General features: G+C 42.9%; 1 protein-coding gene across 6 annotated transcripts; it reads left to right on the top strand.

Moving 5' to 3' along the window:
* Positions 1-40,559: 40,559 nt before the first annotated feature.
* On the top strand, positions 40,560-136,950 carry LOC112263420 (semaphorin-6A). Of its 6 annotated transcripts, none has more exons than XM_024439602.2 (20): positions 40,560-40,695; positions 77,413-77,556; positions 77,984-78,101; positions 91,666-91,726; positions 92,363-92,425; positions 92,891-92,992; positions 95,813-95,903; positions 107,609-107,728; positions 108,158-108,246; positions 110,006-110,223; positions 110,931-111,062; positions 111,845-112,000; positions 113,109-113,282; positions 114,156-114,296; positions 114,464-114,541; positions 116,274-116,332; positions 116,919-116,939; positions 117,113-117,154; positions 119,209-119,364; positions 133,439-136,950. In XM_024439602.2, the coding sequence occupies exons 2-20, from the start codon at positions 77,457-77,459 to the stop codon at positions 134,554-134,556; spliced, it is 3,039 nt and encodes a 1,012-aa protein (XP_024295370.1). In that variant the 5' UTR covers positions 40,560-40,695; positions 77,413-77,456; the 3' UTR covers positions 134,557-136,950. The 6 variants fall into 6 exon arrangements, with proteins under 6 accessions (XP_024295370.1, XP_024295369.1, XP_024295368.1 ...); XM_024439601.1 differs by having other exon boundaries at positions 40,568-40,780; XM_024439600.1 differs by having other exon boundaries at positions 40,568-40,964.
* Positions 136,951-144,179: the final 7,229 nt, after the last annotated feature.

The raw sequence follows: 144,179 nt of genomic DNA, 5'->3' as shown, positions 1-144,179 counted from the left end.
CTGGAGAGGAGGAAGGCTCTAGCAACGCTGGACAGGTGGGGAGCACTATAGGCCTGATGCGTGGTGCCGGCACTGGTGGTACTGGGCCGAGGACACGCACCTCAGGGCAAGTGCGGGGAGGAGAAACAGGGAGTACTGGGCTCTGGACACGCACAGGAAGCCTGGTGCGGGGGGCTGCCACCGGAGGGCTGGTGCATGTAGGTGACACTGGATAGACCGGACCGTGCAGGTGCACTGGAGCTCTTGAGCACCGAGCCCGCCCAACCTTACCTGGCTCGATGCCCACTCTAGCCCGGCCGATAAGAGGAGCTGGTATGTACCGCACCGGGCTATGCACCCTCACTGGAGACACCGTGCGCTCCACAGCATAACACGGTGTCTCTTGCTCTTCGGTAAGCACAGGAAGTTGGTGCAGGTCTCCTACCTGGCTTCGCCATACTCCCTGTGTGCCTCCACCCAATACATTTTTGGGGCTGACTCTCGGGCTTCCTACCGCGCCGCCGTGCTCGCTTCGCCAACCTCATTCTCTTGTAACCTTCCTCGCACTGCTCCATCGAATCCCATGCGGGCTCCGGCACTCTCCCTGGGTCAACCGCCCACCTGTCTATCTCCTCCCAGGTTGTGTAGTCCAGATTCTGCTCCCATGTCCAGAAATCCTGACATCGCAGCCTCTCCTGCTCCTTGTAATGCCGCCTCTCTGCTTTTGCTGCCTCCAGCTCTGCTATGGCGCGGCGATATTCCCCTGGCTCTGCCCAGGGTCCTTTTCCGTCCAACTCGTCCTCCCAAGTCCATGAGACTTGTGATGCTGGCTGCTTCTCACCACGCCGCTTGATCCTGTTGTGGTGGGTGGTTCTGTAACAGTTTTCTTCTGGTGAAAGAGAAGCAGACCAAAACGCAGCGTGGTTAGGGTTAAACATCTTTAATCAAGACGAATACCGGGAAAAACACTACAAATATACAAAACAATAAATGTGAAAACCGAAACAGTCCTGTGTGGTGAAACAAACACAGACACGGAAACAACCACCCACAAAACCCAACACAAAACAGGCTACCTAAATATGGTTCCCAATCAGAGACAATGACTAACACCTGCCTCTGATTGAGAACCATATCAGGCCAAACATAGAAATAGACAAATTAGACACACAACATAGAATGCCCACTCAGATCACACCCTGACCAAACAAAACATAGAAACATACAAAGCAAACTATGGTCAGGGTGTGACAGCAATTCAGAGTTGATGAGGTTACATTCGCCCTCTCAGGCGGACCACTGGTCTCATCTGTAAGGACACACAAAAACAGATGGGAGCCAAAAATTGGGTGCCAAGATAAAGCTAGCTGACTTGCACACAACACTTTAAGATATAAATTAATCCTTGAGTGTAGTTGTTGGTACACACCCATAATGATTGGGAGAGCTGCCAGTTCCAGATGCCACATATGCAGGAGGGACCTGCCAGTCTGAGTAAACTCTACCACTACCAAGAAGAAGCAGGCAGAGAAGCCTGACTGGCTGGAGGCTGCAGGAGAAAAACAAACACACAATGACATGTTTATTACACTGAATGACATGGGACACAAGAGCAAAGTGAAGGTTATAGTAGTGTGTGTTTCCTCATCCTACCAGTGTCTGTAGCGGGAGCTTCCTGAGTGGCATCTGTCCGATCACTGCCCAGAATGAGATCCTCCTCAAATACATTTAGCAGCCGAGTCTCCTTCCCCTGCTGCAAAGCACAGAATAGGATAGACTATTTTCCCCAAGGAAAAATTGGTGGTAGTTCCGCCTAATTTAAGGAGTACTGGCTAGGCTACAGTGTAAAACATATATGGCATGGCTGACCTTTTTATTGAGATAAGTGTAGGCTGCTGAGAGGAGGACGGCTCATAATACTGTCTTGAATGGAGTGTAATGGCTGGAATGGAGTGAATGGAATGGTATCAAACTCATGAAAACCATGTGTTTGATGCCATTCCATTTACTCTATTCTGGACATTATTATGAGCAGCCTCCACTGATTGAGCCATTAAACAATATGTTAACATAGAATTCAGTATTGAATATCCGAGTGCGCTTGCTATGCCAAGCATACCCCAACCATGGCGCTGAAAAACGTCAGTGAAAATCTGCATGTGTTCACATATGAACTTGTTTCCATCTTCCATAGATGTATACTTAAGAAGTCATCTGAATCAGAGTTAGTGTGGCAGCTGGGGTCAAAGAGGAGCAATTACGATAGAGGAAACCAAGTCTAGATTTAACTTTAGCCTGCAGCTTTGATATGTGCTGAGAGATGGACAGTGTACCGTCTACCGATACTCCCAAGTACTTGTATTAGGTGGCTACCTCAAGCTCTAAACCCTCAGGAGGTAGTAATCACACTGGTGGGGAGAGAGGCATTCTTCTTACCAAACCACATTACTTTTATTTTGGTGGTGTTCAGAACAAGGTAAGGGCAGAGAAAGCTTGTTGGACACTAAGAAAGCTTTGTTGTAGAGTGTTTAACACAAAATCCGGGGAGGGGACAGCTGAGTATAAGACTAGCATCTGCATATAAATGAATGAGAGAGCTTCCTAAAGCCTGAGCTATGTTGATGATGTAAATTGAAGAGCGTGGGACCTAGGTCGAGCCTTGGGGTAATTCCCTTGGTACACCAACCGATTGTACACCTACATACCCGTCCAGCATCAATACTCTGGACGGTTCTGACTTAGAATATGTGGACAACTACAAATACCTTGGTGTCTGGTTAGACTGTAAACTCTACTTCCAGACTCACATTAAGCATCTCCAAACCAAAATTAAATCTAGTATTGGCTTCCTATTCCGCAACAAAGCATCCTTCACTCATGCTGCCAAACATACCCTCGTAAAACTGACTATCCTACCGATCCTTTTGACTTCGACGATGTCATTTACAAAATAGCCTCCAACACTCTACTCAGCAAATTGGATGCAGTCTATCACAGTGCCATCCGTTTTGTCACCAAAGCCCCAATATACTACCCACCACTGCGACCTGTATGCTCTCGTTGGCTGGCCCTCTCTTCATATCCGTCGCCAAACCCACTGGCTCCAGGTCATCTATAAGTCGTTGCTAGGTAAATCCCCGCCTTATCTCAGCTCACTGGTCACCATAGCAGCACCCACCCGCAGCACGTGCTCCAGCAGATATATCTCACTGGTCACCCCCAAAGCCAATTCCTCCTTCAGCCACCTTTCCGTCCAGTTCTCTGCTACCAATGACTGGAACGAACTGCAAAAATCACTGAAGCTGGAGACTCATATCTCCCTCACTAGCTTTAAGCACCAGCTGTCAGAGCAGCTCACACATCACTGCACCTGTACATAGCCAATCTGTAAATAGCCCATCCAACTACCTCATCACCAAATAGTTATTTATTTTATTTATTTTGCTCCTTTGTACCCCAGTACCGCTACTTGCACACTCATCTTCTGCACATCTATCACCCCAGTGTTTAATTTGCCATACTGTAATAATTTCGCCACTATGGCCTATTTATTGCCTCACCCCCCTTATCCTACCTTATTTACACACACTGTATATAGACTTTCTCTATTGTATTATTGACTGTATGTTTGTTTATTCCATGTGTAACTTTGTGTTCTTGCTTTTGTCGCACTGCTTTGCTTTATCTTGAACAGGTCGCAGTTGTAAATGATAACTTGTTCTCAACTAGCCTACCTGGTTAAATAAAGGTTAAATTAAAAAAAATAAAAAATGAAACAGATTCTACAATAACCAATATCGTTCCCAAAAACACAACCCTATGGAACAATCCTTGGATAGCTTTTCAGAATGCACCAATAAATTGGTCCACATAGAAACCGTAAATAACTTGGTAATAGGAAATACATGTATTTCCATGACAGAATTAAAATGCAATTTTGGACTGACCAATGTAGATTTTTTTTAAATACTTAAGTTTCATATCACAATTTTATTTTGAAATCATTTGGACATCTGTCACGCCCTCACCTTAGAGATCCTTTTTCTGTCTCTATTTTGGTTTGGTCAGGGCGTGAGTTGGGGTGGGCATTCTATGTTTTGTTTTCTATTTCTGTGTGTTTGGCTGGGTGTGGTTCTCAATCAGAGGCAGCTGTCTATCGTTGTCTCTGATTGAGAACCATACTTAGGTAGCCTTTTCCCACCTGTGTTTTGTGTGTAGTTTTTTTTGTCTGCACCAGACAGAAGTGTTTAGGTTTCGGTCGTTGACAACCTCTTAGAAAAAATTATGAACTATTGGAACCAAGACTTAAAAATAACTGATTGGCACAAGATGGGGGGAATGTTGGAACATAACTATTGAAATAATGTACATTTAATCCAGTTTAAACTATGTATAGAATGTATTATACAAGAGACAAAATTCACACATTTTACAGCATAACGACAGTCTTGTATTAAGTGTAAACTAACAGTAACTATCTATGCCTTTTGGGAATGCTATAAAGTCAACGTTATCGGCAGAGTTAGGAAGTTGGCTGTCAGAAGTGTTTCAATGTAAATGCTCTTTTTAATCGTTTGTCTGCAGATTTCAAGACATGTCATATGAGTGTGCAGAGAGACCCGATGGGTTGGATGATACTCATCAACTATCTTGAGAAAATGTATACCTAACTGGAAATCAACCAATCCTCCATCGTTAAGACAATGGAGAAATGTGGTGATTCATTATCTAAATATTGAAAGTGTGGGCAACGAAGAGGAACAAAATGGTGCAATTTGAGGACGTGGTTGGAGAGTAGTGTAGGCACTGGAGATGGGGGTGAGAACAGGTGGGGCTGTGCAGGTGTGATGTCGTTGACGTTTCTGTGCATCTGCACACTGAGTATATGAAATATTAACACCTCTTTCTTTTCATATGTCATATTTTTTATTTTATTTAGTTAACCTTTATTATAGATAACAACAAATTCTTATTTTACAATGATGGCCTACTCCAGCCAACAATATCCCCTAACTTTGACGACGCTGGGCCAATTGTGCGCCACCCTATGGGACTCCCGATCACGGCCGGTTGTGATATAGCCTGGGATTGAACCAGGGTCTGTAGTGACGCCTCTAGCACTGAGATGCAGTGCCTTAGACTGCTGCGCCACTCGGTTCGTTTTAAAGGAAAGACTTTACAGAGAAGCACATGACTCATTAAGTGCACACTCAAATAGCCATTAGCCTTTGTAGTAAATGTGTACTTAATCCCAGTGGGAGCTGGACTTCTCATTTGTTTACCTGGCCCACCCGCGATCGGTGACAGGCTTCTTCTGGAGAAAGACCAGCAAGTACATGCCACGGTAATGCCCATCGTTAAAGGTTTTAGAAGCACTGATATTGTCCTTGTTTGTCCATACCTGATCTGACAAAGCTCTATTCTCTGTGTTTCCCATCCCTCCAGGGCTTCTGTGGGTAATATGTTACTGACCTGTTGTAAGGACAGTGCGTGTCGCCTGTGGGCCGACACCCTGCTTCCCAGTGACACCTTGCTGTCCGGACACACGCTCAGACATGTTAATAACAGCCAGAACAGCGACATGCTCAAATCGACAAGAAGACTCTCATATCAAAACGCAGGGCAGGAACACCTTGGAGGTAGGAAGAGTGTCTCCAGCGCAGCTTCATAGTCCATCAGACTGGTGAGAAGATGTGAGAGCAGCTGGCTTAGAGCTAAAGGGCATAATGAATTGGATATCTGTTGGGAAGATTGTTTTCCAGGATTTGCAGCCCTTGAGAACTTCATTAAGAAAATTGTCCTTGCTTCTGTACAGTGCACCCTTGAATTACTGTACCTCCGCTCTTTTTTCTTAATGTATTTTGGCCTTTGTTGAGGTGACCTAGTAACTAGTTGTATGACCGGATGCACTCTCCTCATTACTTCTAGTGTACAAAACTTGAAGGTGGTCATTACATGGTTATGCGTCTCGCCAGAAACGCAGAAACACATAAGCAAGAGACACATTACATTGGGGAAAAAATTGATATGTAAATGTGATGAAAGTCTGACTAAAATTAAAATCACTGACTGCGATATCAGAGCTACTATTTTAGTTCGTCTGGCTTTCCAAAGAGAGGGAGCCCTACTTAGGAGCCATTTTGTCTATTGCCTCAGTTGAACCTGCAGGAGTTGTGCAGAGCCCTGTTGAGAGGTGTGGCCCAGCCCTCCCTGACGGCTGCCTCCCGTACCAGCAGAGCACACACTACAACAGCATGCTCCATGCCAACTGTCGCTGCCACTTCCACATCGCTGCCAGCATCAACCCTGCCACAGGAATTCAAGACACAAACCAACTGTCACCATTAATAAAGAGGTTCAGTAGCATTGTTTACATTGCGTAACAGTTCATTTTAGGATAAAACTTATCTTTAACAGCCTCTCTCAAACTCTACTGTACTTAATGGTTAAGAATAGGATTAGACTTGGTCTTACAAGTACATCTGATTGATCAGTCATCGTTGCACATATTGAGGCTCTAAAGTGTTTCCTGGCAATGTAACCTGACCAGGGTTAACACTGGGCCCTACACACACACATTACTGTACAGAGTTAGTGATGATATGTGTGTCTGGTGCAGCTATCACCCTGCTGCCCTCCATCACGTCACTGTGTGGGTGGGATGACGAGGAGCCTGGCGGGCCCTTCACCGTGCACTGGCTCAACAACCAGGAGCTGTACCTTACCCTAGCCATAGATGTTCCTGCAGCAGCTCAGGGGCAGCATGGAGCAGCACAACTCAAAAAAAACTCCCAGGAGGGTAGGTAGCGTGCAGCGGTGTATTCATTAGTGCACACCGTAGCAAAACGTTATGCAATGGAAAACAATTTTGTAATGGAAAACGTTTCGCAATTAAAACGTTTTAGAATAAAATGTAGCATTTTCTTATTAGAAAAGTTCAGGTTAGTCCCTCACTGTTTTTGGCTGCTTGCTTCCGCTTGGTTCCTAGGGAACACACCCCAGCGCTCTAAATGACTGCATTCTCACACTTGACCAGATTGCACAACATGTCGTTCAAAAAGGCATTGGCCAATATGATTAACTTTTAACCTTGAAATGAAAGTGCAATTTTTTGTTGTGGTGTAATATACCTCTTTTGATAAATTGTTTGACAATGACAAGAAGTTATCCATAACTCTATTCTAACTAAACAGTTTTAGAATTCTAGAGCAGTTTGATATTTACCAAAATGAAAGCGAAAGACTTGTGAATAATGTATAATTTGAGAGCCTATCATGTATTTACCCTTTAGTGGTGTGGATATGAGGACTAGGCTGTGAGCTTTCTCCTGTGTGTATGTCTGACTATGAGCAGGAGGTAGAGGAGGCAGCTAGACGTGCGGCAGAACGAGGACCCGACGTGGCGTCCGTCCAGCTGCCTGCTGCAGCGGTGAAGGACCAGGTGCAGATGCTACTAGAGAACTGGAACAGAGGGGCAGACATGCTGTTCAGTATACACCCCATGGACGGCTCTGCTGGAGTGGCACGTTGACATGCTGGATGAGTATCACCCCGGCAGGTCCAGGTACATTACCTTCATTAGGAATGCAACCTGACTGACATTTCTGTTTTACATTACAATAGAACGATGCATTTCATCTTTGACCTAGGCACTTTGTCAAAATATTGTATTTGCATCAACAAATGAGCAAAACTGACATCTCCTATGGTTTCTCCATCATAATAGAAGATCAATTAGATATAGTATATGTGGTGTGACTGTTTGTGCCCTGTGACCGATTGACCAATTTCTGTTTTGTGTGTCTTTTTATACATGCAATGTTGAAAACAACACTAGCTGTCTCTGTAACACTGAATCATTTTAACAGTTGCATTGTACAGCTTCCATTTGAATGGATTCTCACTGACGCTGGGTTAATTACTGTATATTCGAATGAAGTGTTACATTATATGAAATTGGAAATTCCCTTGATGCGTTTCTTTGCAGTATAATGATTGGGCCTCTTGATCCGGCAGTCAAAGCTGCTGATGGAATCTCTATTTAAGTGACATACAGGTTTATTAAGGCTGGCTGACTTAATATTTCTTATTTTTTTACAGCGGAAAACGCAGTGCATAATGATGCTAAGGAATTTTTGTGAGGAACTAAAGTAGCACTGACTGGCAAATGTGTTTCCATTGGCCCGTGACAGGTGTCCTTTGTGTCTCGGATCCCTGTGGCCTTCCCACGGTCAAAGCCAACTCTCTGAGCCGTAGCTTGGTCATGTACGCCTGCAACAAGAACGTGGAACTGGCCATCCAACATGGCATCCGCCGGCCTGCCCCACTCCTCCTCGGTGCTCATCACCAACGGCCAGAGCAAGGCAGCCTCCAGCACCCTGCTCCTCAGCATCTTCACCCCCAATGCGCTCATGATCGCCATGCATGCAGACGGCTCCCTGAATCAGTGGGCGGTCAGCTTCGCCAAGGAGTCGGCCTTCTCAACCGTTCTTAGCATGTCGCACAAGTCACGCTACTGCGGCCACTGCTTCCACCTCAACAACCTGGCCTGCCACTCCCTGCTGCCCCTGCTCCTCACCACCTCGCATCACAATGCCATGCGCACCCCCGACATGGACAGTGTCATGGCCGCCCTCTCCCAGCCCATCAGGGGCAGGCCCTGCCGGTTGTCCCTGGGTGCCATGTCAAAGGATCCAAATGCAATTTACAGCAAGCTCATCCTGTGGAAGGTGGACCCGGTGGAGCCCTTGTCCTTCTCTGGAGGGGTATCTGAGCTAGCCAGGAAAAACTCTCTCCACTCCTACGCCTTCTCCAACATAGCCTGGCTGCCCACACTCATCCCTAGCAACTGTCTTGGCACGCACTCAAATGGTGACATTTTGGTAGAGGAGTGGCTTAGTGAGTTCTGGGCTATTTCTGCCCAGGGAATATATCTCGCCAACTACCCTGGCCGGTCCTGGCAATACGACCGCAGAAACCTACCCACCTCCTGGTTCACTCTCTCCACCTGCCCATTACTCTCCGGGTGATACCCTGAGGTCAGACTGACCGAGACCCCCAGACGTTCCATAAATGCCCTCCAAACACGGGAGATAAACTGGGGGCCCCGATCAGAAACTATATCCTCGGGCACCCCGTAGTGCCGGAAGACATGGGTGAAAAGAGCTTCCGCAGTCTGTAGGGCCGTAGGGAGACCGGGCAATGGGATAAGACGGCAGGACTTAGAGAACCGATCCACAACGACCAGGATCGTTGTGTTACCCTGAGAGGGGGGAAGGTCAGTAAGAAAATTCACCGATAGATGGGTCCACGGCCGTTGTGGAACGGGAAGAGGTTGTAATTTACAGGAGGAAGGAGGAAACAGGAGGAAACATAGAATCGCACATCCCTCCTCAAAGTGGGCCACCAGTACTTCCTCTCAAGACCTCGCACTGTCCTAAAAATACCTGGGTGACCCGACGAGGGTAGACAATGAGCCCATCGAATCAATTGATCACGAACAGCCAGCGGCACGTACCTACGACCCTCCGGACACTGTGGAGGCGCAGGTTCCTCCCTTAGCGCCCGCTCGATGTCCGCGTCCACATCCCATACTACTGGTGCCACCAGCTTAGCTGCCGGAATGATGGGAGTAGGATCGATGGACCTGTCCTCAGTGTCATAGAGTCTTGACAGCGCGTCGGCCTTAGTGTTGAGGGAACCTGGTCTATATGAGATAGTGAAACGAAATCTGGTGAAAAACATGGCCCACCTTGCCTGACGAGGATTCAGTCTCCTAGCTGATCGGATATACTCCAGGTTACGGTGGTCAGTCCAGATAAGGAAAGGGTGCTTAGCCCCCTCAAGCCAGTGTCTCCACACCTTCAGGGCCTTAACCATAGCCAACAACTCCCTATCCCCCACATCATAATTCCGCTCCGCTGGCCCGAGTTTCTTCGAAAAAAAGGCACAGGGGCGGAGCTTCGGTGGCGCACCCGAACGCTGTGAGAGCACCGCTCCAACCCCAGCCTCGGATGCGTCCACCTCTACTATAAACGCCAAAGAAGGGTCCGGATGCGCCAACACTGGCGCCTCAGTAAACATCGCCTTCAACTTATGAAAAGCTCCGTTCGCCTCTGCTGACCACTGTAAACGCACCGGCCCCCCCTTCAGCAGTGAGGTAATAGGGGCAGCTACCTGACCAAAACCCCGGATAAACCTCCGGTAGTAATTGGCAAACCCCAAGAACCGCTGTACCTCCTTTACCGTGGTCGGAGTCGGCCAATTACGCACAGCCTTTACGCGGTCACCCTCCATTACCAACCCAGAGCTGGAAATGCGATAACCCAGGAAGGAAACTGATTGTTTGGAAAACTCACATTTCTCCGCCTTCACATACAGGTCATGCTCCAGCAGTCGTCTAAGAACCTTGCGCACCAGAGATACATGCGCAGTGCGTGTAGCGGAGTAGATCAAAATATCGTCAATATACACCACTACACCCTGTCCGTGCAGGTCTCTGAGAATCTCATCCACGAAGGATTGAAATATAGCTGGAGCATTCTTTAAACCGTATGGCATGACGAGGTACTCATAATGGCCAGAAGTAGTGCTAAATGCAGTTTTCCACTCATCTCCATCCCGAATACGCAACAGATTATAAGCACTCCTGAGATCCAGTTTAGTGAAGAACTGCGCTCCGTGAAATGATTCCACTGCCGTAGCAATGAGAGGTAGTGGATAACTAAAACCCACCGTGATGGAATTTAGACCTCTATAATCAATACACGGACGTAAACCACCATCTTTTTTCTTCACAAAAAAGAAACTTGAAGAGACAGGTGACATGGAGGGCCGAATGTACCCCTGTCCCAGAGCCTCGGTGATATAAGTTTCCATAGCCACCGTCTCCTCCTGGGACAAAGGATACACATGACTCCTGGGGAGTGCAGCGTTACCCTGGAGGTTTATCACGCAATCCCCCTGCCTATGGGGTGGTAATTGGGTCGCCTTCTTTTTACTGAAAACGATAGATAAATCGTTATACTCAGCTGGAATGTGCACGGTGGAAACCTGGTCTGGACTCTCCACCGTTGTCGCACCGATGGAAACCCCTACACACCTGCCTGAACACTCATCAGACCACCCCTGTAGAGTTCCCTGTTTCCACGAAATCGTAGGATTATGAATAGCTAGCCAGGGAATCCCCAGTACCACTGGAAACGCAGGTGAATCGATAAGGAACAAACTAATTCGCTCCTTGTGATTCCCCTGCGTAATCATCTCCAACGAAATTGTGGCTTTCCTCACCAGCCCTGACCCTAATGGTCGACTATCTAAAGAGTGCACGGCAAAAGGGGGGTCTACTTTTACTAACGGAATCCTCAACCTCTGAGCGAGTCCGCGATCTATAAAGTTTCCAGCTGCGCCTGAATCTACCAGTGCCTTATGCTGGAGAGAAGGAGAATAATTAAGGAAACAAATTAATAGGAACATGTGACCAACAGGAAACTCTGGGAGAGTGTGGTGCTTACTCACCTGGGGTGACCGAGGAGTGTTCTGCCTGCCCTCTCGATTCCCAGATGAATTCCTCCAGCACCGACCAGACGTGTGCCCTCTCCGGCCACAACTGGTACAGAAGGAGCTTCCTCCTCCGATCTCCCTAGACGCGGTCCCTCCTAGCTCCATCGGGATAGGAGCAGGAGGGTCAGGAGGTAGAACTGACAGGACCCTTTCAGAACGTCCGCGAGCAGCTAGCAGATGGTCCAACCGGATCGACAGGTCTATCAGTCCATCCAGGCTAAGTGTAGTATCCCGACAGGCCAGCTCCCTACGGACGTCCTCTCTCAGGCTACATCTGTAATGGTCTATCAGGGCCCTGTCGTTCCACCCTGCTCCAGCGGCCAAGGTCCGGAACTCCAGCGCGAAGTCCTGCGCGCTCCTCGTCCCCTGTCTGAGATGGAACAATCTCTCACCCGCCGCTCGACCTTCTGGAGGGTGATCGAACACGGCCCTGAAACGGCGGGTGAACTCCGGGTAATTGTCCTTCGCTGAGGGCCCGTTCCAGACCGCATTAGCCCACTCCAGGGCTCTACCAGTAAGGCATGTGATGAGAACCCACACTCTTTCCTCCTCCGAGGGAGCCGGCCGAACGGTGGCCAGGTAGAGGTCTAGTTGAAGCAGGAATCCCTGGCACCCCGTCGCTGCTCCATCGTACTCCCTCGGAGGCGCGGGCTTCTGTTACGATAAATGAGTGAGGAGGTGTGGAGTCAAGCGCAGAGAGCAAAAGATGTGGGGAAAAAACACGCTTTAATGTCCCGGAAACATAACATGAACCAAAAGTAGAAAAACAAATGATCAGAAATATAAACGGACAGCGTGAAACCCAAATACAAAGAAAATACACTCAAACAACAAAACAGACTAACAAGCCCGCACGAAACAGAAGCGGGCTGAACAAACTATATATAACCCTACCCTAACAACCAAACAAGAAACAGGTGATACCAATCAGACAAAACCAAAGGAACACAGAACAACGGATCGGCGATAGCTAGTAGACCGGTGACGACGACGGCCGAGCGCCACCCAAACAAGAAGGGGAGTCACCTTCGGTAATATTCGTGACAATGATGTATGTTTTGTCCTATATTTTTGATCCCAGACCCCGTAGGAGACCTTTTGGAAGGGCGTCATTGTAAATAAGAATGTTCTTAACTGACTTGCCTAGTTAAATAATATATGGTACAGGAAAGTTATGAATGTATGGAAATCTGGATCAAATGCGCCGAATACAAGAGTATATTTTGAATCCCAGACCCCGTAAGAGACCTTTAGGAAGGGCGTCATTGTAATTTACGAGCTTACGAGCCCCTAACCGACAGTGCAGCTTAAAAAAAATACGGCAAGAATAAGAGATAAAAGTAACAAGTATTAAAGAGGAGCAGTAAAAAATAACAATATATATGGGGGGGTGCCGGTACAGAGTCCATGTGTGGGGGCACCGGTTAGTTGAGGTAGTATGTACATGTAGGTAGAGTTAATTAAAGTGACTATGCATAGAAGACAAGGATACCGCCCAACCATAGTTTCAGGCAATATGGCATTACAATAAAAACAAAAAGCCACTGTGCTGTAATTCGTTCCAGCTCGTTAAAATTTACCCGAATTTGGGAGACCATTCAGCGTTTGTAATTGCTTCATGACGCACATATTTTGCTATATAGCTGGTCGATATTGCTTAGCTACAATATAGCCTAAAGCAAATAGGCCTAGATTAGGGGTGTCAAACTAATTCAATGGAGGGCCTAGTGTCTGCAAGTTTGAGTTTTTCCTTACAATTAGGCCCTAGACAACCAGGTGTGAGGAGTTCCTTACTAATTAGTGACCTTAATTAATCAATCAAGTACAAGTGAGGAGCAAAAACCCTTAGACACAGTCCTCTGTAGAATGAGTTTGACACCTGTGACCTAGATCGTCAATATTGATACAAAGCAACGCCATGTAAACAATATGACATGGATGGATCCACAAGTAGGGTCATAGTAGCATGCAAACTCAACTAGTGCTTTACCAAACAGCAATAGGCCTATAAATTGGTGATTGGTGTTACGGCCAAATTACACCAGACACGTAATATATGCAAGCGTTTCTAAACTGGAATAGGTGATTCAAATCCGGGTGCCAACTCACGTGACGCCACCAATCGGAAATAGATGACAACACAGCTAGCCAACTGCTTGCCATGCTAGCAACATACATATATAGATTACAGTAAAGTAAGTCAATTCACCCAACAACCTATTATTTGCTAGCAAAGGCACGAGCTACCTAGCTGTTATGCTGTTGCGTTTTCAATAGCTTGCTAGCTACCTGCTATAACGTAACTAGCTTATAACAAAGACTGCATAGCTTGCCGTGTAAAAATGCACTTCTCGTCGGTTTATCATGGCAGGCATGCATTGCCACCTCGCGACCTGCTATCAAATGACTGCTAGCACAAGCAGTCTATCTTTCAGTCACGTTGGTATAGTACCTAGCTAGTTTTCTTGCAAAATGTCAAATAAAGGGACAATTTAAAGTGATATGCTGAAACCGTTTAAACATTTAACTAACTGTGCTCAAATAGTATCGCCAACAGTAGTTGTGCTGATGAAACCGTGCTATGCATTCTGATCATTGTTGTTGATGGCGCATAAAGGATGATGCTGTTTGCAGAATGGGTTGCCCTGTATGGATGGAGGATGCCCTTTAAATGGGAGATGCTTTACGACTTGCCAGGAGCCTCATTTATAACCGTTGCATAATTAATTAATGTGACAGTACATTTCTGACAAGTCTGCGCACGTACAAAATTATAGAGATTTATAAACTTGGCGCACGCCACACATACGCATGTTTGTGCGCGCGTGAATGAACATTAAAGCCATACCTTATAAAACTCTGCCTTGAAAACGCCCTCCGTTCACCTTCCATGGTGACAATAACGCCTTTTATTTGCTGTATAGGTTTGAACTATTGGCATTAGACCAAGGCATGCAAACTATTGTTTATCAATATATTATTGTCTTTATATATCCTGCCTTGATATAGGCTCTGAGATTAAATAGGGAATGATGTCAGGATCCTATCGCACAGCAATCCTATAGTCTGTAATTCAGTCAGTCTATCACCCATACTGTAAATTATTTTACATAATACATAACTACCGGTCTACTACCGGTCTAAACATTTCTCATAAGAAACTAGCTCCCTGGTACACAGAAAATACCCGAGCTCTGAAGCAAGCTTCCAGAAAATTGGAACGGAAATGGCGCCACACCAAACTGGAAGTCTTCCGACTAGCTTGGAAAGACAATACCGTGCAGTACCGAAGAGCCCTTACTGCTGCTCGATCATCCTATTTTTCTAACTTAATTGAGGAAAATAAGAACAATCCGAAATTCCTTTTTGATACTGTCGCAAAGCTAACTAAAAAGCAGCATTCCCTAAGAGAGGATGACTTTCCCTTTAGCAGTGATAAATTCATGAACTTCTTTGAGGAAAAGATTATGATTATTAGAAAGCAAATTACGGACTCCTCTTTAAATCTGCGTATTCCTTCAAAGCTCAGTTGTCCTGAGTCTGCACAACTCTCCCAGGACCTAGGATCAAGAGAGACGCTCAAGTGTTTTAGTAATATATCTCTTGACACAATGATGAAAATAATCATGGAATTTGCTGAACATGTTAACCTTCAAGCTGCATTCTGGACCCTATTCCAACTAAACTACTGAAAGAGCTGCTTCCTGTGCTTGGCCCTCCTATGTTGAACATAATAAACGGCTCTCTATCCACCGGATGTGTACCAAACTCACTAAAAGTGGCAGTAATAAAGCCTCTCTTGAAAAAGCCAAACCTTGACCCAGAAAATATAAAAAACGGCCTATATCGAATCTTCCATTCCTCTCAGAATTTTTAGAAAAGGCTGTTGTTACTTACTGCCTTCCTGAAGACAAACAATGTATACGAACTGCTTCAGTCTGGTTTTAGACCCCATCATAGCACTGAGACGGCACTTGTGAAGGTGGTAAATGACATTTTAATGGCATCGGACCGAGGCTCTGCATCTGTCCTCGTGCTCCTAGACCTTAGTGCTGCTTTTGATACCATCGATCACCACATTCTTTTGGAGAGATTGGAAACCCAAATTGGTCTACACGGACAAGTTCTGGCCTGGTTTAGATCTTATCTGTCGGAAAGATATCAGTTTGTCTCTGTGAATGGTTTGTCCTCTGACAAATCAACTGTAAATTTCGGTGTTCCTCAAGGTTCTGTTTTGGGACCACTATTGTTTTCACTATATATTTTACCTCTTGGGGATGTTATTCGAAAACATAATGTTAACTTTCACTGCTATGCGGATGACACACAGCTGTACATTTCAATGAAACATGGTGAAGCCCCAAAATTGCCCTTGCTAGAAGCATGTGTTTCAGACATAAGGAAGTGGATGGCTGCAAACTTTCTAGTTTTAAACTCGGACAAAACAAAGATGCTTGTTCTAGGTCCCAAGAAACAAAGAGATCTTCTGTTGAATCTGACAATTAATCTTAATGGTTCTACAGTCGTCTCAAATAAAACTGTGAAGGACCTCGGCGTTACTCTGGACCCTGATCTCTCTTTTGAAGAACATATCAAGACCATTTCAAGGACAGCTTTTTTCCATCTACGTAACATTGCAAAAATCTGAAACTTTCTGTCCAAAAATGATGCAGAAAAATTAATCCATGCTTTTGTCACTTCTAGGTTAGACTACTGCAATGCTCTACTTTCCGGCTACCCGGATAAAGCACTAAATAAATTTCAGTTGGTGCTAAATACGGCTGCTAGAATCCTGACTAGAACCAAATAATTTGATCATATTACTCTAGTGCTAGCCTTTCCACACTGGCTTCCTGTCAAAGCAAGGGCTGATTTCAAGGTTTTACTGCTAACCTACAAAGCATTACATGGGCTTGCTCCTACCTATCTCTCTGATTTGGTCCTGCCGTACATACCTACACGTACGCTACGGTCACAAGACGCAGGCCTCCTAATTGTCCCTAGAATTTCTAAGCAAACAGCTGGAGGCAGGGCTTTCTCCTATAGAGCTCCATTTTTATGGAACGGTCTGCCTACCCATGTCAGAGACGCAAACTCGGTCTCAACCTTTAAGTCCTTACTGAAGACTTATCTCTTCAGTGGGTCTTATGATTGAGTGTAGTCTGGCCCAGGAGTGTGAAGGTGAACGGAAAGGCTCTGGAGCAACGAACCGCCCTTGCGTTCTCTGCCTGGCCGGTTCCCCTCTTCCCACTGGGATTCTCTGCCTCTAACCCTATTACAGGGGCTGAGTCACTGGCTTACTGGGGCTCTCTCATGCCGTCCCTGGTAGGGGTGTGTCACCTGAGTGGGTTGATTCACTGATGTGGTCATCCTGTCTGGGTTGGCGCCCCCCTTGGGTTGTGCCATGGCGGAGATCTTTGTGGGCTATACTCAGCCTTGTCTCAGGATGGTAAGTTGGTGGTTGAAGATATCCCTCTAGTGGTGTGGGGGCTGTGCTTTGGCAAAGTGGGTGGGGTTATATCCTTCCTGCTTGGCCCTGTCTGGGGGTGTCCTCGGATGGGGCTACAGTGTCTCCTGACCCCTCCTCTCTCAGCCTCCAGTATTTATGCTGCAGTAGTTAATGTGTCAGGGGGCTAGGGTCAGTTTGTTATATCTGGAGTACCTCTCCTGTCCTATTCGGTGTCCTGTGTGAATCTAAGTGTGCGTTCTCTAATTCTCTCTCGGAGGACCTGAGCCCTAGGACCATGCCCCAGGACTACCTGAGATGATGACTCCTTGCTGTCCCCAGTCCACCTGGCCGTGCTGCTGCTCCAGTTTCAACTGTTCTGCCTTATTATTATTGGACCATGCTGGTCATTTATGAACATTTGAACATCTTGGCCATGTTCTGTTATAATCTCCACCCGGCACAGCCAGAAGAGGACTAGCCACCCCACATATGCTCTCTCTAATTCTCTCTTTCTTTCTCTCTCTCGGAGGACCTGAGCCCTAGGACCATGCCCCAGGTCTACCTGACATGATGACTCCTTGCTGTCCCCAGTCCACCTGACCGTGCTGCTGCTCCAGTTTCAACTGTTCTGCCTTATTATTATACGACCATGCTGGTCATTTATGAACATTTGAACATCTTGGCCATGTTCTGTTATAATCTCCACCCGGCACAGCCAGAAGAGGACTGGCCACCCCACATAGCCTGGTTCCTCTCTAGGTTTCTTCCTAGGTTTTGGCCTTTCTAGGGAGTTTTTCCTAGCCAACGTGCTTCTACACCTGCATTGCTTGCTGTTTGGGGTTTTAGGCTGGGTTTCTGTACAGCACTTTGAGATATCAGCTGATGTACGAAGGGCTATATAAATAAATTTGATTTGATTTGATTTGATTTATTTAATGTTTACATTTTTTTGCAGAAATTTATACTGAATCTGGAATAGGACTGCCAGTTTCTGAACGAGAAATCTATGGAAAATCGCCGTGAACCTGTCAGCATAACGTTTGAATTCAGTAATGTTTTGCATTGACTTTTCCCCAAACCTAAATATGATGGACTACCCGCAATTTTAAAACATTGTAGGGCAGGCACAATTTTTATTACAGTACTTACAAAAGCATACATAGGTCTACTTTAATGTAAAATATCAGCTGTTAAAATCGACTGTATTATAAACCGCGCTGCCTATGATATTGCAGGACTTGAAATACAAATAGGCCTTGCCTATCTATTTTACTTGGTCCAATTCAATGAGAGATGCTAATGGTAATTTGTTGTAGAATATGGCTTCTTCGGAAATATGAACCCATCACACCCAGAAAATGTGAGGAATATATAATGCAATGGTTATGAAAATAAAATAATCTACAAATAAAACAGATTTTCACCCATCTCACTAAATGGCTGCATTCTTGTTAATATTTTGTTCTTTGTTTTAATGAATGAGCTGTTCATCTTCCCCCGTTTGCACAAAATACTTGCCAGCTTACAATACAATATTTCAACCGCTTGGTCTAAAGTTTGCGGGGAGGTGAGCAAATTCTGGCGTCAAGTTCAATTATTAGAAATGCCAACCTTTGATTGAAAACTGGCACATGCACATGTTGGGGTATATTTTGTAATTATGCATGGTTTATAAACGAGGCACCTGGGGCCTTGTTCAAAATCATTGTGTAAATGGAACACTAAATATCTGCTGGTGCCATTCTGAAAAGACTACACACACACAAACCTATTGAGATTTTTAAAACCTGGCGCACGCCATACACATAGGCATGTTTCCCATTATAAATCAGACCTGTCGTGAAACTCTGCGCGCGTGAACAAGCGTCATAACTTCGCCTGAAACACGCCCATTGTTCACCTTTTATGGTGACAACAACGCCTCTATTTGCTGTATATTTTGGAAGTATTGGAATTATGACAAGACAGTATCTAAGGAATTTACAAATAATGGCAAACTTGTTCAAATGTCTATGGAGGGGTTGGCAAAATGTTTTATTTTGCAGTGACATTTGTCCTATTTAAACATCAGACAGACAAAAACAATTGCACATTGTTGTGAACCTGTAAACAGATCGTTTGAATTCAATAATGTTTTGCATTTACTTTTTCTCGAACCTACAGTATATAGGCTATGCCCGCTAATTCTCGTTAAAAAAAAGTTAATCTACAGTAGGCCTACTTACTGTGGTAGTCTACACACTTTAATGGAAAATATCAACTGTCTGTTCACCTGTTAAATTCTACTGAATGTTATAAACCGCGCTCTCTGTCAGATGCAACGCAAAAAAATCTAATAGGCACATGCGCATGGTAATTTGGCGAGAAAAGGTGATGGAATTTATTCTGCAGTGATCATGGAAATGGAATCAATAATAGGAAATATATGCCTATTTCTATTTGTTTCAGAATGCAAAGATACAATAAATTGTTTTTCGCTCTTCTCATTAACAGAAAAGGATTGCTCTTGTTACTATATTTAGTTACCAGATTTTTTTGTTACTAATATGACCATCATCATATATTCCTGCACAAGGCTACTACACTGAATTAAAATATGAACTCAACATGCAAGGTCAAAGATTTTAAAGTTACAGGTCATATAAGGAAATCAGTCAATATAAGGAAATCAGTCATACTCATTAGGCCCTAATTTCACATGACTAGGAAAACAGATATGCATCTGTTGGAAACAGATAGCTTTAAATGTAGGGATGTGGATCATAACACCAGTCAGTATCTGGTGTGACCACCATTTGCCTCATGCAGTATGACACATCTCCTTCGCATTGAGTTGATCAAGCTGTTGATTGTGAATGTTGTCCCACTCCTCTTTAATGGCTGTGAGAAGTTTGCTGGATATTGGCCGGAACTGGAACACGCTGTCGTACACATCCATCCAGAGCATTCTAAACATGCTCAATGTGTGACATGTCTGGTGAGTATGCAGACCATGAATGAACTGGGACATTTTCAGCTTCCAGGAATTGTGTACAGATCCTTGCTACATGGGGCCGTGCATGCTGAAACATGAGGTGATGGCAGTGGATGAATGGCATGACAATGGGCCTCAGGATCTCGTCACGGTATCTCTGTGCATTCAAATTGCCAACGATAAAATGCAATTGTGTTTATTGTCTGTAGTTTATGCCTGCCCATACCTTAATCCCACCGCCAACATGGGGCACTCTGTTCACAACATTGACATCAGCAAACCCACACGATGCCACATATGTCTGCCATCTGCCCGGTACAGTTGGAACCGGGATTCATCCGTGAAGAGCACACTTCTCCAGCGTGCCAGTGGCCATTGAAGGTGATCATTTGCCCACTGAAGTTGGTTAGGACACCGAACTGCAGTCACGTCAAGACCCTGGTGAGGACAATGAGCACGCAGATGAGCTTCCCTGAGACTGTTTCTGACAGTTTGTGCAGAAATTCTTTGGTTGTGCAAACCCACAGGTGTTCGGTTGGCTGGTCTTAGACCATCCCGCAGGTGGAAGTCAGATGTGGAGGTCCTGGGCTGGCGTGGTTACACGTGGTCTGCGGTGTGAGGCTGGTTGGACATACTAACAAATTCTCTAAAATGACATTGAAGCGGTTTATGGTAGAGAAATGAACAGCTATGGTGGACATTCCTGCAGTCAGAAATCTCGTATTTCTGTTTTGAGCCCTTTCCAACGAGCTAGTTTATGCTACTGGCTAGAAACTTCAGTGGAAATTGAAACTTGCCTGCTGAAGTTGGTACTTGCGAGTGTTCAGAATCAATACAGTTTTTTATCTGAGTAATTATTTGTTCTTTTTTTAACAAACATAAGGTTATACATTTTCTGTGAAAATAACATTAAAATGTGCTTTTGCTGCCAACCTGGCTTGATATTGGATAGACTCATAACCGCGGGAAGTTATACAGCACCCCCTGAAAAATCTGAATATAAAAAAATCACAAGTAGTTCACTTGGCCTTTACTAGTCCTGTATTAGCTGACTGATATAATGTAGCGCATGCCCCAAAAATTATTTTACCATTCAGACACACATCGCATGTCTAGGAATCAGATTTGGATCGGACTTCAAACCACCTACGAAGGTGCGATGAAATGTGGCTTGAAATATCCAATTCCATGTGCTTTTTGGCTGTTCTCACTGCAGGAAAGATTCGATTCGGATATGCAAACAAATTGCATTTGAGTCACTTTAAATGAGCCAATGTGAACCTATGTGAACAAGGCTTTATAGACCCTAGTTTGTTAACACTCTGAGAGAAAAAGTGCTATCTAAAACCAGAAAGGATTCTTTGGCTATCCCCATAGGAAATCTCTTTGAAGAACCCCTTTTGGTTCCAGGTAGAACCCTTTTGGGTTCCATGTAGAATCCTTTCCACAGAGGGTTCTACATGAAACCGAAAAGAGTTCTACCTGAAATGAGAAAGGGATCTCCTATGGGGACAGACACACAACACTTTTGGAATGCTTTTTATTCTAAGAGTGTAGATATCTTAGCTGGCATGCCTGTGTGACAAAGTGAAAATGTAGAGTTTCCATCAACATGTAGATATCAAAGAACAGAGTAGTGGGTGAAACCATTCACTTCAGGAAAATGTGTGACATAAATAAAGATTCCTTTCATTATGTGTTGTTGAATTCATAAAAATATTTGCTGCCGTTGTAGGAAGGTTGGCAATACGAGACGTCCATTGGACTATCAATTGGGGAGAAAAAAGGGGTAAAAAAACAAAAAGGGTTGTACTTGTGCTCTGTATTTATGGATTATAATATCACTTCACATTGAGCGCATGTATCATTACTGTTGCTCCTATCTAAATTATATCTTGTGTACTACCTAACCAGTGAGTGTGTGGCTGTGACCGTCCTGTCAATGCCTGTTTACTGCAGGTATGCTTTTCTCCGCAGTAACCCCCTTGTAAACATCAGCAGAGACCCTGAGGTTATTTTCAGTATTTTGAAACAGCATTTTGGTGAGGCCATCTCCTCTAATACGCTGCTTCACGATTTTTATGAAACGAAACCTTATCACTGTTACTTTTGATTTTGGATTCCCCCCCTCCATTTGTTCAGGGACATATATGTATGTGGAACTTGTTCAGTTCATGTCTCAGTTGTTGAATCTTGTTATGTTCATACAAATATTTACACATGTTAAGTTTGCTGAAAATAAATGCAGTTGACAGTGAGAGGTCGTTTCTTTTTTTGCTGAGTTTGCAAAGAGAAAAATCAAGGCTACACAAATATGATACATCAACAAACTCAGAATAACAGGCAATGAAAGTCTGTTCTATGCACCAGTGACTGTGCAATGATCAGTAGAACTAAGAGGACTCTTTGACAGTGGTTCAATGGCCTGCATGTTAAGTTAATTGCTTCAAAAACATGTCTTAACTGAAAGCTCGAAAATGTCCTGTCCTGTAGGACTCGTTGGATGTGGAGGTCAACATTGGGTGGAAACTGCCTATTCAGCACAATGGATCTGACATTGGGATTTTACAATATTCCCATATACGATGAAGATCGTAAATACACGCCGTTTCCACACCAGTTGGCCTTTCGAATATAACAGAATGGCTCAGGGCCTCTGCAACAGCCCAGCTATGTTTGCCAGGATGATGATGTCAATCTTTGGGGTTCAGAACTATCTAGATGACTTACTAGTCTTTGGTAAAAGTGAACAAGAAGCACTTGAACGGTTGGAGTTGGTTTTCAGTAGACTCTCAAACAACAACTTGAAGCTTGTCCAAAAGTGCCACTTCCTTAGGTGTTCTGTGAAATTCTTAGGCCATGTGATATCTCAAAAGGGGATCCAGACTGACGAGGGAAAAGTGACGGCCATCAGTGAAATTACATCCACTGATCTCATGGAGATGGATGGGAAAAATCCTGGACTGAAGAGGGTCCAGTCATTTCTTGGAATGATGAACTATTACTCCTATTTTATCAACAGGTTTTCAAAAATTGTCAAGCCACTGTGCTGTTTAACAGCGGGACATAAAACCAAACCGAAAAGATAAAAATGGTAAGACTGAGTAGGCCGTGCAGTAGGCTGACACCCGAAGACTGGACGAGTGAGTGTCAACTTGTATTTGATGAGTTAAAAGCAGCTGTGATAAATGCTGTAGTTTTAGCTCACCCAGACTTTAGTAAACCCTTCATACTTTCGACTGATGCTTCAATTGATGGCCTAGGCGCTGTTCTGAGCCAGATCCCAGAGGGCAAGAGTAAAAGTAGACCCATTGCGTTTGCTAGTAAATACCTCAAGCAAGATATCCAGCCCGTTGTCTATAGTTTCTTGCATTGAAATGGGCCGTGCATTTAAAATGTAGTCACTGGCTAAGAGGTGCCCAGTTTACTGTCCTGACAGATAATAACCCACTCACTCACATACTGACAAAGCCTAAACTTGATGCCTGTGAGCAGAGGTGGGTGGTGAAGCTAGCCCCGTATGACTTTGATCTGAAATACACACAGTGGGGCAAAAAAGTATTTAGTCAGCCACCAATTGTGTAAGTTTTCCCACTTAAAAAGATGAGAGAGGCCTGTAATTTTCATCATAGGTACACTTCAACTATGACAGACAAAATGAGGGAAAAAAATCCAGAAAATCACATTGTAGGATTTTTAATGAATTTTATTTGCAAATTATGGTGGAAAATAAGTATTTGGTCATCTACAAACAAGCAAGATTTCTTGCTCTCACAGACCTGTAACTTCTTCTTTAAGAGGCTCATCTGTCCTCCATTTGTTACCTGTATTACTGGCACCTGTTTGAACTTGTTATCTGTATAAAAGTCACCTGTCCACAACCTCAAACAGTCACACACCAAACTCCACTATGGCCAAGACCAAAAGCTGTCAAAGGACACCAGAAACAAAATTGTAGACCTGCACCAGGCTGGGAAGACTGAATCTGCAATAGGTAAGCAGCTTGGTTTGAAGAAATCAACTGTGGGAGCATTTATTAGGAAATGGAAGACATACAAGACCACTGATAATCTCCCTCGATCTGGGGCTCCACACAAGATCTCACTCCGTGGGGTCAAAATGATCACAAGAACGGTGAGCAAAAATCCCAGAACCACACGGGGGGACCTAGTGAATGACCTGCAGAGAGCTGGGACTAAAGTAACAAAGCCTACCATCTGTAACACACTACGCCGCCAGGGACTCAAATCCAGCAGCGCCAGACGTTTCCCCCTGCTTAAGCCAGTACATGTCCAGGCCCGTCTGAAGTTTGCTAGAGAGCATTTGGATGATCCAGAAGAAGATTGGGAGAATGTCACATGGTCAGATGAAACCAAAATATAACTTTTTGGTAAAAACTCAACTCGTCGTGTTTGGAGGACAAAGAATGCTGAGTTGCATCCAAAGAACACCATACCTACATTGAAGCATGGGGGTGGAAACATGCTTTGGGGCTGTTTTTCTGCAAAGGGACCAGGACCACTGATCCGTGTAAAGGAAAGAATGAATGGGGCCATGTATCGTGAGATTTTGAGTGAAAACCTCCTTCCATCAGCAAGGGCATTGAAGATGAAACGTGGCTGAGTCTTTCAGCATGACAATGATCCCAAACACACCGCCCGGGCAATGAAGGAGTGGCTTCGTAAGCAGCATTTCAAGGTCCTGGAGTGGCCTAGCCAGTCTCCAGACCTGAACCCAATAGAAAATCTTTGGAGGGAGCTGAAAGTCCGTATTGCCCAGCGACAGCCCCGAAACCTGAAGGATCTGGAGAAGGTCTGCATGGAGGAGTTGGCCAAAATCCCTGCTGCAGTGTGTGCAAACCTGGTCAAGAACTACAGGAAACTTATGATCTCTGTAATTGCAAACAAAGGTTTCTGTACCAAATATTAAGTTATGCTTTTCTGCTGTATCAAATACTTATGTCATGCAATAAAATGCAAATTAATTACTTAAAAAATCATACAATGCGATTTTCTGGATTTTTGTTTTAGATTCCGTCTCTCACAGTTAAAGTGTACCTATGATAAAAATTACAGACCTCTACATGCTTTGTAAGTAGGAAAACCTGCAAAATCGGCAGTGTATCAAATACTTGTTCTCCCCACTGTACATATTACCTCAACCCCACACATTGACCCTGTACCGGTATCCCCCTGTATATAGTCTTGCTATTGTTATTTTACTGCTGCTCTTTAATTACATTTAATTCTTATTCATATTTTTTTTAAACAGCACTGTTGGTTAGGGGCTCGTAAGTAAGCATTTCACTGTTGTATTCGGCGCATGTGACTAATACAATTTGATTTGATTTGAGATCCTTGATGAAAACCTACTCCAGAGCGCTCAGGATCTATAAAAAATATTGATCTGTATGCACAGTGGTTACTGCAATCTAGCCAGAGGTATCAGCAGAGAGTCTGGTCTTATTGCAGTTTGTATCCTGGCAGGGATCTTTGGTCAACTACCTCTTGTCTGACAGTGTGTCTGCCTCCATTGTCAAGGCTGTCACAGTGGAAGTGCAGAGAGGGTTTTTCAAGCTCAATTAAGTGGTGCAGAGATAAGTGGGACAGACAATCTCCTCATGAATAATTAAAAGGCTGACATGTCATTGACATTAAGATGGTTTATTAAACAAAAGTATATGACAGTTGGTGAAACTATTGACTGTGCTGAAGTAGGTCACAACGTTATTAAAGATGCAGTTCAAGCCTCCTACTAAATATTACACACACATACACTCACACACGTACGCACGGACACACAAATGAGTATGCACACACACACACACACACACGTTGGTTTTACTATCCAAGTGGGGACCAAAAAATGTATTCTCATTCAAAATCCCATTTTCCTTAAAACTAACCCTGAACCCCTAACCAAAATACTAAATTTAACCATAATTCCTAACCCTACCCTAATTCTAACCCTAACTGTAACCGTAACACTACACCTAACCCCTGAGCCTAAAGTAGCATATTTCCTTTTCGGGGGCCAGCGAAATGTCCCCACTTGTCAGAATTGTCGTTTTTTTACTCTCTTTGTGAGGACTTTTGGAACCAAAAAGGATAGTAAAGTTAGATCACACACGTAGGTTTCATCTCCCTCAGAATAAACATGTCACACCAATATCTGCTTGTTTTTTTACACTTTGAATTAGACTTGGAATAGAAACGCACTGACTGAGAAATGCTAGAGAACCTTTAAAAAGCTTTGCCCCAGGTGTGATATGTTAGATAATCTGAACTTGTTTTTCAGGATAATATTTAATTCTCAGAGGCCTCGATGGTGGCCGACTTTGTTAGTGAGTGCACTGATCAAACTTCTGTTTAAATAGATATTCTACACTGTCAAGGCAATTAATTATATGCATTGGCAATAATTAAAGGAAACTAAGAAAAGATAGCATTTTAAAATAAATTTTTCTATATTTCATTCTATATTTTTATTTCCCCATCCCTAATAATCGATGGTCCAAGGTGCCCCAGTACTGATGAAAACAGAGATGTGTAATTCAATCACTTACCACAGTGGACATGAAACTGGACCCATACCAATTTGCTTTGAGAAATAGCTGCAGCATCTGATCCTCAAACATAGATCAGCCACAGACCTATGCCAAACTAGATTTCTCTTTCAACACCTTCCAACCCTTCAGTTTGTTGCATTTTGGCTAGAAGGATGGACAGTTTAATCCATACCCCATTTACTGGTATCACTCCTTATGTACTTAGAGCTTCCAACAGTTATTCACTAGTAAAAGCGAACAACAATTACAAATCCCTCCTGGTCTGTATCCATCAACTTTGTAGCAAAGCAGGGCTGATTGAGCTCGGTTGTCCTTTTCATTTTACACACCAATAACTAAATGGGTTTGACCACCAATCATGATATCATGCATGTGGCTCTCAGACAACACCTAAACGGTGCTTCAGGTTCCTCAGGGCCAACCAGTTTTAAAACCTTGTGCTCAATTATCCAACTTAACAGGCATTAAGGACAACAGTGGGGGTCTATAGGGATGTACGCCTATAGGAAGTGTTGAGGAATCATTCTGTATCATGACACAAGCCGAAACCCAGATGCAGACACAGGAGGCAGATGGTTGGTTGGAGTCTTACAATATTTCTTCATCCAGTAGGGGAAGGCAAGAGAATGGTCATGGACAGGCAAAGGGGTCAAAACCAGTTCAGAGTTCAAAAGGTACCAAAGGCCAGGCAGGATGATCAGGCAGACGGGAAAGAAGTCCAGAGTCAGGCAGGGGTCAAAACCAGGAGTATTATCAAAAAGCAAATCGCAAAAGGAGTACATGGGGAAAACACACTGGTTCACTTGACTAACATGCAAGACAAACTGGCACAGAGAGACAGGAAACACAGGGATAAATACACTGGGGAAAACAAGCGACACCTGGAGGGGGTGGAGACAATAACGAGGACAGGTGAAACTGATCAGGGTGTGACATTATGGCGTGTGCAATGAACAGAGAATTGCAATTACTGAACACTGACTATAAGGTGTGTGTAATATACAGAGATCGCGTATGGTTAATGTGTTAATTAAGAACATACATACAAAAATAACTTAAAGTTATAAGTTAAAGTTATTAGTGCAATAACTGAAAGTGATGGACTGTATTTGTAGGGGAGGAGCAATAATGAGCACGATGTGTTTCTTGTTGTTCTGGCTCTGTTCAGTTTGTCACAATACACTTTTGTACACAAAGCAAATTTAAATCACTATAAATATCTAATCTAATGTTATGTAAATTAAGGTTCCAACAGTATAAACATCATGTCTGATAAAAGTGTTAAATAAAGAGCATGTTGAACCCATTTTTATTGTGTACATTTGTATGTTAAATATCATACACAAGAGGGCAGTGTTGAAACATTAAAGTACTTCAGTGTCAAGAACTTCCTGGCTTTCCAAAACAGTTGAGCCTCAGCCTCTAAACAAATGTTACGCGTAGTGGAATATTCCCTTTTGAAACAGGACAATTCTCTCATGGAAAAAGTTTGTTTATGGAAGTTGTTCAAAGGCCATTGGCCTAAATGTCTGTCGTATCATTGTTTGAGATCTCATTGTATTAGAAGTAAAGCAAATTACAATAAAAAGTGTTGTTAATCAATGTGGTTCTCTTTCAGGTTTCCATACACTGTTCCCATTAGCATTAGGAGGTTGAACCATTCATAATGCATAATCCAAGGCTTTTATTTCCTCTCCTCTTTGAAGTGTTTTGTGGCGTTATTATATCCAGGCTTGACTAGTAACAACGTTGATGTCTTTTGCGAGCTATAATTACTGGATCAGAGGTAGGAGGGCAAAGCCAAAATGTGCTTGAAGTACCAGTGTGGCCATCCTTTGATGTTTGAGGAACAGAAATGCAGCCCTTCCACAAGAGAATTTCCACAGAAATATCTGAGAAGGCCATATGCATCAAACCTTAATGACACATAATGGCAAATAATTCTTTATAGAGTGAACCATTAGCATTTGGCTCCAGTAATTGTAAAATGGTGAATTAACGTACTTTAAACACCCCTTTAATGGTGAGCTTTGTTCTTGGCATGCATGTGTGAAACTGTCCTCACTCAGCAACTACGCCACGTTCAGAGGTATAGGCCAACCGTACCATGATGTTAACATTGCTTTTGTTATCGCCATTTTTGTTAGATTGTGTGAGTTTTGAATTCATCTTCTCTGTGTTATGGTTACAGCAGTGTCTGCCGCATGTGTTAATGTCCTAAGTGAAAGCGTCCTTGGCTGCTTTTGTTGTTGAGTCACCTGGAGGTGTCTATGTGCACTTCAAGTGCAGCATCCTGAAAAGGTGATTGGGGCTGTGGGAACAGTTACTGTATGAGGAAGAAGGGCTGGCAGCAGCAGGATATCCCATCACATTGACTGCACCCAGTTCCTGAAACGCTTCCCAGCAGCAGCGTCCAGGAAGAGGTCGCCAGGGGTCAAGCAGCCTCCTCCCACTGTCATTATCCTTCCATCACCTGCCTGACATCCTTGTGCTGACAACAACAGAACACTAGATGTAGGATCTTTATTTGATCACCCTGTTGTTGCAGGGTGCAAACAATGCAAACATGTAGTGTATTAAAGGTTTAAAAGGCTTCTAAAGTTTGTAATTTCCTCAGAAAAATGTCAGACTTGATTTGCCCTAACAAAAACATTTATCAACCCCTACAAAAATGGTAAAATGAAGATCCTACACCTGTACTCTTTCACAGAGGATAGCTCAGGTACCGTCTGCTGCTTACTCTTTTTGTTATTCTGGGTACTTTGTGGCTGTCTATATCTGAGACTTAAATAAATAACACATCAGATGATTTCATTCATTCATTTTGACACTGAAAAGTTCCATTTACATTTTAATTCAAATGAATGTTGGTAATTAACAACAATATGGAGTATAATTAAGTACTATAACATATGCATGTTGTATACGGTTAGCCATCAAGGTGAAATGTTGTTAAATGATAATTTTCAATTATGCAAATGTATGTAAAAATTAATTATTTCAGTCTGCACAGCACTAACATACAGTAGTAGCTGGTACTCCAGTGGCAGATGTCATTCTTTATCTCTAAAAATTGGATTTTGTTTTGGCACCAACTTGGTTTCTAACATGTTAAAATATTTTTGAAATTCAAATGTTTTATGGCTAAATTTCACAGCACTCTTCGCCTATGGTTATACAGTCTGTATACCTTTTGAGTGGAGCTATGACTTTGTTGATTTTCCAGTTCTTCAAATGCCTTTGTGCCATTCGTTGTCTGGCAGCCTCCCTCTTGTCTCTGAAAATGCAAAGTGAACAAGGCTTAATGAGAAGAGGAGAATATTTTTACATGATTTAAAAATAGGAGATAAGCAGATGCTCTGAGCAATTCTTACTCAGATACTGCACTCTCACCAACGTTTCTGAAATCTAGTCGAGAATGAAAGACAGATGTGCAGAGAGTATTTCATTCGTGTCCCTTCTCTAGATACTGTAGATATTATTTGATTCATACATTTATTCATATATGTATTGCCTCAGCGATAATATGAGGGAGAGAAAAAGTGATTTTGTAAATGAACTTATTCTGATGAAAAGCAATAATAGGAACATTAACTGAAACGACTTTCTGATATATCAAACCATTGGCAGGGAATATAAATATCTCAAATATAGTGAAGATGAATTGATTTCCTTTGGCACCATGCTGTTTGTTGTCTGTTTACTGAATATGGAGCTATCACGGTAAATCATTTGATATCAATAGCCCACTACAGCACAAAACGGTGTATACCATAAGAGTAGATGTATCCTTTACATCTTAAAATGATCACAAATGTTTCTGTCCTAAAGGTAAGTGACTATATAAAGATCGTTTTGTTTTGCATTATGGACCTTGAATGCACCTCAAAATGGTCTAGTGGTCCATTATCTTTAAGGTTAGTTGGTTATTATCCTTGGTGATTTATCCTGTCCATGTAGACCCTCACCCACAATGACCTACCTTGCTTTCATCTGACACATCAATCATTAATCAGTTCAAAGTCAGGTCTGTCAAAAGCCTAATCGTGATGTTTAATCATGGGTGGATATCAGTTTCTGCAGACCTCTACTCTTGATTCCTTTAGTTAATTTAAAAAATTGTTGCAGTTAATATACAGTAGAGGTCTGCAGATACAACATGGTGAATGTGCACTGATTTCAGAGCAGAAACCCATGCTTTCCACACGTAGCACCTTCACCTTAGTTTCAACCATGGGCAAAAAGCACAAAGCTGCAGATCATGGAACAAAAACAACAAGCTCCCTAGACCACTGAGAAATAATAAATTACTCCATAGACAGTTCCTATGATGATAAAATATGCAGTGGCTCTGTTGAATGGGTGGAACACACTAGCCTTACATGCACATTCACATCCATGTTGAGAGAGTGACTGAAATGAATTGGCTGAAAAATGTATGAGCACAATCGTGTGTTTGCACTGGCAAGATTATTTATTCAGCAAGGACTGAGCACTGTTGTCATTTAATCAGCTGGTTTACCCACAGCTTGCCTCCCATGTGGGGCTGAGACAGAAGATGAGGCTACTGGAGACTCCCTAACCCAGGGAGTCAAAGATGCACATGACACACAGAACCAAGGCAGGGCGGGTCCTGGTCCAGTTACCCAGTAACCTGAAGCATATGCTTATTTTCTGCACAAGGTCCATTTTGAGAGTCATGATGGCAGGCTGGTGCCACTGTAGTCCAAAACACTGGCCTCTTTAACTGTCACTCCTCATTATAGGAACTCAGAGCAGAAACACTGACTTATTCATGCTTCTGCCAGTCTTGGTGCATGCTCTAGCTCAGGCTCAAGGTGCAAGTTTCTGAGTGAATGTCTACCTCAGCTTTAAATCGTTTCACCATTAAAGTTCACCAGCATTTCATTCATTTAATATGCTGAGGTAGATGTCTGCAGCTTTGAGTCAGAACTCAGAGTTCATCTCCGAAAGGGCTGTTTTGCAAATTGCAACATTCGTCTAAAATGATGATAGGACAAAACATAGTGACCGGAATAGCTGTACATACAGTAAAACCATCGACAGTAGGCATAATTGGAAAAACTAATCCTGGATCATCATCGGCAAGATCCATATTGGCAGATGTGTAAAGTACTTAAGTAAATATACTTTCAAATACTACTTAAGTCATTTTTGGGGGGTATCTGTACTTTACTTCACTATTTCTATTTTTTACAACTTTTACTATACTCTGCTACATTCCCTGTGAACATAATGCACTTTTTACTCCCCACACATCCCTGACACCCAGAAGTACTCGTTACATTTTGACTGCTTAGCAGGACAGGAAAATGGTCCAATACACGTACTTATCAAGAGAACATCCCTGGTCATCCCTACTGCCTCTGATCTGTTGGACTCACTAAACGCAAATACTTAATTTGTAAAATATGTCTGAATGTTGGAGTGTGCCCATGGCTATCAGTAAATTACAAAAACAAGAAAATTGTTCTGCCTGGTTTGCTTAAGATAAGGAATTTGAAATTATCTATACTTTTACTTTTGATACTTAGGTATATTTTAGCAATTACATTTACTGTTGATACTTAAGTATATTTAAAACCAAATACTTTTAGACTTCTACTCAAGTAGTATTTTACTGGCTTTCACTTTTACTTGAATCATTTTTACTTTTACTCAAGTATGACAATTGGGTACTTTTTCCCCACTGCATATTGGTAACATACTATTTATCACCTTCAACACATCACTTGAACACACAGCGGGTAGCTATTATGGCTTAGAGGAGAAAATTATCCTATTGGGATTTAGTAGAATATATAAAGATGGTAAATTCTTATTACCTGTGCAGAATATAAATTGATTGATATCTTGATATCCTGTTACTGAGAGTATGGTGGCCTATGTGTTGATGAGAAAACGTTTTCACTGCAATTTTCTCCGAGACCAATTAAATGTTGTGAAGCTGAGAGGGTGTTAAATAATGCCATCGAATTAATATTTTTCCTGTCACAATGTGATGTCTGCTCTGATCATCGTCATGTGCCATTTATACATGTCTGTCTGTCTGTCTGTCTGTCTGTCTGTCTGTCTGTCTGTCTGTCTGTCTGTCTGTCTGTCTGTCTGTCTGTGTCTGTCTGTCTGTCTGTCTTTTCAGAAGATCCTCCACCTGTAATTCATAACTCCATTTCAACTTGTCATGCATGCTGTGCTCCAATGTTTGTTATACACGTAAACTGGAAGCTGACACATCCCCTTGTGAAGTAACACAAGACTATTATTCTAACTGTTCCACAGTAGGCAATGATAAAATATCTAAAAGTCGTAATTGATGATCACACATCATTGTGTAGTTTGTTGAACCAATATGTGCTTACTCAGACAACAGTAAGATAATAATAACTGGCTCTTGGAGCATGGGTGAATGTTTTTCTCTTGTCTCTAATACTGCATCATAAACTCAGCAAAAAAAGAAACGTCCCTGTCTTTCAAACATTATTTGTTAAAAATCCAAATAACTTCACAGATCTTCATTGTAAAGGGTATAAACACTGTTTCCCATGCTTGTTCAATGAACCATAAACAATTAATGAACATGCACCTGTGAAATGGTCGTTAAGACACTAACATCTTACAGACGGTATGCAATTATGGTCACAGTTATGAAAACTTAGGACACCAAAGAGGCCTTTCTACTGACTCTGAAAAACACCAATAGAAAGATACCCAGGATCCCTGCTCATCTGCGTGAATGTGCCTTAGGCATGCTGCAAGGAGGCATGAAGACTGCAGATGTAGCCAGGGCAATAAATTGCAATGTCCGTACTGTGAGATGCCTAAGACAGTGCTACAGGGAGACAGAATGGACTGCTGAACGTCCTCGCAGTGGCAGACCACGTGTAACAACACCTGCACAGGATCAGTACATACGAACATCACACCTGCGGGATAGGTATAGGATGGCAACAACATCTACCCGAGTTACACCAGGAAAGCACAATCCCTCCATCAGTGTTCAGACTGTCTGCAATAGGCTGAGAGAGGCTGGACTGAGGGCTTGTAGGCCTGTTGTAAGGCAGGTCTTCACCAAACTTCACCGGCAACAACGTCGCCTATGGGCACAAATCCACCGTCGCTGGACCAGACAGGACTGGCAAAAAGTGCTCTTCACTGACGAGTCACGGTTTTGTCTCCCCAGGGGTGATGGTCGAATTCACGTTTATCGTCGAAGGATGAGCGTTACAACCAAGGCCTGTACTCTGGAGCGGGATCGATTTGGAGGTGGAGGGTCCGTCATGATCTGGGGCGGTGTGTCACAGCATTGCAGGCAATCTCAACACTGTGCATTACAGGAAAGACATCCTCCTCCCTCATGTGGTACCCTTCCTGTAGGCTCATCCTAACATGACCCCCTAGCATGACAATTCCACCAGCTATACTGCTCCTTCTGTAAGTGATTTCCTGCAAGACAGGAATGTCAGTGTTCTTTCATGGCCAGCAAAGAGCCCGGATCTCAATCCCATTGAGCACATCTGGGACTTGTTGGATCGGAGGGTGAGGGCTAGGGCCATTCCCCCCAGAAATGTCTGGTAATTTGCAGGTGCCTTGGAGGAAGAGTGGGGTAACATCTCACAGCAAAAACTGGCAAATCTGGTGCAGTCCATGAGGAGGAGATGCACTGCAGTACTTAATGCAGCTGGTGGCCACACCAGATACTGACTGTTACTTTTGAGTTTGACACCTCTTTGTTCAGGGACACATTATTCAATTTCTGTTAATCACATGTCTGTGGAACTTGTTCAGTTTATGTCTCAGTTGTTGAATCTTGTTATGTTCATACAAATATTTACACATGTTAAGTTTGCTGAACATAAACACAGTTGACAGTGAGAGGACATTTCTTTTTTTGCTGAGTTTAGCTGTCTCATTGCCACAGCAGCTAACAAAAAGGAAGTCCAGACTTAAATCTAACCAAAGCCTGAGCAACCTGTTTACCAGCCTCATGATTTAGATTAACAATGGCCAACTCCAGTATCCTGGGATCTAGCCTCTGTCAAGAAGCTGATGCATCAGTGGCTGTGTCTTCCCAGAGCGGCACTATATCTTCCATGCGTAAAACTCAGGATTACTGTAACTAGGATGGCTGTATCTTCACAGCAAGATAAGCTTTGATACTGTACTGTACATGGACATATTTTAAGAGTTCAAGCTAGCCCAAGTGTATAACCTACTGTAAGTGTATTCATACCCACGCAAAACATGTGGACTGGGAAATGTTCCGTTTAGCCTCAGAGAATAACATCGATTTATACGCTGATTTGGTGAGTGAGTTTAGAAGAAGTGCATTGGAGATGTTGCACCAACTGTGACTATGAAAACCTACCCTAACCAGAAACCATGGATAGATAAAACTGAAAGCACCAACCACCGCATTTAACCATGTAAAGATGACCGGGAACATGGCTGAATATAAACAGTGTAGTTGTTCCCTCCCCAAGGCAATCAAACAAGCAAAGTGTCGGTATAGATACAAAGTGTAGTCACAATTCAACGGCTCTGACACGAGACGTATTTGGCACGGTCTACAGGCAATTACGGACTACAAAAAGAAAACCAGCCCGTCACAGACACTGATGTCTTGCTTCGAGACAAACTAAACACCTTCTTTGCCCTCTTTGAGGATAATACAGTGCCACCGACATGGCTCGCTACCAAGGACTGCGGGCCTCCCCTCTTCTTCTCTGGGGCCGACATAAGTAAGATATTTAAACGCGTTAACCCTCGCAAGGCTGCTGGCCTAGACGGCATCCTTAGCCGCATCCTCAGAGCATGCACAGACCAGCAGGCTGGTGTGTTTATGGACATGTTCAATCGCTCCCTAGCTTCAAGATGGCCACCATTGTTCCTGTACCCAAGAAGGGAAAAATAACTGAACAAAATGACTATTGCCCGGTAGCACTCACTTCTGTCATCATGAAGTGCTTTGAGAGACTAGTCAAGGATCATATCACCTCAACCTTACCTGCCACCCTAGACCCACTTCAGTTTGCATACCGCCCCAATAGGTCCACAGACGATGCAATCGCCACCCCACTGCACACCGGTGCCCTATCCCATATGTGTCACACCCTGACCATAGTTTGCTTTGTATGTTTCTATGTTTGTTTGGTCAGGGTGTGATCTGAGTGGGCATTCTATGTTGTGTGTCTAGTTTGTCTGTTTCTGTGTTTGGCCTGATATGGTTCTCAATCAGAGGCAGGTGTTAGTCATTGTCTCTGATTGGGAACCATATTTAGGGAGCGTGGGTTTCACTGTGTGTTTGTGGGTGATTGTTCCTGTCTCTGTGTTTGCACCAGATAGGACTGTTTCGGTTTTCACATTTTCATTATTTTGGTAGTTTTTTCATGTATAGGTTTTCCTTTATTAAAATAACATGAATCATCATAATGCTGCATTTTGGTCTGACTCTCCTTCACCACAAGAGAACCGTTACAGAATCACCCACCACAACAGGACCAAGCGGCGTGGTAACGGGCAACGGCAAAAGCAGCAGCAGGAGAAGCAACAGATGCAGCAGCAACAGGAGCAGCAGCAGCAGCAGTGGGAGAGGCTGCACTACTTGGAAGAATGGACATGGGAGGACGAATTGGATGGTAAAGGACCCTGGGCTCAGCCAGGAGAATATCGCCGCCCCAAAGAAGAACTGGAGGCGGCGAAAGCGGAGAGGCGCTGGTATGAGGAGGCAGCACGGCGTCGTGGATGGAAGCCTGAGAGTCAGCCCCAAAAATTTCTTGGGGGGGGGTCACAGGGAGTATGGCTACGCCAGGTAGGAGACCTGAGCCAACTTCCTGTGGTTACCGGGGGGCGAGAGAGACCGGGCAGGCACCGTGTTATGCTGTGAAGTGCACGGTGTCCCCAGTGCGGGTGCATAGCCCGGTGCGGTACATTCCAGCTCCGCGTATCGGCCGGGCTAGAGTGGGCATCGAGCCAAGTACCATGAAGCCGGCTCTACGCATCTGGTCTCCAGTGCTTCTCCTTGGGCCGGCTTACATGGCACCAACCTTGCGCACGGTGTCCCCGGTTCGCCTGCATAGCCCAGTGCGGGCTATTCCACCTCGCCGCACTGGCAGGGCGACCGGGACCACTCAACCGGGTAAGGTTGGGCAGGCTCGGTGCTCAAGAGCTCCAGTGCGCCTGCACGGCCCGGTCTATCCGTCACCACCTCCACGCACCAGCCCTCCGGTGGCAGCCCCCCGTACCAGGCTGTCTCTCCGGTCCATCCTTACAGGGGCTCCCTCCTCTCCAGCGCTGCCGGAGTCTCCCGCCTCTCCGGCGCTACCAGAGCCTTCCTCCTCTCCAGCGCCGCATGAGCCACCCGTCTGCCCAGCGCCGCCTGAGCCACCCGTCTGCCCAGCGCCGCCAGTGCCGCCCGTCTGCCCAGCGCCGCCAGTGCCGCCCATCTGCCAGGAGCCGCCAGTGCCGCCCGTCAGCCAGGGGCCGCCAGTGCCGCCAGTCAGCCTGGGGCCGCCAGTGCCGCCAGTCAGCCAGGGGCCGCCAGTGCCGCCAGTCAGCCAGGGGCCGCCAGTGCCGCCAGTCAGCCAGGGGCTGCCAGAGCCCCTCTGTCCCGAGCAGCCTCCCCTCTGTCCCGAGCTGCCGCCCCTCTGCCCAGGGGCACCAGACCCCCTCTGCCCAGGGGCGCCAGACCCCCTCTGCCCAGAGGCGCCAGACCCCCTCTGCCCAGAGGCGCCAGACCCCCTCTGCCCAGAGGCACCAGACCCCCTCTGCCCAGAGGCACCAGAACCCCTCTGCCCCGAGCAGCTGCCCCTCTGTCCCGAGCAGCTGCCCCTCAGTCCAGTGGGGTCATGTAGTAGGGTCGCCGTAGTTAGGAGGCCAAGGAAGCGGACAAGGTGGCGGACTAAGACTATGGTGAAGTGGGGGCCACGTCCAGCACCAGAGCCGCCACCGCGGACAGATGCCCACCCAGACCCTCCCCAATAGGTTCAGGGGGGGGAGGGGGCGGGGGTACTGTCACACCCTGACCATAGTTTGCTTTGTATGTTTCTATGTTTGTTTGGTCAGGGTGTGATCTGAGTGGGCATTCTATGTTGTGTGTCTAGTTTGTCTGTTTCTGTGTTTGGCCTGATATGGTTCTCAATCAGAGGCAGGTGTTAGTCATTGTCTCTGATTGGGAACCATATTTAGGTAGCGTGGGTTTCACTGTGTGTTTGTGGGTGATTGTTCCTGTCTCTGTGTTTGCACCAGATAGGACTGTTTCGGTTTTCACATTTTCATTATTTTGTTAGTTTTTTCATGTATAGGTTTTCCTTTATTAAAATAACATGAATCATCATAACGCTGCATTTTGGTCCGACTCTCCTTCACCACAAGAGAACCGTTACAATATGGACAAGAAGAATACCTATGTAAGAATGCTGTTCATTGACTTAAGCTCAGCATTCAACCCCATAGTACCCTCCAAGCTCATCATTAAGCTTGAGACCCTGGCTCTCAACCGCAGGCGTGTCAGGAAAACAACCTCTCACTCAACGTCAACAAAACAAATCAGATGATCGTGGACTTCAGGAAACAGCAGAGGGTGCACCCCCCTATCAACATCGATGGGACAGCGGTGGAGTAAGGTGGAAAGTTTTGGGTTCCTCGGCGTACACATCACGGACAAACTCAGGAGGCTGAAGAAATTTGGCTTGTCCCCTAAAACCTTCACAAACATTTACAGATGCACAATTGAGAGCATCCTGCCTGGTAGGGCAACTGCACCGCCATCAAACACAAGGCCGTCTTAAATTCCGTCTTAAATTGTATTGTTTATTTAGATATTAGAGATATTAGAGTACCTGAGGATTAATTTGACACATCGTTTGACTTGTTTGGACAAACTTTACATGTAACTTTTTTGATTCATTTGTATGCATGTTGAACGAGTGGATTACTGAAATCAATAGCGCCAACTAAACAGACTTTTTGGGATATAAAGAGGGACTTTATCAAACACAATGACCTTTCATTGTGTAGCTGGGACCCCTAGGATTGCAAACAGAGGAAGATCTTCAAAGGTAAGTGATTTATTTTATCGCTATTTGGGATTTTGTGATGCCTGTGCTGGTTTGAAAAGTATTTTGATGTGGGGCGCTGTCCTCAGATAGTCACATGGTATTCTTTCGCCGTAAAGCCTTTTTGAAATCTGACAACGCGGTTGGATTAACAAGAAGTGACGCTTTTAAACGACGTAAGACACTTATATTTTCATGAATGTTTAATATCACAATGTTTGTATTTTGAATTTCACGCTCTGCAATTTCACCGGATGATGTTGTAGTGGCAGGCTAGCGAAACTCCGATCCCAAAGAGGTTATAACAGCTGCACCAACGTATAGGTACTCACACGACCAACGGACATGGGAACAATAACTGACAAAGACAGAGGGAACATAGGGCACATATGTAACATACTAATTAGGGGAAATGGGAACCAGGTGTGTGTAATCAGACAAGACAGTCCGGGGTTTGTAATACTGAATCCCGTTCAGTGAAGCCTAGAAAGCTGGTGACGTAGACCTCCGGATCTGGTGAACAGAATGAGCAGCATTACCGGGGGGTTCCGTGACAGGTAGTTGTTGGGGAATTGTTAGATTACTTGTTAGATATTACTGCACTGTAGGAACTAGAGACACAAGCATTTCACTACACTCACATTAACATCTGCTAACCATGTGTATGTGACCAATACAATTTCATTTTATTTGATTTAGATTTGATTGGATATCTAAGGGTTTCAAGCTAGTATAAGCATATGTTTTGTTTTGTTTTATTTGTCCTGTTATTTCCATTTAGTGATGTCATCTGTATGGTTAGGTCGTGTTTGTATACATTGATTCTGTAATGGTGGCAGCCATGGTATAAATAATATTACCACACATAATTACAGGTGTGACATCATTCAGAATCTCATTTATTTATGTAAAATGCACTTGACCTTTGCAGCATTATACCATTTCATCATTAAAATCATTTTTTATGTTGCCACACTATCAAATAAATGACCGGGAACATATGGCACAACAACTTGAAAGAGACAACAGTCTGTAGGCCTACTCATTTATCTGGGATAATAGTTTATAATCTTTTGGCCATTGACTCACACACAAGGATCCACCTGCACTGTAATTATGTAATAGTGAGTTACTCAAATTGCAGACTTGAATTTGCCATAATTCAAGAAGATAAAGGCGAAATGCTGTCATAAATCAGTTTACATTACTGGACTGGAACCACGAGGAAGGTGTACATTGTAAATTATATCAGCATGTCTAAATACAATTTGTTGCAGCAAGCATCTGGCCAAGTGGCTATAGTTTAAGGGACATAACTAATGCAGCCACCCCCATTGGGCTGTTATTTCATAAAGCAAACACTCCCGATCTGAGCATGAGCCATTATGAATCCTTGGCCTTCTAGCGTGTAAGCACCTTGTAACAGATGATAAGCCTGATTTCAGTGTGTCTTGCCTCAATCTAGAGTATGACATGTTTTTCTTTTTCGTGTAGTAGACATAAAAACAAAAGTAGCTGCAACTTCAGAGGGATTTGCTGTTATTCTGATAATTGTTTTTAGGTATTTGTATTTCACCTTTATTACGGAACTCTCAAAGAAATGGGGGTACAATGCGTAACTGTGGGCATCCTCATTGTCACAACAATATTGTTTCTGACAGTTTCCGTGCAAGCCAGATAGGCTTGTGCTTCACGTTTCCATTGCCTATATAAATGTAATAGATCGTTTGTTGTTATTTCTCTTAAACGAACATAATTCTCTGTACATAATTATTCTATTTTGGTCATTTAGGCTATAATGATTCGATTTTTGCATTTATGTCAATGTCTTTTCATGGAATACCAGTGTACATCTAAAAATACAGTCGTCATAAGAGGCACCCATGAAACAAAAGATCCTATTCCACCAGCACGCTCCAGTCTAGGGTTTATAGCTCCTCCCTGTGTGTAGCGGGTGACAGCTGGGATCGCTGTGCACTAGTAAGAAGGCTTCATCTCCAAATAGGATGACCAGCAGCTTTTGTTAGGGGACTGAGTTCGGTTGCCACGAATGGTTCGGGAACGCTCCATTGTTAATTCTTGAACGCCAGGTTGGTCCTGCTCAGCTTTCTCAAATGAGTTTTTAAAACCGCTGGGTTTCAAGTGAATTTCCGATGGATATTCCGATTTGAAGAGGTGCGTAGCCTACAAGAGCGGCATGTAACAAAAAAGCCCAAGAGGTTTAGAAAAGTAGCGTTCGCATAGTTTTTTTTATCTCTCGAAATGAGCACTGTCTGAACTGCTTTTTGAGCATTCGTTTTAATGGATTAAAGGACGAGCAATACATTTACCCCAAGGCATATCCATTCATGAGCTGAAGGTATTGTATTATGATTTTTAACCTTGGATGTGCATAATAGTAGCCTATTTCCAGAGAGCCTATAAACTATAGCCTGTTTTCCAAATCACTGTAGGCTATTACAAGTGCACAACGCGTGTATAACAAGGTAGTCTAGGTCACTTCAGTAACTTTATGAAATATCTGTCTGTTGCAGTTAATCAATAACAATTCATTGGGAAAGTGTAGGATTATCTCGTAAAGATAATAGGTATTTTGGCAATTTAAATATAGAATGTTTGTGCGTAAATAAGCATTTACACGTAGCCTATTATCCAAGCTGTCACGGGTCCATTCAATATCATTTGGAAGAATTTCGACGTGCCTGTAAAGCTTCAGAAATTATAGATTATTATTGACAACTCTCCGACAATTTTCCACAGGTGGTGAAATCGTCTATAATTACAACGCCTGTCAATTATGGAGACAAACTCTCCCTTGCTTTTACTGTGCTGTGAACCTAGGCTAGCAGGACTCAACATTATAGTCTACTTAAATCATCTGAGCTCTCCTTCGTTGTTGGGCTCTCCATGGCTGCGCAATGAGATACAATTGTCATGTGTGAGAAGACAGACGGGCATTTAGATTGTCAGTGTTGGCTAAACGAATATCACCTGTGTCTTTTAGAGTGGAAAATAAGGTATTTTATCGCAGCAGGTTATTTCAATGTATTGGCCTTTATCATTCTTCAACACATCATACATTATTTATTGATGTGGATTTAAATATACAGTAGCTATTTCATAAATGTATTTTCACTTTTATTTTACCACAATTGGGTCCAACTGATTTCTGACTGACATTTCTTTAACTGATGTACTGTAGATGGTTGTAGTTACACCACTTGTCTCTGTGTCTCTCTCTGTCTCTCTCTGCCTTTCTCCTCTCTCTCTCTTTCTCTCTCTCTCTCTCTCTCACACACACACACACACACACACACACACACACACACACACACACAGATAGAGATTAGGAGTGAAGCGTTGTCCACAAAGGGTGTGTTTAGTGACTACAGGATTTAAGGGCCATTTCAGGGAGGGTCATTGTTGTAATTCCTCCATTCGGCATCAAATATGTGTTACATGTATGTCATGTATTTCCTTTAGAAAGAGATAAAACTGGTGTGAGCAGCCATATATACTGGATGCTGAGTTTACCTATTATTTTTTACTAGGTGGGCAGGGAGGCCCCATGCAATATGCTAACACCTCAGCTCTCTCAGCCAGTTTGAATATGTCTGGGGTTGCTGTATTTACAATGGGAATCTAGTCAAGGATAAGGGATGTTTCTCAATATGTTGAAACCTCCCATTTCCTGTGTGTTTATAACAACACAATTAGGAAAAGTGCTAAATGGCTGTGATATTTTGGGGGAATTATTTGTAAGATGGGATGGTCTTGTAAAAACATTGATAGGAAAAAGAATAGTCTATGATCCATTATTTCATGAAATTGCTGGAAAAAATCATTGATGCGTTCCCATTCTCGACACTACCGCATGGATATATAGTGTAACAGTAAAGTTGAGATGAGATACTGTAGAGGATAAGTACTATGGGTATCTCTGTGAGATATACACTACAGCATTCTTACAGTGATGGGCAATAGTCCTGGAGCCATTTTGAAACACCTGCCATGATACATTGTTTACAAGACATACTCTGAAAGCAGATCATCCTGCCATTGATGTATGTGTACATGTGTGTCTGCCACTGTGTGACTGACTACATTTGGAGAAAGCATTGTTTTTTTCTTCAAAGCAGACAAGAGGAGAAACCAAAACACCAGCATGCATTGTGGCACCTCTATTTGGAGCAATGCTCTGTGGGACATTTGATCTGCAGCTTCCCAACAATAGCAATGAGGTTGGCATTGTGTGTGACTGATGTGGATTTGTCACACTTGTGTGCTTGGATCCGCTGTGCAGGGGTGTAGGTTGGTATTTACATTTGTCAGTCAAGGATAGATAGACGTGCTTGGTCTTGAATAATTGATCAATGGCATGCCTATGTGTAATGAATTGAACTCAATTACTCAAAGCGAGGCCTTGTTAATCATTGTGTTCTAATTTAGTGACAATACTATAGGTCCAACAGAGTTGTCTATTTCTGCATCTTTTATGATTGTATGTTTTATTAATGTGCAGCCAGTGTATTTTTTTGTTGTTTAAACAATTTGTGTATGAGAGCATCATTAAAATCCTCACACTCGTCAACATGTGATTTATTTATGATTAACCCTTTATTTATTTATTATTTTTATTGCAGTTCTCTTTATACTTTAATCATTTAAAATTAGGCTTTCATCGCATTTTAGACAGGACTAGTAGTCCACAGATAGCAAAATAATATACATTTTAATAGCATAATCCTTTGGGGAAATTATATCCCATGTAGCCCATATTTAACTAGGCAAGTCAGTTAAGAACAAAATCTTATTTACAATGATGGCCTATCCCGGAAGACACTGGGCAATAGGACAGCGCACAATGACAGCCGGAAGTGATTCAGTCTGGATTCGAACCAGGGACTGTAGTGATACCTCTTGCACTGAGATGCAGTGCCTTAGATCACTGTGCCACTCAGGGGTCCAGTGGCAAGATATAGGCTAAGTTTCAATGTGACATGAACTGTCTTTCACTGTAGCAACTTTCACCTTCTTGCCAAATGGAAAATTATTATTTTTTGTGTGTCTGTGGGGATATTTTCCAATAACTCTATTTCCATGAGCAGCTCTTTGTGTGCCTCCTACTGATAGAAAATGTTAAACACCTTGCATCCTCCATCCACCCCCACAATAGAATGATGTCAAGCTCAGATGAAATAAATAGCATGCTGGTGTTCAGAAGCTGCATGACATTCAGAGAAAGTTTTTTTCCCCCACACATTATTCCCCATATTGCAAATAACATGACATTGGCATCATATTTAGTGGTAAACCTCCACTCAAAGGTGAAATAGCTATACCCATCCCATAGTATCAAACACTTGACCATTGCTCTGACAATAATATATTCAGTGAAATCCAACCCCCCTAGCATTACCCCCTAGAATCTCAATGCACTATTTATTTTTCTTGAAGTAATAGGCCTTGTAAAATTCCCTTCCCTTAGGCTTGTTAAATTAACATAATGGAGGTCCTTATTAGTGTCAGAATAGCCAAGGATGTACAGTATGGAGCTGATTTTTGACAGAACCTCTTAAGCCAATGGCTGAATTGGCAAAGTGCCTTTTGACATGCTCACTGTTGCTCTTAAGCAATACTTTGTTCATAGAAATGAACACAATTCAATTGTGATTGGCAATCCTAGGAGGAGATTGATGTAGCCGACCTGCCTGTGTTTTATAGAAGTTATCAGAGATGATCCACCTCTCTGGGATATGTGTTTGCAAAAACAGTATAAACTGGCTGAGATAGACAAGTGTTGATAAGGCACCTAATCTGATGCCAGACAACACAGTTTATAGTATGTACAGTTGAAGTCGGAAGTTTACATACACCTTAACATTTAAACTAGTTTTTTCATAATTCCTGACATTTAATCCTTTTAAATATTCCCTGTCTTTGGTCAGTTAGGATCAACACTTTATTTTAGGAATGTGAAATGTCAGAATAATAGTAGAGAGAAAGATTTATTTCAGCTTTTATTTCTTTCATCACATTCCCAGTGGGTCAGAACTTTACATACACTCAATTAGTATTTGGTAGCATTGCCTTTAAATTGTTTAACTTGGGTCAAACGTTTTGGGTAGCCTTCTACAATCTTCCCACAATAAGTTGGGTCAAATTTGGCCCATTCCTCTTCACAGAGCTGGTGTAACTGAGGCTGGTTTGTAGGCCTCCTTGCTCATATACGCTTTTTCAGTTCTGCCCACAATTTTTCTATGGGATTGAGGTCAGGGCTTCGTTGTCCTTAAGCCATTTTGCCACAACTTTGGAAGTATGTTTGGGGTCATTGTCCATTTGGAAGACCCATTTGTGACCAAGCTTTAATTGATGTCTTGAGATGTTGCTTCAATATATCCACACATACTTTTCCTATATCTTGCTGTTGTTCTGGGATTGATTTGCACTTTTCCTACCAAAGTACGTTCATCTCTAGGAGACAGAAAGCGTCTCCTTCCTGAGCAGTATGATGGCTGCGTGGTCCCATGGTGTTTATACTTGCGTACTATTGTTTGTACAGAATAACGTGGTACCTTCAGACGTTTGGAAATTGCTCCCAAGGATGAACCAGACTTGTGGCTGTCTACAATTTGTTTTCTGAGGTCTTGGCATATTTATTTAGATTTTCCCATGATGTCACGCAAAGAGGCACTGAGTTTGAAGGTAGGCCTACAGATACACCTCCAATTGACTCAAATCATGACAATTTGCCTATTAGAAGCTTCTAAAGCCATGACATAATTTTGGGGAATTTTCCAAGCTGTTTAAAGGCAGTCAACTGAGTGTATGTAAACTTCTGACCCACTGGAATTGTGATACAGTGAATTATAAGTGAAATAATCTGTCTGTAAACAATTGTTGGAAAAATTACTCTTGTCATGCACAAAGTAGATGTCCTAACTGACTTGCCAAAACTCTAGATTGTTAACAAGAAATGTGTGGAGTGGTTGAAAAATGACTTTTAATGACTCCAACCTAAGTGTATGTAAACTTCTGACTTCAACTGTAAATAGTTAAATGTATACTGTACTTATACAGGTGAGTGACCATGAGTCACAAACGGCACTCGCTGTGAACACTCATTATGAACAACAGTGGCTTCCGGATGTGTTTAGCTCATTGGGTGCTCATGAGGTGTGCATCGATGCTTGCATAGGACTACATGGATGCTCTACAGCAGCTTGTCCTGGGAGAGTTCCATGACACTGTGTTGACGGGGTGCTTGTTGCGTGCTCTGCAGGCCCTCCTTCCACCTTCTGTGCCTCGGTGTGTGGCACTGTATCACAGAGAGGAGCACGCATCTATCCACCTCCCTAGGCCCATCTCGATTGGCACTGCATTTCTCATCTATTAATCATTGAGGCTGCTCTCTTATTCGGTTGCCATAGTTTCAGGGCCTGATACGGTGTTGGGGTGCCCAGAGAAGGCCTGGAGAGATTTCAGGGCAGCACTCGGATCAGCACTCTCCATGGGTGTCTGCTTGAAAAGGGTAAATGGTTTCCACTTTCATCTCACAGCGGTGCGCTCCCTCTATAGAAGGAGGAAGAAAATGTAAGGAGGCTTTCACAGTAGGCCTTATCCCTGGAATCATGTGTCTTTCACTAAAGAGGCTGATGCTACTGTATGTTTACTGGTGACAATATGGGTCTTATTGTCCTCCTGGGTTTGCAATGGGTGATCTCAGAGATAGAATTGGCCTCCATTATTACACAGAATGTGTTTGGAGAGATTAATTTTGTTGTCTGGTTTAAGAAAACAAACCGTAGAGAATTTGTAGAAGATGGCATCACTCTCCACCAAGAAAGATATCAGTTTTTTCAGGCTACCAGTGTGTTGAGCATTTGTTTTTCATTCCTCTAAGATGATCTTTCTTGGCTGTGTTGTACCTCCCAAATGAGTCTGTAATCTCTGTTTACTCTTGTAATGGTTTAATGTGGCCATATTGTTGCTGTATCATATTAAACTTTGCCTGTGGTATTTTCAGGGGAACTAGTGGGCAAAGCCCTCTAATCATGGGACTTTCTTCTTGGCCTTTCATGTGGGCCACATTAAGAAGAAAGAACCTTGTCATTGTTAGTGCCATTGGGATGTAATCCAAGCCTGGGTGATTTAGACACTGCAATTCTCTCATCTGGGTGACCTTTCTGGAGGGAATCCTACCATGGGTTTATAATGGAGAATTGGCCTGTTTGCTCAATTTACCCATGCAGACGTTTTACGGCTTTAAAGTGATTTGATTGTAGACTCAGTGACATAATTTTTTTAGGTGCAGGTGACTGGCGAGGGGGCAGGGCTTGTGGACTATTGTTAGTCTGTTATTTATGTGGAGAAATGCACTGTGTAAAGTGCTATGTGAGGGATGCTGCTCTGAGGCAAGGTCTATCTCGAAAGCTTTTATCAATGTACACCCGTGGTTAGTAAGTGTTATTTAATAGAGCAAATGTCATTTCTAATGCCCTCCCAAGTCATGTAACCCTTCAGATGATGACAGATTTTTTGCAATAGTGCTTTATGAGGTACAGTATTTCCAAATTCCTTATTTTACCTATATGAAAGCAATCTCATCAATTGACGGCTTTTACACGTTAGTTTATTTAAAGATAAATCAAATTGACATATATTTTTCATTAGCTCTAAGTAAGGGATGTTACTACAGACATACAAGAAAGAAGGATCAGTCACTGTTGCTGGCTACACATTTGTTTTTAAATAGAGTCTTTTTCCATTTCTGAATCCAATCAGGACAAGAAAGTGAACAATAATACCTCTGTGTGTACATTTATGACATACCTAATAAACAAATTGTAGTCAATGTTGCGTGGTCGTGTGGCTGGTAGGAGACGCACACGACCACAGGGCCCCCAGTGTTTCAGCACTCCTGCCTATCCATCAGCTCAGGTGGACCGGTGGGCTGGGAACACTTATCATCACTCTCATAGAGGCCACACAATGTCCCCCTTGCTCACATTTCACTCAACCCTGATTAAATGTATGGCAGCGGATGCTGCATTGTTCCATGCATAGTGATGTGTTCATTATCTAAATTCTCATCTTATTAGGCAAGCAGCACAAGGTTAGTGTGTGCAGGCGGAGGAATACGCTGTTATTATGAGGCATGTTGCTGTGATTGAGCTCTACATTTTATTGAGAAATGCACAAACAGTATTCACAACACTGTTGACGACTACCATACTTTTACTATGCATTTCAGATGAATGTGAATACTCTGGCTGCACTAGCCATTTGATGTGTTTAAATGGTAGTATTTCGATCAACGTCACTTGTTTACATCCTGTGTACAACCATCAACTTGGCTCTTTATTGATTATGCTGCTAAGGTAATTGAACACTTGATTATTTAATTGCGTTTGGAGACCGTATTAAGATGCATGGCCCTGTTCTCAGGCGCAGCAGTCGCTGAGAATATGGTTTGACTTCACAAATGCAGGTTTTTCATGAATCTTGTTCTGGAGGCCGCTCTGCAGAACGGTCACTAGCTGGCACAGTCACAAAGTCATAAAATCTGATTTAAACCTAACCTTAACCCTAACCTTAACCGCACAGCTAACCCTGATGCCTAACCCTAACTTTAAATTAAGACCTAAAAGCACATTTTTATTGCCATGAATTTCTACAATTTAACCAAATTGACATTGCAGTTGGCCTAAGGATAAATCACTCAGTTCTGCCTCCAGGACAAGACTCGTGACAATAAGCTTCACAAACAGTCTGAGAATCTGTTAGAGCATCCTCCCATTTGTTTTCTTCCTCATGCCATTTTTTTATGAGTTCAAACAGGTTCCTCAACGACTGTCCATTTTAAGTGGGTAGTTAATTATGAAAAATTACCATCAGCAATTCATTAGTCACCCCCTCTTAAGTTTCGGTTGGCTCCCCTGTCAGTCGGTTAGTGCACGTGAGCTAATGCAAGGTAACCAGAGAGGAAGGGAGGAGACAATCTACAGGCAGTGCAGCACAGCTCCTGTTCATCATCTGACCTACATAAGAGAAGGATCCTCTGGTACTGTTGTTTCTGGAACAGTATTTCTTTCTACCTGACTTTGATCTCCACTCCTCTCAGGGTGATGCTGTGTGGATTTATTTCCCTCTGTAGGCCCATTGAGGTGCAGCCTTACTGCCTGCGTCCATACTGGGCCTATGTCCCAGTGCCAGCTAGCCAGCTAACTAAATTCCCCTGCATGGTGTATGTAGACACTATCTAAAGCAAACACTATTTAATGCGGCCTCGGTAGATAAGATGGGTCATTGCTGTTAAATGGTGGCGCCGTTGTGTAATCACTCAATTCTCACACTAACAGGTGAATGGCTTAATGTGACCTTGTGTTATACAGGCTGGCTGCTTCTGACTGTGGTTGAGTCAGGAGCTGTAGAAAAGGTTATGTTGTTGAATCAGGGTTTCAGTTTCAATATGTTGTTTGTGCAAGAATGACTATAGAAGTAATTAGCCAATGATTGGTGTAAGAGTCACTTCATGACATTCGATGAAAGCGGAGATCAATTGAGTTAGTGATATCAACAATATTTTCAAAAAATCATCTGCTTACAGTTTTTTTCGATTGCTAAACGACAGTGGACACAACTGGAGTCACATGTGCAAAACTCTAACTACAGTCTGCACAGCAGCAGTTCATGTGGACCAAACTCTAGTTCGTTTTTCATTGCTTGAACACAGTTTTCAAAACTCTACACACTTATCCCATGACTTTAACCACAACCTGCGCAACACTGTGGATTTACAGCACTTTGTTCAAATGCTAACACACTGCTGTCAAAACTGTGAACCACACATTCAAAACGGAATAGATTTCAGCCTTGTGCCTTTCAAACACTGCTGATTGCAATTTCAGCTGAAAGGCTAAGCAGGTGTCTTGTTTTAGACTTGTTAGTGAACACACACACATATTACAGTATATATAGGTAGAGCTCAGAAAGACTCATTTTGGAAATGGAACAAGGAAGATGGGTTCGTGGAGGGAGAAGGGTGTGGCAGGGAGAGGGCGGATGCGTGGAGGAAGACAAAGAAGACAAAGAGCTGTTATTTCAGATGAAATAAGGGCTACACTTATAGACCATGTCGTGAACCATGGTCTCTCATTGAGAGGCAGGGTTGAGGGTGCAACCCAATCTGCAAAGATCCACAGTGGCATCTGTAATGCGAATTTTCCATCATGCAAACAGGTGAGAGTTACATCCTTACAGTAAGTGAAAACATTACAGGAGTCTATTTTGTATTGCAATTATAGAATATTTACACAGATATATATTACAGTAAGTTTGACTGTAAAATATATTTTTACAACAGGACCCAAAGGCTGCCCCCAACAGGGGGAAGAGGACAAATATTTTCAGATGCGCAGGAAAATGCTATTGTTGACATGGTTGTTGTCAACAATGCAATAAAACTCCGGGAGATTCAAGATAGAGTGCTGGCTGATAATGATATATTTGAAAATGTTAATTCTGTCAGCACAACAACTATTGCTCGAGTCCTAAAGAAATCAAATCAAATCAAATCAAATTTTATTTGTCACATACACATGGTTAGCAGATGTTAATGCGAGTGTAGCGAAATGCTTGTGCTTCTAGTTCCGACAATGCAGTAATAACGAACAAGTAATCTAACTAACAATTCCAAAAAAACGACTGTCTTATACACAGTGTAAGGGGATAAAGAATATGTACATAAGGATATATGAATGAGTGATGGTACAGAGCAGCATAGGCAAGATACAGTAGATGATATCGAGTACAGTATATACATATGAGATGAGTATGTAAACCAAGTGGCATAGTTAAAGTGGCTAGTGATACATGTATTACATAAGGATGCAGTCGATGATATAGAGTACAGTATATACGTATGCATATGAGATGAATAATGTAGGGTAAGTAACATTATATAAGGTAGCATTGTTTAAAGTGGCTAGTGATATATTTACATCATTTCCCATCAATTCCCATTATTAAAGTGGCTGTAGTTGAGTCAGTGTCATTGACAGTGTGTTGGCAGCAGCCACTCAATGTTAGTGGTGGCTGTTTAACAGTCTGATGGCCTTGAGATAGAAGCTGTTTTTCAGTCTCTCGGTCCCAGCTTTGATGCACCTGTACTGACCTCGCCTTCTGGATGACAGCGGGGTGAACAGGCAGTGTGGTGGTTGATGATCCTTGATGATCTTTATGGCCTTCCTGTAACATCGGGTGGTGTAGGTGTCCTGGAGGGCAGGTAGAAACACCAAGTTACAATGAAAAAGTTATACACTGTACCGTTCGAGAGAAACAGTGAACGGGTAAAAGAGCAAAGATGCCAATATGTCCAGGTAAGACGTCTGAGGTTACGTACACAGCTATACAAAATATTTACAGTAAAAAAAAACACAAGCATTTCTACAGTAAAACTGTGCACTTACTGTTTTTCAGAGAGTAATGGAGGTGGAAGCACTGGAAAGACCACATTCATTTGTATTTATCGATGAAGCTGGATTTAACCTTGCCAAAACACGGCGCAGAGGAAGGAATGTTATAGGTCAAAGGTCCACTGTGGAGGTTCCAGGCCAAAGGGGGGAAATATCACCATGTGTGCTGCAATGGCCAATGATGGTTTGCTTCTCAACACACCACTCATTGGCCCATACAACACAGAAAGGCTTATAGCTTTCCTAGAACAGCTCTATGCTCATCTAGTGCCAGCAGAACAGGGGGAGCCAGTAAGAAACCCCAAAGTTTTTGTCATAGTTTGCGATAACGTTGCTTTTCACCACTCTGCAGCTGTCACAGATTGGTTTGCAGCACATCACAGATTTATGGTTTTGTACCTGCCTGCATATTCACCCTTCCTCAACCCAATAGAGGAGTTTTTCTCTGCCTGGAGGTGGAAAGTGTTTGGTCACCACCCACATGACCAAATCTCTTTTGGAAGCCATGCGTGCCGGATGTGAGGACACGAGTCCAGAGGACTGCCAGGGATGGATAAGGCACTCCAGAAGGTTCTTCCCCAGGTGCATGGCAAGAGAAAACATTAGATGTGATGTTGAAGAAAACCTGTGGCCTGATGCTAGAGAGAGGCAGGATTAGCCCCTCAATTATTTGTTCGAATTACAGTATGTACTTTTAGTTTCTACCTTTTTTTTCTCATTACTGTAATTCTGTAAATTACTACAGACTATTGAAGCCAACTGCTAATTTTCATTTACCTTAAAGAATTGTTATGTTCTAAAAATTTTAATAAATCATGTGAAAGAATGTCACTCTTTTCTTTGAAGAAAATATTACTTTATATGAAGTCACTGAAATTGTTCAAACTGTAAAGATGAAAAGTTTGTATTTTCTGTATTGGTGTTTGATGCTAGTGTTTTTACTCTCAGTGTGTTCTGAGTGACAGTGTGTGTTATCTCAGTGAGGGTTGTGCATAGTGTTTGGCTGCACTGAGCGTGTTTTGAGCCATGTGTTAAGAGTTGTGTTGCTTGGAATGAGTTTTGCAGGTGATGTGAACTGTTTAGCTCAGGTGACTGTTGGTAGTGCAGACTGTAGTTAGAGTTTTGCACATGTGACTCCAGTTGTGCCCACTGTCGTTTAGCAATCGAAAAAAACTGTAACAACTACCTCAAGAACTACCTCAGGAAAATCAGAACTCATGGTAGTGCCAACTACAGTATCTCTTAAGGATGGCTGTGATTGTTCCAGAGTAACAGACAACCAGATTAAATACCCAAGGACCCCATATTTCTCAGCTCCACCATGAGTATAGTAATAAGATTTTTCTATCCAACGTGCTCATTGCTTTCCCTTAAGGCAATGTTGACAGTTATTACTGCATCACGGTAATTTCCATGGCTATAATGTTGGACTAATTGATAGAGTAAATACTACAGCTGCATCGCTCTAAAATATTTCCTGAATGGAAGTATGAATGGAGCGTGGCTCTATTCTTTCCCCACTGTACAATTCCCCACACAGTTTTAGTTCCTAATTCTTCACGCCACCATATTGAAATTGAAGAGAGGTTGCGGTTGGAGGAATATTGATTTTAGCCAATCGAATGGGTGCTTTTTATAGCCATTAGTAATGATTATTTATTCACGTGGACGCATTGTATTACATCTTGGAGGTTATTGAGCAGACACAGAGATACTAATCAATGAAAGCATTAATACTCCTGTACTCTCAAACAACTGCCTCCTCCCTCCCCCAGAGTCAAAAGCTTTGACAAAGAACTCATGTTGTTCAAATGGGCCAATGTGTTTTGTCTTCGTCATGTGGGTTGGTCATAAGAACGGCCTTGCCCTAGTTGCCAATAAGATTGGCAAGAAGAGATCGGCCCAAGAGGAGGTTATTATTCAGAAGGCATGAGTCGAGAAAAAAGGGCCTAACATAGAATAATTAAGGTGGAGTCACATTTTACTTGAAAACAATCGCAAACTACCCCTAATAGATATACTGTACGTGTGTCTTCGTATTGGATAACATGGATATAGAACTGAATCCTCAATCTCTAGAGTTGGACCCTGATGTTTGACTAGATACCAGAGAATGCTAGTGATAACATAAGCCTTTTATGGCATTGTGACGGTTGAAACTCAAGATGGCAAACCCAGTTATAAAACAGTTGTTGTTGCTGTTTTGCTTAAGTTCCCTTTGGGTGGGTTAAGGCATGGTCTGGGTATGTGAGCCACTCTGGTGTCTAATGGGCAGGGCATGGCGTATAAAGTATCTGTTCGACATGTACTGTGGGTCAGATATCCTAGTGGTCAGATGAGTGGCTGATCCTGTGGAAGACAGAGTGATTAGGTTTCCTTCGTGTTGTTGGGGTCCGATGTCTGCTAGAACTCCTCAATCGGTGCCATGTTTGACTATCACATGTATGCGGTATATGAAATGGTGTATCCTACATGTGATATGATGAACAATGGAACTACAACTTGATTAAAGTTCTCCATTTCAGGTTATGTTTCCACCCACCCCATAGGTGAGAATGTAAACTAGAAGTTGATCATAATAACCTATTCACCAAACTCCCCCCCCAAAACAGATCAAATGAATAGATAAGACAAATAGGCCCATGTTGTGTATAGGGTCAACAACATGATATTTCCTGTGTTCAGGATATGGATGCTGTTTGATGTGGTGGATATATTTTTGTGTCAGAGGATTGATATGATAGAGAATCAGAACAAGGTGGTGGTATTGCATTCACCTTTACATTCTCAAGTGTGGATAAGGAATGGCATCATTACGTAAAGAGATCTCCATGATTATGCCTGGCCTCTCAGTGCACAGTATGGTAGGTAGTTCTTTGGGTGTGTGTGTGTGTGTGTGTGTGTGTGTGTGTGTGTGTTGTCTGTGTGTGTGTGTGTGTCTGTGTGCCCCATGTGAACCAACAGTGCTTGCATCTTGTGCATACAGCAGCAGGGCACACAAGCGCTCATTGTACACTTCAAATAGCAGTGCTTGAGTACAGACAGTTTTATCCCAGTGGAGATCTGTCAAGGTTATACGTTATTCCACAGTTTTCATATGGTAATCATTTCTGGACTTTTCAAATGGAGTTGTTTTAATGAAAGTAGTCGTTCATTGTATGCTCCTTAATGGAATGTGACAGCCTGTACTGTTTAGGTGGCTTAATTGGCCCTCCATAGAGATTGAAGGGTAGAAAGGTGAAAGGAAGAGGAGCCTTCCTTATAACACAGCCAACACGCTTCACTGGCATTTCTAGTTAGTATAAAACCCATTGTTTTATTGGCAAACACAGAACAATAGACGGATGCACTGAACTTCCCTCTTTTAATGAGGACATTGTCAAGAACTATCATCATTATAATGACATTTCTGTTGATTTCCTATTTACTGTATACAGTAGCCATTACAATGATGGGGTTGAGGAATATTTCTGAATTCGTTTTTTTGTTGTTGCCAGTTACAAATGTTTGTCTGTGTGCTTCATCCATTGAGACATCAGCTGTTTATGTGAGATTTTAGAATCATTGTTATTAAGTCCTATTTTCCTGGAACCGAGAACACTGATTGACCCCAGTAGGTTTTTGTTTATGACACCAAGTCCTAAGTGGATGTGGTTATTGTCGTTGCATGTCTATGCCAGATTAAAGCTATCTTGGTTGCAGAGACCAAGTTAAAAGGCGAGGTGCAAGGCCACAGGAAGCGAGACCTTCCCAGACCTTGCTGAATAGAAAGGTTTTGCTTTATTTGACTTGGTGGCACCAAATCTCTGTAGCTATTTTAAAGTGTTGCTCTGGAACTTTTGTTTAATTTCAACCAGTAGTTTTGGAATTGGTCTCCGTTTTTAGTGTACTACATCATTCAATTGTGAACTATGTCATCCATTTCGTATGTTACCTCCTGCAAATGTACCCTTTCTGGGCAATTTGATTAATATGTTATGAATCCAATTCGTACAATACTGTATGTTACTCATTTCTTGTGCTTAAGATCTCGGACTTCGTTTTTAAGGCACCCTGAACTTCCCATGCTGTGGGAACATTGAATCATTGATCTATAGCAGCCCGCCCTGACTGTGGGGATCAACAAAGTGGTGGTTTCACCTTCATATTACAGGTCAATATGAAAGTACATCATGGGAAAAACTTTTAAATTACACCCTTAACCAGGAGTGAAAGTAGATTTAATTTCTTACCGGTACGGGATACCCAAGTTTGAGCACACATTTGTTTTTAATACTACATAACGTACACGGTAGCCTACTCTTCTGACACTGACAAACAGATCAATAAATGCGATGTTGTCCATATAATTGGTCTTCGAAAAGGGCACACAAAAAAATAAAATATGACGTCTATCTAACCTGGAGGAGGAAATTATTATCCAAAAACAAACAAAAGTGACACTGACCCAATAATAAAGTCTGCATATGCACACTCATCGGAATATGGCCAATGTTCTCCGCTGCTGCCAGTAAGATAGGCTACTGTTTGCTCAATTAAGATTGGAGTCTTTTCATTGTTATCTCTTTAAAGCAATAGCCATTTGCTTACCAAACAGTTTTTTCCCCCAGTTGTATTTTGAAATACTGGCTGGGTCTCTCTGCTTTTCACTGACAGTCGCAACTCAACAATCATCTATTTGGTATTTGCAGTGCGCGCTGCCCAAATTGCGGGCCCTTTCCGACAGTAGGCTATGCGATTTTAAAACAATCCACAGCTTTCTTTTTAAGAAGTTAATGATCCTCTGTGCCAAATCATGCTTTCTGATGTAGTGGCCTATTTTGAATAATTGTATTTATTTATGTATATACGGGAGTAAGCTAATTAGGATATCTCATTATGGCAATTTAGTTCAAATTACTTTAGGGAAAGCTTAGCTTCCCCTAGCCTTATGGACACGCCACCTCCCCCCTTTAATGTGGCATAAACACAACCAGTCATGATGTTTTCATCTGATTGTCAAAAAATAACTTAACAAAGGCGCTCCTGTAGGCTACCCGTCCACTCACAAAATCATTTCACCGTCCAAACCACAACAGTGCACTGTGCACCCGCCTTTTGATTAAAGGAAAGAGACATCTGTTAACAAACACCACCGTGTATTGTAATTACATTATGTGATTGTCATTAGGCTTACACTTGTAGCCTGAGTTGATGCATGCACTGTTGTCCACTCGTCTTGTCATCTCCGCCTTGTCCGTGAGCATCTCGGCCATTCATCTCTGCCTTGACAAAATGTAAGTGTTTTTCCTCAAACCACAATGCAATTTTGAGAGTATTCCACTCGGTTTCCAGTCAATTCGCAAATGTTTCATATGGCTGACATAGAGAAATATTAAATAATGGTCTAATAGCCTATAGTTTATTGGGCGTGTTGTATTAATTATGATAGGCTCACGTTTTACTGGCGTACCCCCACTATTTATTTTGCCTGGGAAGCCGTACCGGACCGTACCACCTTACTTTCACCCCTGCCCTTAACTTCACACAGCCCTGTCAACCTTTTCACTCAAGAACTCGCTAATCTCCACATGAGAAGATCATGTTGAATTAGGCACTCTGAATCTGCATAACTCCTCTGGCTTATATTGTTGCAAAATTCAGGTCGGTATTTCTCTGGCGTGTTGACTAAAAGAAGGATAAAATTCTCACTGACTGACCAGTGGTGCATTAAATAGCCTGCCTGAGCACGGTTGATTATGAATAACAAAACTGTATGTGTGTCACTCACCATGAACATAATTATTTTTCACCAAGTGTTTTTGCATCTCTGAGATTTAAAAGGGAGAGGAGAACGTTTTTGTAATGACTTTTGCCGATGTTTATTTTCCTCAGAGTGGTGCACACAGGTCTAGAGTGTGGTATAGTTTGGGATGATGTTACTGGTGTGAGTTAGTACCAGCGACAGTTCCACAGTGGGAAGCCAGCTCTGGTGGGGAGACCTCATATCCAGATTTGGCCTACATTCCAGACACTCAGTGGTCCGTCTGAATTCTATGGCCTGAGGTGAATGAACCGGGGGAAGGAATCGAGGTTAGTCCTGGGGTCAGTTTGTATGTGGCTGTGGGTGTGTGTGCATATGCCTGTGTAGAAGTAATTTATTCAAGATAGATGTACCAAAAATGAAAGGATAAGCCTGTGGTGCTATTGGTATTGCTGTAGTGGATATCCAGGTGTATTGAAGCAATTCTCTGAAGTATGATGGAGAGCAGATTAGCTATTTTGGATGTTGTAGGATGACTGTTTGGAAAATCTACAAATGAAGTTGCTGCATTGTAATTAAAGGATGTCTAAAATGTACAATACTATTAGGATGGATGTGGCACCACAGCAAACATGGTTGTAGGTTGAATTCAGAGTAATGACTACTAAGACCTTCTCTTTCTCTGAAAAGGTTTGAAGTCAAATGGCCATAAAAGCTGTCAACACATTTGATTCTATGGCTTGTCCATCTTGTCCATCAGGTTAGCGGTCAGCAGGTTACGTCACCAGCATGCTGCCTTGTTTATTTAGATAATGGATGTTAAGCACTGTTGTTGTTAGCGTCACTTGGTGATTGATGGGGGAAAATCCACCTCAACTGACCTGGAAAGCCAGCATGCACTGCTGTTTACCTTGTGAGACATACCGAGACAAACAAGGTATTGGATTTCATAACAACGTGTAACTGTGGTATCCAGACGTACAGTATACTGATTTCAAAAACTAGAAGCATTACACTGCACTGTTAACAGTTAAGGCTTCATAGGCATAACTGAGGTTATATGCATGAACTGTTTGGAGGTCCCTCTATTCATTGGTCATGTCCCCCCCCCATAGTGGTTGGTTAATTGGTCGTCCCGGCTAGCTACTTTTTGTCCTGGGCTCTCAAAAAGGTGTGTGGATGGAGTTATAGAAGGAACACATGGGGGAAGAGGGAAGCAGAGTTCCTATACAAAGCTGTGCTGGGAAGAGCTGAGCCGAAGGGGGTCTCACTGGTTTGGGGGAACAGATCCTGCCAGTTGTTGGCCTCCACAAGTTAGCCTTGACCCACATAGCCACCCATGTGTGAGACGTTTCTTTATAGAGCTCCTCTCACTTGAAACATTGAAATATGGGTGTTCCTGAATCTCCCTGCTTGTTTTCTCCACTGGGACCGAGAGGAGGCCCCATGTGGGCTGACATTGTTCCCCCCCTGACCCAAGGACAATAAGCCAGTTGGCTCTGCCAAGCAGAAGAGTGCTTCATTCTGGGAGAGAGTATTGATTGTTCTATAGGCTGAATGTCTTCAGCTGCGCTAGGATACAGGGAGAGGTCGTTATTGCTCCTGAATCACGGTATCATAGATGTTAGTGGGTCTTTAACATACTCCATGTTGATTACGCTGGTAGAAGAATTATATGTTTTTTGAGGATAATGTATTCTGTGTAATTAGCACCTGGCCTCTAAAAGCACATTCAGAGACATTACACTGGCTGTGTAAGGGCTGCAAAGCTATGTGATTCAAGAAGGGATATGCTGAATGAGAAAATGGCTAATTTCTCTACTGTTGATTTTATTGTCTCTTAGGCTTTTTACCCATTTAGGAGTCAGTGCTTTATTTGTGCGAAGAAGCCAATGACCTAATCTTGATACTTTATCTTAAAGGCATAAAGACTATGAATCAGTGAATTGTGAGCGATGAGTAGGTCATGGATCATTATAATTTACCCCCTTTCCATTTGGCCATGATTATAATTGAAGTAAGTCAAGTGATTGTGATGATAACTTAGGCAACATATAACCCCTCACCCGTTTTACCACCAACAAACCACACACACACGCACGCACGCACGCACGCACGCACACACACACACACACACACACACACACACACACACACACACACACACACACACACACACACACACACACACACACACACACACATACAGAGGGTTGGGTAGGTTACTTTCTAAATGTAATCAGTTACAGTTAGTAGTTATCTTTTTGGATTACTCTGATTACTTTCAGTTACTTTGAAATGACTTTCCCCTTAAGATGCATTAGGAGAAGACAAAAAATGTATATTACCAATTGAACAACATCTATTGAAGGATAAATCAATGTTAGAGTTTACATAGCTGGCCATAAATGGATGTTGTATTTGACTTTATGGGTTATGTGGGATTCTTCTGACCCATTGCTTTTTACCTCAATACAGAATATAATAATAATAGTCTATATCTTTACATTAAAAACAAGTCTGTCAGATTTCCAGTGATATGGAAATATAAATTAGCCAAATTGTTTTACCTGAGCATAACCCAAAAACTAAGGATTTATTAGCCTACTCTGTTGTTTATGATTTTGTTTTCATGGAGGACTGATTGCTTCGTGTTGAAAAATAAATTCTGCTCTCATGGAATGGCATACTTTGAGCACTATGGGGAAAGTGCTATTTAGATGTGAAAAATGAATGCCATATGATTCATTTGCTATAGGCCTATTGTTTATGTATTTATTGGTGACACAATCTCGACAATTTGCAGCTGTTTAAGTCTATCAAAAGTGTGAGTTTGCGCATGTGTCCATTAGGCCTATGGATAAAAAAAAAAAATCATCACAAATTAGAATGAGCAATAAAAGCCCCACTCAGGGGTCTTCTTAAATGAAACTTGTGTTTGACAGTATGGAGCACAATACCACAGAGTTTAGAAGGGAGGAACTGTTGCAAGAGCGAATTTTTCGCTTACTGCCCACCGGTCGCAAAAACAGTGATTGAAAGGCAGCTTTAACTTCCCCAATTCAACCATTATTGGGTTAAAATACACCTATACATTCATGAACAGCCATCCACAACAACCACAAATAACTAAATGAGAGAGCAGTAGTGTGATTCACTATATTGGGCTCAATAATAAGTGATATCCGTATGGCCAGTAGGCCACACCACTGGTGTCATCCTAACCACCAAGCGTTTATTCAAATTGGATGTATAATCTTCGGATGTCGACAGCAGTCGCACCATTGGAAGACATAGCTTGCTTGGACTGTAGCCTACAAAAGCCTATTCTTGCTCTTTTCCCGTGATCCATCAAAACACATTTGGTGTGTCATCATAGTAGTCTCTGATTGTGGTCAGACTGCAGATTCTTGTCAGCTGCCATGTTTTTGGGGTGACTGTGAAGATCCAACCATTTTCAACGGAGAGTAAAGACTGTGGTTGGGTACCACTTTTACAGCATAGAAGCTTAGAAGGACCTTTAAAATATTTTTACAATGGAGATTAAAGACAGTGGTAGGGTACTACTCTTACAGCATAGAAGCTTAGAAGGTCCTTCAAAAGCTTTTTGCTTTGAAAAATATGTTCCTCACATTGGTTTTCTGTTTTTTTTTTTAAATAGGGGGAGTATAAAAACAGGCTTGCAGCTAACACTTTTTTTAAAAATCTAGGATGATGGGGCTCTAGTTCTTTTCTCTATATAGCACACATATTCAAACACATGCGAGTTTGTACACACGCGAGCTTGCACACACACACGCACACGCACATGCACACACACACACACACACACACTAGCATGGAATCAAAAGCTTAGAATTAAGCTGTGTGTATGCTGCTTCCCCTTCACTGAAGCCCATTTTGGGGGAGGAAACCACATGAAACAGCCTGAGCCCTCCCACTCCCACTCAGCAGCCATTAAAAGATTAGACAACTTTGCTGGATCTTATAATCAGTGATGAAATGCCCAACAAAATGCATTTTGATATCTCAACAAGAAACCAGAGCCATATGCAGGTCATTACAGACTCTCAAAGCCAGCTGTTGTTTCTAGACCTGACTGAAACTCAAGCATAAATTTAAAGTAATTACCATGTCAGAGATCAAAACTGGTCTGACACCACTTTTTCAATTACTCAGAAAGGTTGTTAAAATGCAAATTCAACTAAATGGCTAAACCCCCTGAGAGGGATATAGTTTCTAACATTTCCTTATCTCGTCTTTAAGGGTGAGGGCTGCAGACTAGAGGAATTGACTGTGCTATTCCTCTTTACCCTGTATGAAAGCTGGCTGAGCTTCAGAATCTTGTAATTACAAGGCTGGTACTGGAAATGTCCTTCCCCACACAATTTAGTGAAGATTCCGGAGTCTGCCCTTTTTGTGGAGAAGGAGCCATCTGAGATGTAATTGTATAAAATTATATAATGTTATTCTTAAAGATGAATGTTGTATTCTTATAATTTACCTCTTTACGGATAACCAGCACAGCTCTCTCTGTTTATTTAAAAGTTTGTTTTCAATGTTCTAGTATTTGATTTATATTGATTATGTCTTGTAATGTCTATGAATTATGCACCTTTCTCTATTTCTCTTGGCAAATTGATATTACGTAATGATGTTATTTTGCCTTGAGCACTTACTCAGACATGCTAAACAAGTTAGTCAGTGCTATTTCTCCAGCCTTAACACCCAGGTGTTTGACTCCACAACAAGATGCCCTCAGATATTGCCACCAACAGTGGCACCGCAGTGACAGTGACATCATCACTAGTGGACAGATCCTGGAAAGGTTCACTGGCAGGGCTAATCAGGGCTACTGTATATCCTGGCAGAAGAAAGCCAACTTGGAATCAAGCACGGAGGTGGGAGAGGGAGGAACGCTACGCTGACTGGAGCAGGGAATGCTCTGAGGTCATGCCATAGGGGCCAATCCCGTGGGGCCCACCCTGAATCCAATGGCAGCTATCCTCACCACTCTGGGGGGAATGCCAGATAGCTGGGTCCTGGAGACTCCACAAGCCTTGCACAATGAATGGCTGTATATTAGCTCTTCCCTCTCTCCCTCTGTCTCACCAGTCACCACAGCCTCGAAGGGCATGACGGGGGTAGTATAACTCTCAGGGAGTTCTTGTGTCATGTGGAAGAGTGTAGCAGGATGTAAGGAATCTGTCCCCTCAATAGGCAGTTTAGAAGGGTTTTATTTACAGTTTAGAAAGTAAAGGTTTGGTTAACACTTTCTATGAGCCTCCTGTGTATAATGCATTATGAATACGTTTATATTGTCTTCTATCACAGACACTATCCTCCTTTAATCTGAGTGAATGACAGCATATGCACAACGCTGCATGTCCTTGTGTTAATTGAACTCAGACTTTGCTGGCATTTATTTGCACTTCCAAGCTTCCATGTTTCAGCGTCTCTCCTTTGTGTTACGTTAAGTAAACATGAGTGTATATCCCATGTGTCCTGTCCCCCTTCATCTCTCGTTCATTCATGCCATTGGAGCAGTATAATGAGTTGTAATCAGCAGTAGCCCTGCTGGCCGTATTTCATTACACTTTTGGCATGGTTGTGCGGGCGTTTTTATTGCAGCGCCGAGCTGCTCTCAATGAGCTTATGGCAGACCTTGATTAGATGGAGAGCTTGCCGAGCAGCGATGGACGTCACCTTTTTTTAAATAGTTAATCTGTTCCTAAAAGGACAATGACTCCTTTAACCCCCCTCCTCACCGCCCCCATCTTCCCCTGGCCTGGAGTAGCTCATGGCTGAGGCACGCCGTGGATTAAACTCTGTTATCCACTCCCCTTCTGCCTCATATCACACATAGGGAATACTGTTGCCATTTCTTTTGATAGAGCCATCTTATAGGGCCAAAAGCAATAACCATATGTTCCAAAGCAGTCCAAGACAGGAGTACTTCTCCCCCATAGTTACTTTCTCTGAGCCACCACACGATGCAATTAGAATGCACAACGTTCCACGGGACGATTTTACAGGGGCATCATTTCAGAAGCCTGTAGGAATTAAATGTTTAAGATCGCTGCCCTGAATGAATTCCTATATAAAACAGACAAATATCAACTAGAGAGTAGCAGAGTGTTAGTTCTAAATGGAAAATGTTAATTCATTCAGGCATTATGGAGGTGGCTTAATCTTGTACAGTTGAATAGAGAGGAGCTACTTTGATTTGTAGTGCTGGGGGGAGGGGGGTCTGTTCCCACCAGATAGAGCCGTATCTTGCAGCCTCTTGAGTAAAGCTTTCACTAATCCCCTCAATGAGCCACTCCAAGGAGGATTCACCTGAAATTCTCGATACTGAAATGTGGCCCTGCATTGTTTAACAATTTCATGCAGTAATATTGATTTCTCCCCCCAATTTCTCAATTTCTCCCTTATTTTTATTTGTCAGGCCCACTTTCTTTCAACAGTACTTTCTTGAATAGGAAAGTAATCCCTAGATTCTTTGTACTTACTCACAGAAAGAGAAGTGACTTAATGTTGTATACTGTCCTATAGTGAATAAAATGGCCTTAACGCAGTCATAATATTTGCATAGTACAGGAATAATGTGTTTCTAAAACTGACACCTTTTAATAAAATAAGTCATGTTGACGTATGTACCACTATGCAAATACCACACTATTATTGCTGTGTATTCAAAGCCCCAGGAAATAATATGTAGCCTGGTAACTTCAGAAGAGTACTCTAAGCCAGCGTGAGTAAAGGACTTGGACAAGGTATTAGGCCTAAGAAATGTCTGGCAGGATGGCTGCTTGTCCATTGTTTCCCCCCAAATTCGTCTCCAGTATTAAATGCACAAACAGTTAAATGTTTTAAGGCAGAGGATGAGCAGGCTTATCTTCTTAAGTCTTAGGGCCTGACACTGCCAGTAAAGCAGACACAGATTTCATTGTTACTGCTAGCAGACAGTAATTGCTATCTGCCCTCCTGGATGCAAGGCTTGTCTTTGGATTAAGCATGTTGGTGGTATGGTGGGGGCGGTTGTTGCATAGGCTGGTTATTACCTCATTGGGGGGAAGAAAGAATGCCGCCTCTCCAAGGACAGTATGGCAGGAGATAGCAACGGATAGCAGAGGATAGCAGGGTAGAGCAGCAGAGGCACAGTTGCTGTTGCCATTAGTTGAGTGTATATATTTTGAAACTAATCTGTCTCAAAGAGATAGTCGCTGTGTGTCTTCAATTCCATTAAGTTGATTTACATTATTTACCTTAGGCTTAGGCGGTACACTCTTGGAAAATTAGGTGATATCTAGAACCTTAAATAGTACTTCGGCTGACACTATAGAGGAACCCTTTGCAGAACCCTTTTTGTTTGCAGGTAGAACTGTTTTAGGGTTCCATGTGGACCCCTTTTCACAGAGGGTTCTACATGGAACTGAAAAGGGTTCTACCTGTAACCAAAAAGGGTTCGACTTGGAACCAAAAAGGGTTCTATCTGTAACCAAAAAGTGTTCTCCTATGGGGACAGCCAAAGAACCCTTTCGGAACCCTTTTTTCTAAGAGTTTATACATTTATATTGTGTATTGTATATTGTATATTGGGGTATTTTGAAGTACAGATGGTATGATTTCCAATACCGTCCCAACAAATAAAATAAATACATTATACTTTTTTTTATTATAAAAAAATGTATTGAATCAGTCACAGGGCATGTTTGTTTACGAAGAGCAAATGGCGAAATGATGATCCACTGTTGAGAACCACAAGATTGGTGATGAAGTTACACTTCAAATTCACTACTAATGTTTGCCAGATGAATATTTTATAACTATAAATGAGCTATCTAAGATGTGCCAAATACATTTTCTCCAGCTCAGGGCTCCAGCTACAGTATGCATTTGGTTTGCTAACTTGCTAGCTATAACGTTAGGTGGCTAGTTTGCAATATCAGGCTTCTTGATTACAGCAGAGACAAGTGTGAGTAGCCTTTTGAGATATAACTTAATGCGCTGGGTTGTCTGTTCTTGCATTTAGTTTATGTTCACTTGCGCTTGTTAGCATTTAGCTAGCGACTGCTATGGGAATTCGCTAGTACTCTGTTAGAAAACTGCAGATAATACCGTATACAGCAACGGTATGAAGGTATGAAAATCTGGATACCGCCCAACCCAAATGTTCCCCCTGTTGCCTGTCAACCAGAAACATGCTAAATAAAGGGTGTGAGTGAGTGAGTGAGTGAGTGAGTGAGTGAGTGAGTGAGTGAGTGAGTGAGTGAGTGAGTGAGTGAGAGTGAGAGTGAGTGAGTGAGTGAGTGAGTGAGTGAGTGAGTGAGTGAGTGAGTGAGTGAGTGAGTGAGTGAGTGAGTGAGTGAGTGAGTGAGTGAGAGAGTGAGAGTGAGTGAGTGAGTGAGTGAGTGAGTGAGTGAGTGAGTGAGTGAGTGAGAGAGTGAGAGTGAGAGAGAGAGAGTGAGAGTGAGTGAGAGTGAGTGAGAGTGAGTGAGAGTGAGTGAGAGAGAGAGACACACAGACACACAGACACAGACACAGACACACACAGACACAGACACAGACACACAGACACACAGACACAGACACAATTCTGTCAGAATGCCTTAGACAAAATAGCCTTAGTTGGTGCAGTTCACTGAGATTGTGCTCATCCTTGTGGATATTGTGTCTGCATGAACAAACCCAGGCCAGTGTGTTTATCTCAAGGCCCAGACAGGGAAGTCAGCATCCAGCCAGCGATGATGAATCACATTGACAGAGGGAATCAGGATGAAATGTTAATGGAAGTCTACTTGTGAACGTAGCTCCCTATGGAATAAGATGAGGATGTATTCCACGGGGAAAACAATTTATGCAGAAATTGGAATTCATATTGTATTTGTTGGCTGTCGGTTCATGGCGGGGATTTATATTGGTTCATTATATGCAACAGCAAGCTGTGAAGTGTATTTTGTATATATGTTGTCAAGGAAACAGCTATATGTTAACCCTTACACAAAAATATGTGATATTTACAGCATTATTGACATGATACTATACACAGCATTTCTGTTGTCTGGCATCTTTCTTACAAATGAGCTGAATGCTGGTGTGATGACCAACACATGCCTCATCTCATTCATGCACCATTATGAACTGATACTGTGTTCCTGACATCTATTGAGGTAGTTTAACCACTGAGCTTTCCCCTATGTAGTGTACCTAAACTCTTGAGAAATCGCTCGGCCACAGTGTCTATCTTCTAAATAAATACTTTTTACGTATTCGTCTGGTATACATAAGGGGATACTTTTTAAAGTTTCTCTCCCTCTTTTTCTCTCTGCGATGTCAAAGTACAGTTTACAGAAGTTGGTTTAAGCTGCTCCATGCCTGGTGTTTATTTGCTAGCAGGCTGGGTTTCTGGCTGAAAGGAGCGGTAATCCTGGCATTAGGCAAACATCACAGAGTGAGGCTGACAGGTTCAGTCTCCTCCGCATCTCCAGACTTAGGGCTGGGAGCTGCGGGTAGAACGCTGACACTGATACTCCCCACATGCAGGAACGGTCTCTTTATCCAAGAAGGATCTCCGTCCTTCATCTTCACTCACTTAGACTGGTGTGAACCCACAGCACAGAACTTCTCTCTGTCGCTCTTTCTCTCTCTCTCTTTCTCGCTTCACTTTTATCTTCCATACAGTCTGGTCAGACAGGAACTCGTAAACGGGATGTCTTTAGATCTAACGCGAGAAGGAGGTAATGGAGAAGGTTAAAAGGTCAACATGAAAGCAACAGGAAGTTGTTGAATTCGGAGGTGGAGCTTGTAGGTTTACAAGGAGGATACCAACAGCTAAAATACGTTTTTTGGGGGGGAGAATAATAGTTTTTTTCAGTGAACGTATCTGTGAATAGTGACGTTGTTCCTGTTAAATGATACCACGATCATTTTTGTTATGGTGTCATGAGGATGTCATTGCCAATTATGCATAGTGATTGTAAACTACAATCAATTGTTTTTCTGTCAGTTTACCGATCTTCCCCCCTGCATATTATTTCTTTACTGTTCCAGTTATGTACATGTTACTCCCTGCCTTGGGTGTTCCTTGAAAGCAAGGCTAAGGCAACACACCCTCCTCAGGCCCTCTAGGGAAATGTATGGCCATGATCTATTGCCCCGGTGACTGAATTAATGAAAGATTTCCATTAGAAACATTTTATGACACGGCCGATATGAGAAGTTATCAATCAAAAATGTCCTGTGACACAGCAAGGAAAATTACTTATTGAAGAACCGTCAATCGTGCTTAGGTAACACCTGTGATGGGAGGGAGATAAAGTGTATCAGTTCATCCCACCGGGCCATCCGTGTGATTGAGATGCTGCAAGGGAAGCTTGTATACCCTGCAGTGTTCACTGGTTCCAACTAGTAGGGGGCTCTTACTCTGGTGGGTTGCTGCTGTTTATTTTATGTGATAAAACTTCACATCACAAGATTCACATTCTGGCCAGGGGCCATGGTCCGAGATGGGTTGCTGTAGTGTAACTTCAGTCAACAGCATGCATTACTAGTGTCGTCCACTGTTACATTTAGAATTAGCTGGTGTCGTTAGTAGTGGGATAAGCAGCCAAGCATGCAAGTAGGCCATGTGCCCGTGGACTTGCACTTGCATTACATCAGTTTGTCTACAATCCTGTAGAATATCTGAAGGATGTTCTTGTTTTTGAAAATGTCACTATCTGCTTTTCTCCTCTGACTTTTGTAGTGTAACACACAGTACATGTACGTTGGTGAAACTTCACGATCGGTTGCTCTTTGTGGACTTTTCACTCATTTAGAGGAAGCATACACCAGCATCAGTAATCTGCATATTTCCCAAGAAAATACATGCCAAGCTGCTCCCAGTTCCTGTATTTGCCTCAACAACATGATGCAGGGTATATTATCGTATTGGGAATGACTGAAATCATACAGCTTAAACAAGTGTTGACTGTAACAATGAAATGGTCTTATGAATATGAACCAATCATTTTAGCCCCATATACGTAAGCTTAAATGGTTTCACTGTATTGCTAATGGCTAATGGTACAGTACAATTGCATCTGCAAATGTTGACATTCAGTGAGCTCTGTGCCCTGATTGGCTTGGCTTGGGCCTAATCAGTCAAGGTTTAGTTCAGTAGTAGAGACACTGGTCTCTAAAGCACAATATCCAATTAGGTGGAGCAAGGCTAAGTCACAGAGCAGGTGAGGGGGGTTGTCTCGTCAGTGCTCTCTCCCCTCCCACCTTAGCAGTCTCTTCACGTCCAGACGTACTACTACAATAGGCTAGGCTGCACCATTCCCACGGTACACTCTTAGAAAAAAAAGGTGCTATGTAGAACCTAAAAAGGTTATTCGGCTGTCCCCATAGGAAAACCCTTTGAAGAACCCTTATTGGTTCCAGGTAGAACCCTTTTGGGTTCCATGTATACCCCGTTCTACATGGAGCCCAAAAGGGTTCTACCTGAAACAAAAAATAGTTCTATCTTGAACCAAAAAAGCTTCTCCTATGGGGACAGCCAAAGAAACCTTTTGTAAACCTTTTTTTATTCTCAAATTCCATTAGGTTCTGTTGTTTTCATTGCAAAGATTGGATGTCCAGTTGTCCAGAGTGACTTCTAGCTGCCACGCTATCTCATTTCCCCTGGCCTGCCTATTAGCTTGAGGAGATTAGCATCGTACTTGTTCAGATCAGATTGCTCTGCTAGAGCAGCCAGCCATTTGCCAAGTCTGTGGGAGTGCTCATGTAGAAAGGGAATAATCCAGGGTTGAGAATCCTAGACAAAAGTCAATATCACACCCATTATTACCACGAGGGAGTGGGCAAAATGTGTGGTCCCCGGTCTTCACACACACAGATGGATGCAACAACTGCTCATTCGCACATCCCTCTTGAATACTGTGACAACCTGTTTGTTAGCAAGACAAGTGAATGGAACCATATGAAAAACATGGCATTGAGCTTGTGGAAGTGTAGTTGTGCAGATGTGTTTGTAAACATGGACACATGGTTGGGTTAAAGTTGTTTGCTTGAATCACTCTGATGAGGTTTCTCTCCCCTTGCAGGAGTGTTGTAAATGTTGATGGAGCTGTTTTCAGGTTGGAAACGTTGCACACCACACCAGTATATTTCCTCTCTAACTCTATTACTTCGTGGTCAAGGGCTGAGGATGGGTGGCATAACATCACACCTTTCCACTCCACAAATCCCTCATGCATTTATACCAGTCAAATTGATAAATGTGATCTCGCAACTGTATTGATGTGAAGACTTTTCTCATTTAGGCTTTTGCCTCTGAGGGGAAAGGCCTGTGAATATATAATTCCCACTGAAAAGGAATGTCATTGTTTTATTGTTTTCTCATTTATCTACTGTGAGAGCTCCCTCCAGAACTGACCCATCCCTCAGACTCTTCTCTGTACTCAAACTCATTTTGGGATTCATACCTCGTAGAGTCAACACTTTCAATGAGACCCACAGCAGTGCTTATTTATTTTGCACTAAACCACACAGCTTGTCTCAGTTACTCGATTGATTCCTTGTGCATGTTTACTCACATGAAGCAGCCATTCTTGTGCATGTTTACTCGCATAAAGCAGCCGTTCATGTGTTGTGGGGCTTTATTCATTACACAAATTCTGTTGCAATTCTGTTGCAAAACGATTTACTCCAAACGGAAAATGTTTTGCAACGAAAACAAGAGTTTCTATTGGACATATTCAGGTAGGTCCGTCCCCGTTATTTTCTTTTCTGTTTTCTTCTGAATGATTCTTAAACGGTAAACGATTTATGTTGCATTACGTAATGAATACACCCCTGCTTGATATTGTGAGGTGATGTCGTAGCCCTAGTTTGTTTCCGGCCCCTTTGTATTTTTGGGGGACATAGATTTGAGTGTGATGGAATTATTCAACGTGACAATTCAGAGCCCTATCACATTTACACAGTGTGCTAGGCTGTCATGGTGTCATCTTTTTAGGTAATTTGACATTTAGCTTTTGTGAATATTTTTGCCATTGTGCCGCGGCTCAGTAAGAGGCTATATTTTCAGCCTGCCCTTCTGAGTGGTGCATTTGTTTGGTCAAACAGAATATCAGAGAGGGCTGATGATCTTGGTTGTGCCGCCACATTTAGCTCACTCTCCAGATCCAGTTCCTTAAAAAGGAATGGAATGGAAATACATGGGTTAACAGCATGATTACAAGAATGGCATACATCAGAGAAGAAGACGGAGCTCTATCAGAGGAGGTAGATAATTGGATCAAAAGGGAAAAGTCGTCTGGTACCAAGCCACCTTATCTGTAATCATTTTCCCTTCTGCCCGCCGTCTCAGTATCAACCCGCTCCAGATTGATTAAGTTGTGTGGCCTGTATCATCTTGCGTGATTGGCAGCACTGGGAAAGGTTCTGATATTTAAATGTGTAACCTCATTCTTTTTGGGGCCAATCTTTAAAGCACCAGCCTTCATAAATGATTTTCCAGGCAGAGTGAAGAAGCATCTTGTACTGCGGACTGCTTTTTGCCGCTCCGCATCGGGAGATGAAGAGAGCAGGAGACATGAGAGTGGGTTATATGACACATGGTATTTAATACTGTTTGCTGTGCAGTGCAGTGCTGAAGCTCCCTGGACTGTAGCTGACCCTGTGTTGTCAGTGACCGTCTTGGTTATGTTTACTTTGGCGACGCTCCTGTGGAAAACGTCAAGCCTGCCCTGTTCGGTTCAGTTCAAGACATCCACCTCAGGATGTGTTGAAAGGCCTCAGTGGTACAGTACTGTCAGATCAGGAAAAAAAAATCATTGTTTCAGTTTGCTAGAAATTCTCCTCATCTGTAATGTGCAGATCAGTGCTATTGGACTTGAAAGAGAGCCTACAAAGTGTTTACTCAGCCAAGGATCGCCTAATTGTTGTTTTCGATCATCTTTAGAATTAATTTACCCTTGTTGGACAACAGTGAGCAGCAGTGCCAGTCATTATAATGTGTCTTGATCAAGAGGTATACTGTACACTACAAACCAGGCTAATGAGAGGCGGAATTAATTGTGCAAGGGGAAATGACTGCAGTTTTACGGGCTCCTAACCAATTGTGCTATTTTGTGTGTTTTTTTTGTTTTTTTTGTTGTTTGCAACTTATTTTGTACATAATGTTTCTGCCACTGTCTCTTAGCTTCTGGATATCAGAACAGCAATTAATCACCTCAAACTGGACGAAAATTGCTTCCTTAACGAGGCGTCCGTGAAGGATTTACTCCAGATACCGGATCAGGCCCAAATCCCTGTCATTCACATGAAGAGAAGCTGCCGATTCACGGGACGCAGGTCTGTGTGCCTTGTGAGAATTTGTTGGCGAGTGTGTAACCCGCCTTTTTCATCAGTCCTATTGGCCAACCTGCAATCATTGGGGAATAAAATGGATGAGCTCCGTTCAAGACTATCCTACAAACATGACATTCAAAACTGCAATATCTTATATTTCACAGAGTCGTGGCTGAACGACCACATGGATGATATGCAGTTGGCTGGTTTTTCCGTGCATTGGCAAGGCAGAACAGCTGCCTCCGGTAAGACAAGGGTTGGTGATCTGTGTCTATTTGTCAATAATAGCTAGTGCGCGAAATCAAATATTAAGGAAGTCTCAAGGTTTTGCTCACCTTAGGTAGAGTAACTCATGATGAGCTGTAGACCACACTATTTTTTCACACTATTTTTTCATCTATATTTTTCATAGCTGTCTATTTACCACCACAAACCGATGCTGGCACTAAGACCGTACTCAACCAGCTGTATAAAGCCATAAACAAACAATTAAATGCTCATCCAGAGGTGGCGCTCCTAGTGGCCGGGAACTTTAATGCAGGGAAACTTAAATATGTTTTACCTCATTTCTACCAGCTTGTTTCATGTGAAACAAGAGGAAAAAAACTCTAGACCACCTTTACTCCACACACTCCAGACGCGTACAAAGCTCTCCATCGCCCTCCATTTGGCAAATCTGACCATAATTCTATCCTCCTGATTCCTGGCTACAAGCAAAAACTAAAGGAGGAAGTACCAGTGACTCGCTCAATACAGAAGTGGTCAGATGATGCAGATTCTAAGCTGCAGGACTGTTTTGCTAGCACAGACAGGAATATGTTCCGGGACTCATTCGATGGCATTGATGAGTATAAACACATCAGTCACCGGCTTCAAGAATGACGAAATTTGGCTTGCCACCTAAAGCACACACAAACTTTTAGAGATGCACAATTGAGAGCATCCTGTCGGGCTGTATCACCGCCTGGTATGGCAACTGCACCACCCACAACCGTAGGGCTCTCCAGAGGGTGGTGCGGTCTGCACAACGTATCACCGGGTGCAAACTATCTGCCCTCCAGGTCACCTACAGCACCCGATGACACAGGAAGGCTAAACAGATCATCTAGAGCAACAACCACCCGAGCTACTGCCTGTTCACACCACTACCATCCAGAAGGCGAGGTCAGTACAGGTGCATCAAAGCTGGGACTGAGAGACTAAAAAGTTGCTTATATCTCAAGGCTATCGGACTGTTAAACAGCCATCACTAACACAGAGAGACTTCTGCCTTCATACAGACTTGAAATTATTGGCCATTAACAAATGGATCACTAGTCACTTTATTAATGCTACTGTAATAATGATGTTTACATATCTTGCATTACTCATCCCATATGTATATACTGTATTTCATATCTATTGCATTTTGCCTATGCCGCTCGGTCATTGCTCATCCATATACTGTATTTATATGTATATATTCTTATTCCATCCCTATACTTAGATTTGTGTGTATTAGGTAGTTGTTGTGGAATTGTTAGATTACTTATTGATATTGCGCCACTGTCTGAACTACAAGCACAAGCATTTTGCTACACTCGCAATAACATCTGCTAACCATGTGTATGTAACCAACAAAATGTGATTTGTTTTAAGTGCATCGATGACGTTGTCTCCCAGTGACCGTATGTACATACCCCAACCAGAAACCATGGATTACAGGCAACATCTGCACTCAGACTAACCATCAAACAGGCAAAACGTAAATACAGGACTAAGATTGAATCCTACTACACCCGCTTCGACACTCGTCGGATGTGGCAGGGCTCAAGCTGTTCATTGACTACAGCTCAGCGTTCAACACCATAGTGCCCTCAAAGCTCATCACTAAGCTAAGGACCCTGGGACTAAACACCTCCCTCTGCAACTAGAGCCTGTACTTCCTGACAAGCAGCCCCAATGTGGTAAGGGCAGGCAACAATACATCTGCCACGCTTGCGTGGCCAAGCACGACTCCAACACCATCATTAAGTTTTCCAACGGTACAACGGTGGTAGACCTGATCACCAACAACAATGAGACAGCTTATAGGGAGGAGGTGAGAGACCTGGAAGTGTGGTGCCAGGACAACCTTTCCCTCAACGTGCTATTTAATTTTTTACTTTAGTTCATGTAGTAAATATTTGTCAACTCAATACCCCATAATGACAAAGCAAAAACTGGTTTGTATAAATACATTTTTGCAAATATATTACAAATAAAAATGGAAATATCACATTTACATAGGTATTCAGACCCGTTACTCAGTACTTTGAAGCACCTTTGGCAGCGATTACAGCATCGAGTCTTCTTGGGAATGATGCTACATTCTTCCATTCTTCTCTGCAGATCCTCTCAAGCTCTGTCAAGTTGATGCCGAGCATTGCTGCATAGCTATTTTCAGGTGCTGCCACCACCATGTTTCATCGTAGGGATGGTGCCAGGTTTCCTCCAGACGTGATGCTTGTCATTCAGGCCACAGAGTTCAATCTTGGTTTCATTAAACCAGAGACTCTTGTTTCTTGAGAGTCTTTTGGTGCCTTTTGGCAAACTCCAAGTGTACTGTCATGTGCATTTTACTGAGGATCTGCTTCCGTCTGGCCACTACAATAAATACCTGATTGGTGGAGGGATGCAGAGATGGTTGTCCTTCTGGAAGTCTCTCCAATCTCCACAGAGGAACTCTCTGTCAGAGTGACTATTGGGTTCTTGATCACCTCCCTGAAGGCCCTTCTCCCCCTGATTGCTCAGTTTGGCCAGGTGGCCAGCTCTAAGAAGAGTCTTGGTGGTTCCAAACTTCTTTCATTTAAGAAGATTGGAGGCCACTGTGTTCTTGGGGACCTTCGAAGCTGCAGACATTTTGGTACCCTTCCCCAGATCTGTGCCTCGACACAATCCTGTGTCGGAGCTCTATGGACAATTCATTCAAACTCATGGCTTGGTTTTTGCTCTGACGTGCACTGTCAACGGTTGGACCTTATATAGACAGGTTTGTGCCTTTCCAAATCATGTCCAATCAATTGAATTTAGCACAGGTGGAATCCAATCAAGTTGTAGAAACATCTCAAGGATGATCAATGGAGAGAGGATGGACTTGAGCTCAATGCCAATTCTCATAGCATAGAGTCTAAATACTTACTTAAATTAGGTATTTCTGTTGTTGTTTTTTTATACATCTGCAAAAATTTCGAATAACCTTTTTTCGCTTTGTCATTAATGGGGTATTGTGTGTAGATTGCTGTGGAATTGTTTTTATTAATCCATTTCAGAATAAGGCTGTAACGTAAAAAAAATGTGGACCAAGTCAAGGGGTCTGAATACATTTCGAAGGCACTGTAGGGTTACCGTAGGGTGTATAGTAAGGTGTCAAATTATTATTCTGTTTATTATGCTCTACTAATCAAGCATTGATTGACTGAATAAGCAGCAGTTTGTGGAAACTGGCTGATCATTAGCTTCCACTGCTTTGGCATCCACCCTGAGGTCTCCCTCCATAGGATAGTGGAACACAACACTTTATTTGCCCCATCATCAGATAATAGATGTCATCAGTGGATCCTTCTCACCCTGGGTGGAGCTGTTCAGTCCAGAAGCCTCTCTCTCTCTTCACTACTTTACTCAGTGCTGGGTGTTGTTAGTGTGGTGTGTTCCTGTGTTCACACCGCTGTGTACAGTCCATGTCTGTTCTTGCCAGGCTGATGTCAGGGCTATTCCCACCCTGCGAGAGCTGCAGAGGCTGGTGTAAATGACCTAACTGTCAGTCAGTCACCACTGAACTGTTTATCTGTTGGACTCTCATTGGGGCTTCAACCACTACCACTGATGCACATCTGCAGGTATTTCGTTAAATCCCAGCCTCCTCCTTGCCCATTAGACAACTCGATGGGTAGTGTAGCGTATGCTGAATATGAATGAGTAGGTGTTTAATGGTAGACATGCCACATCTCAGGACTCTGAACAAGATAAACACGCGCAGGAGCTGTATTTTCATGGGGCCCTCTCGTGAACGTTGTAGATGAAATACATGTCTGTTATTGTTCATGGTCGCCGCCTGTCCCTTGCTAACATGTTGATGCAACAGCAAAGGTAATATTGTTAGGCTGGTAATGTATTTATGGAGGAAGTTAAGGGTGTTTGGGACTATGGGCCTAAACCTGGATTGGGTGTGTTTTACTCACAGTGGAGCGGTAGTAATTCCTAGCTATGGCTAGAGCATGGCAACATTTCTTTACTCTGAGAGGGTTCTCTTGTTGTTTAGTATCTGCTGCTGGCTCTCTGCCAGTGTTGGTCTTGATTAGCCCGCCATTATGTTCCACAAAAACAAGAGACACTTTATAATTTAAAGTGTGTGTATAGGGTGTAAGCTTTCAGAATGTCCACATGTATTAGTACTTACAGTAAGAAAAATACCAGACACCTCTGTGCTTTGTTTGTGGTCGTTTTCAGCAGGGATTTTGAGGGATTCTATACTTCAACCCCCCCATTTGGTTCGGAGGCAAAATAATAATTCACTCTGAAAGTTTGCACATGTGTAATCATTCATCTCAGTCAGTAGTCAGAGGCGGAGAGATGTCATCAAAAGAGCATTTGACACCAAGACTGAACAGACTGAAACAATTTAGTTGCCACAGTGACTGCAATTCAGCAAAGACCACATTTCCCTGGGTTTAGTCGTGTGTGTCGGAAGGTAATGAAAGGGCTTTGAAGAGCACGCTGTAGTTAAATAATTTTGTGCTCAATTTCTTTTCGCTATTATATGATGCCCTGTTGGTTGGTTTTGATGTGACGAAGAGATTGGTTGTGAATTGAGCTCCTCTGTCCTGTGACATGATTTATGACGACTAAGATTAACTATCAAACATTCATTTGTCAGAAAGAACTGTCTGCAGTTAGGAGGCACAACAATGCCTGCATTGTGCCCTGTAGTGTCTAAATTAGAAATGATAAAGCTGTTTTCTGGAACATCATAATCGATTCAGCTCCCATGTATCATTTCATAGTATATTATTCAGTTAGCAATTCTGTGTTACTTTTCTATGTTTGTTGGCTCTGTCGACTCCATTTGTCATTTACAATAGACAGTTCCATAGGAACACTGGCATGTCTCCTGCCCCATCCTGCTTATCAATCAATTATTGCTTGACTTCCTGGTCAAGGTTCATGAAACAAAACAGCCCCCATAGTGGTATATGTACAGAATCTCATATTGGTTTGAAAAAGGAAAATGCACAGGGCTAACAGAGATTCCAAGGGCTTATACCCAGGCCTTCTGTCTATTGTTGTGCCAGCATGTCTATAAAGTAGGTGAGGTGAGGGAAAAAATAGCCTTAGCGAGAAGGAAATTCAACAACCAAGGTCGTTCCCTTGGTTTTATTTGTATTCTCCTCGCTGTTAAAGTGAATCTCCCAGTGAATAATGTTTTCACTCTCTTTCTGAATGAGATCCACAGGAGCATGGAGAGAACCCCCCCCATCCCTCCATCCCTCCATCTATCTTCTCTCTCTCTCTCTCTCTCTCTCTCTCTCTCTCTCTCTCTCTCTCTCTTTCCCTCTTTTTCCCTCTTTTTCCCCTCCAACGAACAATACGGAGCCAGTGAACAAATGTGCTGGGGATAAATAAACAACTTTTATCATACAACCCCCCAAAAAACATCTACCATTTGGCTCAGGATAAAAGGACTCTGAATTAAATGCTTATACTCGATTAGATTAACGCTGCAGTAATTGTCAGGGTTGATTTATTGAGGTAATTTGTTGCCACAACACACAAGAAACATCAGCATGGTCACGGGCTGATGTAAATACAGTTAGCAATCAGGGGCCAACTCTTAGATGCTGATAATTATGTACAAAAAATGGTGCTGCCCTATTAAGTCTGCCCCGACACCAGGATCCAATCATAGAAGCTCTCCTATTAATTCAGCATATTGGCCAGGATGCAGTCCAGTAGAACTACCACTCCTGATGCTGCTCAGTTAATCACAACAGGTCTATTTCAATAAGACCCAGCCTGCCATCGTTCTATGAAGCATATTACCCTGCTAATCCAATTGTTGTTTGATTACTTGCAATGCAGCTCTCTTGATGTATATATATATATATATATATATATATATATATATATATATATATATATATATATATATATCTGACAGATTGCATCGGCTATGAAAATCAGATGCTTTAATTGTTTCATAATCTTTTTTCTTCTCTGTCTTCTCTTTGCAGGCTAAAGTAAAGAAGTTATCGAGGAAGGAACCAGCAGTGCTACAATGAGGTCTGAGGCCTTGTTGCTGTATTTCACGCTACTGAAGATTGCAAGGGCTGGCTTCCCAGAAGACTCTGAGCCAATCAGTATTTCACATGGCAACTGTGAGTACCCCGAGCTGTTTCCAACTCCCCCAAAACACCCTGCTATCCAACCACCACCCTCTACCCCCCTTTCACTCTGAGTGCTTTTGGAAGGTAGAATGTAGTTTGGTGCCCAGGGAATAAAAAAAAATAGGAGTTAGGAGCAGAATCTGAAACGGAGCCCACCCTACATCAAAGGATAATCCTGTATTTTCCTGTTGGGGCTTTCATGCAGTGTGTGATAGTATAAATACCATATGAGGCTAAGATAGGTTTATTGAGCTTTCTCTCTGTTTGGGTAGACTCTATATTCCTCCCAGCCATACATCCTCCAGCAACCTCCAGCAACCTGTCTTTCTATCAGGATTTTTAAAAACATATTGCCTTGTGTGGGAGGGAGGGGGGGGTTGCTTCTGATATTTATTGTTTTTGTTCCCCCTTCTCACAGATACAAAGCAGTATCCGGCTTTCTTTGGACACAAACCAGGAAGAAACAATACACAACGGCACAAACTGGATATCCAGCTCATCATAATAATGAACCGAACGTTGTATATCGCTGCCAGGTCAGTTCCTGCACTTTTTCTCGCAGGCCACTAGCTCTCATATCAGTTCGAGTTTTTGATATTCCCCACAAAGTCATATCAGATGAGATTACAATGAATTGGGAATATGTGATGCTATTTTAATCCAATAATGTGAGGCCGTTCCTTGTGTAATGTCAGGTAATTTCATTGTACTCTATGTGAATGTTATTTTGATTTCATTATTGAAATGTATTTGGGGGAGGCAGGGTGAAGTAGCATATTAATAATAATTTTGTACATCCCATTTCTGTTTAAGTGGATACGCACACAAAGAAATGGTATAAAATGTCAAACCAAAACAAGGTATACCAGTTCAATTCAATTAAAATCAACTAGATTCAAATCCACTGAATACAATTCCATTGATTTAATGTAAATCAATAAATAATTTTTTTAAATGTGTGTGTTGAAGAGGCTTAAAAAAAGACACTGACTTAGCCAGACTGGTATCTTTTGGCAGACAGAGGTGCACAGCGGATAAACTATATTCTATTTTAAGTATGATACTGTTTGTGGCTATTTCTCTTTGTATTATTATTGTATCTTATTATTATAGTCCATCAGTCTTGCTGTAAAAGTTCTTCCAAGCACCTCAAAGAACTTTCTTGCAACCTTGTGGCCCCACTGAACACAGGCTATAAATAAAGGGTCTAGGGCTGAAACTGAGGTTGTCTGACAGAGATGCCAGAGTCTGCATCAATAGTTTTTTCCATGGGGAAAGGATATTGATTTCATTTGACACCATTTGACACATTTTTGTGTATCATTATTTTTTCTGGAACTCAAATGTACTAATCAAATCAAATGTATTCATATAGCCCTTCGTACATCAGCTGATATCTCAAAGTGCTGTACAGAAACCCAGCCTAAAACCCCAAACAGCAAGCAATGCAGGTGTAGAAGCACTAGCTTGCTTGGACATGGGAAAAAAATATAATAATAGACCTTACATGTTACAATGTGAACAAAGCCACATCATTCTCCACTGCATTGGAGGATACAGATACGGATTTGTGTCTTTTTTTGTATTGGCCCAATAACATAGTAGATTGATTTGATGCTTTTGAAAGCAACAATGGGTTTCTGAAAGCGCTACAAAATAAGTGGCCATTGAAGCCTGGTCTCTAAGTAGCAGGACTGTTTAACACATCTGTGGTCATTAAGGAGGTGTTGGGCGCTTTGGAGTCCTAGCCTTTGGTCTGACTGCTGCCTCCCACCTGCTCCATACCAGGCCTGGGAGAAATGAGAAAGGGAGGGTTTTATTTAGTGGGGGTGGCTTGAGGACAACAAGGTGTATCTCTCAGTAGCGCATTTAAAGGAGACAGGAATTCCGACGGTCACATGGCGAGGGGGGAATGTGACACAGGGATTGTTGGAATTGTTGTCGTTGAGAAGAGTAGATTGATTATAACTGGGAGAAATGTTTGAATCAATAGAATTATGTCACCGAAGCAAAGTGGACACCGAGATTGCTGAGCACAAACGGATATTAACAACTAGATGACCAACAGTATAAAGCAAATAGTTGGATGGTCATTGCAAGAACAGAATTCAGAGTAAGTCAACAGGCCAACCGTACAAACCATACAATGAAAACTTGACCTAATCAGATCTCAGTTGAGGCCCATAAACTGTCTTTACACAGGCAGACCAATTTGGATTATTTTTCCACTAATTGTGACTCACCACCTTCAGTCTTATGTAGCAAAATTGTTGATGTTTTTTTTACTCAGAGCTACAAAATGGTATATCATACATAGCATTTTTGAAGAGCAAAGGGAAAGCATTTCTACTTTGAAAGTTGATACACTTGTAAACTCACTTTTGAGAAAAGGGCCTTTGAATGTTTTGGTACCTACTAGAGAGCTCTCATTTGTCTACACCAATTCAGCATTGTCTACACCCATTCAGCATTGTTCACGCGCTCTTAAGCCAGCCCCACCCATCTCTTTAAGGATTCACATGAGGTCATGTGCTAAACAGTGAGTAGTGTAGTAAAGATCAAGACTAACTGTGGCATTAGGCTCCAAAAATGAAAAATGAAAGAAAAAATATTAGATGACGCCTACCCAGACACACTTGTCTAAATTGATGTCAAAGAAATGCTTTAACCACCAGCCGCATCCAGTGGTGAAAAAGTACTAAATTGTCATACTTGAGTAAAAGTATAAAATTTCATATTCCTTATATTAAATCAGACGGCACAATTGTATTTTTAATTTTTTTTTATTGACGGAAAGCCAGGGGCACAATGTCCTTCAGTATCAAAAGTAAAAATATAAACCATTTCAAATTGCTTACATTAAGCAAACCAGACGGCACAACTTTATTATTTTTAGTTGATGGAGAGCCAGGGGCACGCAATTGTGTTTAGTGAGTCTGCCAGATCAGAGGCAGTAGGGATGATCAGGGATGTTCTCTTGATATGTGTGAATTGGACAATTTTCCTGTCAAAATGTTACAAGTACTTTTGGGTGTCAAGAGTATGGAGTAAAACGTGCAGAATTTTCTTTACGAATGTAGTGAAGTAAAAGTTGCCAAAATTATTAATAGTAACGGAATGTACTAATTCAACAAAAAAATACTTAAGTAGTACTTTAAAGTATTTACTTAAGTGCCTTCATACCAGTACATTAGCATACTTTATATACTGTTACACATGCACTTATCACATATTATTCCATACATAAGTTAAGGCCATGCAAACTGAATTGAAACCTGAGTGAGGTGCACATGTACAGTACATAAACAGGGGCATGCGTCACATATTTATGTGCTGGACACTTGATACGATCACATGATATTGTTGTGGTATGTCACAAAATCATGTTATGACCACACATATCAATATTAATTTTATATATCAATATTTTGCTGTCTGCCTATGTGGATTGTCTCTACAGAAGGTGTAAACGGTACAGCCAAATGGTTACTTGCATAGTAGCAATATCAGAAATAGATAGTGTCAACACAAATACAATATACAGTATGTACAAGAACAATATCAATAGCGATATCAGTGATAGACGAGGTAGTTATATGCATAGAATCAGGGATAAAGTGGCTGAGAAGCAGGATAAACAAACAAAAAATAGTAGCAGCAGTGTATGGCGTGTGTGGTAGGAGAGTGTCATGTGAATAGAGGCACTGCAGATAGTGCCGATGACTGGTCCGTCCAAACCACACATGAAGGGAATCTATATTCGGAGAGCCTGTTTCTGTCCTGTCCTTGACTTTGGTGCAGGGCATGTGATGTCCATAGCCTCTTCGTTGCAAAACTCCCTGATCTTCTCAAAATGCTAGTTTGTCTAGCTGTGTCCAGTCCAGGTGGTGATTTTACAGGCAGACCATCTATGAGAGGAAGGATGTCAGCATTGCACAGCAGCTGAAGCCTGGTCCCGACAGTCCAAACGCTCCTTGGGGAATAACACCAGGCTCCAGAGTGTTGAATCTGTAAAACAGGGAATAACAAACAAAATCTGAATATATTACAACCCTGCACAACATCAATTCACCTCCCAAGCTTAGATAAGAATAATACAATGAAATTATACAATGAAAATTATTTTTTACCTGAAGTACTGGTACTGCTTGATCTGTGGCAGCGGTCTGATGTACGGAGTCAGGTGTTGTTGCCAGCCATAGCTTTCCACCAGCACTGTACCATCCCCCAGTTCAACCAGCTGTGGGATGTAGACCCCTGCCACAGTGCCGTCCTTCACAACACCAGCAATCTCAGACAAAGTGTTCACACTGGTCTTTCTAAAGCGCTGCTTGATGAGGCCGAAGCACGAGTCGGGGACAAACCACTGCCGTTATCACAATTCAGGTCCATACGTGTTTTCCCAACTCCGTAGTTGGTGAAGAAATGGTGCATGTAATTGATGACTGCGCTGGTGCCTTTGGTTGTGCCAGCTCTCTTATTGTGGACTGTATGACTGGTGGATTCGAGTCAGGCGTGTTCTACTGATTGATGCTGAAAGACAAATTCCAGATACAAATATATTAGCATTATTATACACTGCTCAAAAAAATAAAGGGAACGCTAAAATAACACATCCTAAATCTGAATGAATGAAATATTCTTATTAAATACTTTTTTTCTTTACAGTGTTGAATGTGCTGACAACAAAATCACACAAAAATGATCAATGGAAATCAAATGTATCAACCCATGGAGGGTCTGGATTTGGAGTCACACTCAAAATTAAAGTGGAAAACCACACTACAGGCTGATCCAACTTTGATGTAATATCCTTAAAACAAGTCAAAATGAGGCTCAGTGGTGTGTGTGGCCTCCACGTGCCTGTATGACCTCCCTACAACGCCTGGGCATGCTCCTGATGAGGTGGCGGGTGGTCTCCTGAGGGATCTCCTCCCAGACCTGGACTAAATCCTACCCCGGTCAACAGCACTGCACCCCCAACAGCAACTCGCCCAAGCCTTCCCCATTTCTCCTTCTCCCAAATCCATTCAGCTGATGTTCTGAAAGAGCTGCAAAATCTGGACCCCTACAAATCAGCCGGGCTAGACAATCTGGACCCTTTCTTTCTAAAATTATCTGCCGAAATTGTTGCCACCCCTATTACTAGCCTGTTCAACCTCACTTTCGTGTCGTCTGAGATTCCCAAAGATTGGAAAGCAGCTGCGGTCATCCCCCTCTTCAAAGGGGGGGACACTCACCACATCCTCATCGGCAGACTCGACAGCCTTGGTTTCTCAAATGATTGCCTCGCCTGGTTCACCAACTACTTCTCTGATAGAGTTCAGTGTGTCAAATTGGAGGGTCTGCTGTCCGGACCTCTGGCAGTCTCTATGGGGGTGCCACAGGGTTCAATTCTTGGACCGACTCTCTTCTCTGTATACATCAATGAGGTCACTCTTGCTGCTGGTGAGTCTCTGATCCACCTCTACGCAGACGACACCATTCTGTATACTTCCGGCCCTTCTTTGGACACGGTGTTAACAACCCTTCCGGCAAGCTTCAATGCCATACAACTCTCCTTCAGTGGCCTCCAATTGCTCTTAAATACAAGTAAAACTAAATGCATGCTCTTCAACCGATCGCTACCTACACCTACCCGCCTGTCCAACATCACTACTCTGGACGGCTCTGACTTAGAATACGTGGACAACTACAAATACTTAGGTGTCTGGTTAGACTGTAAACTCTCCTTCCAGACCCATATCAAACATCTCCAATCCAAAGTTAAATCTAGAATTGGCTTCCTATTTCGCAACAAAGCATCCTTCCCTCATGCTGCCAAACATACCCTTGTAAAACTGACCATCCTACCAATCCTCGACTTTGGCGATGTCATTTACAAAATAGCCTCCAATACCCTACTCAACAAATTGGATGCAGTCTATCACAGTGCAATGTCACCAAAGCCCCATATACTACCCACCATTGCGACCTGTACGCTCTCGTTGGCTGGCCCTCGCTTCATACTCGTCGCCAAACCCACTGGCTCCATGTCATCTACAAGACCCTGCTAGGTAAAGTCCCCCCTTATCTCAGCTCGCTGGTCACCATAGCATCTCCCACCTGTAGCACACGCTCCAGCAGGTATATCTCTCTAGTCACCCCCAAAACCAATTCTTTCTTTGGCCGCCTCTCCTTCCAGTTCTCTGCTGCCAATGACTGGAACGAACTACAAAAATCTCTGAAACTGGAAACACTTAACTCCCTCACTAGCTTTAAGCACCAACTGTCAGAGCAGCTCACAGATTACTGCACCTGTACATAGCCCACCTATAATTTAGCCCAAACATCTACCTCTTTCCCAACTGTATTTTATTTATTTATTTATTTTGCTCCTTTGCACCCCATTATTTTCATTTCTACTTTGCACATTCTTCCATTGCAAAACTACCATTCCAGTGTTTTACTTGCTATATTGTATTTACTTTGCCACCATGGCCTTTTTTGCCTTTACCTCCCTTCTCACCTCATTTGCTCACATTGTATATAGACTTGTTTATACTGTATTATTGACTCTATGTTTGTTTTACTCCATGTGTAACTCTGTGTCGTTGTATCTGTCGAACTGCTTTGCTTTATCTTGGCCAGGTCGCAATTGTAAATGAGAACTTGTTCTCAACTTGCCTACCTGGTTAAATAAAGGTAAAATAAAAATTAAATAAATAAATAAAGCATCCGCCAACTCCTGGACAGTCTGTGGTGCAACGTGGCGTTGGTGGATGGAGTGAGACATGATGTCCCAGATGTGCTCAATTGGATTCAGGTCTGGGGAACGGGCGGGCCAATCCATAGCATCAATGCCTTCCTCTTGCAGGAACTGCTGACACACTCCAGCCACATGAGGTCTAGCATTGTCTTGCATTAGGAGGAACCCAGGGCCAACTGCACCAGCATATGGTCTCACAAGGGGTCTGAGGATCTCATCGCGGTACCTAATGGCAGTCAGGCTACCTCTGGCGAGCACATGGAGGGCTGTGCGGCCCCCCAAAGAAATGCCACCCCACACCATGACTGACCCACCGCCAAACCGGTCATGCTGGAGGATGTTGCAGGCAGCAGAACGTTCTCCACGGCATCTCCAGACTGTCACGTCTGTCACATGTGCTCAGTGTGAACCTGCTTTCATCTGTGAAGAGCACAGGGTCTGGTAAAGGAAAAACGTCCTGCACGGTGTTGGGCTGTAAGCCAACCCCCACCTATGGACATCAGGCCCTCATACCACCCTCATGGAGTCTGTTTCTGAACGTTTGAGCAGACACATGCACATTTGTGGACTGCTGGAGGTCATTTTGCAGGGCTCCGGCAGTGCTCCTCCTGCTCCTCCTTGCACAAAGGCAGAGGTAGCGGTCCTGCTGCTGGGTTGTTGCCCTCCTACGGCCTCCTCCACGTCTCCTGATGTACTGGCCTGTCTCCTGGTAGCGCCTCCATGCTCTGGACACTACGCTGACAGACACAGCAAACCTTCTTGCCACAGCTCGCATTGATGTCCCATCCTGGATGAGCTGCACTACCTGAGCCACTTGTGTGGGTTGTAGACTCCGTCTCATGCTACCACTAGAGTGAAAGCACCGCCAGCATTCAAAAGTGTCCAAAACATCAGCCAGGAAGCATAGGAACTGAGAAGTGGTCTGTGGTCCCCACCTGCAGAACCACTCCTTTATTGGGGGTGTCTTGCTAATTGCCTATAATTTCCACCTGTTGTCTATTCCATTTGCACAACAGCATGTGAAATTTATTGTCAATCAGTGTTGCTTCCTAAGTGGACAGTTTGATTTCACAGAAGTGTGATTGACTTGGAGTTACATTGTGTTGTTTAAGTGTGCCCTTTATTTTTTTGAGCAGTGTACAATAGATGCGAAATGGCGTTCTGAGATATCACTACACACAGTTCACACAGTTCACACATCTAACGTCAGCTGGCTCACTAACAGCAAGCTTTAACTAGTAATACAAACAGATTGTCATAGCTAGCTAAAGTTAACCAATAGGTTCAATGTTAGCTAGCAAACATTAGGCTAAATCTAGCGATGCAAAATGGCATTCTGAGAAAACATCACTAACGTTACATACCCCTCATACACATAAGTTAATGTTAGCTAGCAAGCCAGCCACCTAACCTCAGCTAACGTTAGCTAGCTAACAGCAAGTTTTAACTTGGGATCTGTCGTTTAGACATGTTACATTTACATTAGCTAGCTAAAAAATTAACTATAATCCCAATCCATAGAGTAACGTTACTAGCAATACAAACCGATTGTCATAGCAAGCTAAAGTTAAACAAATAACGTTAGGTTTAATGTTAGTTAGCAAGCCAGCCATCGAACTCCAGCTGGCTAGCTAACTGCAAGCTTTAGCTTGCAATGAAAATAACTTTCTGACAAAATGAGAAACGTATAACGTTAATATCTGAATCCTTAACTAGATTCTTACCGGTATACATGAATGAAAGCTTCACTGCAGACTGCAACCCCTTTTATAAGACATCCTGTATTGTTTCCATTTAGTTTGCACAGCTTGTTTGGCCCTTTGTGTTGCACTGATTTCAAAACGTGTTATTTTCAGTGTGAGAGAGTCAGCATGCGTCGTCCAGAAAGTAGTCCATCACAACTTTTTCCCACTGACCTTTGTCGATAGTGCCTGATAAATTCAGGGCAGCAATGCTATTGAGAGCAGAAGAAGCATATTTGCAGGTCTCCATGGCTAACATTATATCTTTCAAAAATACTATTATGAGCAGCTCATTTTATAGACAAAAGATGCAACACCACAGACCAATCCAAACTCATCTTTCGGCATGTCCAGCCCACTCATTATTTCAGCCAATCATGGCTAGCGGGAAGGTTGCTGACTTTCTCTGTGGCTAAACCAGCTAGGCTCTTAATTTAAATATTGTATTCGTATTTACAGATGACATACAAGTTTGATATTAAGGCACATGAAAGTTCACATGTTTGGCATTTTTGCCAAAAAAACAAACATATTTTTTACATTTTTTTAAAAATATGTTCAATAGGCTCTCATGTGAAGTCGTGACTTGAGACGTACGCCTAGTTTCCTGAATCGGGTCACAATTGGTCTTTTGACCAATCAGATCAGCTCTTTTGCCAGGATTGGGCTGCCGGTGTATAGTCATAACCCAGTGAAATGTGTCTGTTGTGGACCAGTGTTGAGGGCCCAGTTTTGTGGGGACAGTGTTGAGGGCCCAATGCTGTGGGTCCAGTGTTATGGCCATTATGCCATGCCTGAAGACCAGAAATCTCAGTGTGCAGCCTGCAGATGGTCAGTGGAAACCATGTCCAAAACCAAACTCTGTTTCAGGCCATTTTGTGAATGGTATAAATCCTTTTGGTTCTTGTTTTACGCTAGCAATAACACCACAAGCTCTTTTAGCAGCAGGACATGCAAACATATCCACTGCCAAAATTGTAAATAGATGAAAGTGTCTTAATCTGGAGAAAAAACGTAATCTTTGGCAATGCTGGAGCTCCAACATATGCTGTAATTGACATTATTTGGTCTTTTTGGGAGTAGTTTTAAACAGTTATCTTGATTAGGTCATTCTCTTTAGTCATTTGTGGCTTGTAATATGTTAATTCTTCCATAGTTATGCATTCAGTTCATGTCATTGGTTTAATATTCTGTATAATTTTCTCAATTCCTTTTTATAAAAGACATAATCCACATGCCAGGATATTACACATTTGAATCAGTCATGTTCTTTGACTAGCTGTTAGTCTAATATCTTAATGGGAAGAAAACCAAAACGTTTACTTTTGAGTAATATCTTTTTAGTCTATTTTATTTTGATTTATGTAACCTTTATTTAACTAGGCAAGTCAGTTAAGAACAATTTGTGTCATTGGCCTATCTAGTAATTCTCATGGTGATGAGCAATGACATTATGTTTAATGTAATATTTGTCTGCTTTAATTTACCATATTTCTAAGCTAAAGTATGCATACATCAATGTTGTCATGAATTCTAATAAAACTGGGAATTAATGTCACCACCCAGTGAGCACAAGATGTTGAAAATACATATTTCCATGTCTTTTCAACCAAAAATATTTATGTTCAACGTCTTGTGTTCATAGGGCAGTCTGGCTCCTTCTGTGCACTGCCCATACTCAGCCTGGCATCGGTTGTCAGAGGCCTACTCCCTGCTGTATGTTGAGTGTGTTCTTGTGGTGCTGCTGTGTGGGTGTGTGTTTGCTAGCCCTGACCAGGGCCGACTCTGTGATCAGATGAAGAGCAGACACTGAGGCTTAGCCCAGACTTAAGCTCTGTCCTGGTGTCTGCCCGCAGAGACGATCAACCGGCCACTGCTAGCCTGCCAATAACAGCCAGCAGGTACCCCAAGACCCAGGTCATGCCGCATGCTGGGCATAGTCACCATTCCCTGCCCTCAACTCCCGCTAACCATGGCAACGGCACCCACCCTCTGTTTACGCCCCTCAATAAGGGTGGGAATGGTAAAGTCTGCCTGCGTGCATGTGAAAGCATGTCCCCGGTCCTCATGAAAACCCTGGGTATCTTTGGGCTGCCCCACTGGAGGCGCATGGGTCTCAATTATTCTAGTCGCCATCAAATCCTGTTAAAGCCTGTTAATGATGCGGATTACACTTCCTCTGCCTCTCAGAAGCAGGCCGTAATTTTTTCCACTGCAGTGTTCTGCCTGTACAAAATGTAAATAAGACTCGGCCAAAAGGACAGCCAGAAAATACTCAATGAGGCTCCTCTTTAAGCCACTCCTGAGTGTAATCGTGCCCATTTTTCTCTCTACCCTCCCATACACTTGTGTTGGGATGTGAGCGAAACAATGTACAATGCCCCCCTACCACACATAATCTAGTTATGAAGAGGGTGGAATATGGGGAGGGGGGTGTTCCATTTGGAGGCGATAGGTGTGGGATGCATACTAATCAGGGCCCCCTTTCTGCCGTCCGAGCGCGAGATTGTTTCACAAAGGGTCACCAGATGGACCGCACTGGCCTGCAGTTCCCCCCAGAAGAAATGGGGTGTTATGAAAACGACATTCCCTAGCACAAAGCCCCTCTGTTCTCATGGTTGGATGTCCAAGTCCTCCTCTTTCCCCCTAGACACACCAAAGCGTTACTTTCAACTTTCAATGTTTAGAGCCATGCAGATATTTACATACCTTCCATCCAACTCACATTCTTACGCCCCTATTTTCGGGAAGTACAGAGCCCACTCCGCAGTGATTAATATCACATAAAAAAACAGCTTGTGAATGCTGATTGGCTGAAAGCCGTGGTACTGTATATCACACCGTATACCATGGGTATGACAAACAATGGCTATATAGCAATAAGGCACCTTGGGTGTTTGTGATATATGGCCAATATACCACAGCTAATAAACTGTACCATGGAAATTTAGAAGATGTATTTTAGAAGTTACACTACCACATAGAGCGCAGTGGAGATGAGAGGCGATCTGGCCTGCTGTATATTTAAGAGCTCGACCATATATTTAGTGGAGGAAATGAATGGGGACTTGATCTGACATGAGCCCAGGTGCAGACAGTGTTTGACTGCTGCTGTTGACACAGAGACAGCTCCAGCATTGTCCTGCCAGGATGTTTGCATGACGCTTGGCTTGGCTCTGTCTTATCTCTGCTGGAGCTCTGCTCTGATTCGACTGCTAGAATCACTAGGCTCTGAAACACTGGCCACATCACCAGGAGGGAGCAAATGATTGTAAATATGGACTTTTTGGAACAATGTCTCCAATTTGGATCAATTAGGCAAAGCATGTGGTGGAGAGAGAATCCAGAGAATCTTAATGAAGAACATTTTGAGGAGGATGTCTGTGGCCTGAGCTTGAATCAGATTTTTGTCGCAGCTGTGCAGTGAAATTATTTGCCAGTGCAGATAAGAGTGAACTTTCTCCCAGAAAGAAGATACTTTTGTATATATAGTGTATGTGGACACCCCTTCATATTAGTGGATTTGTCTATTTCTGCCACACCTGTTGCTGACAGGTGTATAAAATTGAGCACACAGCCATGCAATCTCCGTAGACAAAAATGAAGAGCTCAGTGACTTTCTAGTGGCACTGTCATAGGATGCCACCTTTCCAGCAAGTCGGCCCTGCTAGAGCAGCCCCGGTCAACTGTAAGTTGTCTAGGAGCAACAATGGCTCAGCCATGGTGGTAAGCTATACAAGCTCACAGAACGGGATTGCCGAGTGCAGAGAGAGAGAGAGAGAGAGAGAGAGGGTGGAGCTTCTCCAAATGCTACGCTCTCAAGATTAACGATTTAATTTACGACGTAGCGCTGATAACATAACGTAGTCAGGTTTTATCCTCTTGGACAGGTATTCCCAAACCAGGGATACGTGCAATGCCGTCGGGGGTACGCCAAATAAAAATGTGATTCCCATTTTTTTTTAAATATATATTTAAAATATAAATATTTTTGTTAAAAACAATTGCTTCACATTTTCAAACAGTCCATTTATTTTTTCCAACGGGGCTATACATTTGGGTGAGTTTTTTTTCTTGACTGAGTAGCCTCGTTTCACTGCAAAATTAAAATGAAACCATATAGTGTTCAGCGAATTTACAACACAATGTCAAATATAGATAGCCTAGTCAAATAATTAACATCCAATCACATTAACCTAGTTTCTCACACGACTGACCTATCTGGGTGATGTTTTTCTCGCCTGGATGATCTGAGTTTACGATTACAGGGACTCTCCGCAACTATATTCAATGTGCGGGACAAAATTGAGGCTATGATTAAGAAGTTGGAGCTCCACTCTGTCTGCATTGTCAAGGACAACACACAGGTCTTTCCATCATTGTATGATTTTTTTGTGTGCAAACTAACTCAAACTTACAGACAATGTCAAATGTGATAAACCGAAGCACCTGAGTGAGTTGGGTGCGCAATTACACAGGTACTTTCCCAAAACAGATGACACAAACAACTGGATTCGTTATCCCTTTCATGCCCTGTCTCCAGTCTCCAGTCCACACACTGATATCTGAACAAGAAAGCTTCATCGAAATTGCAACAAGCGGTTCTGTGAACATTTTATCAGAAGCCACTGCCAGATTTCTGGATTGGGCTGCGCTCAGAGTATCCTGCCTTGGCAAATCGTGCTGTTAAGACACTGATGCCCTTTGCAACCACATACCTACGTATGTGAGAGTGGATTCTTGGCCCTCACTAGCATGAAAACTAGATACAGGCACAGACTGTGTGGAAAATTATTTAAGACTGAGATTCTCTCCAATACAACCCAACATTGTAGAGTTATGTGCATCCTTTCAAGCACACCCTTCTCATTAACCTGTGGTGAGTTATTCACAATTTTCGAATAACAAATAAGGTTTTATATGTAAGATGGTTAAATAAAGAGCAAATGATTGATTTTTATTATATTATTATTTGTGCCCTGGTCCTATAAGAGCTCTTTATCACTTCCCACAAGCCGGGTTGTGACAAAAACTCACACTCAATCTTATGTTTAATAAATGTATATTTAAACTACATTCACACAGTCATCTCAAAAAAATGAATCTCAAAAGTGGTTGCAGCGTTGAGCACGGTCACCTTTCCCTCCGCAAACAAGCCTGTCAATCACTCTCAGAGCCTTTCTTCACAGTCAGTAAACACAGTCTGGCAGAAAGGTAGTTAACTCCTGAGTTTATGTGTTCCATATGCGGGTAGGAAAGTCTGGATTACCAGTGAAATGCATAGGTCTTGTCTGCGCTTTAATGAGTGTTAGTATAGATTTCCTATGGCTGAACATAATGCTTAATTGACCTGAACAGCATCGAGTGACTTGGCAAAAACCCCCACCCCCCACAAACCTTTCCCATGAACAAAGAGGCTTTTGTCTGGGCGGCAGCAGCACTGTAAACTTTTGTTGACTGCTTCTGTCTGACAGAGTAAATAGCCCCTTTGTATATTGTTATTTTTTGCCAGTTTGAACAAAGTTTAGACAAATATGAACCGTTTAAGATTTACTGGTGTAGAAATGGTTGAATTGTTGTTGAGTGCCTCTCTTATTTCCTCTCTTTCAGGGATCACATATACACGCTGGATACAGACACCGTCAACTCCGAGGAGATCTTTTTCAACAAGGTGAGTATTTTTGGGGGGAAGATGTGTTGTTCTGCGCCGTCCTCCGGGGTGACCATACCGAACACTCGCCTAATTACCTGGCGGACCGTCCTGTCCAGTCCCTTTCCAGCGGCTTGCCTGGCGTGAGACACGGCAACGCCATGACCCCACTAAGCACGTTATCCTATCAGGCACCAACCCACATGCGTCATTGCTGGTCAGCAGGACGGGGCCAAGAGAGAAACCTGAGATGTATGGACATATGTAACAACCTCCAACCTCAGTGTCTCCTCAGTGTCTGTGTGATCCACCTAGTTGGGGCAAATAATAAGAGCAAGCCGGAATCTCTGTCTCAAAGAGACTGAGACAGAGAGATTGATCACTGAGAGCCTGTTTAGCAGTAGTCTTTAATCAGTGGCCAGGCTCCAAACACTAACACTGCACTGTAGCTGTAGTAGAGGCTACTCTGCTGTGGAATGGCAGTTCGCTGGCTTCAGAGCAGCCTTGAGAGGACCCACAGGGCACAAGCAGAGTGCAGTCAATCGTGCGAGGTGACTGCCTGGTGCTCCGGGCCGGGCTCTGGCTCTCTTGAGGAATGATGACCACGGTAACTAAGCAGAGATCTCAATTGATTCCCCATCAATTTACTCTCCACAGAAACTGACATGGAAGTCCAGACAGGCAGATGTGGACACCTGCCGAATGAAGGGGAAGCACAAGGTACAGACTACTGATCTACTTATTCTCCCTCTCCTCAATGTACTGAAGGACACAGAATACATAATAATAACTAGGGCCAGGAGCTTTTCTTGCCCATGGGACCCTACCAGGAAAATGCATGTGCATATTCATTTAAACCTACTTATGCCACCTCAGAATTCCTTGCTGTCTCAAATGCTTCTATATGAATACTCTATCGTGAAATGAATATTTACCTGTTGTTTTTTTATTATGGCATGGACAAATCCACCCATTTCCTTTATTGTGTAATTCATGTTATGTTTTCCATGCATTTGACATTCTCATCAAATAATACACTGTAGAGTTAATAGCATTCCATGAAGGTAAACTAGTCAGTCGCCATCATTCATTCCTTTGAACGTAGCTGTCAATGTCGTTTCACTCTTGTTTCTTTTCAGCACAAGAATGAGACAATTAACATTTTTTTCCCCCTTTCTCCCCAAGGATGAATGTCACAATTTCATCAAGGTCCTCCTGCAGCAAAACGATGACACCTTGTTTGTGTGTGGAACAAATGCTTTCAACCCCTCCTGTCGAACTTACAAGGTACAGCTCCCATTGCTCCCTACTACCCATGCTCTGACTTCACCTGTTAAGAATATGCCACCAACACAGTGCTGTATTTCACCAATATTTACGACGTAAAGCAGAAGATATGTGGAGAGATGGACATTGATGGATTACTTTCAAAAGCCCATGGTCAGATCTGTCCCTTTTTCTACGTGCAGTTTGTCATGTTTGATTTAAAAGCAGGTAAACATATGTTGACATGTAGGCATAGCAGTTATATTGAAATAAGATGCTCTAATCAAGACAGGCGGCCACCTCAGTTGTCAAGGCATTTTTGGAATAGTTTCAAGATTTGGCTTTGGCTTTGGCAGAATTATTAAGCCTGTCTTCTTTAGAGAGGAGCACCATCTGATTAAGGCAGCCCCCTGCAACTCTATGAATCAGAGGGGTTGGGTTAAATGCGGAAGACACATTCAGTTGAATGCATTCAGTTGACTAGGTATCCTCCTTTCCCCTTATATGTCATCCTTAGGAAAGATATCTCTAGAAGGCAGTTGTTGTTGGCATGTTGGGAAATAAATTGGTGCCACAGTAGACTTGATTTGAAGGTGTTGTTGAGAGACATCAGGGATTTGTTGTTTACTGCTGAACAAGACTCTTTGCTTCATTGGGTTTTTGGTTTCAACGAAGCACAGAAAAGGCTTGTGTTCTCACTTGAGCATTCTTTAGAGAATGCAGAATTTATGCCCAAATTTTATAGGCATGGTTAGTTTTACAGTTCCTCTGCTCCCATTTCAGACCCTTTTAATTGTTATTACTGGTATATTGTCTGCGAAAAGCTGACATCCTCACTGACATACCGTAACACTTAACGAGTGGCGCTGTAAAATGTGTAAACGTTATGAGGAAGAGGTGAAATGAACAGGCTGTGCCTGTCGGCTGTGGGCCGTTGGCAGGCTCTCCCAGCTGACCGATTCCAGGCTTTTGAGGTGCATCCACTCCTCAATGCTCAGCCTGGTTTTGATTTAGGGGGAGAGAGTATGTGTGCGCATGCATCCTCCTTGGCTACAGTTTGCCTCACCATCTCGATGACCTGACAGGCCTGAAAAGAGCTTCTGTTTCGGGGCCAACCTCATCCCACATTAATCAGAGCCACGGGGAGGGGGGAAGGCTATACAAATGTTGCTGTCGACGGCAGCTACATCCCATGCCCCCCCACCCCCACCCCCCACACACACTCCTGAGGGCCGCTCAGACAGACACCTTGGCAGCCATGGGCCGCTCCCCTGAGCTAAGGCCCAGCTCGCTTTGTGCAATAAAGCCTCCCTCCCTAGCTGCCTGATATTCTATGGGTGTCCATTACGTCACCTGCATTGCTTGCTGTTTGGGGTTTTAGGCTGGGTTTCTGTACAGCACTTTGAGATATCAGCTGATGTACGAAGGGCTATATAAATAAATTTGATTTGATTTGATGTTGCCGGGCGGAGCAGGGGAACAGTCCTGAGAGGGCCCAGGTGATATGGATCAGCCATGGTGTAAAGCCTCAGCCCTAGTCCGACAGGCAGCAGAGAAATGGAGTGTGACTGTCTCAGTGGGAGAGTCATTGCACTGAAATTGTGCACACTATGATTTCCCATAGCAGTGATAAACCCTATAGGATAGCAACATAGACATTCAAGGCCCCTTTCCACTGTGGAAGCAACCACCTGAACGCCATGCTAGAGATGTCCTTATTTTCTATTTGTATTAATAATTTTCATAATTAATTAACATCCTCAAGGTTAGGTATAGCTTTCCATGTTTCTAATTGTTTATGGAAAAATAAAAGAATGTCTTCAGGAGCAAGAACATCATTGTGTATCCCTTTTCTCCTTGCTGTTTGATAGTGGATTGACCTCATATGTCTCCCAATTGCCTTGGAGTCTCTTCCTCCTATTCAAATGGCAGGAATATATCACTGACAGAGAGCCAAGCCCACAGTAGACAGAGGTCATTGCCACTGTGAAATTAAACAGGCAGAAGGGGGGCCTCCCTCCCTCCACCAATGCTGCAGCAGAACCCAGTCCAAGTAACAGATAGTCCAAGAGACTAAGGCATATTGCCTCAACACCCACAGTGACAGCATAGTGCATCAACACCCACAGTGATACAGTTGAAATGAGTGCCCTCAGACTAGCTACGCCATATCTTTAATAGAAAATAAATGTAATTGGAATTTCCTGTCTCAAAAAATGTGTCTCTGTTTATACAATTATTCATATTTTGATAGCAGAGAGAAAAATCCACTGCTGGTGTTAGTTGTCTTAATAAAAGGTCATGAGTAATTTTCACTGCCAAAACAGCTTCATCTATTTCTCTGGCAGGGTTTTCTGCACTTAGTGAGAGTGTGTGTGACCTTTTTAGTGGCCAGATGATAGCTGTTTCCACCGAGACAGGAATAGAAAATAAAATGACCTGTTTAGAGACCAAAAAGGGCAGTGTAAGCACTTCGCCTTTCTTGGCAAGCTGCAGTCTTTGTCAAGAGTATGCTAACTTTGTTAGCTTTGTTAGCATACAGCGATCTTGACCTCAGCCTATGCCCCGTATGAAAGACTCATGCCTACTGGGGATGACACGGGTACCCATGGGGGAGGTAACTGACCTTTCACCCAGATATGATACTCAGCCACTGCCACTACTGCTGCAATGTTGTGTGAAATATGGTGCCATATTTAACACAATAACATCATTTTCCAATGAGGATAGGGTTGGGTTGGGGTTTGGATGGGTTGGGTTGGGTTGGGTTGGGATGGGATGGGGTGAATGGTAGCTTTTGGGTGGATTTTCCTCTGACCTTCTTCCCTTCCCCCACTGTAGATGGACACCATGGAACATCTAGGGGAGGAGATCAGTGGGATGGCACGGTGCCCATACGATGCAAAACACTCTAACATCGCCCTGTTTGCGGGTGAGAGACCATAACTAATTTGTTACTGGAATGTGGATGTGGCCTGGGAAAATATAGGGTACACTTTAGCCTAATGACGTAGCCTTTTAAAGCTTGTATTACCACATCAATATGAGTGCAGTATATATATTATGTTGAGTGTGTAATGTACTGTGTTTATTTTGTATACAGCAGTACCATTGGTGATCAGTGCCGTTTAATATGAGGGAGAACAATTGTTTTTTCATGAGCATGGCCTTATTTCTATTACAGCATATCGGATGACTTTCATTCATATTCCATTCACCCAGTTCAATGTAACAGCGATAGGTTTAGGCTACTACATAATACTCACATTTTCTCTCTACCCATTATGAGGTTTCTACAACCTAGCCTATGAATGAAAGTTTACAATGTAGATGCACACAGGTCAAGAGACAAATTTGAGTTCACAGACAGTGACACATGGACAGACATTGACTTTCAATACCACCTTGCACACTCTTGCCTGCATCTAGCTGATATAGAGTGTAATCATTAGTCCAAGAGTTGCACACAAGAGTTTCTATTGGACAAATTCAGGTATGTTTATCCCCATTTTGTTCCATTTGCTTCCATTTAAGAAACGTTTTTCAACAGAATCGGTGGAAGGAATACACCTCTGATCACGCGTTAACACAGTTCACTTTGATAGCAGCCACTTTGTATTCCTTGCCTCATCTATGCGCTATACTCCGCTCACCTCTTCCCTTGCCATTCTTGTGTGACAAGGCGAAAAAACCTTTCCAAGCCAAATCGCTACACACAGCCTACATCTTTGTCACCATATTATCTAAAGTAACGTCATAGTCAGCATAGCTAATAGAACTAATGCGTTAATAAACCCAAGACAATCATGCAGTAACTTTACAATGTACAGTCAGTAAGCAGTTACACTGGCGGGCCCGGTGGCAATAAATGAGTAAAACCAAAAGCTTACCTTGACTTGGAAGAGTTCCAGTGTTGTGTTGGAAAGTCATAGCCAGCTTGCTAACATAGTATCACTCTGTTTGAGCAGGGTGTTTCAGTAGGCTAAACTAAGTAGCTGCATTTGCTAGCTAAGTCAGTGAAACTGAAAAAATCACAATCTCTCTTATTTCTCTCTTGCTTCACCTTCATTTTGGAAGATATGAATTTGTTAAAAACAGTTCAACTATTGTCTTTCTCTCTTTGAGTCAACTACTCACCACATTTTATACACTGCAGTGCTAGCTAGCTGTAGCTTATGCTTTCAGTACTAGATTAATTCTCTGAACCTTTGATTGGGTGGACAACATGTCAGTTCATACTGAAATAGCTCGGTTGGAGGATGTCCTCTGGAAGTTGTCATAATTACTGTGTAAATCTATGGAAGGGAGTGAGAACCATGAGCCTCTTAGGTTTTGTATTGAAGTCATTGACCCAGAAGAGGATGGAAGCTGTCCTCCAGCTACACAAGACTTTGCAAATAAATTATTTGGTGACGTGACAGGCCGAGAGAGGTTTAGTATAGGTTTAGCTAAATATGAGAACTTTTTAAATGTTTAGCCATTAAATTTTTTTTACAAATTCACTGAGGAGGATGGTCCTCCCCTTCCTCCTCTGAGGAGCCTCCACTGAGCACTACTGTGTGTCTAAGACAACTTTCCTCTCGGGGACATTAAAGTTCTATCCAATACTAAGAGAAATTACACCACTTGTATGTATGCTATGTCAAGAATGTGTATTTATTTACAATGTATCAATATGGCTCACAGTAATTACTTAAATGTATTATGCAAATGTTCCTTTCCTCTTAGTCGTTAAACATTAGCTAGATAGGAGAATCTTTCTCTATTTTAATGCAAGGTTGCATTAGGTATACTACCGTGCATTTAATACTTTGTGGCCCATTTTGATATCAATATACTAACAGTACAGTATGTCAGGAATAAGTGGCAGTCTGTTCAACATGCTGTTGAACAAATTGTTGAACTCTGGGAAGACTCTTTTTCTTGGCAGATGTAGATTGTGGGCAGCTTGTAAACACAATAAGTGGTTTTGCACCCCCAAAAAATGGAATCTTCTCCCGAATGTGGGGATTGAAAATGAATCAAAAAGACGAAACCCCAAATGAGTCAGATTTCCGTTGGTGGGTTTCAACTCCTCCAACCGAGGAGCTGTTAGTGATTCATTCCCATTGATATTCACTGTGAACCGATTTATGAGGTTTTTGTTCAATTCAACCTGGTCTCAGGGCATTTCATATTATTCTGTATGTAAATCCAAGACCCTCCATTTAGTATGATATGTTATGTTTTGTATGGTATGTATTAATTTGTGGATGTCCATCACACATTTTGATATGTTACGAATTGCAAGTCGTATGAAACATTGTATATAAACTCAGCAAAAAAAGAAACGTCCTCTCACTGTTAACTGCGTTTATTTTCAGCAAACTTAACATGTGTAAATATTTGTAGGAACATAACAAGATTCAACAGCTGAGACAAACTGAACAAGTTCCACAGACATGTGACTAACAGAAATGAAATCATGTGTCACTGAACAAAGGGGGGAGGGGGGTATCTGGTGTAGCCACCAGCTGCATTAAGTACTAAGTGCATTAAGTGCATAAGTACTGCAGTGCATCTCCTCCTCATGGACTACACCAGATTTGCCAGTTCTTGCTGTGAGTTGTTACCCCACTCTTGGCATTGTCCCTAGCCCTCACCCTCCGATCCAACAGGTCCCAGACGTGCTCAATGGGATTGAGATCCGGGCTCTTCACTGGCCATGTCAGAACACTGACATTCCTGTTTTGCAGGAAATCACTCACAGAACGAGCAGTATGGCTGGTGGCATTGTCATGCTGGAGGGTCAAGTCAGGATGGGCCTGCAGGAAGGGTACCACATGAGGGAGGAGGATGTCTTCCCTGTAACACACAGAGTCGAGATTGCCTGCAATGACATTCGACAATAAACGCGATTCCGACCATCGCCCCTGGTGAGACAAAAACGCGACCTGTCAGTGAAGAGCACTTTTTGCCAGTACTGTCTGGTCCAGCGACATTGGTTTGTGTCCATAAGTGATGTTGTTGCCGGTGATGTCTAGTGAGAACCTGCCTTACAATAGGCCTACAAGCCCTCAGTCCAGCCTCTCTAAGCCTATTGCGGACAGTCTGAGCACTGATGGAAGGACTGTGAATTCCTGGTGTAACTCGGGCAGTTGTTGTTGCCATCCTCTACCTATCCCGTTTGGATGTACCAATCCTGTGCAGGTGTTGTTACACATGGTCTGCCACTGTGAGGATGATCAGCTGTCCATCCTGTCTCCCTGTAGCGCGTCTCACAGTACGGACATAGCAATTTTTTGCCCTGGCCACATCTGCAGTCCTCATGCCTCCTTGCATCATGCCTAAGGCACGTTCACGCAGATGAACAGGAACCCTGGGCATCTTTATTTTGTTGTTTTTCAGAGTCAGTAGAAAGGCCTCTTAGTGTCCTAAGTTTTTCATAACTGTGACCTTAATTGTCTACCGTCTGTAAGCTGTTAGTGTCTTAACGACCATTCCACAGGTGCATGTTCATTAATTGTTTATGATTCATTGAACAAGCATAGGAAACCATGTTTAAACACTATGCAATGAAGCTCTGTAAAGTTATTTATTTTTTTACAAATATTGTTTGAAAAACAGGGTCCTGAAAAAGGGACATGAGTTTACAAAAGTATGTGGAAACCCCTTGAAATTAGTGGATTTGGCTATTTCAGCCACACTCGTTGCTGACAGGTGTATAAAATTGAGCACTCAGCCATGCAATCTCCATAGACAAACATTGGCAGAAGAATGGCCTCACGGATGAGTGATGGCACCGTCATATGCTGCCACCTTTCCAACAAGTCAGTTCGTCAAATGTATGCCCTGCTAGAGCTGCCCCGGTCAACTGTAAGTGCTGCTATTGTGTGGTGGAAACGTCAAGGAGCCGCGAAGTGGTAAGCCACACAAAGTCACAGAATGTATCGCCTGTCCTCGCTTGCAACACTCATTACAGAGTTCCAAACTGCCTCTGGAAGCAACGTCAGCACAATAACTTTTCGTTGGGAGCTTCATGAAATGGGTTTCCACACACAAGCCTAAGATCACCATGCGCAATGACACGCGTCGTCTGGAGTGGTGTAAAGCTCGCCGCCATTGGACTCTGGAGCAGTGGAACGTGCTCTCTGGAGTGATGAATCTCGCTTCACCATCTATTAGTCCGACGGACGAATCTGGGTTTGGCGGATGCCAGGATAATGCTACCTTTCTTAATGCATATTGCCAACTGTAAAGTTTGGTTGAGGAGGAATAATGTTCTGGGGCTGTGTTTCATGGTTCGGGCTAGGCCACTTAGTTCCAGTGAAGGGAATCTTAACACTACAGCATACAATGACATTTTAGATGATTCTGTGCTTCCAAATTTGTTTCTAGACAATTGTGTGCTTCCTACTTTGGGGCAACAGTTTGGGGAAGGCCCTTTCCTGTTTCAACATGACAATGCCCCCGTGCACAAAGCGAGGTCCATACAGAAATGGTTTGTCGAGATCGGTGTGGAAGAACTTGACTGGCCTACACAGAGCCCTAACCTTACCCCCATTGAGCACCTTTGGGACGAATTGGAATGCCAACTGCGAACCAGGCCTAATCACCCAAGATCAGTGCCCGACCTCACTAATGCCCTAATGGCTGAATGGATCCCGGTGCCCGCAGCAATGTTCCAACATCTAGTGGAACCATTCCCAGAAGAGTGGAGGTTGTTATAGTAGCAACGGCGGATCAACTCCAAAATAATGCCCATTATTTTTCCTCTGACACTGACTGGTATAGAGGTCCTGGATGGCAGGAAGCTTGGCCCCAGTGATGTACTGGGCCGTTCGCACTACCCTCTGTAGTGCCTTGCGGTCGAAGGCCGAGCAGCTGCCATAACAGGCAGTGATGCAACCAGCATGTAATCCATGCTCTCGATGGTGCAGCTGTAGAACCTTTTGAGGAACTGAGGACCCATGCCAAATCTTTTCAGTCTCCTAAGGGGGAATAGGTTTTGTCGTGCCCTCTTCACGACTGTCTTGGTGTGCTTGGACCATGTTAGTTTGTTGGTGATGTGGACACCAAGGAACTTTGAAGCTCTCGTCCTGCTCCACTACAGCCCCATCGATGAGAATGGGGGCGTGCTCGGTCCTCTGTTTCCTGTAGTCCACAATCATCTCTTTTGTTTTGATCACTTTGAGGGAGAGGTTGTTGTCCTGGCACCACATGGCCAGGTCTCTGACCTTCTCCCTGTAGGCGGTTTCATCGTTGTCGGTGATCAGGCCTACCACTTTTGTGTCATTGGCAAACTTAATAATGGTGTTGGAGTTTTGCCTGGCCGTGCAGTGATGAGTGAACAGGGAGTACAGGAGGGGACAGAGCACGAACCCCTGAGGGGCCCCTACGTTGAGGATCAGCGTGCCGGATGTGTTGTTACCTACCCTTCCCACCTGAGGGCGGCCCGTCAGGAAGTCCAGGATCCAATTGCAGAGGGAGGTGTTTAGTCTCAGGGTCTGTAGCTTATTGATGAGCTTTGACGGCACTATGGTATTTAACGCTGAGATGTAGTCATTGAATAGAATTTTCACATAGGTGTTCCTTTTGTCCAGGTGGGAAAGGGCAGTGTGGAGTGCAATTGAGATTGTATCATCTGTGGATCTGTTGGGGGGGACATGCAAATTGGAGTGGGTCTAGGGTTTCAAATCAAATCAAATTGCATTTGTCACATACACCTGGTTAGCAGATATTAACCTGTTGCGTCGAGCCATCCCGGATCCGGGATCGTGAATACAGCCTCAAGCTCATTACCATAACGCAACGTTAACTATTCATGAAAATCGCAAATGAAATGAAATTAATATGCTAGCTCTCAAGCTTAGCCTTTTGTTAACAACACTGTCATCTCAGATTTTCAAAATATGCTTCTCAACCATTGCAAAATAAGCATTTGTGTAACAGCTAGCGCACCTAGCGTAGCATTTAGCGTTAGCATTAGCAGGCAACCTCTTCACAAAAACCAGAAAATCATTCAAATAAAATCATTACCTTTGAAGAACTTCAGATGTTTTCAATGAGGAGACTCTCAGTTAGATAGCAAATGCTCAGTTTTTCCTGAAAGATTATTTGTTTAGGAGAAATCGCTCCGTTTGGTGCGTCACGTTTAGCTACGAAAAAAACCTGTATTCAGGAGTGTAATTATCCCCGCAGCTCATTAGCATAACACAACGTTAACTATTCATGAAAATCGCAAATGAAATGAAATTAATATGCTAGCTCTCAAGCTTAGCCTTTTGTTAACAACACTGTCATCTCAGATTTTCAAAATATGCTTCTCAACCATTGCAAAATAAGCATTTGTGTAACAGCTAGCGCACCTAGCGTAGCATTTAGCGTTAGCATTAGCAGGCAACCTCTTCACAAAAACCAGAAAATCATTCAAATAAAATCATTACCTTTGAAGAACTTCAGATGTTTTCAATGAGGAGACTCTCAGCGAGATAGCAAATGCTCCGTTTTTCCTGAAAGATGATTTGTTTAGGAGAAATTGCTCCGTTTGGTGTGTCACGTTTGGCTACCAAAAAAACCCCGAAAACTCAGTCTTCAAAACGTCAAACTTTTTTCCAAATTAACTCCATAATATCGACTGAAACATGGCAAACGTTGTTTAGGACCAATCCTCAAGGTGTTTTTCACATATCTCTTCATGATATATCATTAGTTGAAAGCCTCTTCTCTCCTCTCAATCAGTGGATGACTGCGTGCAGCTTGTAGATTACGCACCAATTTACACAAAGGACACTGGGCGGACCCGTGGTAAATGTAGTCTCTTATGGCCAATCTTCCAATGATATGCCTACAAATACGTCACAATGCTGCAGACACCTTGGAGAAACGATAGGAAGGGCAGGCTCATTCCCGGCGCATTCACAGCCATATAAGGAGACAATAGAAAACAGAGCTTCGAAAATTCTGTCCATTTCCTGGTTAAAGTATCATCTTGGTTTTGCCTGTAGCATGAGTTCTGTGGCACTCACAGATAATATCTTTGCAGTTTTGGAAACCTTAGAGTGTTTTCTTTCCAAAGCTGCCAATTATATGCATAGTTGAGCATCTTTTCGTGACAAAATATTGCGCTTAAAACGGGTATGTTTTTTTATCCATAAATTAAAAGAGCGCCCCCTATATCCAAGAAGTTAATGCGAGTGTAGCGAAATGCTTGTGCTTCTAGTTCCGACAATGCAGTAATAACCAACATGTATCTAACAATTTCACAACAACTGCCTTATACACACAAGTGTAAAGGGATGAAGAATATGTACATAAAGATATCTGAATGAGTGATGGTACAGAACGGCATAGGCAAGATGCAGTAGATGGTACCGAGTACAGTATATACATATGAGATGAGTAATGTAGGGTATGTAAAACATAAAAGTGACATTGTTTAAAGTGACTAGTGATACATGTATTACATAAAGATGGCAAGATGCAGTAGATGGCATAGAGTACAGTATATACATATGAGATGAGTAATGTAGGGTATGTAAAACATAAAAGTGACATTGTTTAAAGTGACTAGTGATACATGTATTACATAAAGATGGCAAGATGCAGTAGATGGCATAGAGTACAGTATATACATATGAGATGAGTAATGTAGGGTATGTAAACATTATATTAAGTGGCATTGTTTAAAGTGGCTAGTGATATATGTTTCTGGTATAATGGTATTGATGTGAGCTATGACTAGCCTTTCAAGGAACTTCATGGCTACAGACGTGAGTGCTACGGGTTGGTAGTCATTTAGGCTGGTTACCTTAGTGTTCTTGGGCACAGGGACTATGGTGGTCTGCTTAAACATGTTTACAGACTCAGATAGGGAGAGGTTGAAAATGTCAGTGAAGACACTTTCCAGTTGGTCAGCGCATGCTCGCAGTACACGACTTGGTAATCAGTCTGCGGCCTTGTGAATGTTGACATGTTTAAAGGTCTTTCATACATTGGCTGCGCAGAGCGTGATCACACAGTCTTCAGGAACAGCTGGTGCTCTCATGCATTTTTCAGTGTTATTTGCCTCGACGCGAGCATAGAAGTAGTTTAGCTCATCTGGCAGCTCTCGGCTGTGCTTCCCTTTGTAGCCTGTAATGGTTTGCAAACCCTGCCCCATCCTACGAGCGTTAGACCCGTTGTAGCATGATTCGATCTTAGTCCTGTATTGACGCTTTGCCTGTTTGATGGTTCATAGGAGAGCATAGCGAGATTTCTTATAAGCGTCCGGGTTAGAGTCCCGCTCCTTGAAAGCGGCAGCGGTAGCCGTTAGCTCAGTGAGATGTTGCCTGTAATCCATGGCTTCTGGTTGGGGACAACATCATCGATACACTTATTGATGAAGCCAATGACAGATGTGGTGTACTCCTCAATGCCATTGGAGGAATCCCGGAACATATTCCAGTCTGTTCTTGCAAAACAGTCCTGTAGCTTAGCATCTGCTTCATCTGACCACTTTTTTAGTCGTTTAGCGGTAGTCGTTTAGCTCAGTTACCTTAGCTTTCTTGGGAACAGGAACAATGGTGGCCCTCTTGAAGCATGTGGGAACAGCAGACTGGTATAGGGATTGGTTGAATATGTCCGTAAACACACCGGCCAGCTGGTATGCGCATGCTCTGAGGGCGCGGCTGGGGATGCCGTCTGGGCCTGCAGCCTTGCGAGGGTTAACACGTTTAAATGTCTTACTCACTTCGGCTGCAGTGAAGGAGAGACCGCATGTTTTCGTTGCCGGCCGTGTCAGTGGCACTGTATTGTCCTCAAAGCGGGCAAAAAAGTTATTTAGTCTGCCTGGGAGCAAGACATCCTGGTCCGTGACTGGGCTGGGTTTCTTCCTGTAGTCCGTGATTGACTGTAGACCCTGCCACATGCCTCTTGTGTCTGAGCCGTTGAATTGAGATTCTACTTTGTCTCTGTACTGGCGCTTAGCTTGTTTGATAGCCTTGCGGAGGGAATAGCTGCACTGATTGTATTCAGTCATGTTACCAGACACCTTGCCCTGATTAAAAGCAGTGGTTCGCGCCTTCAGTTTCACACGAATGCTGCCATCAATCCACGGTTTCTGGTTAGGGAATGTTTTAATCGTTGCTATGGGAACGACATCTTCAACGCACGTTCTAATGAACTCGCACACCGAATCAGCGTATTCGTCAATGTTGTTGTCTGACGCAATACGAAACATCTCCCAGTCCACGTGATGGAAGCAGTCTTGGAGTGTGGAGTCAGCTTGGTCGGACCAGCGTTGGACAGACCTCAGCGTGGGAGCCTCTTGTTTTAGTTTCTGTCTGTAGGCAGGGATCAACAAAATGGAGTCGTGGTCAGCTTTACCGAAAGGGGGGCGGGGCAGGGCCTTATATGCGTCGCGGAAGTTAGAGTAACAATGATCCAGGGTTTTTCCACCCCTGGTTGCGCAATCGATATGCTGATAAAATTTAGGGAGTCTTGTTTTCAGATTAGCCTTGTTAAAATCCCCAGCTACAATGAATGCAGCCTCCGGATAAATCGTTTCCAGTTTGCAGAGAGTTAAATAAAGTTCGTTCAGAGCCATCGATGTGTCTGCTTGGGGGGATATATACGGCTGTGATTATAATCGAAGAGAATTCTCTTGGTAGATAATGCGGTCTACATTTGATTGTGAGGAATTCTAAATCAGGTGAACAGAAGGATTTGAGTTCCTGTATGTTTCTTTCATCACACCATGTCACGTTGGCCATGAGGCATACGCCCCCGCCCCTCTTCTTACCAGAAAGATGTTTGTTTCTGTCGGCGCGATGCGTGGAGAAACCAGCTGGCTGCACCGCTTCGGATAGCGTCTCTCCAGTTAGCCATGTTTCCGTGAAGCAAAGAACGTTACAGTCTCTGATGTCCCTCTGGAATGCTACCCTTGCTCGGATTTCATCAACCTTGTTGTCAAGAGACTGGACATTGGCAAGAAGAATGCTAGGGAGTGGTGCACGGTGTGCCCGTCTCCGGAGTCTGACCAGAAGACCGCTTCGTTTCCCTCTTTTTCTGAGTCGTTTTTTGGGTCGCTGCATGTAATCCACTCCGTTGTCCTGGTTGTAAGGCAGAACACAGGATCCGCATCGCGAAAAACATATTCTTGGTCGTACTGATGGTGAGTTGACGCTGATCTTATATTCAGTAGTTCTTCTCGGCTGTATGTAATGAAACCTAAGATGACCTGGGGTACTAGTGTAAGAAATAACACGTAAAAAAACAAAAAACTGCATAGTTTCCTAGGAACGCGAAGCGAGGCGGCCATCTCTGTCGGCGCCGGAAGTATACTATACTAGTATACTAGGAGCACCACCTCTGGGTGAGCGTGTTCTTGTTTGCTTGTGGCGGAATACAACTCATTCAATGCGGTCTTAGTGCCAGCCTTAGTCTGTGGTGGTATGTAAACAGCTATGAAAAATTCCTCAGGCGAGCAATAGCTCAAGACTTCCTTAGATATCATGCACCAGCTGTTATTTACAAAAATACATAGTTCGTCGCCCCTTATCTTAACCAGACGCCCCTGTTCTATCCTGCTGGTACAGCGTATAACCAGTATGTTGATAGTGTTTACAGTTTTGAATGTCCCGTTGGTAGTTTCATCTTCCGCGTAGGTCATCTATTTTATTTTCCAAAGATTGCACGTTTACTAGCAGAATGGAATGAAGTGGGGGTTTATTCGATCGTCTACAAATTCTCAGAAGGCATCACGCAAATCACGGGGATCTGGGTCTGTTCCCGGGAGAGCAGTATATCATTCTCATCGGGCTCGTCAGACTCGTCAAAGGAAAAAAAGGTTTCTGCCAGTTTGTGGTGAGTAATCACAGTCCTGAAGTCCAGAAGTTATTTTCGGTCATAAGAGACGGTAGCGGCAACATTATGTACAAAATTAGTAAAAAAAGAAGTATTAACAATGCAAAGAAACAAACAAAAAACAATTGGTTGGGGACACGTAAAATGTCACCCTTCTTCTCCGGCACCATCTTAATATGCCTTCTAAACACAAATGCATCTTTTGTAAATCATGTCTGAGTGTTGGAGTGTGCCCCTGACTATCCATACATTTTTAAAACAAGAAAATGATGCCCCCTGCTTTGCATAATAGAAGGAATTTGAAATGATTTATACCTTTATGTTTGATACTTAAGTATATTTTAGCAATTACATTTACTTTTGATACTTAAGTATAACCCAATACTTTGACTTTTACTCAAGTAATATTTTACTGGGTGACTTTTACTTTTACTTGAGTAACTTTCTATTAAGGTATCTATACTTTTACTTAGTATGGCAATTTGGTACTTTTTCCACCACTGCTCTGAGACCATGTTGTTCAATTATGTAGTTAAAGTTTCCAATGCAGCCATCCATTTGAACCTGAGGAGCTGAGTTCATCCTCGCTGCGGATACTGTTCACATCGAGGAGCATGTGTGTGTGTGTTTGTTTGTTTTCTGTCAATGAGCCTGAGGTTTCTGTGTGTATCCATTTCTCTCGTCTTGGTTTCTCTACATGTTTGTGCATCCAGCGATCAACATCAGCATCTTTGAGTGTTCGTTTGTGTGTTTGGCCCATGACTGGTATGGCGGTTGACTTCTTATCCCTCTCCCTCTCTCTTCTCCCTCCAGATGGAAAGCTCTACTCCGCAACAGTAACAGATTTCCTAGCGATTGATGCTGTCATTTATCGTAGCCTTGGAGATAGCCCAACTTTGCGCACTGTCAAACATGACTCCAAGTGTCTCAAAGGTGAGGAGAGCCATCGGATATATAGACCTGAGGGTTGAAAGAGGTGATAACATGGACAATGAATGACGGGTTGGAAAACAAATCAGAGCTAGAGTGAAAGGGGGGTGATTTGAGGGATGATTTGCTATTGCAACACACTTTATTTGATGCTGTCACTCTCACAACCAGTCCCATAGCAGTTATGTACTCAGGAAATTGGCTGCCCCTTGGGAACGAAAAGAACATGACCAGGTTGTCAAAACTGAATGGGGAGAACCCTCATTCCCCCCAACATGTAAATAGCCCCCTAATAGAGATGATGGATTGAGCTACTCCCTGTGCTGTACCTGGGCTGTGCCTCACTGCACACTGTGATTGATACTTTAGGTATTGTGTGTAAAATGGGGTGTCTGATCTGTTTTGTGATGATATGCCTTCTTTTTTTTCCAGAGCCGTATTTTGTACAGGCAGTTAACTATGGTGACTTCATCTACTTCTTCTATCGAGAAATTGCCATGGAGTACAACACAATGGGAAAGGTAAGCTGATTGGGGTTGTCTGTCCCTTTTCTTCTGCTCGAATCAGGGCTACTTCCTGCTGGACAGGAGAGAAAGGAAGCGCTTTGGGAAGTAAACAGGAAGTGGGTGTATCAAGTATCTGGAAGGGCGTTCAGCAAGACCAAAATGGTCAACCTTTTTCGATACAGAAAAACATTTGCAGGATGTAGGCCTAAAAATAGTTGAAAAACAAAACCGTCTGGAAAGTCATTTTGAAGTCTAAATATATTCTCTGACTTGCATGTCCGTGCTACTGTTTGACCTGTTGCTCACTCGTGCTGTTTCCTCAAAGCGTTTCAAAGTTTTTCATCGAAATGAGACAGACAGGAAAAGAGAGGAAAGGAAAATTACTTTATTCTTCATTCAAGGTTTTAAACCAGAAGGATATGAAAGATGTTTGGATTATTTCTTTCATTTCAGTTTGCATGGAGAAGGTTTAATTGGGTACCTACAAGGAAATTATATAATTATATAAACATGATATATTTTTGATTAAATGGGGGCGGGGGGGGTGTATTCACCCAATTTCGACTGACATATTGTACTGCACATGAATACCAAGTGAAATTCTCTGGTTATTTTGAAAGGGATATCAATATAACGAAGCATGTGGAGTAGAGCGCAAAGTGGTTTGGTTGATAATTTGTGGTAGAGGAATGGTACTTTTTGATTGATGAACTGGAGTTTCTTTTGACAATCTGAAATGTAAGAAGTTCCACAGTCATTAATAATGTGTGCTATTGTATATTTATGCATGATTCATATTTACAAGACCATGGCTCTGGTCTAAGAGATTTGCCTAGTTATGGAGACCAAATAGTAATAAGCTGTACCTTCTGTGAGTGAGCTGGTTGGGGAATAAGGAGAACAGCCAGACAACAGGTGTGTGGTGTAAATGTCAGCAAAACATAGGAGTTGATTATTGACTTCAGGAACCAAAGGAAGGAACATGTCCCAATCCACATCAACAGGACTGCAGTGGAGTGAGTCAGCAGTTTTAAGGTCCTCGGTGTGGACACCGAGGACATGTCATGGACCACTCTGGTCAAGAGGGCGCAACAGCGTCTCTACTTCCTAAGGCGGCTGAAGAAATTGAGCATGTCACCCCGGGTCCTCTCTAAACACTACTGCTGCACCATCAACAGCGTCCTGACCAGTTGCATCACGGCCTGGTACGTGACCACAAGGCCCTTACTGGAACCGTGCTCCCACCTATCCAAACGGTGCCTGAGGAAGGCCCGCAGGATCATCAAGGACCCCACACACCCCAGCCACAAGCTGTTCACTCCCTTGCCATCCCTTACCATGAGGTCTGATACCAACAGGCTCAGAGACAGTTTCTATCTATCTACAAGCCATCAGACTTCTGAACACTTGAACTGGACTGACCACCTGCTCTGATTCTCCATTCCATAGCACACGTGCACTCAGTGCACAATTTAAAACTTGCCCCCAATCCCCCCTTCCCCAAAACACGTGTAAATGTTGGACTATAAATGGTCCCTTCCTGTATTATGCTTATGCTAAAATGTTTATTCTATTCTACTGAGCCATTTACTTTATGTTAATTTTCTTACCTTTTATTATTTCTTGATGATGTCTCATTGTTGACAGGAAACTGCAAGTAAGCATTTTGTTGGACGGTGTATGCCATGTGTATCCCGTGCCTAAGACTACTAAAACTTAAAACTTGAAACTGGGTGTGTCTGAAATATCCACTGAGTGTGTGTGCGTTGTGCAGGTGGTGTTCCCCCGTGTGGCCAGGGTGTGTAAGAACGATCGGGGCGGCTCCCAGAGAGTTCTGGAGAAACAGTGGACGTCCTTCCTCAAGACCCGTCTCAACTGCTCCATCCCAGGAGACTCCCACTTCTACTTCAACATTCTGCAGGCCGTCACCGACGTCATCCACATCAACGGACGTGACGTTGTCATGGCAACCTTCTCCACACCTTACAACAGGTACAAGGGCCGGCAAACACACAGACGGAAATCAATTTCCCAGGCCACCCCAGCGCGTAATTCACTGTCACAATAGTTGTGTGCCCTTTGGTCAGGTGCGTAATGTCATTCCTGCGTTATTCATATTGAGAACGTAGAATCATTTAAGTGTGGGTTTTTATCTAAATTGAAATTACAAATGAGCAGTAGAGCTGCTACATATTGTAATTCCCATTTTATGGTGGTTTTTAGGCAATAAGACAATTGCTTGTGACAATGCAATTGAGCATGGTTTAATGGGCATTAAAAGTCAATGAAGCGGCTTGGAATTTCTATAAGCGAATTTGATCTGGGCATGAATCGCAGTTAGCGAGCGAAATGAGAGGGAACAGATTTTGACTAAAGGTAGCATTCAGGATTTATTAGCCATTCATTTAACCAAGTTCCTTGGCAGCATGGCTTGCCTCTCGCTCTGTACATAGCCAACGCTGGCTGATTACTAAGATGTACAGCCTTGGCCACGAGGTTAACAGAATAACAGCTCTGTAACAGTCACAATCCTGTCCTTGTACATGCTGTCTCTTAATGCCAAGGCAGCTGAAATGCCCATAAGAAATGACTGGGAAATAGTGATTCAGAGCTATGCTATGCACAGTTTGCACAGAGTGGTCCTAACAATCGGACTGAGGATTTTTTTTGTTTGTTGGGGGGGTGGGATGTTTATACAGCATTCCTGGGTCGGCCGTCTGCGCCTATGACATGGCTGAGGTGGCCAATGCGTTCATGGGACGTTTCAAAGAGCAGAAGTCCCCTGATTCCACCTGGACACCTGTTCCTGAGGATAAAGTTCCAAAACCAAGGTATGCCCCCCCATCTCCCACACACAAACAAAGCCACACCCGCAGCATGAAAGACGCTCGATATCAGCAAACAAAGCATGAGATCATATTCCAGATGGCTGCCTACTTCTACAAATGCACCAGCTTGATAAATCTCCATCTCTGCGTTCCTAATTACCCAGCAAAGAGCAGCTCTTTTCCTCTAAAAACCGAGATCTGTGGAGGGGGATCGTAAGTGGTGTATATCCCCCATATGGCTGATGATGTGGAGAGCAACAGGATACCACCCCTGGTGATTAGCATAAAATTACGTGTTTGTGTAAAACAAGGTCAGGTGTTAATGAGATCGGAAATCCACGTCTCGTTTATTCAATTTCATTTCTGTCAACGTTATCAGCAGACAAACAGAAGGGAGTTTTCACAATGTTGCCCAGTTTTTTTTCAACTGTCTCCTCTGCAGCAGCAGACATGCCATGTGTCATCGTCTCCCTGACTGATCTGCCTCTGGTGCTCTCTTTATGTACTGTAGACCTTATTGCATTCTGCAGTGTCTACCATGGAAAAGAGATTGAATTCAGTGTGGATAACCTGGTGGAATCTTTGGCCTGGGTGTCGCGTAGTACAGTAAAACCCTTTTTTTTATGGCTGTCGAGAGGTGAGATGTCTTTGAGCGGATCTCCTATCAAAGGCAGCTTCACATTTACAGGGCCCCTCTCCTCTGCTCCTCTGCCCTTATAAAGAGAACAAATGGCCGCTCTCGGACTCTCACCTGTTTGATTCCCTGCTGCTTTCATCCACTTCAGGCCCGGGTGCTGTGCTGGCACGCCGTCCTTAGAGAAGTACAAGGTGTCCAACGAGTTCCCTGACGACACCCTGAACTTCATCAAGCAGCACCCTCTCATGGATGAAGCTGTGCCCTCTATCGCTAACAGGCCCTGGTTTCTCAAGACCATGGTGCGGTGAGTATAGCATCACTAGCTAGGATGGTACGCTAGCTAGCTTGCTAGGTAGGTCTGGGTTGTAGGTGGAGTTCATCAACGTCATGCGTGCATTATGCATTACTATTTGTAATAACCGGTGGAATCTTTACATAAATACATCGCCGTAACATTTATGATTTAAACGGCAGGGCACATAGCAAAGTGTTATGTTACATGCAATGTCAGCAGTTAAAAGCATTATACAAGTCTAAAGCAGTCACTTTTATGAGGGCATATGGTGGAGAGGCGGTTTTAGTATCTATGTCACAGCCTCTGTGTGTAGTATGACTCTGACACAGGAAGTCAACTGCACACTGACTCTGTAATAGGACTTTATCTCATCTATTCCCCAAAGGGACATCTATGAATTCAAGCTTTTGTTACAAATCGGAGTGGACTATCAAATCCTATCAACTATGAAAACCTATTCCGTTCCCTGATGTACAGTAGGTTCCAGCCCCTAGCCAGTCACAATCTGTAGATTGTCCCTCTTATGATTTCCCATTATGTGACAAAATCATGGGCATAGTTCTTGAGGTTGTTGTTATTCTTAATAGGACAGAACCATATAATACTTGATGTTATTGTTTATGGTACAAAAGCATGGGCATAGTGAACACAGACATTCAATGTCATTTCAAACCAAACAGTCTGAGTGGGAGAGAAGGCCTCTTCTCATTAATTTGATTGTGATGTGCGCATTTACTCCGGTAAATGTAAAATCATCTTGTGCTCTCATTCCAGCGTTCAGGCATTGTTTTCTATCTTCCAGTGTTCAGGCATCTGTTTTATATCTTGTGACCCTTTGTAAAGAAGCGATGTCTTTAAACAGCCAGATGGAGAGGATGTGGAGTCCTTAAATTACTGAATAATGTCTTTAATCATTTCCATCTCACTGAATGAATAGCTATGAAAATGTATTTGCATATGGATCTGCAAATTATACATCCTTGTGATAACCCTAGGAGCTCCATGGTCGAAATGTAATTGGATATTTTTCTAGATAACACTCAGTGGAGTTCAACCCCAAAAATTTAATCAGGAAATCCATAAATGTGTTATTCACAGTACTTCATATCCCTTCCAGATACCGGCTCACCCGGATCTCCGTGGACAACGCTGCGGGACCCTATCGGAATCACACTGTCGTTTTCCTGGGCTCGGAGAAGGGGATCATTCTGAAATTCCTGGCCAAGATGAACAGCGGTTTGCTGAATGACAGTCTCTTTCTGGAGGAGCTCAACGTGTATAACCCGGAGAAGTGTGTATTCCATTAGCCAGCCATGCTAACTAAACCAGCAGCACTACCCCAGCCCACCACATGGCTACTCTATCATTTAAAGCGTTTCATCAGGTTACACTGCACTGACCACAGCTCTTAAATTAAAGAGCCGGCCCTGGAGCTTCAGTAACGGGGGCTCAGACCGCAAGGCTTTACTCTTACAAATGCAGGATGATTAAAGAAAACAGAGAGGGACTGTGTTAGTCTTTAAAGCCAGACTGAGATCTCTCCTTAATATATTATGAAGGGGCTTTTGAAATATTTGGAATGGAAGTAAATGAGGGAAAAATATGCCTGGGCCTTGCCAATGCAAATATTTACTTGACAGGCCTGATGATGGGGTAGAGTTAGTGAGCGGGGATGAGAGGCAGGGCTTTCAAGGTGACGGCGTTTGTTATCCAACATCATAGCGTCACGTGACATGGGTGGGTCTGGAATAAAGTATGAGCCCCCTCTTTCCCTCTCCCCCTGTCTTCGTAGCATGGGCAGAGCAGTCTCTGGCCCGCAACCATCTGGTCTGAGTGGATAGCGCTGACTTGCTGGGTTGGATCAGGATCTGGGTTTGCCCACCGCTCATTACATAGTGTAGATGGACTATAAGCTCTAATTGAGGGCTCTAATGCAGGGCTGGAGGTAAATCCCTCCTCTGGGGTAGATGGATGCTCTGCACAGGGGGATTAGCGTGGAGCTCTCTTATACCCCGCAGACAAAGATGCTTGGGTGGGGCTTTGAGCTCCTATCAACAAAGACTGGAGCTGTTTTAAGTGCTCTGTTAGTGTTGACAACTCATGCCATTCATCTGTCTGTCTGTCTCTTTCTCTGCCTTGTCGCTAACTCTAACTCCTCATCCAGGTGCAGCATCGATGGTGTGGACGACAAACGTATCGTCAGCATGCAGATCGACAACCAGGGCCACTCTCTGTTTGTGGCCTTCACCTCCTGTGTGGTCAAGGTGCCGCTCTCTCGCTGTGAGAGGCATGGCAAATGCAAGAAGTAGGTTCAGAAATAAAACCCTGCATCCATAACATCCTCTTAGATTCAGGGCTTTTGTAATGCATTTGTAATGTCATAACTAATCAGTCATCAGGAAAGTAAAAGAAAGGCTGTTAAGATACACACTGTGATGACAGCTGTGTGTGTCTGTGGTGTGTTTCCTCCAGATCATGTATTGCCTCCAGGGATCCCTACTGCGGCTGGGTGTCCGAAGGAGCATGCAGACAGGTGGTGCTCGACCCAAAGTATGTTCCTGCTCATTCCACTATCATATACAGTAGTCATAATACGATCTGTGCCATGTGTTGACTGGTGACCTCAATGACTTCACTCTATCTATACAGTTGCAGTTTCTATGATTAGTCACATTTTTTGTGGTGCTCTATATTTTCTTCTAGCTGAAATGGCCATTGGAAAGGCTGATGGAAGGAAAGGGATATTTGCTCTGGCGCTGAGGCTGGGACTGGGACTGGATCATGGGTTTGCGAGGAGGGGGTTGATGGTCACCATAATTTGTAGCTATGTTTATGACACAGAACGAGATGCATTTTGAACAAACAGTATGTGAGGTTTCTGTGGGTGGAAACCAATTTTACAGATGAAGTCATAATAAAGGAACAGCTTTTGATGTTAAATGAATTTAATCCCAGCCAAATGATTGGTCTCGCATGCTACATTACGATATCCTTTTATAATTTCTAAAGCCCGGGCCTCTCGACTGTTCTGATTGAGTTTCCACTTTGGAAATTGAGTAGACAGAGGCATTAGGAGGTTAGATGACCTCACTTTTTACTGTACAATATTTCGAAGTGAGTGAGTGGGGATTCGAGAGCTATTATCTGTTGGTTTTGTGGCAAGCTATTGATAGCATTTGGACGGACACGTCCCAGTGTTTAACAAAAGGCCTTAATACAAACAGGCCCTGGAGAGACTCAGTTTCTTCTCTCTCTCTCTCTCTCTCTCTCTCTCTCTCTCTCTCTCTCTCTTACCCCCTCTCTTACCACCCTCTCTCTTACCCCCCCTCTCTCTTACCACCCTCTCTCTTACCCCCTCTCTCTTACCCCCTCTCACACCCCCGTCACGCGCTTACTCTCTCTCTCTTTCCCCCTCTCTATCTTTTTCCCTCTCCACAACCATCTGGACTTGGGGGATGATTTTCCAGCTCTTTCATGTCAAGATGCCTCTTTTAATGTCTGAAAACAGATTGGTCCCTCGTCACCTGCATATTCCCCCTGACCAGCTTGCATATGATGTGGTTCTGCTGTTGACTATTTCTCCCCATGCTAACACCTGTACTATAGTATAACAACAGGTTCCCACTTGCACCTCCCTCTTGCGTATTCCCTGAGAAAGCCAATGCTAGATAAATCGAGATCAGATTAAAAACTATGCAGAATTTGTGTGGAAAGGTTTTAAGGTTTTGTTCATGCAACTGTGCGTCTGGTTCGTGACTATGTGTCTATGATAGGCAAATCAGATTAGCAGATTAGGAGATACCAAGAGATGGATTTTGTTGTGCATTTCAAAATTATTTGATTAAGATCCTTCTTCAGGTTTGAAGCCCTGTAGACTGGCCTGTGTAGAGCATGATCCACGTTCTGATTGTGAGCAGTGATTTACGGAGTGTGGGCTGTCATCCGTGACTGTAATCTCTCTGACAGTTGGCTGCTGTTTCACTGCATGGTTGGTGGTCCTTCAGGAAAGTCGGCTCTGAGCTGAGCATGGCTGGGAGAAAATGGCATCTCTTTCACTAGAGCTTCCGCTGCCCTAGTGTCCACCTTCCTTCCTCCTCATTGGCCTGGCCGCTGGTCCCGATGTGTGTGATTAGATGATTGGACCGTAGACCTATATCGATAGTGATGGTATACAGTAGGGTTGTCCTCCTGGCTGATTGTGTCTGTGCTCATCCTGTGTGAGTCCAGATCTGTCCAGGCCTGTGCTCAGTATTTCACCATGATGTCTCTGTTAATTATGCAGATCGGCCTTCGAGCAGGACGTGGAGCATGGCAACACAGATGGACTGGGAGACTGCCAAAGTAAGCAGGCCTCTTCCCTCTGTTGATCTGGGCTCAATGTGCCTCTGTCCTACAGGATAGGGACAGGTCTTTCACACCACCACAAACAGCATAAAATACACACATCACACACACATGCACACACACACACACACACACACACACACACACACACACACACACACACACACACACACACACACACACACACACACACACACACACACACACACACACACACACACACACACACACACACACACACAGCTCCATGCCTAGTTGAAAAAAGGTTAAATAAAATAAAAATACATCACTAAAGAGGCTTACACAACAATTGTTTGTATAGACTAGAGTAGAGTACATAGCTCTGTGTTAGTTTCTGGTTAATAGCAATTAATTACAAGAAAACAAGCACTTCACAATCCTTTAACCAGAGAAGCACTATAGATCACAATGAATAATAATGCCTATCTTCAGTTACGATCTTCAATTACTTTAAAGAGACGAATGAAAAGCTATTGAATGATCATGCCAATGTATCATTCATCTTGCAGGTTTAGCTTTTGCTCTTTGAAAACATTGACACATCTTTCCTTTGACTTTTTAGATACGTTTGTGGCCCTCAATGGTAAGTAACCACACTAAAATAACAAGATGATACCTACCCTCAACCTTATTTATTTTCAGCTCTTCACTTCTATCAATTCTTTGCTCTCACCCCGAAATTAAGCCCTGCCCACTATTTCACAGGTGACTAAACGAACTGAGCTTTAATTGAATTCATTCCTTTTCTTTCTGTAGATGTTCAGTCCAGTCCTCATGGTCATGAAAGGGCTCGCCATGGTCAGTTTACTTTTGTTTTCCCCCAGTCTGTTTTAACGTGTAGTACTGTAGCTTCTAGCGCCCTCCCTAAATCCACTCCCTAGTGTTCAGAGTCCAGACCTTCTCTCCCCTCCACCCTCCTCCTGCCCTGGCCTGCTCTACTGTGAAAGATCCCTAGACTGCAATGCAATAGTATTGATTTGTCCTGACCTTTTTTTCCCTAATTGGATGGATCTTGTTGTTAATAGAAAAGGCCTCCGAGGTTCACTGTGGTTGACTAGACTTATCAGGGCACATGGAAAAGATGGAGGGTTGTTGACAAAGGCTAACATAAGAAGTGGTAACATTTTTCATACAAACCCACAGCCGTGCTGCACAATACCACTAGTTTAGGCTACAGCATGAATACACACGCAGACAGACTGCACAATTAAATTCCACACTTACACGATCGAGTGTGTTTATGCTTGATTCTTGCTGCTGGTTGATTGAAACCATTTACCCCCCAGGCTTATGAAGAAAAATGATAAACAGTCTTGGTTAGCCTGCAGTGATGTCACAGTCTTCCATTGCACCTCACACATCACACTTGAGCTGTACAAGATTCACACTCCCATAAGGAATGACAAGAATAGCAAATTTTTTGAAGTCATTCCAGAAATACCCCTCCACACTCCTTCTTTTCAACCCCATGTGTTTCTCCCCCATTTCCCCCATTTCTTCCTGTCAGATTTCGGGTCAAATACAAATTGTTTGCTATTTCAATGCAGCTCAACAGTAGTGTGTTTATTCACCCCAAAGTCTGGCTGTGTTTTTGAGGCAGACAAACCCAAGCATTTCAGGTTCCGACACAGACTGTTGATATAATATTTAAATGTAACTGCAAATGCCCCCCCAGACAAGCCACTGCCTCTAATTAATTTATAAAAAAGGTATCTGCACAAGTCGGCAGTTTAGGATTTTCTTTTCCAAGGAGCTGATCCTCCGACTCCGTATGTGTGTCATCTGCCTGAATTGCACTTCCCCTGGCCGTGGAAAATGAATTATAAAATAGTCCTGTCACGCTAATCTCTTAGCCCACGGTGCATTGTTAAATAAATCATTTTAATGATTGCCACGCGGAGGCTGCGGGGCTGTTGTGCATGGAAGACCAACAGCAACAATCCCGGCCCCCTACCACTGCTCCCCCTCCCCCACCAGCCTCTCTATCCTCAACCACCACTCGTGAGAAAGCGTGTTAAAATGGTTTACTGTGAGCTGGCCTGATTAACATACGAGCTGTTGATTACAGTATGGCCGCTCACCGCCTGGGAGTAGCCTCAAATTATTGCTCTAAACAGGAGCGACGTGGGGATGGTAATGTGATAATGTGATTTATACGGTTTTATTGTCAGAGGCGCCACCAAAATATACAGACTGGAACTTAAGGCGGAGGTGGAACGAATATTGATGTTGATACAACATAGAAAAATAACGGAGTATGGTAGGGTCTAATTTTAGTCCTTTTTAAACTGTGGCCAGCGATAGGCCAGCAGTGCAGGGTTTCATTAAGGAGTGTAAATCCGAAGGGTAATTTAGGTTGGAGGACATTAATATCTTACCCCTCGTGATTAATTTGGTCTTGAAGTTGGGCTTTTTACAAAGCGCTCTACTAAATATAGCTGATAGATTGACATTGAAACGTAACGGGTAGAGGAGAGCCTGGGACGTGAAGAGAAGGGAGGATTGTTAGGGAGGGATAGGGCTTTTTCTTGCTCTTCATATCAAAGCTTCCCTGAGGTGATCGTGTGAGAGGTGGTTCAGTTCTTGCCAGCGACAGCATGACATGTGAGTGAGGAAAGGAAAGGTTGTCCTCTCCTCAGAGACTCTCTATCTCTCCCTTCCTGCAAGGCCACAGCTCCCTGGAGATACAGAGTCCAGTAATCAGTTGTCCAGGGTCGCCTCACTAGGCAGGCACACTGTCTTGTAGCTTCGCACAGCCCATCTGCTCCTCGAGTGTGTGTGGGTGTGTGTGCGTATGCACATCTGTGTGAGAGAGAGTGTGAGGAGAGTTTAACATGTGTTGTGCCCGGCAGACCATCCCACCCTCCCATTCCCCACCACGGCCCATCCCCCTGCAGGAGGACCACTGGGTCGGGGCGGCATGGTGGAGCAGGCGGACACCCCCATGCCCTCAGATAACAGGGACCCCTATATGGCAGTACCCTCTCAGACCCAGCAGGATGCCAATGGTAAGCCTTGGAATAGAAAAGTCCATTTCTTCTGTGGCAGGGATGAGATTTACTGTGTCTGCTTCCAGCTGACTAGCCCAGAACTGAAACAGTGTCAGGAGAGAACAAATGGCCTCACCCCGGAGAGAGAGATTTATTAAACAAAGACTCTAATGTCCCTGAGGAGATGTAATATACAGACCATTACGCTTCAGGAAAAAAAGGAAGATTTCACTGTATTTATTTCCACAAGAAGATGGCCCCAGTTTTATCTTGTGCAGGGACATGACATTGAATGCCCTTTTTTTGCTGTCTTAACATCCCAGCTGGCTCAAGGTCACTTTAAACCCAGACACATAAAGATGCCTGGAGAAAACACAGCCATGATTACACTGGCATGATCAATGTCATGTACCGTAATAGAGCAGGAAAACCATTAGAAGTTCCATTACCTGACTCATCTTATTAGATGAGTGGTTACCATGAGTAGATATTGATAATCAATAAGGATGATTAGAGGTGACCGGTGGCCTCATAAATATCCACAAAACACACACACACCAATGAGGAGTACAGCTAGAGAACTGTGTGTGTTAGGGCGAGGTCATCAGGGAGGAGGAGTCTATCTCTCTCTCTCTTTGGTACATGGCAGTGTGTGAGGTCTCTGGGTTTGTACTGTAGGGATGGGTCACAATTCTCCACTCTTCTCCTGAAGTGAGCAATTCCCATCACAAATGTGAAAGCATTGGTGAAAATATTGACTGGAGGGAGTTTCCCCCATTATCATTGTCACCATCCATGATGGAAATTGTGAGAAAAGACTGGAAGGGTGGAGAATGGTGATGCAGTCTAGATGAAGCTCAGTGAGCTAGCTGTCTCTCTCCTGTCGCTTTCCTCTCTGGAAGCTGGAGGCAGACACCTGTATAGGCAGACCAGACAGACACAATGGTGGCAGAGAATACGGCATGCTTAAACAGCATCACCGTGGTGTTGCTACCCTCGTTGCTGTTACCTGGGTCCTGGCTGGCCCCGTCCATCATGGCAACCGAGTTAACAGCAACAAGGGATCACATTCAAACTCAAGCTTCTCACAGTATTTTTCTCTATTTTCTTTTCAACGTCACTTTTGCAGCTTGTCTCTCTGTATTATAAGTTCAGTTTCAGCTCTAGCTGCTTTTTTTTGCTATGAAAGTGAGCTCTGATGATATTGTCTGTTTTGGTTCTGTGACTGTTTTCATGGCTTGGTTTTTAAACTCTGGCTTGACTATTTATGTTCTTGCTAGGATTACTTTGATGTATTAAGCTCCATTTTGCCTTCATGCAGCTTAAACCATCGCTGCATGGCAATTGAGCACCCCTTTCAACAGTACTCATCTCCTTATGTCCTTATCCCTCTTTCCCATGTGCAGGTGCACTTCTCTTCTCATTCCTAGCTCCAGGTGCCAAATGTACTGTGAAAACATAGTGCTGAGTGCCAATCTAACACATTAAGGTTATAGGGTATGACAGCCACTGTCTCAAAGCATAACCATAGAGTCATTAAACCTCCATCTTAGCCAAATGAACATGAATACTGTACATACAGTACAGGGAAATCTGAATTCTTCATCACCAGATGTTTTGAACAAATGTAGTTGCATTGACATTAATTAAACAAATTAAACTATAAATATTGCAGATGTATAACTCCCCAAATTCTGAGCCCCCAGATTAATCCTTGCTTGCAATTAAAATGATATAAAATTCCAACTTTCTATTTTGAAGCTCACTCATTTGTGGGATCTGTTAATGAATATTACAGTACCAATATGTATTCGGGCAACACATTGGAATGATTAGAATGGTAAAATAATGAGTATCCGCACTGTGGATATTTAATAGTTCACCCTCTGCCAGAAAAGAGCACCAATGTTGCTTGGTTTGCTGTCCCAGTACATTTGAGCACCGTTGTGTCTGGGCTCATCTATCCGTGTGATATCCCACCTCTCTCTCCTGTGACCCTCCCTCCCCCTCTACCTCCCCCCGCACCACCATCTGCTACCATTGTGAATAGTCTCCCTTCCACAGGACCTTTCATCTGTCGAGATGGAATGTTCCAAGGCTGTACCTTATGTAGTGCAAATGTATTACTAACCATATTTATAGAGCATCCTACCCTCTACCAACTGAAGTCATATCTATCTATCTATCTATCTATCTATCTATCTATCTATCTATCTATCTATCTATCTATCTATCTATCTATCTATCTATCTATCTATCTATCTATCTATCTATCTATCTATCTATCTATCTATCTATCTATCTATGCCCTGCCCTGCCCTGCCCTGCCCTGCCCTGCCCTGCCCTGCCCTGCCCTGCCCTGCCCTGCCCTGCCCTGCCCTGTCTGAGGCAATGAGTCCCGTCCTCCCCCTCTCTCCCTCCGACCTGTGGCCATTTCTGTGTGTCTCTCCAATTTATGGGTTCATTACAAAAGCTATCCAGACAGGGCAGGGGGGGGGAGGGAGGGAGGGAGGGAGGGAGGGAGGGAGGGAGGGAGGGAGGGAGGGAGGGAGGGAGGGAGGGGGAGGGAGGGAGGGAGGGAGGGAGGGGGAATTCTCTCCCGTCGCTCTGTCGCCTTGGTCGTCTGTTGCACAGTCACTGTTCTAATCCCTCCATGGATACATATTTTGTGTTGCATTTCTTAACCCCATGAAGTTACACAGGAACATCATTGGATATGTTTAGACAGGCAGCCCAATTCTGATGTTTTTTCACTACCTTCAGTGTTGGCAATTTACACTTGGAATAGACAGACAGTTAGCAAGTTGCATCTAGATCGGTTATTTTCAGCTTCAGTTGACTGGCACCTGTGTACCAAGGAGAGTGGCATGATAGGGGCACAACCTTGGATTGGTGTCAATTACTGTGCCAAAATGTCATTTCAGTTTGAACACTCACCATTATCAGGCTGGAAAGTCTACTAGGTACTTCTGAATAAAGGGAATAATAGAAATTAGGTCCTCACTGCTCAGCGATCTAATTTACTGTATTGTAATGTCTAAATAACAGAATTACTCAGGAAGCCTCTGATTGTATATACTGCAATGTAATATTTAGGTGAACTGGGAGAAACAATGGTATGCCGTCTCCTATTGAGTCTATATACAGTACGAGTCAAAGTTTGGACACACCTACTTATTCAAGGGTTTTTCTATATTTTACTATTTTCTACATGTTAGAATAATAGTGAAGATATCAAAACTATGAAATAACACATACTGAATCATGTAGTAACCAAAAAAGCGTTAAATAAATCAAAATATATTTTATATTTGAGATTTTTCAAAGTAGCCACCCTTTGCCTTGATGACAGCTTTGCAAATTCTTGGCATTCTCTCAACCAGCTTCATCAGGTAGTCACCTGGAATGCATTTCAATTAGCAGGTGTGCCCTGTTAAAAGTTCATTTGTGGGCCTCCCGGGTGGCGCAGTGGTCTAGGGCACTGCATCGCAGCACAGGCTCTGTCGCAGCCGGCCGCGACCGGGAGGTCCGTGGGGTGACGCACAATTGGCCTAGCGTCATCTTGGTTTAGGGAGGGTTGGAGGAGGAGGTGTGATGGTGTGGGGGTGCTTTTCTGGTGATGCAGTCTGTGATTTATTTAGAATTCAAGGCACACTTAACCAGCATGGCTACCACAGCATTCAGAAGTGATACACCATCCCATCTGGTTTGCGCTTAGTGGGACTCTCATTTGTTTTTCATCGGGACAATGACCCAACACACCGCCAGGCTGTGTAAGGGCTATTTGATCAATAAGGAGAGTGATGGAGTGCTGCATCAGATGACCTGGCCTCCACAATCACATGACAACCCAATTGAGATGGTTTGGGATGAGTTTGACTGCAGAGTGAAGGAAAGCAGCCAACAAGTGCTCAGCATATGTGGGAACTCCTTCAAGACTGTTGGAAATGCATTCTAGGTGAAGCTGTTTGAGAGAAGAGTGTGCAAAGATTTCATCAAGGCAAAGGGTGTCTACTTTGAAGAATCTAAAATCTAAAATATATTTTGATTTGTTTAACACATTTTTGGTTACTACATGATTCCATATGTGTTATTTCATGGTTTTGATGTTTTCACTATTATTTTACAATGCAGAAAATAATAAAAATCAAGAAAATCCCTTGAATGTGTCATGATAGTCGTAATGATGAGACCAAGGTGCAGCGTGAATAGAGTTCCACATATTTTGAATGAACTGAAACTCACCAAAACAAAACAAACGACCGACCGACCGAAACGTGACGCTACTGGTGTGCACACAGGCACCTAACTGGAGACAAGATCCCACACCAGAAAGTGGGAAAAAGGGCTGCCTAAATATGATCCCCAATCAGAGACAATGATTGGGAACTATATCAGGCCAACATAGACATACAAAAACTCTAGACATACAAAAACCCAGATTACCCACCCTAGTCACACCCTGACCTAACCAAAATATATATAAAAAAGAGATATCTAAGGTCAGGGCGTGACAGAATGAGTTGGTGTGTCCAAACTTTTGACTGGTACTATATGTTTCATTTCTTTAGACTTCTCAGAAATATTGGTTGCAGAAGTCTGAAAAAATAATCTGACCTGTTACTTTTACATTTGCGCACTTTCGCCTTTTATGTCAAGCTTCAAGCCACGGGTTTCCTTTCTCCCAATTAGCTTGCATTATGTTGCCCCACTTGGTTGTCCTTTTCCTTTGCGTCAGAGACCACACACAGTAGAGTGCAGCCTCTTTGTCTTTTTCTAAGGTGGTCTTACATTTAAACCCAAGTCTCTCTCTTTAAATTATTCACTGTAAATTGCACTGTAATTAAATTAATGAATAATTTCCGCAGCATAAGTTTGATCTGAATAGATCTTCACATGCTTAGCTTGAGCACAATGTTCTTGATCATAAATCGGTGGTCTTTCAGTTGTAATTGTTTGACAAATTTAGTCGTTATAGGTGCATATGTGCATGTAGCCAAGGCTGATGTGAAAAGATCTGATGTGATTGGTCAAGAGACCAATTAGTTGGAAAAAATAAATGCAGCCAACAGAGAAGGATATATGCCCATTCAACTAGAGCACATGTGTCAAACTCAAGGCCCATTCAATGCGGCCCGCGAGGGGTTAAAAAAATTATAATTGGGAAAAAAACAAATGGAAACTGAAGAAATTTGATTGGACTTACATCTCTTCGCTCTTTCCAGGTTGCTAAGAATCCCGAAACAAAAGCTGGATAGTCAGGGAGCATCGATTATCTTTTTTTTTTATAGATTACTATTGTTTTGCTAATTTTGACATCAAAGAAATGTAAAGAATTTTCAGTGCGGCCCTCCGGACCTCTGTGAAGACCGAATACTGCTCACGGGCAAAATGAGTTTGACACCCCTGAACTAGAGAGATAGCCTTTCCGAGCCTCCGACTAAAGAGTTACATATACATATATTGTGTAGCTTAGCAGAGAGAATATATAAATACAGTCATATTTGACTGTATATAGGTGTACAGTAATTGTGTATAAATTCAGTGAAGTATCCAATATGCCCATAACAACTCCTATCATGAATCGGTTTATGGTCAAGTGTTCCCTCTTACATTGGCTCTTGGTGGACAAAGCATGTCTTCAGGGTATGCTTGGATGTCGAAAGGGTTGGTATACCAGAAGGCCAGCATCCTGGAGTCGCCTCTTCACTGTTGACATTGAGACTGGTGTTTTGCTGGGACTATTTAATGAAGCTGCCAGTTGAGGACTTGTGAGGTGTCTGTTTCTCAAACTAGTACTTGTCCTCTTGCTCAGTTGTGCACCGGGGCCTTCCACTCCTCTTTCTATTCTGGTTAGGGCCAGTTTGTGCTGTTCTATGAAGGGAGTAGTACACAGCGTTGTACAAGATCTTCAGTTTCTTAGCAATTTCTCACATGGAATAGCCTTCATTTCTCTGAACAAGAATAGACTTATACGAGTTTCAGAAGAAAGTTCTTTGTTTCTGGCCATTTTGAGCGTGTAATCGAACCCACAAATGCTGATGCTCCAGATACTCAACTAGTTTAAAGAAGGCCAGTTTTATTGCTTCTTTAATCAGAACAACAGTATTCAGCTGTTCTAACATAATTGCAAAAGGGGTTTTTAATGATCAATTTAGCCTTTTAAAATGATAAACTAGGATTAGCTAACACAACGTGCCATTGGAACACAGCAGTGATGGTTGTTGATAATGGGCCTTTGTACGCCTATGTAGATATTCCATTAAAAATGGAAGTTTCCAGCTACAATAGTCATTTACAACATTAACAATGACCACACTGCGTTTCTGAGCAATTTGATGTTATTTTAATGGACAAAAAATGTGCTTTTCTTTCAAAAACAAGGACATTTCTAAGTGACCCCAACTTTTGAATGGTAGTGCATCTGCATAGAGGAAAAAGTCACATGTACAGGCAGATTTCATGTTGTCAAATCAAATCAAATCAAATCAAATTGATTTATATAGCCCTTCGTACATCAGCTGATATCTCAAAGTGCTGTACAGAAACCCAGCCTAAAACCCCAAACAGCAAGCAATGCAGGTGTAGAAGCACGGTGGCTAGGAAAAACTCCCTAGAAAGGCCAAAACCTAGGAAGAAACCTAGAGAGGAACCAGGCTATGTGGGGTGGCCAGTCCTCTTCTGGCTGTGCCGGGTGGAGATTATAACAGAACATGGCCAAGATGTTCAAATGTTCATAAATGACCAGCATGGTCGAATAATAATAAGGCAGAACAGTCAGGTGGAAGTTGAAACTGGAGCAGCAGCATGGCCAGGTGGACTGGGGACAGCAAGGAGTCATCATGTCAGGTAGTCCTGGGGCATGGTCCTAGGGCTCAGGTGAAACTGGAACAGCAGCATGGCCAGGTGGACTGGGGACAGCAAGGAGTCATCATGTCAGGTAGTCCTGGAGCTCAGGTCCTAGGGCTCAGGTCCTCCGAGAGAGAGAAAGAAAGAGAGAAGGAGAGAATTAGAGAACGCACACTTAGATTCACACAGGACACCGAATAGGACAGGAGAAGTACTCCAGATATAACAAACTGACCCCAGCCCCCGACACATAAACTACTGCAGCATAAATACTGGAGGCTGAGACAGGAGGGGTCAGGAGACACTGTGGCCCCATCCGAGGTCACCCCGGACAGGGCCAAACAGGAAGGATATAACCCCACCCACTTTGCCAAAGCACAGCCCCCACACCACTAGAGGGATATCTTCAACCACCAACTTACCATCCTGAGACAAGGCTGAGTATAGCCCACAAAGATCTCCGCCACGGCACAACCAAAGGGGGGGGCGCCAACCCAGACAGGATGACCACAACAGTGAATCAACCCACTCAGGTGACGCACCCCCTCCAGGGACGGCATGAGAGAGCCCCAGTAAGCCAGTGACCCAGCCCCTGTAATAGGGTTAGAGGCAGAGAATCCCAGTGGAAAGAGGGGAACCGGCCAGCTTGTCAAGGCCAGCTTCTTTAGCACAGTTGACTCAGACACTTTTTCGATTAAAACTCGAAACTGCTAGAATTGGCTCTCCCCATCCAGGCTGTACCACATCCTGCCGTGATTAGGAGTCCCATAGGGCGGCGCACAGTTGGCCCAGCGGCGCCCGTGTTTGTTCGGGGTAGGCCATCATTGTAAATAAGAATTTGTTCTTAGTTAAATATAAAGGTTAAATATATATATATATATATTTTAAATAACAACCTGATTGACAAGGTAACTTAGCTATAGTTGTTAGGTAGCTTTTCAGACTGTCTGCAACCATGGTCTTGTCTGATGTAACCTTTGCTCCAATGTCCAGGCTAAGATTTCGAGCTTTGTTCTTTAATCTGTTAGTGTAACCTAACAGCTTCAGACACATCCAGATTGTCAACTCAGATTGTTCCTGTTCTCACCTATTTTGTCATTAAAACAATCTCTCTTGGCCTTCTCTATCATCCTGTTAGCCTCATTTCATAATTTCTTACAGTCTATAAAAACGTACTCTGGCTTGGATTTCCTGAACTCCAGAAAGAGTTCATTTCTTAGCTTAATTGCTTTTAAAATATGATTGTTTAGCCATGGTTCTGTTCTTTGCTTAATTCAAAAAATGTTTATCTGGAGCCAGCTTGTCAACAGCATCTAAAAACAATTATTTAAAATTTCCCCAGGCATTTTCCACCTCATTGCATTTTCAATACAGTAAACCAGTCCAATTTGCTCAAACAATTAACAAAAGAATCTGCACTATAGTTCTTCATAGACCACATTTTTATTGAGTTATGACAATTAAAAAACTGTTTTCTGAACCGTCCTACTGCAAAAAAGGATGGAATGATCACTGAGCCCATATTTTACATCCCCACTGTTTGACATCCTTGATCTATCCGACACCAACACAAGTTCAATGATGGTTTGGGTAGAAGGGCAGACCCTGGTGGGCTCATTAATCAGCTGGTGTAAGGCAAACAGATTCAAACCATTCTTAAAAGCTTTAAAAGTAACATTGTCCTTTTTAAGCATGTCTGTATTAAAATCACCAGTAACAATAACATCTGATTTACCAAAATCTGTACAGTTGGAGCAAGTCTCCTCCAACAATTCATAAACTGGTCTTGTAGTCTGTAACAGGTTCTGACTATAATGGGTTTGCATTTTGGTAATAGAATGTCCAGCAACACAGCTTCAGTCTCATCATGGCTTAAATCTAAATCTGTAGTTGAACCCAATCTCTGATCTTACATAAGTACAAACTCCCCTGCCTTTGCGATTGCGGTCTATTCTAATTACTATATCATTTTTATCTTCAATCTCAGCGTTTTTTATCGAACCATCTAGCCATGTTTCAGTAAAGCAAAGCACTCCCACCTTACAGTTACTGGAGAGTAGGCGGATTTCCTTGATCTTGGGAGGTTAATACATTGGTAGTGCCTGAGTTGGGTGGTGAGATAATAGCATTAACTCGTTTTTGCTGATTCATCCATATAATACTAGCAGATGCGGAATACATCCAAATGGTGTGAACATAGTTAGTTGGATGTGATGGTCTGCCTCTTCCTCCAAGTTGAAAAGACAACCATGACCACAAGAGTAATCTTTGAACACAGAAATGGGTTCTCTCCAAGGCATGGTAGATGTACTGTAACCTCAAAGCATTTCCTTTCATCCTCCCTTCTAGTCAACGGGGTATGTACTGTGTTTTGTGTTCGTACCGTTTAGTCTTTCAGCGAGTGGCAGTTACACATCAATGAACACATTTCAGTGAGATTGAGATTTTATCATTTTCAGACAATGCCTGTGTATGTAGAGGTTACAGCTCTGGACAACCATGCTATGAAGTACAAGTGGCTTTGAAGTCTGCCCAGACAAAGCAGGCAGTATAAGCAACAACTGGGTTCCACTAGCTACACAGATTAAAAGACTGTCTATGAGAATGTTCACACATCTCTGTCAGACTAGATGACAATGTTTCTCATTTTACATGGAAGTGCTGGGTTGTTTTGACACGTAGGAATGCGTATTAAATATCTGTGTCAAGGCTTTTGGAGGTATGAAATTCAAATTAGATTGTTGGACAGGAAATGTATTCTCCTGGTGGCTATTCACACTGCAATCTGACAATGAGAGTCAAAACTAGATGATATTAGTCACCTTGGATAAGAACACATTTTTAGGCAATGAATAATTAAGATTGCTTTACAGAGCCTTCAGAAAGTTTTCACACCCCTTAACTTTTTCCACATTCTGTTGTGTCACAGCCTGAATTTAAAGTGTATTAAATTGATATTTTATGTCACTGGCCTACACACAATACCCCATAATGTCAAAGTGGATTATATATTTTTTAATATTTACAAATGAATGAAAACTGAAAAGCTAAATAAGTTTTAAACCCCTGTGTTATGGCAAGCCTAAATACGTTCAGGAGTAAAAATGGGCTTAACAAGTTACATAATAAGTTGCATGGATATAAAGGAAACCACTCAGGGATTTCACCATGAGGCCAACGGTGACTTTAAAATGGTTACAGAATTTAATGGCTATGATAGAAGAAAATTGAGGATGGATTAACAATGTTGTAGTTACTCCGTTTCTAACCTAAATGACAGTGTGGGAAGAAGGAAGCCTGTACAGAATACAAATATTTCAAAACATACATCCTGTTAGAAAAGATTTACTGAAGTAAAACTGCAAAGAATGTGGCAAAGAAATTAACTTTATGTCCTGAATACGAAGTGTTATGTTTGGGGCAAACACAACACATCACCAAGGTACCACTCATCATATTTCCAAGCATGGTGATGGCTGCATCATGATATGGGTATGCTTGTCATCTGAAAGGACTAGGGAGTTTTTTAGGATAAAAAGAAACAGAATAGAGCTAAGCACGGGCAAAATTCTAGAGGAAACCCTGGTTCACAATGCTTTCCAACAGACACTGGGAGACAAATTCACTTTTCAGCAGGACAATAACCTAAAACACAAGGCCAAATGTACACTGGAGTTGTACATTTTAATGTTCCTGAGTGTTGCTGGTTAAAGTTTTGACTTAAATTTGCTTGAAAATCTATGGCTAGACTTGAAAATGACTAGCAATGATCAACAACCAACTTGACAGAACTTGAAGAATTTTTAAAACAACAATGTGAAAATGTTGTACAATCCAGGTGTGCTGTAATCACTGCCAAAGGTGACTCAGCTGTTTTTATGTTAGATTTTTTTCTCCCACTTTGACATTAAATAGTATTTTGTGTAGATCATTGTCAAAAAAAAGACAATTAAATCCCTTTTAATCCCACTTTGTAACACACCAAAATGTGGAAAAAGTCATGGGTTTTGAAGTTACTGTAAATGTCGAGCCTCAACACTGTCCTTGATACTCTGGGGCTCAAGGTCATCCAAGAACATTCTAGTAGCAAAAAGTTGATTGTCAGTTTCCTTGATGAATGAGCCCTTCAAATGAATAAAGCCACCTTGATTTAAAAGACTGCCATCTTCTGATTTGTCTGAGGCCTTAGTGTCCTTTATGGTTGCGCCCTCTTTGTAGTTAAGATGAGAAACAATTGACTTCATACATGAAAGATATAAATCTTCAAAGGTCTCGGGAGGCCTTGGGGTTGTTTTTAAATCCCCCCTAGTTGCTCTAGGCAGGGGAGCTATGTTTGAAGGAGACCAAGTCACTGCTGGTTGAGAAATGCCTTAACCCTCCTCCACACTGTGAGAAGACAAACTGCCAGCTCCATAGCACTCCTCTCTCAACAATGGATGCTTAGGTCTGACATTCTCAGCCCTCTGACTGTGTTGTTCTCAAGTCAAATCCAACTCTTTGAACTGCACAATTGTGGACGATTAATATGCTTCAATTCAATGTAACTAAAGTTTTCTAACAAAGTTTTCCATGTCCCTCCTAAAGTAAGCAAGTGAGGCAGAGACATATGTATTTATGTTTTAGAAGAATTATAATGGAATGAGCCAGTACTGCCAGAAAACGGCACACACATTTTTTTGGACAAAATATTTATCTATAAGTCAAACATTTCAGTCCAACACTTCTCAAATATAACAACATCTCCAGATGTAATTTCAGTCACAAGACAATAACTTAGAGACCACAGGCCTAAATTGGAGTGGAATGATGTTTTTAGAATTTTTTACAAATTAATCAAAAATGAAAAACTGAAATGTCTTGAGTCAATATGTATTCAGCCCCTTTGTTATGGCAAGCCTAAATAAGTTCAGGAGTAAAAATGTGCTTAACAAGTCTCATAAGTTGCATGGACTCACTCAATGTGCAATAATAGTGTTTGAAATGATTTTTGAATGACTATCTCATCTCCGTACTCCACACATACAATTATCTGTAAGGTCCCTCAGTCGAGCGGTGAATTTCAAATACATTTTCAACCACAAAGATCAGGGAGGTTATCCAATGCCTCGCAAAGAAGGGCTCCCATTGGTAGAAAGGTACAAGTAAAAATTGAATATCTCTTTGAGCATGGTTATTAATTACACTTTGGATGGTGTATCAATACACCCAGTCACTACAAAGATACAGGTGTCTTTCTTAACTCAGTTGCCGGAGAGGAAGGAAACCGCTCAGTGATTTCACCATGATGCCAATGGTGACTTTAAACAGTTACAGAGTTGAATGGCTGTGATAGGAGAAAACTGAGAATGGCTCAACAACAACATTGTAGTTACTCCACAATACTAACCTAATTGACAGAGTGAAAAGAAGGAAGCCTGTACAGAATTAAAACATGTGGCAAAGCAATTCACTTTTTGTCTTGAATACAAATTGTTATGTTTGAGGCAAATCCAATACAACACATTACTGAGTACTACTCTCCATATTTTAAAACATTGTGGTTACTGTATCATGTTATGGGTATGCTTGTAATCGTTAAGGACTGAGGAGTTTTTTATTTTATTTTATTTATTATTATTATAATTTTTTTAGGTAAGCACAGGCAAAATCCTAGAGGAAAACCTGGTTCAGTCTTCTTTCCACCAGACACTGGGAGATGAATTCACCTTTCAGCAGGACAATAACCTAAAACATAAGGCCAAATCTACACTGGAGCTAAGCACAGGCAAAATCCTAGAAGAAACACAAGAACAAATCTACAGTGGAGTTGCTTACCAAGAAGACAGTGAAAGTTCTTGAGTTGCTGAGTTACAGTTTTGGCATAAATCTACTTTAAAATATTTGGCAAGTCCTGAAAATGGTTGTCTAGCAATGATCAACAAACAATTTGACAGAGCTTGAAGCATTTTTTTATGAATAATGGGAAAATGTTGCACAATCCAGGTGTGGAAAGCTTACCCAGAAAGACTCTCAGCTGTAATCATGCCAAAAGTGCTTGTACAAAGTATTGACTCGGGGGTGTGAATACCTATGTAAATGAGATATTTTTGTATTTCATTTTCAATAAATCTGTTTTCACTTTGTCATAATGGGGTATTGTGTGTAGATGGGTGAAAAAAATCAATCCAAAAATGTATTTTGAATTCAGGCTGTAACACAACAAAATGTGGAATAAGTCAAGTCAAAACAATTTTTATTGGTCACATACACATGGTTAGCAGATGTTAATGCAAATGTAGGGAAACGCTTGTGCTTCTAGTTCCAACAGTGCAGTCATATCTAACAAGTAGTCTAACAATTTCCCAACAACTACCTTATACACACAGATCTAAAGGGGTGAATGAGAATATGTGCATATAAATATATGGATGATTGATGGCCGAGCGGCATAGGCAAGGTGTAATAGGTATAAAATACAGTATATACATATGATGTGAGTAATTCTGGTAGTGGTAGTTCTGAAGGCTCTGTAACTCCAGGAGCATGGATGGGCATTGGGTAACACTTTCATCAAGGAGTTGGAGGTTATCATTTCGCTCTCCGTGTTTATAGTGAAGAGGACTTCTAATGGAGCTGGCCCATTTTTATTAAAAACAACCCACTGCCGTTTCACTTGATGCAGTATCTTCTCCCTCCCTTTCTTTGCCAAGATGCTTGTCATCTCTTCTGCTGCACTTTTATTGAATCATCACTTTAGTAGCCCATAACCGCCTGTCTTTTTTTCTCTCCTCTTTTTTTAAAAATTGATTGTCCTGGAAAGTGACCTCTAAGAAATTTATGACACAGCTCCTTTGATTTGGAGGTCTAATCATAAATGCAATATATTCTCTGATATATGAGATTGTATCAAAGCCATATAAAACGAGTTCCATTTGCATCAAAGAAAATAAGCTTTCCCTTTGAACGTTCATTTATCTAATATATTTTTTTTCATTTCAGCTGCCGATGTTTAATCTTTTAATTCTTTGTAGAAGCCATAACATGATTTTTGCCAAGTGTAAGACTGGATTTAAGCGGATAACATTTTCTCAAAAACAAGAGTCTACAGTCCTGCTGCAAATAGGACAAATTAGATAGGACAAATGCTTCGTTATTATTTGTGCTTTATTCGTCAATTAATTTAACCATTTGATTTTCACCTATATCATTGATCACTAATTAATTTGCTGATATATTTGAAATAATTTCATCCTTGACTTTGCAGGAGTTATCCGTGAGAGTTACCAGAAGGGGCGTGACCAGCTGGTCCCTGTCACACTGCTGGCCATCGCTGTCATCATGGCCTTCGCCATGGGTGCGATCTTCTCTGGTATCCTCGTCTACTGTGTGTGTGACCACCGGCGACGAGACATTGAGCTGTCTGGGCGTAAGGACAAAGACCACGACAGGAGGGGCTCCATGAACAGCGTGACCAAGTTGACAGGCCTGTTTGAGACTGGGGCCAAGGACAGTCGCCCTGAGGCCATCCTCACCCCGCTCATGCACAACGGCCGCCTCACGAATGGTAAGATTCTGATCAAAGCCGACCAGCACCACCTGGACCTGGCTGGCATGCCCACCCCAGAGTCCACCCCCATGCAGCCCCGACGCAAGCCCAGCCGGGGAAGCCGCGAGTGGGAGAGGAACCAGAATCTGATCAATGCCTGCACCAAGGACCTGCAAACCATGGGCTCCCCAGTCATCCCCACTGACCTACCCCTGAGGGCCTCTCCAGGCCACATCCCCAGTGTGGTAGTGCTTCCCCTGCCACAGCACCAGCATCAGCAGCCCTACCAGCATGAGTATGTAGAGCAGCCCCACCGCAGCGACCTCAGCCAGATGAGCCTGGGTGACCAGGGTGCCACACTGGAGTACAAGTCCCTAAAGAGCCCCTGCCACAGCCTCAACCTGGTGGAGAGCGACGGACTGCCGCCCCGAGTGCCCCAAAGGGAGGCCTCCCTCACCATCCCCCCTGCCGTGCCCCAGATGGGCAAGCGGCTCGAGGTGCACTCCTCCATCTATGGCCATGAGTACAAGCGGAGCTACCCGATGAGTGCCCAGAAAGGCTCTGCCCTCAAAAAGCACAACACCAACTCGTCCAACTCCTCTCACCTGTCCAGACACCAAAGTTTTAACCATGTGGAGTCGCCGCCCCCCGCCCCACAGAGGGTGGACTCCATGCACATGAATTCCCAGGGGATGTCCCACTCCAGACAGCCCAGCATGAGCTCTTATGGTTCATTGCCCCGGACCGGGGTCAAACACCTCAAGCCTGACGTACCGCCCAAACCCTCTTTAGTGTCCCTCTCAACGAAAGTCAATTCCAATGACTCCTGCACATAATCAGCACGCTCAGAATACAGAACAGGAAACACAATTGCATCTCCTTTTGTCCTTGTACAGCAAGGACAAAAGTGTACAGCAAACACAACACGGCAAACACAACACACTTTAAAAAAAAAATTGTTTATTTTATATATGTGTAAATATTCCACAAATGGTTTTGATGTTGAGCTCAGGCTGTTGACTCCCAGTTCCTCAGAAACACGGAACACTTGCTACTGAGAAGAAAATTACTTTCATGAATATTTAATTGACAAGCAACATGTCACCCCTGTAGCATTCAAGACGGTGGCTGTGTTGGACTTTTGAACACTATGACTTGACTGATGTTTTGTTTTCTTAACTGACTGCTAAACGCACATAGACAGTGAGAGTAAAGGGGAGCAATTATATAGTGAGGACTGGGGTGTTCTCCCAGCAAGCATTTGGGCACAGCGAGCTCTGACTGGAATGACAGCTTCAGTTTACGTGAAAAACTGTGAAATGCCTCTCAGTGTTACAGCTACTGGACACAGCAATCAAGTTCTGCGTTGGTTGAAAAAAGCCTTGGTCTGAGAATCTTCTACTGCATTGGTTACTGAATAACACATGACTGTTAATAGTAATAGCTTGTTTTATTTATTTTTAATAAGTGCTTTTGATGAAAATACTGACATTTTAGGCTCATAGAGAAGAGTTATTTAAATATGAATTAATCAAGAATGAAATTATTTAAAGTCAATCAACTGGAGCCAGTACAACTTTCTTGACACAAAAGGTCCACCAGGTCTTCTAGCGCCTTGGGTTTTTGAAGCTTGGGATATATGTGACCTCTGTATGGAGGATATATTTATTTAACTGTGCCAGATGGGACCGACATGATGGAGCAGAACCTCCCATGTTAAAGAAGTCAGAAAAATACAAAAAACAGAACTCCTGAAACTCACTCCCTCGATCACTCCTCCATGGGCATCTACATACGTTTGGCACTGTGGTTTTGCAGTCAGTCTCTCTCTCCCGGTTGGCTTCTGGCTCATTGTGTATTGACAAGGTTCACTCTTGCATATAAAAGTGCAAAGGGAATAAAACGTGGAATTCCACACATGAAAAAGAGAAGCGTGAGGATGTTGGGCGCTCTGCCAGGTGTGGAGAGCGGCCATTTTGGCAGGTACTGAAATGTCTTGTTTTCTCTTGGCGCGTCACGCAGTCCTCTGATTGAATTACATCTGTTGATAGCCTGTTTCTCTTCCACATGTAAAGTTGTGCCTTACACCCTGAGTAGTGACATTTTCTTTAGCTGGTAACTATGTCTCCTCTTTGTATTTTCTTATGTCGTCTTTCACTGGTTTGATAAAGGCAAATAAAGAATGTGATCTTGTTGTAATTCTGTTCCCTAGAAATATACAGACATATTCTTCTTTGTGGTTCATTTCAGATAGTGCCAATGATGCGCTTAAAGCAACCCTTTTTGTTGTGCTGGCAGTGTCGATGATGTTGTTGTGTGTTGAATTTTTTACTTTGCTGTTTGATTGGAGGGATTAATGTTTGTTCTTGAAATGGCCTCTTAGGGTCTTGCTGGTGCACAGCAATAATCAAACACTAACATATGAAAAACACACCAGTATACTGTACAGACATGGCACCAGGTTGATAACAATTCAGTTTCTAGGCAGTGAAAAGCAGGCTGGTTCCTGTGATAGAAAAGAGTAAAAAAAAATATTAGGAGATGTTTTTTAAAAACACATGTTCCAGGACTATTAGAGTAATTTAATTTGTACTAACTCTCTTTATCAAGGTCTTATGAATGACAGTTTCATTGACCAATCTGATCACATTTTTATTGATCACATCTCCCCAAATCAACAGAGCACTCCTTTAGTATTGTGTGTAGATAGGTGAGTTTCTTGATCTCAAGCAGATTTCCATTTACAATGGAGGAAAGCCAATTATTTCTCATCCACAGCCAATGCAAGAAGAACGAGTAGAATATTTCCACTTTTGAGGCATATACAGTATGTGTTAATTGAACTAACGTGTACATAGATGCTTATAGGGTTCGATTGCAGCGACTGCGACATGCATCATGATCAGATTAGGTTCAGTAAAGGGAAGGTCATTTGAACTTTCCACCCCAATAGTGCAGATTGCATCTCTAGCCACGGTCTACATGGCTACTGTGGACAGTGTGTCTCTTTGGTGTGTGTGCCTTTGTCTTTCACCCTTGCTATACACTGCTAGATGCAACTGAGACAGACTCAACTCGTTTTGAACTTTGTAAGCTTGTAAGATATTGTGATGTCACAAGGTTTTTTGCCCTACTCCATTTAACATCTGATTCACAGCTTAATGTATGTTGTAAAAAACATTCTCTTTAATAAATGAAAAATGTAATAAAAAAATATATATTGTCATGAAGATGGTTGTATTTCCATGATTTGAGAGCAAAACATGCTATAAAAAAGATGCTTGCTCTGATAGTACAACAGAACAGATAAAAGATAAATGCTTTTAACTTATGGGAAAATACAGCTAACTTCCGTGATATGGTTCTTATTTATGCTTAGAGTACAAGAGGTAGCACTTTAAAACCTACGTTATGTTGATCCAAGATATTTTGGAGAATTGTTGGCAGTATTTCAGTGTGAATAAACAGGCTGATAAGAATCAGTCTGGAGCCATTAACTGGTTTACAGGTTGGAGTCATTCATCCAACAACACCTTTATGAAATGAAGGTGAGTCACTAATGCGTAGAGATTAGGTTACAAGGATGTAACGCTAACAATAAGGGTCCTTGTTCTCTCACAATCTTGTATTGTTCATTCACCTTTTTATTACCTTTGAGTCACATTTTCACCGCTAAATGTAGCAATACAGTCAGTGGTAGAGAGCACAATAAGTACACAAACAGCTCTTTTCCGTAGTAAGTTTTTTAAAAAGGACACTGGAACAGCTCCATATCATCACAAATTCAAAGCAAACATTATGTTATGCATCTACCATATGTCTTTGTGTTTGTTAAACCAGTTAAACAGATAGGTTCAGGAACAACAAAGCTTTCGGAAAAAATACATAGAGAGAGATCAGGGGCCTGCTAATAAACAGACAAAGTGCTCACAGGCCATTGCTGGAAATAAAATGACAATGTATCCAAACGTAATGTAAGATCATGTATATGTACACTACATGACCAAAATTATGTGGACACCTGCTCGTTGAACATCTCATTCCAAAATCATGGGCATTAATATGGACTTGGTCCCCACTTTGCTGCTATAACAGCCTCCACTCTTCTGGGACGGCTTTCCACTAGATGTTGGAACATTGCTGCAGGGACTTGCTTCCATTCAGCCACAAGAACATTAGTGAGATCAGGCACTGATGTTGGGCAATTAGACCTGGCTCGCAGTCGACATTCCAATTCATCCCAAAGGTGTTCGATGGGGTTGAGGTCAGGTATCTGTGCAGGCCAGTCAAGTTCTTCCACACCAATCTAGACAAACCATTTCTGTATGGACTTCCCTTTGTGCACGGGGGCATTGTCATGCTGAAACAGGAAAGGGGCTTCCCCAAACTGTTCTCGCAAAGTTGGAAACACAGTATCGTCTAGAATGTCATTGTATGCTGTAGCATTAAGATTTCCCTTCACTAGAACTAAGGGGCCTAGCCCGAACCATGAAAAACAGCCCCAGAACATTATTCCTCCTCCACCAAACATTTGGCACTATGTATTCGGGCAGGTAGCGAAACCCAGATCCATTCATCGGACTGCCAGATGGTGAAGCGAGATTCATCACTCCAGCAAACAGGTTTCCACTGCTCCACAGTCCAATGACGACGAGCTTTACGTCACTCCAGCCGACGCTTGGCATTGTGCATGGTGATCTTAGGCTAGTGTGCGGCTGTTTGGCTATGGAAACCCATTTCATGAAGCTCCTGACGAACAGTTATTGTGCTGACGTTGCTTCCAGAGGCAGTATGGAACTCGGTAGTGAGTGTTGCAACCGAGGACAGACGATTTTTACTCCCTACGAGATCCAGCACTCGACGGTCCCATTCTGTGAGCTAGTGTGGCCTACCATTTCGCGGCTCAGCCGTTGTTGCTCCTAGGCATTTCCACTTCACAATAACAGCACTTACAGTTGACCGGGGCAGCTCTAGCAGGTCAGAAATTTGACAAACTGACTTGTTGGAAAGGTTGCATCCTATGACGGTGTCAAGTTGAAAGTCACTGAGCTCTTCAGTAAGGCCATTCTTCTGCCAATGTTTGTCTATGGAGATTGCATGGGTGTGTGGTCAATTGTATGTTATGCCTGTCAGCAAAGTGGATAAATTTGAAGGGGTGTCCACATTCTTTTGTATATATAGTGCATCAGATAATGGACAAAGAAAAATAGGCATGTAATAACATTTGCTGCATGTTATAAATACTCTCCTGGAAGAAAAAAAATCTATGGGAATTCTGTTTGGATTGTGATCTACTGTGACACAACGGTTGGACTACTCGATAGCTTAAGTGTTTGCCAGTAAACGCACAAGCACAGACATAACACCCCACCTTCCACCACCATGTCTCCAATTCCTGCTGGCAAGGCTCTGTGCTCATCTTGAGTACTGCTGCCCCACAATCTGTGGTCACAACAAGCTTAGTGGAGTAATCCTTGACCTCTCATCCAGCTATCAGTTCCCCCTTCTGATACATCTCTTAATGCCCTACATCCTCTTAGTATGTGTGACATTCCCTGCCACTGGTCCACTGTTTCAGCCAAAAGAGTAACCATAACAGAGACTATACAGTACAACAATGTCCCTCTTAATGTCCCTTTGAATTAATACAGTTCAACAAGTCATTAACCACCAATGGCCCCTTTAATGATAATTATCACTGGTTTGTTGTGGTTTTTTCTCATAATGGTATTGTGTGTCTATTTTACAGTGTATGATTGTGAAGCACAGTCTCTAAGTCCTCTACCCTATTCTACCTCCTGCTAGCCCAAACCACAGGAGGAAAACCTAACACAAAGCAAACCTGAGAATGGAATGTAAAACAAGAATCTATGATGTTGGTGGCTGGCACATAATGATTGTTTATATGAATTCCCATATCATGTGTACTCAAGACGCAACGTCCCTGAGAAATCTCTATCAGAATCACACAAAAGAAGAAGAGCATGCCCCTTGACAATTAGGTACTACTACTGTGGCATTGAGATTTTAGAACACAAATAAAAAGAGGGAAGGTTGATGTGACATGTGCAGGACAGAGCTGTTCCATGGTTTAATTTGAGGGCTTCATGGTGGTGGTGGGAAGAGTGGAATGAACTATGGGAATGAGGAGAGAAGAGGCATTCAGTGCAAATCTTGAGCACACATGTGGCTTAGCATAATGGTTGGCAGGGGGATCAAAACAATGCCCACGGGTGACGTGAGGGAGTAGAACAGAGCAGAGCAGGGGGACTTGGACATGGTCCTCCCCCTCACTCAGAAGCCACTGCCTAGGACTGGGAGTGACTGACTGGCTCTATCTAACAGGAGCAGGGGGTAATCCTCGGAATAGGTTTATACGCTGAAACCTGACTAGGAGCAGCACAATGTCCTCATAACACTGTCATGATTAAATGAAGACCCTATTCTATTGAATATAAAAGGGGCCCAGAGTTCTTCCTGGTAAGGTTGCATGGTCAGGAAGAACTCAGACCTCAAATCATGACAGTGTTTTCTGGGTATTCTGATGGCCACTCCAAGGGTCTTTCACATGACAGTCCATTTTGTAGCATGATCAGGAACAAGCACCTGGTTTGAGAAGTCTGAAATAATAGATCTTAATGATTGTTTCATGCCTCATGATTATGGGTAATAGTCAGATATCTGGTTTGACTGGGATTATTGTCAGTCATCCCAATGGCAGTTTGCATTATGATGACCACTCTGATAAATTGTGACTGAATGTTATTAAGAGTATGTATAGCTGGAAAGCGCAGACTGACCACTTTTCCCCTTGCTGTTGTAATTAAAAGTGGTAGAGTGGGAGGTCAAAGGAGCGATGTGGAGAAACTTTCACCTCACTCAACTGACACAAAACTAAAAGAAACATAGAAATGTGAAAGTTATCACGTAACTGAAAATTGGTTGTGAAAATTACATTTCCTACACTGGTTTTATCACATTGTTTCATTTTCTCTGATTTCAAGATGTATGTTGTTCTATGGCTTTGTCGTTCCATGATTTATTTATTATATATAAAGGATCATTTCATATTTATTTGGTATAATTTTTTGCCCTACACTTTTCAGAGAACTGCGTCAGCTAGAGCAGTAAAGTACACTGACAAACAGTCACGGAAATTATTAATGAGCCTGTCACCAGCACGGTGGCTGTGCGTGCCTTCAAGGATATGGTGAAATGTATGGCAATGACAAAGGACTATGAACACATTATCTGGCATTGCATATTAAAGTCAAGAAGAACTGGCACCAGAATCATTCATCCACCTGTCTTGTCCGAAAGTCTACCAAACATGGCCATTCATCGAAGGATGCCAAATACCATTTGAGATACAGACACATAGTTGGAGCTGGTATGATTGATAGGACACAAACACATGCAGGGAAACATCTCACCTAACTTCAGATAGGGCCACAAAAAAATACTCACGACTGCCTAGTGCAAAACTTTTGTCTGCAAACAAAATTGACACAAAGAACTCCACAATGGTCAGACACATGTGGTTTGCACTTCCATGCCATTATCTCAAACTGACAAAACAAACAACATTATACATTTGAACAACCAATTACAGAGTCCTGAATGAACAGAGCTAATCCACCAACAGGAATCACTTACTGCACACATGTTTTTTTTTAACCTTTATTTAACTAGGAAAGTCAGTTAAGATCAAATTCTTATTTTCATTGATAGCCTTGGAACAGTGGGTTAACTGCCTTGTTCAGGGGTAGAACACCAGATTTTTACCTTGTCAGCTGAGGGATTTGATCTTGCAACCTTTCGGTTACTAGTCCAACGCTCTAACCACTAGGCTACCTGCCGCCAGAGTGACATCCCCTCTGCTATCAGGCCTTGTCTGATGTCTCTGTACCCAGACTTGCTGTGCTGTGTGTGTGTGTGTGTGTGTGTGTGTGTGTGTGTGTGTGTGTGTGTGTGTGTGTGTGTGTGTGTGTGTGTGTGTGTGTGTGTGTGTGTGTGTGTGTGTGTGTGTGTGTGTGTGTGTGTGTGTGTGTGTGTGTGTGTGTGTGTGTGTGTGTGTGTGTGTGTGTGTGTGTGTGTGTGTGTGTGTGTGTGTGTGTGTGTGTGTGTGTGTGTGTGTGTGTGTGTGTGTTTATCTCCCAGGTGTATAGTGGAAAGATATCATTGACCTTGGATTCAATCACCTTGTGTTGATTTCTCTTCAATTCTCAGACTAAGAGAGTGAGATGAAACGTGTGGTGTGAAGAGGTCTAACAACACCAAATTGCAAAAACCCTAGCTACTTGTCAAGATGTATTGTTCTTCAATGTTGTGAAATGATTTTCAACTTGGCATCTGTTCCAAAGCTGAGATTACCCTTGCTAGCTACACCATGTACCTGACTTACCTTGCCCCGTGCCGCTGCCTGCCGTGCTGCTATGATGCTCTGCTATATTTACTACACATTACAACTCATTGTTAATAATCATTCCAAGGATTACCTGGAAGTTGTCACATGATGTGTGACGAGCAAAAACTAAACTATCTGGCCAGGCCTGCACCCTGTCGGAATACAGCCCCACTGGACACGCAGACAGACATGGTGAATAATGGCTCCTCGTGCATCACCCCTCCCCCTTCCTTCTCTGCCTGCCACCACCCCTGTCACCTGATCCTGGCGGAATGGGGAACGGCTGTCATGTCTGTCCCCTCCCGGCACACACCCATCCAAACAGATACAGACAGACTCTCTCTCTCTCTATGTCTCTGCTATAATCAGGGGGGTACAGCTGTGGCCAGGGTCACCCAGGGCTGAGGAGATCACTCGTGGAGGATGGCTGAGGAGCTGGAGGTCACCAGTGTCGTAATTATACGCCAGAGGTGGCCCGGCATGGAGCACTCCCATTGATTTTTATGTCACACAGGGTGGAAATTCATGGATGAGATTTATTTCCGGAACCGATGAAAGATTTCGAAGTTGCCTGGTACAAGGTTAGGTATCATCGTTATGATTTTGGCACGACTATGTTTTTATGTGTGGAAATTAATTAATTCAGAGATTTTGATAGACTGCCAAGTGTGTTTGGGAGGATTTCGATTCCCAAATATGGAGACATGACTGAAGTTCAAGTCATCACAGCCGAAAAATTCAAGAGCTTTACAATCAAAATCACTGAATATTAAATAATTTACTGTAGCACATGCATGACTAAAGGATTTAATGAATAAATCAACTCTTTAGTCTCATTTGTGATTATCTGACCGCAAACCAATTGTCTTATAATAAAGAGCTTATACCACACTAAGTCCTTATTGTAATTTCTGTGTCAAACCTATTTCATGTCATTACAAGGGAGTTCAAAGGGCCAGACAGATTCTAGGTAGATCATCAGTCACTTTTGACATTTAATATTGAGCCCTGTGTGCAGGGGTCAAAAATAGTGCTTTACATAGGGAATAGTGTGCTATTTGGGACACAACCCTGGTCTGAGGCTCATTAGGGAGCGCAGAGTGAGTGCCTGAGACAACTCATCCTGATGACAATATGATCGGAACCAAACCCATTGGAGACGTTTATCCCATCACTTATTGCTATTTTTTCTTGTAATTATTATGGAGATTACTGGTAAGGGTTGTTCATTGTTTGCTCACAACCATTAAAGTGACAGATCATTGATAGATACAGGGGAGAATGATTTATTACCGCAATTCCATTGATTTAATACACAATGTATTGTTGAATTTTTTTTGTATGAAATCATGCTATATAGTTCCTATCTAACTCTGAATTATCAATGTGAACAAAAATTGATGTTGCATATCTACATTAATTCTGCACAATTTTTTCCAGAATTGATTTACTATTTTTTCCAAATATGTCACACATCTCCCTCTCCATGCACTAATGCAGGTCCATGTGAATCATTATGTGTGAGTTCTCAGATGTGTTGCTGTGCTGATGATGTGTGAGATAGTAGGGCTGAATACCATGACCAGGGCATGCGTTGGTTGGTTCCCAGCTGTGAGCTAGCTAGGGTTCTGTCTCGTCCTCCGTCCCCATCTCTTCTTCATCCATAATAGATGAGTGGGTTAAACCTCCCAGGGGTATGTCCTCTCCCTCCCCATCTCCCCAGCTGTTCTCAGCCAGGGCCCCATTTGCATGCATGCTTGTCCACTTGCATTCATTATGCTGACAATGCAGCTGATCCACTACGGCAAAGCACACATCACAGCCGCTCTCACCAGGCTTCTATGGTACATATAGGCTAGTAGCACAAGGCCTGAACTAACTCCCTTCAGGAAGTGAAGTAGTGTACCTTTAGACAGCTTTGCACAGTACCGAGAAGATCACCTTCTAATGGGCCATCTCTTAACGCCTCTGGAGATCAACTGCTATCCGCACACATCTACAGATACATGATAAGGCCGGGCAGGCTGGCTGTACATCTCCTACTACACCCAG

This window comes from Oncorhynchus tshawytscha, linkage group LG12 (genome assembly GCF_018296145.1).
Source record: "Oncorhynchus tshawytscha isolate Ot180627B linkage group LG12, Otsh_v2.0, whole genome shotgun sequence".
NCBI lineage: Eukaryota > Metazoa > Chordata > Actinopteri > Salmoniformes > Salmonidae > Oncorhynchus > Oncorhynchus tshawytscha.
The sequence above is the reverse complement of the archived record's forward strand: the minus strand, read 5'-3'. Positions and strand labels throughout refer to the sequence as shown.

Coding starts and splice junctions, on each gene's coding strand:
- LOC112263420 (XM_024439602.2), top strand. CDS start 77,457: ATGAGGTCTGAGGCCTTGTTGCTGTATTTCACGCTACTGAAGATTGCA. Junction 92,426..92,890: donor GAATGAAGGGGAAGCACAAG/GTACAGACTACT, acceptor TTTCTCCCCAAG/GATGAATGTCACAATTTCAT. Junction 114,542..116,273: donor CAGGTGGTGCTCGACCCAAA/GTATGTTCCTGC, acceptor TTAATTATGCAG/ATCGGCCTTCGAGCAGGACG.